Raw genomic sequence first — 137,500 nt, 5'->3', positions numbered from 1 at the left:
CCGAGCAGCTTCGTTCTCTCTCTCTCTCTCTCTCTCTCTCTCTCTCTCTCTCTCTCTGTTCTCAAGTCTTTCAAGTGAAGACGTTCAGCACGGCGTGACGACCTCCTGACCTTTCAGACGGCCGACCTCTCTCCAGCGCTCTCTTTCTGTGACTTCCACTCCTGCGGGACTAACCTTGTTAAATAAAGCTTGATCCAGAATAACTCCGCCCTGCCTGTCTGCTCTGCTCCGCTGAAAATCCTTCATCAAACACAGAGGAGAGAGCAGATCAATATCAAACCACCAACACCGACCTGTGAGTGTGTGTGTGTGTGTGTGTGCGTTATCGTTTGAGTGATAACACTGATGACAGCTCTTTGTCAGCTAAACAAAGCTCAGTCAAGGCTATTTAACACTCATTCATTCCAGACATTTTTTTGTCGTCATTCACGTCTGTATGTTTACAGGCTTTCTGGGTTTAATTGTATATAAAGTGTGTATTTGTACAGCATGTAATACGGGTTTCAACTTCATTAGTCAAGTCAAATATTCAAACTATTATTATCGGTGCTGTGTGGTTGATGACTCATCAGATTAACAGTAGCTAAGGTGTGAAGAATCAAAGCTTTTTTAGGGGCTGATCACACCATCACGATGGTAGATATCCTACATCGTGACTTTGGGTAAATGTTGTAACGTTTTTGTCTACCGGCGGCTCCCGAAGACCTCTGTGCACCGCGGGCCGGTCTCAATTCGGCTTTTCGGCGCAAAAGCTACGAAAAAATAATTTATCGTAAAATTCGTAGATATCCCACGAAATTATTTTGTATGTTATCTACGTAATCATGAACGACGAAGCTTAAAGACCCAAAAGCCCAAAGAAGGCAGGAGGAAGGGGAGGGGTCCAACAGCTGTTCCATCCCCGTGTGAGACGATGTCCACGCTGATGTTTTTATCACGTAACTTTCGTACGTCAGTAGCGGCTATTTTAACCCAAACGAGAATTCCAAGTAGTTTCGTTGCCTAAAACAAACTGAGTTTCCTGTGAAAACAGAAGTTTATTCTGACAAGACTGTGTGCGTGCAACAACCGGAAAGTGACACGTGTTGCTAAATTTCGTAGAAAACTAAACGAAAAATTAGGAGTAACTTTTCATAAGAAATTATACAAACTTCCCCGACACAACACCAACGGTACGACTGTAACATCCGAAACACACGATTCCCTCTCTGTGGTTTCTGTGACGTGAGAAATTCTGTCAAAATACAAATATTTAGAATCACAAAAAAACACAAAACTACGTCACTCCACACCACTTACTCTCACTCTTTACAGTTTTGTTTCTACAGTCCGACACTTTATTATTATTATTATTGAGTAGCAGTAGTAGATATTTTATGAGTAGAAAAGTCTAAAGTTGATGTGTTTAATATCTTTGGTTTATTGTACAGAAGTTCAGGTTTATTAGCGTATAAAATACAGATTGATGCCGTCCTATTAAAACTGCGTTTGAGATTATACGAACTAAAGTAATTTATTATCCGTTGTTCATACATTATTCATAAGAACGGAGAGAGCAAGACGAGCACTCGTAAAACAACGAAATGAAAGCCTCAATCCAAAATGTGAAAAAAAATTATAAAATGTTTATTACAAAACACAATAAAACACAAGTGGAGCAGAATGTCCACTTGTGTTTCTGATGACGTTGTTTATCAGTGATGAAGTTGTCAGACATTTCATTGGTTGTTAGCATTGAAACCAATTGGAGTCAACAAACCTAAAGCCAGAAACAAGTGAAGGACATGACGTGAAGTAGTCTCACTCAGACCAGATGGATCCTTCAGGTCCAGATGTTTTCTCCGCAGAAAACATCTGTCGACTGTCCAGATCCAGATGCTCCACCGGGTTCGGATCTTTCACCAGCGTCAACATTTTTCGACCTGGGTTGTGATATTTTCCTCCTGCTCGTCACGTTCACCAAAGGTTTAGAAGACGTTTGACCCAAATCCAGACGGTCTGAGAAAGGTCAGGTTGCGTCTCCTCCGGTATCGATTGGACCCGAGATGTTTCTAAAAGGTCGGCTCATGGTGGTGTCAACTCTAGAAGTATGCGTTATAAAGAAAAAGGCCAAAAATCGTATGATGTTTCTTCCTCTTTGTTACTGACAAATCGGCTGTTTGTGTCGTACTCAAGTGTCTGTTGTTGTTCGTCCATTATGAGGTTCCTCGTGATTTGACTCGCAGCCGGTCGGAGCTTTTGTTACGACGTGTTTCAGAGTTTCCCACCGAATCAAAGTAAGTAAAGACATCCGGGCATCGATGGACGGAACGATCGACATACATACATGTAGTTATTTTAAGTCCATGATGTTTTTCATAAACCTTTTAATTGATTATAAAGAAGTGCACGTGAAATTGTAGATTGTACATTGTATATCAGGCTGACAAAAGTAGAATATGACCAGACTCAAAGTCTTCACGCGTGATGAATTAAAGACACGAAAATGAGAAAACTCGTCCACGAATACTAAATGTCTAGAGCTTTTATTGTGAAAGGTAAGGAATGAAGTACATCTGGTTCTGCGCTGCTTGAGCTCTTTGTCGAGGGTGAAAGGAGAAATAAAGTTAGCCGTCTGTTGTTTGAATAAATATTGGTGCAACCCGACATGTTCTGCACAACGGGATTGGTTGATGTACATAATAAACAGTTCTGGTTCTGATATCAATAGATTGCATTTAGTGACTATATCTCTCTTAGTGCCGTGAGATCGTGTCGTTCCACCACATCTGACTTTCTTCAACAATGTTAAGATGTTCTGTCCAGTTTTAGGTGTTTTAAACTCGGTCAGAATGTCCCACGAGTCGGACTAACCCGCCCAGATAGAGATGCTTCACCCACAGCGCAGTTTATTTCAGGTCCAGTTGTTCTAGCAGCGTCCCCCGTCTCATTGGGATGTTTTTACTGGAGTCTGACCAGAGACAACTACTAATGCTGGCAGAGAATCTCACTTCATTATCTCAGGAGCTGAGAGGGCTGGCGTCAAACCAAGACAACAAATAAAAACGGATGTATGAGCTCAGCTGCTGGCTAATTTATGGCCATTTTTTTCCCAGAGTTCCTCTGCTATGTTTGTTAATTAACAGTTAATGTTTCAGTGCAGCAGACAAAATATAATTACTTACTAATTGTTCCCAAAAATGGACAAACACAAAGGACGGAGAGAAACATTCTGATGGAGGAAAAAAAAAAGTGAGGAAGAGAAACAGCAAAGAAGGAAAGAGAAGTGCTCCACTGGCCTCGTCCTTCTATCTTTCCATTGATTCTTTTGTCCAAAAGCCCGATATTATTCATCGCCATGGAGCTGGACACACCCCTCATTTATGGGATGTTCCACTCCAAATGGACCCAGCAGCATCTCAACGCCAGGATGTGTGTGTGTGTTAGAGTGTGTGTGTGTTGGAGTTTTTAGCTGTGGTGGATGAGTAAATTAAGAGTGTGTGTGTGTGTGTGTGTGTGTGTGTGTGTGTGTGTGTGTCCTCAGGCAGTAGACCAGCTCGCTCTCATCCTCACTTCCTAATGAGATTTAATGCTGAGCTGACACACACACACACACACACACACACACACACACACACACACACACACACACACACTCGGTTCATCCACCACAATCTTAATAATAACTTCCTGCATTTATCCCAGTTGCACTTTTCCCGTCTGACTCTCACTCTGCTGCTACTGATGACGTTATTCTGTCGTTTCAGAATAAAACCGACCAATAGAACCAGGCTGCATCGTCAAATACATGTCAAGGGAACGTATATTTCCTCCTGGATTACATTTGTTTCTGTAACACGAATACATTTGATTCAAGTTTGTGTGAAGCTGCGTAGGGACGAGGTCGGGGTGGACGGATTGGTTAAATGTGGGACTTTCACTCTGGAGACCAGTGTTTGTGTCTGTCTGACCAGAAGTAACTTATTTTGACCCAAAACATGATCTAATACTAAACACAGCAAAGTAGTTTTGTTGCCGAAACCTAATTGAGAATGCAGTCTCGAAAGGGAAAAAGAGCGACCGTCATTAAAACGCTCTGACATTGATGTCAGAGCGTTTTTAGAAATGTGGAACGTACTTTTGTTTTAGAAGTCGAGATTCAACGTATTTGTGGTTTGCAGAAATGCCAACATTTTATTCTTCCGACTGGTTTAGAACTGTCTTTTACCAAAATATCTTGTAAACTTGTATTGATTGTCATTAATAATTAAAGTAATATTTGCGTTGTGAAAGTGCTCCTGATGAAACCAACAGAGAACAAACACAGGCTGATGTGCCAATTCATCGCACGCAAAACAAAATAGGATTTTTTCCGTGTTCATGAAGTCGAAAAGTTTGCGATGACATCGTCCCTCAAACAGAAAAAATGATTCACTCCAGCAGGAAAGAGAGAAACAAAGAAACAGATGTACAGTAAGAGAGAGAGAGAGAGAGAGAGAGAGAGAGAGAGAGAGAGAGAGAGACAGATTGGCAACGAAAAACAGAGTTTGACAGCTGAGCTTCAGGGATCTACCCCGAGGAACTGAGTCAGCCAAACACACACACACACACACACACAGGAAAGACGGATGAACACACACTCAGAGAGTCTCGTATCACCACAGGAGGTTGACAAAAATCCGTCATGACACAACCATTGACTCAAAACGTGCTTTGAAGCAGAACCATGTTGTCTGCACACACACACACACACACACACTGAAAAAGAGTGCTGACGGTTCTGAGTTCTTCTCTTCTGCTGTCACAAGTTTATCTCCACAAGAACTTCAGAGAGAGAGAGAGAGAGAGAGAGAAAGGACACGGCAGCAGGAGGTATGTAGAGGAACAGAGGGAGAGAAGAATTGATGGAATAAAAGAGGAAGAAGAAGAGAAACATCAGATTATTGTTTTCCAGCACATCAGCGTCCTGCAGCAGCCTCACATGCACTGGAATGTAACTAAGTACATTTACTTGAGAGCTGTACTTAAGTACAAATTCAAGGTACTTGCACTTTACTTCATGTGTTCTACTTCTCCTCCACTACAGCTTTTAGATGTTGTACTTTTTAACTCTACGACATCTCAGAGTAAATATTGCACACTTCTGGATACTTCTTCCACCCTTGTCTCCTAAATTGACTTTAATTGTTTTTTTGATTTTGAAACACAAATGGTGTTTGTAATATTATTACGTTTCTATTATTTGAATATACATATTTATATACAGAGTTATTTAATTACAACTAAGACACCATTGTGAGGATTCTGGAGATACAAACCAGCAAGATGTGCTATTAATAATTATTAATTGAATCTCCTTCTCAGCGAGAAACAGATGCTCGGCTCTGTGACTCAACTGTAACGCTGCATGAGAGGCGTGAAACTTCCAGGCACTCTGAGTCGTGGATGTAACAAAAAGCCTTTAATATTTAAAGGCCCACTCCCACACATCTCATGTAGGTGTCGGGATGAAGCACTCAGGACTGTGAGCGCTCTTATTTTTTTGTCCAGTGGCCCTTGACTCCACAGAGCACCTTCCAGTAATTGATTCTGACTTTTCACATTATTTCATGTTCCCGTGTTCATGTTCACAGTATTTTAAGTGCTCGCTGACCTGCTGAGAGACAGAAGACCTGATAGAAGATGAACATGTAGCTCTGATCACACTCCTTGTAAGAGAGGAATGCATTCATAGACCAGGATGAATACACCTATTGTGAGTGACTGAAGTCATTAAAAGATCCAAATACTATCTGTATAAAGCTAAGATGGTGATGGCTAAAAACTATAATGACCACAGACAAAAACAAAGATGGCAACTGCCAAAGAAAAAGATACATAGCGACAAAAAAAACAGATGGCGACCGCCAAAAAAACAAGATAAATTGACAACCGAAAACGATGATGGCTACGGACAAAAACCAAGATGGCGATGTCCAAAAACAGAGATGGCCATAGACAAGACCAAGATTCCAACGGACTAAAACTAAGATGGTTGGTCCAAAAACCGAGGTGGCCACGGGCAAAAACCAAGATGACAAGAGACAAAAACCAAGACCGCGAAGGATAAAAACTAAGATGTCAACGGACAAAAAACCTTGATGGCCACGCCAAAAAAACAATATGGCCATGGACAAAAACCAAGAAGAAAACCAATCCACGATGGTGAAAGCCCAAAACCAAGATGGGGACCGACCAAAAACTAAGATGGTGGCAACGAAAAACCACAAAAGCCGAACTCAAGGCTTCAAAACTGTAGTCCACAAACCAACGGGGGACTTCATGGTGACTGCGTACACTTCTATTATTCAGATCAGACTTCAAGGAAGTTGTTTTTTTCCCTCTTGTTGTTTTTTTTGCATGTCTGCAGCAGTTTTTAGCTGTTTTGCAGAAACAGCTCTGTGCATCTGAGGTCACGACCACAGCTGTCACACTGCGGAGAGAAGCAATGTGTGTGTGTGTGTGTGTGTGTGTGTGTGTGTGTGTGTGTGTGTGTGTGTGTGTGTGTGTGCCAGATAAGAAAAAGAAAGTGAGTTTGAGGTCATACAGGTCATGCAAAATATAAACTCCATTTACAGCGCTGTTATACTGTCACAGAAAATACACTCAGTAAACCCATGCATGCACACACACGCACGCACGCACACACACACACACGCACACACACCTTTTAGCCGCCGCTGTAAAGACCAGATATTGGGGCTGACAGCTTAAAAAGGTTTCAGTTTCGGCCGCAATACAAGACTAAGTTACACCTTCAGAAATCCACTGGAGCGCAAACACATTGTCTCACACACACGGTCGTGTTTCCATCACTTAGAGAACCTCTATTTCCTGGAGACTAACCATAAGCGCTACTTGTTTAGTACAAACCTTACCTCAATGTAATGATTTATGTTATGGGGTTGTGTCCCCAAAAGGATGGCGAGTCCCCACAATGTGACTGTGTAAACAGATTTATGTCCCCACAACATCAGTGATGCACACACACACACACACACACACAGGATTACGGTCTCAGCAGTGTGGCAGCTGCGGTCAACTCTCTGAGCGGTTTCACAAAAATAAAGAAACTGCGTCGACGGCACAAAAACGGACACACAAAAATGTACTTTTCCGCCTCAAAGCTGGCAGAAGTGTTCAGATCCTTTGAGTCGTTTAAAGAGAAGAGAAGTCTTACGGAGAACAAGAGTCGCCCGGACTCAAGGTGGATTTAGATGTTGTTGCTGGAGCCATGACAGTGATGCTCCTCACGGCCCCTTAATGTGGAGTCACAGCTGGAAACACTAATGGTACCCAGCACCTAGGTCATGGTTTGAATGTTCTCTAAGCGTAGGGGGTTCAGACATGGTTATACTATGAGACAACACAGACAGACTGACTGATGTACATTTAGAGCCACACAGCTAGCATGGCTAAAAGAAAGTGCTTCTTTTTACTTTTATTGCTAATCTTTTTTGCACATGTGTTTGTATTACTTCTTATACACATAATACTTATTCCTCTATTGCTCATATACGTTTATATTCTTACTCTGTTGTTTGTTCTTATTATTCTTTGGGGATTAATAAAGTTAAATCTTATCTTAAGTCCGATATTTCACTCAGGAGTTGGTGGAGACCAAAACCGGAGCTAAAGTGAATATAAGACGTTTATCAGGTGGAAACAAACTGAATGTAGAAGTAAGCAGCTGTTTGCTAAGATGTTGGCCGTGGAAGTAGTTCACGCGCTGATGGCTGATCAGTGATGACTGATCAGTAAATTGGATTGTTGAGTGTTTTCAATCATTTGTATCGGAGAGGAGAACTACCAGAGGGTGTGTTTGTCTAGAGTAACTAGCTGAACAACCAGCTCGTTCACCGATTGTGATCGATGGCGAGAACAAGTCAAGGAGAGCTTCAGATTATGGAAAGATTTACATTTTGTGGTGAGCTGTTCCTTTAAAGATACTCAGCTAACAATCAGCAATCAGGTTTCCAGAGAGGAACACTTCCTGTGTAGAGAACAACTCACAATACAGAGGAAACATCTCTGTTGATAAATATAACCAGAAGTCTGTCGTGAAATATTAAAGCCGCTCTGATTCCTGTTCCTGTTCCTGTAATCCTGCAGTGGTCTTTGTTGTCGGCGTACAGCAGGAGGTGTGTTTTCATCCACTGAGATGCAGATTCTCTGAGTTCCTCCAAATAAAACTCTGCTTATCGGAGTCTTTTACTAGAACCTGCAGCAATAAATAACAAGTCACTTTATTTCAGCCCTGATTGTTAACCTGCCTTTTTATTGCACCAATTGGGGAACAACAGAACAACACAAGTGGAAAAACTTTAAATATTCAACGACATGCACCCACACAGACACACAACATTTGAATTACTACATTCTCTGTAGTGATTCTGTGTCTCTTTAGGGTCATCTTGCATCTCTTTGGGGTGATTTTTAGCCTGTTCGTGGTAGATTTGTGTGTCTTCGAGGTCTTTTGCATCTCTGTGTTCATTTTGTGGTGGTTTTGTGTGTCTTTTTGTTGATGTTTTGCATCTCTATGTCGTTGTATTGCGTCTCTTCGTGGTCATTGTGTTTGTTTTTGTGGTCGATTTGTGACTTTAAAGCTATTTTGCAACTCTTTGTGGATGTTTTTCATCTCTTTGGGCTCATTTTGTGTCCCATTATGGTCGTTTTACGTGTCTTAGAGGTCCTTTGTATCTCTTTTTGCTCATTTTGTGTCTTTAATAATCCAGTAATGCGTCCATACAGAGCACTGCAGCAATTTATTTCAACTATATGAAAGAGAAACACACGTTTTTACATTCGACATTTAGCAGCTGTCATATTTATTCAGCAAACCGCCATCTGATCTGATTGTCTCCACCGTCTGTCTCCATTTAAGAGTTTATTGCGATGACTTCACAACTAATATTTTATTGAGTTTATCATTTAATCATCTAATTATAGGCAAAGTATCCGCTATTTATTTCTACATTGCAGCACGTATAGGAGCTGGATAGAGAATTGCTGACTACTTGCACACACACCCTGTATTTCATATGATTACTGCTATGACATAATTCATTTTCATCTTTTTTATTAATTACTGTATTTCTGTAGCAATTGACGGATCAGAAAAACAGATTGAGTACTTATTGAAATGATTAAATAAAGCTGCAGGGACGCGTTGATTGTAACGTGTTTCACACCTTTAGAGAACGCTTTTCTCCCGTCTGTCTGTGAAATAATTGGTTTTTAACGGATTGAAAGCTGTGCTCACAGTCGCCTCTATAAACGAGTTATTAGCTCAGAATCCACACACACACACTCACCCACTCATGCACACTCACACACAGCTGGTGGATGTGATGAATAATTGATGTAATTTGAATGTTGTGGGCTGAACATAGTTAAATGTAAGAACGGCCTGCAGGGGAATCACAGCCAAACATTCCCCGTCTGTCTGTCGGAGTCTCACTCACAAAACAAACTCAATATTATTCGATGGACTATTAAACTCAACAGACGAGAACGTGCACGACCCAAACAACGCTTAACCAAATGACACATTAACGTGCAATATTCAATAAGAGAAAATGACACACAAAATATTTTCTCTGATATTTAATAAAAGATAAAGTGTAAAATATATACTCTGTCTTCTGCAGAAATACTCTTCTTTAGATCTTTTACTGAGAGCTACTACAAGGTCCTTTGATTTTAAAGTGGTAGTGTCTCTGAGCACCAGACTCTTTAGAACCTCTCATTCTACTGCAGCAGGTCTGACAGTCTGCCCTCTCAGTCCTGGTCCTGGTTCTCCCGTGCCTCCCCTCCCTCCAGCGGGTCCAGCAGTACGTCCTGGTCTCCAGCAGCGTGGTGTCCAGACCCCTCGGCTCATGTGGGACAGGTTTAGTGTTCCCAGAATCTAAACCAAGGTTCCTGCTCTCTCCACCTGGAACGAGCTTCCTGAGCCTGAAATCAGGACTTTAAACGTTATTGTTAACTGGATTACCAATTAACTAAATACACAACTTCATCTGTAACTACTTATTTGCTTCTTTGTTTGTTGTTGTTGCTTTTTAAAAACTTGAATTCTTTACATTTTTAACTACTTATCTGTTAGTTTTCATTGTCTTTTAAATGCAACTTTAGCTTGAAGTCTTTGATACATTGTTTTCCCTGTAAAGCATTTTGAATTATGTTTAAATAGCGCTTTAAAAATAACATTTAATTGCCTTAAAACCGTGTTTGAGACATTTCCATACACTCAGAGTTGTTTTTGTAAAATCATGAATTCTAAACTCACTTTCATCAAAATAATTTAAAATAAAGTCACACAACTCTTCTCCAGTACAACATGTTTTATTCATGTAAGATAAGATGTGAATAAAACCTTTATTGATCCCCGGCAGGGAAACATGGTTGTTGCAGCAGCACAAGCAGAGAAGTAAGAACGGAGAAAGAAAACAGAAATAAACCCAAATAAGAGGAAGACAAACATAACGAAGTATTTCACAATCTGAACCTAACGAAGCTGTTTGTTGTAAAGACGGAAGTTTATTTTGACTTTTTTCATTGAACAACAGAAATTGACTCGTGTTGCAGGACTATCGTAGGAAAACACACGAAAAGTAACTTTCTGGAGGATACTTTGCAGAAATAAAACAAATCTAAACAAAATAGCACAATACTGAAAACATTTGCACACGGAGGTGAAGTGGTTTGAGATCAGCGTCTTGAGCGTCCATCTTGAGAATATGTTGCAGGTAATTCCGTGAGTTCCAGTCCAGCAGACGCTACATGAGGGCTGAATGTCCGATGAGGGATCGATGGATGAAGACGTACTTTTACTACGAATCAAAGGGAAGCTGGATCTGTTTCTGGTTTTTGATGAGTCTGGTGATGAGATTTTTAATATGATGTTTAAATTTGAATGATTGATCAATCCAATTCCCTCTATGACTCTCTGACGAGTGCTATCATTCAGGTGTGGACCGCTGAGATCAGATTACTGGAGCGTCAGGTTTGTCGGTGTGGAAGCTGGATCTGTTTCTCACCGACTCTCTTCTTCTTCTTCTTCTTCTTCTTCTGTATTTATTGATAATCCTGCAGCCCTGCAGTCAGTCCTCCTGTGAGGACAGATTCGTCCAAGGTTGTCTGCATACAGTAGAACAGACGTTTTATTGTTCTGTCGCCCGCAGAGAGCCGGAGTGATGCAGACGACTGCATAAATGATGAATCAGGTGGAGTTCGGAGGGCATCCGCTCCGGGCACACCGCCAGAAGACTTCTGCTCATTTATTATCAAATTAATTATTTTTTTAGGCCTCTGAAGTGAGAATAATTAGCCTTGGACTTATTGTTTAATGATGGTGTGGAGAGTTTTTATGCTACCTGCTGTTTGATTTAATAAGATTTCCTTTAAGGGAAAACTCTCGGAATTCTGCCATTTAGGACAAAACAACAAAGAACCAGAAGAAAAGAAAACGACATAAACAACGACGTAGAGAACAGACGACTGAGGGGGAATAAATAAATCAATAACTACAGAAATAAAAGCATTGAGACAGTCTTTCTTTTGTGGTTCTTCATATAACTTAAGGAGAGTGGTGGAAAGTACTTAAGTACATTTTTATACTTTAGTTTAGTATTTCCATTTTTTTTATGCTACTTTGTACTTCTTCTCCACTTCTTTTATCTGACAGCTTTAGTTCAAGTCAAAGTCCACGTTATCGTCCACTCTGTCGTATGTAAAAGACATATAGAGGATCAGAAGTATTAAAACAAAGCAACAAATATATATTAGATAAAAAATCATAGGACAGAAACCAAATATAATAAATAGAAAATACTGGGATAAAAACCAAATATAATAAATAGAAAATACTGGGATAAAAACCAAATATAATAAATAAAGAATACTAAGATAAAAAACTAATATAATAAATAAAAAAAACTAAGATAAAAACCAAATATAATAAATAGAAAATACTAAAATAAAAAACAAATATAATAAATAGAAAATACTGGGATAGAAACCAAATATAATAAATAAAAAATACTAAAATAAAAAACAAATATAATAAATAGAAAATACTGGGATAAAAAACAAATATAATAAATAAAGAATACTAAGATGAAAACCAAATATAATAAATAGAAAATACTGGGATAAGAACCGTATATAATACATAAAAAATACTGGGATAGAAACCAAATATAATAAATATAGAACAAATAGAGAAGAAAAAGACGTGCAGGTAATGTTCCACCCACAGGACGAGTAAAGAGCAGAAGTTATCGTGTCGTGTTCTGGTACTGAGCGTAGGCGTGAACACGTTTGAATAAAGACATTTCTCTCGGCTGGAGCTGCGTGGGAAGAGAAAGTTACAGCGAAGACTTCTGGGAGGCAGAAGAGGCCTGAAGTATGAAGCTGCTACAGTCTGCTGGAGAACGTTGGAGTCTCCTCTTCTGCCAGACAGCAGGAAGAAGGAAGCGAGACGTGGACGTACGGGGTCCTGGACCTCCTGGTGTTGACTTTATCTACTTAGGTAAATTAAACTAAGTGAGATTTTACAGAATTTGGATCTAAAACGTAGCTGTCGAGGTATACGTGGGCGACCGTGGCTCGCTGGCTTAAGAGGGTTGTCTGGTAACCGCAGGGTCAACGGTTCGATCCTCGACTGGGACGTGTCACGTGTTGTAGTGACACTGAACCCCCGGCTCCCTGGGCGCCTGTCATTGGCAGACCACTGCTCCCTATATACAGGGGTCAGATTTCGTGTATTTATATGTATATGACATATGTCTTTGTCTCTTTCTGCTTTGACAGTTTTCACAGCCGGCGTCTTTTATTTCAGCATTTATTTTCGTCTAACCGCTTTTCCTTTAGCTGCACTTTCCTTTGTACGTTTTCCCTTCGTCGACATAAGAGAAGTCGAGTTTTCTCAGGATTAGTGTAGAAGCATTTCTATATCAGACGTAGAGATGAACGTTTCCTGTTATTTGTTTCATTCTCTCAAACAGATATCAGTAATCAACACGTCAAAACACAAAGTGTGACGGATGAACAACTCTGAGCCGCCGCATGCGACGGTTCCACCGATGTGTTCAGATCATCACCACATCAAACACACAGCGAGACGGATAAACAGAGAGAACCTGCAGAGAGAAGGAATAAAACAAACACGCGTCACCAAACGGCTCATGAACGATAAGTCAATGAAACTTTTTGTTTGTTTGGCATTTGACGCAATTTGTAATTTGTAGATATCCCACAAAATAACTTCCTATGTGATCCCCCCCCCCCCCCCCCCCCCCCCCCCCCCAACAAAAACCCAGGAGACGCTGTTTGTTCAACATTCATTTATTCATCACAGCGTTTCAGTAACAACACCTCCGGAGTTATTTTGAGCCAAATCTATTCCTAAACATAATAAAGTAGTTTTGTTGCCTAAACATTGTTTCCTGTGAAGATAGAAGTTTATTTTGAAAGCGTCAACAAGTGAGAAGTTGGAGTGAGAACATCAGGAAACAACGTTTCTCCATGTTTACAAGAGTCATAATCTCCGTAGACAACGGGAATATATTTAGGTATCAGAAGCGTTGCTGTATGTTTGTAGTCTGAGTAGTATTTTACTGCAGGCTTTGGTTTCGTAGTTATTTCAACCCAAACGACCATCTTTTCCTAAACCTAACTAAGTGGTTTTGTTGCTTTAACCTCAAGAAGTTTATTTTGAAAAGACAGTTTGCGCGTAACGAGCTGAAATTGACACGTGCTGCTGGCTTTTGTAGGAAAACACAAAAAAATGAGCAGTGACTTTTTGAAGAATATCATACGAACCATTGTCTAAAGATACGTTGAATTGTGTTGCATTGTTTGCCCTTTACTTAGTTTAAGGACCTATTTTAAGCTCAACCGTGACGCTTTTCATGAACCTGGCTCAATGGTTTTGTTTGCCTGAATCTTTATGGTAAAGATGTGGCGTTAAATGAAATGCTAAAAGCTTAAATGTGTTATCGTGACACGGGGAATGTCTTTAAAACGTTGGTGCTGTTTATTCGCCTCCCGCGAGACCCGGTTTCTCCAGAAACACACGACCTATATGTCTCCTCTTCGTGCATTCATGCACATACGAGAGTGTGTCGGTGTGTGTTTGATGGTGTTTCTGCCTGTTGCATCACTCCTCCGCCACAGGAAGGTCTGACGGACACTTTGAACCCATGAAAGGACCCGTCTGTCTGTCTGTCTGTCTGTCAGTCATCGGTTCAGGGTTCTCATATCCTCGCAGCAGCAACCTCAATATTGTCTTGTCTGACACTCGTCATTTCCAACCGTGACCCTTCCTCTCTGAGGACACTGACCTGTCAAACAAGAATGAGCACATCCCCAACACGCTGCAGCAGAATGTGAGGTTCAAACCCCTCCTGTAGGAATCGTTTTTCTTTGCCGCAGTTACACAGACACCTGCTTTGCAAGTTCAAAGAAGCGTTTCACTCACCGCCGAGAAGAAACAAGACAGGACACACGAGGAATCCTAACCTCCGAAGAGCTGAGAGAAGCTGCACAGACCTGCCTCTAAAATAAGAGGACGAGTCACACTCTGTAAATTGGAAGTAAAAAATAAGGTTAAATTTAAAGCGAGGAGTTATTAGCGTGCTTGTTGTTTATCCAAAGTTCTTGTACAGTCTGATCTTTCACATTTCACTGCTGTTGTTGCCGTCTTGTCGCTGGGTTTTTTGATTCGTCGCTGTTATTTTGGTGCTTTCTGTGTTAGTTTTGTGAGGAAAACAAAGAACCAGAGTGAGAAAGCGACTCACCTCCCGCTGGAGCGTCACATCAGTGAAGCTGCTGGAGATCAGCGGGGAGCCTCCAGTGCGACGGCGCTCAATCCCCTGGTTTCTAGTACTTCCTGCCTCTGTCCTCCACATTACATCTGATTACAGCATGGGTTCAAGAGCAACAGGAGCAGTGGAGCTCGGTTCATGACAGGTGGATTGCTGGCAGGTTGCACTTCAGCTCCCGGATTGCTGTCATAACCTCAGTGTTTCCTCTCAGTGAGCTTTCGTTCAGAAATAAAGAGATTTAATAATGTTACAGAGGAACAACAGCACTTCCATGCAAGACTTCATCAAAGACGTGTTGACGTCTGCACTAAATTGAATGGCAAACCATAGAAAAACCAACCATAGACTGTCAATGAGAAGTGGACGTAGTCGTCGTCGTGATGTCAAACATTGGTTTGTGGAGGGACGTTTTGAAGCCTCGAGTTCAGCGTTTCGGCCGTCGCCATCTTGGATTTTTTGTAACCACTGAACGAAAATGACCATATATGGACGGTGGAGGAGTGATGCCGTGGCAGCCCCGCCCTAAAGCATCCCCTGCTTTATGGTCTGTTTGACTCTAAATGGACCATAATGTACTAAATGAACATCATGCTGTATTGATGAAGACTTGAAACTAGAGATTGAGACCATAAACTCATGTTTACAATGTTTACTGAGGTAATAAATCAAGAGAGAAGTAGAGTCATTTTCTCATAGACTTCTATACAACCAGAGGAGTCGCCCCCTGGTGGACACTAGAGAGAATGCAGCTTTAGGACACTTCAGCCACCTGGATGTGAGGGAACATTTCAAGTTGTTCTTTGGAGACACAATAGAAATAGAGAACACTTCTACTGCACTCAATCACAGCTGGAAGTGAAATCTGCCAGAAAGCAGGAAATAACCTCCACAGTCTCCGCCATCTTTAAACTTAGTTATCAGGGATGGAAAGAAGCTTTAACTCACCTTTGAATTGTGTTTCAAGTTTTACAGAGTGATTCCTCCGCAGAGATTTAAAGAAACCAGAAGCTGTCACTTTAGAAAAGTAAACAAAGAAACTCTCTGACTTCGTTTGAGCAGCTTAAAGTGCCCCAAATTTCCTCCCAGGTCTTGAAAGCAATAAAGGAGAGCCGGCCGGAAATTTGAAGGGATTTGTTGGGTTGTTGTCGGCAACAACAACAAACGTTATTGTGTGTGTGTGTGTGTGTGTGTGTGTGTGTGTGTGTGTGTGTGTGTGCGTGTGTCTTTAAGATTTCATATTCATGTTGTAGAAATTTACATGACAGAACGTTGGAGAACAGAAAGAGAATGAGGGAGTCTGCGTGTCTCAACAGAGCAGAACTGACACCAATCTGTCAGACATCCCACACACTCACACACACACACACAGTAATGAACATAAAATGAAGACGAAGAGGAGGAAAAGAACAAAGAGGAGGAAGACGAGTCTGTCATTCAGATGACAAATTCTGTGTTTTTCAGCCTGTGATTTTACTGCAATACTTCCTCCCCTCCCTCTGTCCTCCTCTCTCTCCCCCTCCCTCCCTCTCTCTCCCTCTCAATTTGCTTCATTGACATGAGTGTAACAAAGACAATGATGCCAAAGCATCAAGTAAACTATTCAGAGATTATCAAGAAAAAGGTGCAATTCATTTAGTATTAGTGTGTGTTTGTGAATCTGTTCCCTCTTTCTCTATTCAGTGCTCATGGCTTCAGGGTTCTCTCTCCCTCCCTCCTGCCCCCCCCCTCTCTCTCTCCTTCTATCCGTCTCTCACTTAATGCCAGAGTTAATAGTTTGGTCGTAGTTAAGTTTAGTATTTCACATCATTCATTCGTTACGCCCCCCGGTGTGGCTGTAAGGATGGTGATATTTGGTCGGTTCTGAGAAGTGAAGCCGATGCTTCGTGCGGGCTTACTGTGGTTGACAGGTCGACCTCTTACATTTTGTGGGATGGGAGGTGGATCGGTCCAACAAACAGGACTTTCAACCCTGAGACCTACGATATCCAAAAGTATTGTTGTTGTTGTTGTTTTTCCTAAACTTAACTAACGTTTTGTAATGTAAAGTTATTCCTAGCTGGACGATAAAAACGTACAATCCGTGTCTTTATACACGAAACCAAAGACGTTTATTATTTACAAATTCTTTTTTTATGGCCGTTATTGCAGAATATTCTGATTTATGGAGCGATACAAAGACAAATCCAAACTTCCCTCTTTAAAAACCCTTTCAACCTGGCTTTATTTATTTATAAGGTAATGCCTCGTAGGCATATTGACACATTTTAATTAATGTAATCAACTGGGGAAGTTTCATTTGGATTAAATAGGAAAACAATTCATCCTAGCAGCGAGGTGGGAAGGATTAAAAAAAACAAGCTCCCTCGATGGACTTTAACTTTAAATAATTGATCATTTGTGAAAATGTTTAATCCTAATAGTTAAGAGGAATTCTCCTCACTGATTAATAGCATTAAACTTCCTGCATCAGCACGATTAACGTATGGTGTGATAATGAGGTGAAGCCTCTCATGTAACTCAGCCCTACATGCAGTTCAACCAGATCAACCCGTCCTGACACGGGTGAACCGTCCCATCATGCAACATGTAAAGGTCACACTCATCGATCCATTTGCAGTCAGTCACACGGATCGATGGACACACAGCACAGTCACATCGCTGCGACATGAACACACATTAAACCGTGTGTTTAAAACAACCTCGTGGTGATTCATGCGTCTTATTTTCAGTCGGTGATTCATCTGTCGCCGCCATCGATGAAACATTCATCTCAGCTGTCGCTTTTAATTTGGAGGTAATTCAAACAAACCCGTCAAGAGGTATGTTTAAACGTGCCACATTAACGGGTTGAATTCACACATTCGCACAATTAAAGATGCAAACTGCGACCTGAATGTATCATCAGGAGAGAGACAGAGGGGAGGGACATAACAGTAACAAAGCCTGATGTATCTTCTTCCTCTGTGCCATTGAGCTCCATTGTCGTCCAAAAAACAATTAAAAACACATCAGTGAGAAGTTTGTTTGAGCAGTTGTGAACACAGTAATTGTACTCTAGTGCTGAGTTCACGCATAATATTTTAATGTCAGAAATCCCCCGTATAGAAGTGGCAGCTCTCGAAACGAAAGAGACAATTTGTTGACAGTGAAACCGAACCAGAATAAATAGAAAACTTACCAAAAGTATCAATCTCTGTCTGATTTGGACTCATAAAACGGACTATAAAGCGTCCTTAATGTATCACTTCAGCCACGATAGCAGCAAAAAAAACTCTTTTTATGCTACAATTGTATTAAAATGTATTGTAATGTGTCTTTCTTTGCTGAGGATTGATTAAACGACTTGTTAGTGATAGAAGACAGAGCTCTTTAGTCTGTTGTCCAGTTATTTCTCCATGGATGTAGTTTACCTTTATCACTGTGGTGTTTGGCTTGGAAACAGTATTTTAAGCGTCGCTGCCAGAAACATTTATTTAATTTTTTCCGTGCAGTTGTCGTCACCTTTAAATTCAATACAGAAGTTAAAAAGAAACCATTCATTAAATGTAAAGGAGATTAGGCGAGCAACTGAGACCCAGGTGCCGACTAGTCCCCTCCTCCCTCCTCCCTGCTCAGCTCCACCCGGCTCCCGGTGCCCTGAAGGCGGCAGCAGAAGGACAAACCAAATGCTCCATCTGAGCCCGGAGCAGCCGGGGGGCACTTCGTTTACGCTACAGAGCCTCCCTGTTTAACCCAGCACAACAACCCTGCAGCACACACACGCACACAGCGGTTTACATATGCTTGTGAGGACTCTGCATTGACATCCAATTATGTTTTTAAAGAAACACATAAAAAGCCGATGATTTGTGTCAGTTTGAAATCCGTTAGACCTGTTTTGGTCTTGGAGTGACTTTCTTTGCCACGTTGTCTTAAATCAAACCTTTTTCCTACAGAATGATGTTCCCATACAACTAAACTGGATTCTCAATGACGATTTGAGGGAAAAGTATTCCCTCCTAGATTACACTCACAGTTTTAAACACATGATTAACGTTGGGAATTGAAACAAAGCAACAAAAAGAACATCACAAAACTACTTGATTAGGTTTAGTAAACTACGGTTTGGCTTAGAATAACTACGTTTGTTACATAATCTAAGTTACTGACGTAATTAAAATGAGTCACCTTATACCTTTGGTTTAACACGGGACACTAACCGTAGTCTTCTGGTTCTAAGTCCTGTGTTAGTTTGACCCATCCATCAGTATCACATTATGCCTCCCTAGAGCCAGTCTCTATATCCACAAGATGCATTCAAACTTTCCACCTGTCTCAGCCATGTTCCTTCCCATCACCCACCTGCTCACCTCTTCCCTCAATAGCCCTGAAGTATAAAACCAGCCCATGTCCACTCATTTTAAACCAGATTCCAAGCCTAAATTCCTGAATCCTGTATTGTCTCGACCTGGACTCATCCCTGAACCCTCATCTATAGCTGGCTGCCTGCCAGAACGTCTCCCTGTCTCGTTCCTGCTACCCCGTGGACTCATTACTGCTTCTGTTTAGACTTGACAGTGAGCTCACGTATACCTTCAATAAATCCCTGAACTGTTCCTGGCTGCTCAATTTGTCTGCATTTCAGCCCAATTCCCTGTCGCCTCAGACTCGTTTCTGTAAACAAGTCATAAGATGACTCATATGGAGTTTGTTTTACTTTAGTGTGGTAAAAGTACACTCAAGCATGAAATCATGAAGAAACCAATCACGTTTAGCTGTTGTTGTTCGTAAAGGTTATTGGTTCGTCCACACAGTCAATATAAAACAACCTCTTGTGACTGAATATTAATTATGTTTCAACACCAACAGAAATGTTTCTGTTGCACCAAATATCAAAAAAGTTGTCAAGAATTGAAAAACGATACACACATCTCTCAATGTGCATTTCGACTAAACTGTATTTCTGAACTGGAATGTGCTCACTGCTGCCCCCTGTGGACAATGGTGGCTCAACACCTACTGCACCATTGCACCGTAAACAACAGTCAAAAAATAATGATTATTAATGATGTGATGGACCACCAGTGAATACATGTGGGTTGAATTTCAGAGCTTTAAAGTATTTAAGCGTGTTTATAAGTGTGTCCATATTAACTCTGCCTCGTTTCCCCAAACTGAACAACAAAACAGCCGTGAAAAAGTAATTAAAAGGAGCTGAAGGAGCTTGGTGCTCCGAGACAAATGCCTGTCTGAGGAAGAAAAAACACTCTTCATCACTGTCAGGAGAGGAGGAGGAAATCAGGGAGTAATACTGCTTCTATCACTGCAGGATGGAGGAGAGGAAAAGGTACAGGAGGTGAAAAGGGAAAGTTTATTTTTTAAGAAGAAAGTGAAGCAAGGATTAAACGGAGGGGAGGAGGTTTTATTACAGTGTAACGACGAGGAGATGGAGGAGAAATACAAGTGTTATCACTGCAGAGGGAGGATTAGGAGAAAGATGGGGGGAATAACAGGTTTTTATCACATGGAGAAGTGGATGCGAAGTAAAGAGGAGAGAAAGTGAAAGAAAAGGAGGAAAAAAAGGAGGAAGAGGAGGGGAATGAGAGGAAGATGAAGGAAGAGGAGATATAAAATGAGAAGTAGGGTGAGAAAACACAGGAGATGGATGTAAAAGAAAGAGGAAAAGAAGAAGAGCATACTGCTATAGAAATAAAATAGGAGGTTGAAGAGGAGGAAGAAGAGGAAAACAAATAAAGTCAGAGAAAGAGGAGGAGGAGGAGGAGCGGCAAGAATTTAAAGTAGGAAGGAAGAGAAGAAAATGGACACCAGAGAAGAAGAAAGAGACAGCAGAAGAAGATGAGAAGGACGAAGAAGAGGAGAAAAAGGAGGAATGACTTTGCCACCTCAGCAGATGAATCTCTCTCACTCTCAGCATGTGATCGATCACCCGATCAATCGTCGCGATCGGAGCTCTGGACAGCACCGAGCTTGCTCATTGGCTAGCTGTCCCGAGCTGCCGGCCGGTTGACCTCATTGGTCGGCCGATTGATCGGCTCTATCGGAAGCCTGCCTGTCGATCAGCTGGCGGCCCGATCAGAGATTGATCAATGGACACGAGGCAGAAACACAGGTTTCAGGTTACTGACCAGAGATCAGTTAATTTACAGCTAACATGTTCTAGTAGAGTAGATTAATGACTGAACTAAAATAGATGAAAGCTACAGCATGATGGTGAATAAAGTGAAGGATTTAGGAGCTGCAGCTAGTCTCCTAAAGGGGCGGGGCAATGGTGGAAACCACATGACACAGAAACAGGAAACTGAATCTCAGTGGGCTGTCTAGTCTCTGAACTGTCTCTACTGTATCATGTCAGTGATTGATCTGGTTCTTCTACTTCAAATGAGGCTGGTCTCAGCTAGCGTTTCTAGCTATACCTACGAAAAATAAGGAATTCATAGATATCTCACAAAATCAATTTGTATGTTATTTGACATAATCAAAGAAAACCAATCTCTCACCCAGCAGACCGCTGTTAGTTCCCCATGAGAAACGAGAAGTCAACGGTTATTTATTCGTCACGTAACTTGCGTACTTCAGTAACGGTAATTTCACGATCTTTTCCTGAACCTAACTAAGTATTTCACCATCTTTTCAAAACCTAACCAAGTTGTTTCCTGTGCAGACGGAGGTTTATTTTGAAAAGACTGTATGCATGTTGACATACGTTTGGTGGAAAACGCACAAAAAAAGTAACTTCTCATAAGATATCATACAAACCCTTTTTATGAGGATACGTTGTAGCAAGTTCATGTATCAAATGTACTTCAGAGTTGCTTCATGTCAACAGGAGTGTTTCAGTTCTTGTGCGATCTTGTTGTTTCTGCTGCACAGTTTATCTTGTTTGTTTGTCTTGTCCGTCTTGTTTTCTCGTAATTGTGTGTATTGTATCTGAATGTAAAGTGTGTGTGTGTGCGTGTGTGTGGCGTGTGCAAAATGTGTGTGAGAGCACCTTATCAACAGCTCATGAATAATTGAGATCCGTTTAGAACCCTTATCACTGTCTATGGCAACCAGCCCCATGGGCCAGATACATGCAAACACACAAACATGCACACACACACACATTAACACACCAGGCCTCACAACTGTGTGTGTGTGTTTGTTGTCGTCGTACTGATCTCCCAGTGGCCTCTGTTCGCCCTCATTCCAAGCTGGACATAATGTTGGACTCATGTTTTATTCATGTTTTCTAACTCTTTTGCAAGCATGTGTGTGTGTGTGTGTGTGTTAGCCTGCTGCTGTGTCAATGAGGGTTAGATGCGGGGTGATGTTTCATGTTCTGAACGCTTACCAGACACCTGAGATCAGGACAACCTGCAGCTTCCTGCACCAGAGGAGCAGCACCCAGCAGATAAAGATGTGAAGTTCAGATGCAACATTTAACTCAGGCCGGATGCAATGATTGAATAATGTTGGGATATAAAGACAATGTCAGCTAATACAAGTACAATATAGTGCAGTGAAAAGTATAATAATTCCCTCTGAAATGTAGAGGAGTAGAAGTATAAAGTAGCATGAAAAGTACCTAAAAATTGCACTTGCGTAAATGTACTTCCACCAGCAGAGCAATAAGTATTTAGACGAATGGCTGCATGGATCTGATGTTACCAGTCAGCCCTGCAGCTGATGAAAGAGCCAGTGATGGATAAGCATGAATTGATCATCAACTGGTGCATCTTCACATATCTGTATTCCTTCCTGTCAGCTGCTGATGTGTACGAGCCTTAATGTTCTAAAACTGTCTTCTTTTTTAATTCAGCTATCACTTCCTGTCATCACACACACTCTGCCTTCATGCTGTCCTTCTGTTTCCTCTTTAATTCCGTCATTCGATCCGTCTCTGACTCTTTGCTGAGCTCAGCAGCAAGCAGCACACTCACTCAGCCTGTTACAGTCACTTAGGAGGACATTGACTTGCATTACCTGGACACTTTAACGGAACAATATCACGAAATGCACCACTGTCTCGATGTGGATCGTCTTTTTTGACTAACTCTCATGGCCTTTCAGGTCCTGCCACTCAGACCATGCAATCAACTCACCTGGTCTTCCAGGCTCATCTCACCTGCAACCAACTAGCCAACAGTGAGTAAAGCTGGAGTAGAGATGCATGTCCAGAAGAACAGAAGGAGAAACACACCTACTTTTAAACATCATGAAGGACTTGGATATCAACAGTCTTAGCCCTCAAACAGCCGTTAAAAGAACATCTTACACATCGCCTTCTACTGGCACCTATGGGTAATACTCTCCTCCAATCATGAGTACGCATTCGCACCATACTCTGCTGTGGTGGCCTCAGTTATGAAGATGTAGGTGGACTGCAGCCACTAGTCAGTCAGGATCACTTAGTTAGATGCATTCATTGGTCTCCACCAACTGTACCCACACAGTCCAGTAGAAGACAGAGCCTGTACGAGTTAGAACGAAGGTTACAATATTGTAGCCCTAGTTCAATAAGCACAAGTGAGCCCTCTACTATAGGATAGTTTGGCGGCTGGCTGTGCTGCTTTATATAGGGTTCGCACGCACTCCGATAGGCACGTCCTGATTGGCCGGCTATGTTTATGTAAATGTTCAGTGAGCAAATGCGTGCTCGAGAAAGGAGATCTTACCCATTGAGTCCAGTAGAGGGCTCTGTCTGTACTCATAGAACAAGGGTTCCAATATCGTAACCTCTACTGTCGTTTCAGTTCCTGCCCTTTGTGTTTCCTTGCTTCCTTGATTGTCCACATCTGCCCTCAATTACTCTCCTGCCACTGATTTTATTTATCTGCACACCCCTTAAATATCCTCCCTGGTTTTCCCTTTTCTTCTGCCAGACTGTCTTTGTTCATCCCCGCGGGTTCATCGCTTTTCCCGGAGTCCCACTGTTTGCTCCGTCTCCTTGGTTTATGGATCACGGCCTTCTCTTTGCCTGGTATTTTTTGCTGTTTGGACTGATTGCCTTTCAATGACCGCCAGTAAAGACCTCGTTTTGTTAGAATGTGTGTCCCTACTCTGTTTCTCTACTGAGTCTCTGTTCCTACCAGTATTGCTAGATCTTTCAATAATGTCCTCACTATGAAGGGCTAAAGCTGCTTCCCACAAAGATAAAGGTACAAGAAGACACACACACACACACAGAGTGTATTATTAATAACAGTTGCAGTCACGTAGTTTTATAACTCCTCTTAAAAGAGATTTACTGAGGCAGGGAGAGAATTAGAGGTATGATAACAGAGTTATCTCTTTTATTTCTCTTTCCTCAAGCGTGTGTGTGTGTCTGTGTGTGTAGGAAATACAGATAAATCAGTCATGTTCATTCAGCAACGTTTGTCAAATTGGAGCTCCTTAACTGGTGCATAAAAACGATAAACTCAATTAAGAGATGAAGTAAAAACAGAGAAGAAGACAAAACAAACATGAGAGCAGTAATATGAATAATAAAGGGAAGAAGAAAGGATGATAATAAGGCATTAATAAAGAAAGCAGCAGATCCTGGCGGGAAGTTAAAGTTAAACAGAAGTGTTGAGCTTGCATTAATATTTTTTCCTGGTTTCAGCAGATCTGCAGAGAGAATCCTGACAGCAGCCTCTTCCTCACGATCTGTTCAGAGTCAAACAAAACTCTTCTCTCATACTAACGTCCTGCTAGTGCCCTTCACAGTCTGCAGTCATGAATACTACTCAAAATACAAACATGTTTCATCACTGAAATTAAAATGATGTAGTTTACCTTGAGGGAATGTGTAAAAATCTAAAGGGTTCATCCTCTGGGGAAAAGGAGATGTTGCCATATTTTTCTCTGGACCAAAGCGTTGGATGGAAAAACAGAGAAACAAACATCACTATCGTTATATTAAGTCTGCAATCATGCTAGCGGCTCTGTGAGGCTGTATAAAGGCACAGTGGTGCTTAGAGCTAAATTAGACTGTACGGAGTACTGAGACAACAGAATGCAGTTTAGTATCAAACTCATGACCAGTTAAGTGCAGAGTAATGTACAAAAGAAAATATGGAATAAGTATGGAATAAACAGCTGGTGTGATTTGATGGGTATGGTATACGCAATAGGTCCAATAAATGCTAACAATCACACTCGTGGTTAACATTGTAACTTGTGGTTAGCGTTACATGTGTTTAACGTTGTAACACGTGGTTCAAGTTGTAACACGTGGTTCACGTTGTAACTCGTGGTTAACGTTGTAACTTGTGGTTATCGTTACACGTGGTTCACGTTGTAACTCGTGGTTAACGTTGTAACTCGTGGTTATCGTTACACGTGGTTCACGTTGTAACTCGTGGTTAACGTAACAAGTGGTTCACGTTGTAACTCGTGGTTAACGTAACACGTGGTTCACGTTGTAACTCGTGGTTAACGTAACACGTGGTTCACGTTGTAACTCGTGGTTAACGTAACACGTGGTTCACGTTGTAACTCGTGGTTAACGTAACAAGTGGTTGACGTTGTAACGTGGTTAACATTGTAACTCGCGGTGAACATTTAACTCGTGGTTAACATTTAACTCGTGGTTAACATTTAACACGTGGCTAACGTAACTCGCATAACAAGAGGACAACCAAAGACGGATTCATTCTCTGGGGAACATGAATTTCCAGACTATTTATTGGAATAATTAATAGATAACCATCAGTGGCAGCTCTGTCATTAATGTGTACTGCTGTCTGCAGCCTCGCTCAGTTTCAGCTGATTTAAACACACAGAAATACTGACAGGTGTGTGTATGTGCTCGTAAATTTACAATCTTAGACTGACTTTCAATATCGGCAACGTAAAACACACACATACACACATACACATACACGTGAGCTTGACCCCGTTTGGTCAAATTAAAGTCATAAATTGTGTTTCCATTAACGTCCTATTGACTGGATTTAGTTTATTTCAGCAGAGGGGAGGTTCAATCCTTCAGCTGCTGTTTAAAGACTCTCCAACTGTTTGACGACGGGGGATGGAGAGGAAGAGGAAGAGAGAACAAAAGACAAAGGAGAAGGAAAGAGATAGAGAATGAATGAATATTCATCCGTCTATGTAATGACGATAAACTTCTCCTCCATAAATCACTTCAGTCTAATTTAGAGAGTGTTATCGGAGCAGCAGACGAGCTGTTGATCCGCCGACCTTTGGCAACGAGAAAAAACTGTCTCACCCTCTCTAAGTTTGTCTGTCTGTCGCTCTCTCACACACACACACACACACACACACACACACACACACACACACACACACACTAACTTCCTGTCTCTCCTGAGTAAAAACACTTTGCTGAGTCGTGATAATGACGCTGTCTCACTCTTTTAACATCCTCGGCTCTGTTCCATTTCCATTAAAGTGCTTCTTCTCCTCTTCGTTATCGTTATCTGTCTTCTTTCTTTATGTACCTCGTTCTTTCCTTTCTTACTGCCCTTTTACCTTTTTATACCACCTCCTTTCTTTTTCTACTTACTTTAAGCAACGTATCCTCATACAACATATGTAAAAATATAGACTATGAAAGCCCGCAACAAGTGTCCGTTCCCGCTAGTTACATGGAAACAGTATTTTCTAATTAAACTAGGTTAAACTAGATTTAAACTAGGTTAGGTTTAGGCGACAAAACTATTTATTTAGGGTTAGGAAAAGATGGTGAAATACTTAATTAGGATGAAAAGATCGTGGTTTGGGTTAAAATAACGCTGTTTGTTGAACCGATTCACCTCCCCTTCCTCTGTGTAGTTTTTTGCCATCTTTATACTTCCTCGTTCATGATTACACAGCTAATATTTAAAAGGATTTTGTGGGATATCTATAAATTACGGCGTATCATTTTTCATAGGCATATCTACAAATGCTGCATGTTTGTGATGTTTTAGAAGTGTGGTTGTATGAAGTACTCCATAGTCAGTGTATTCCTACAGCAGATGTACTGCTGTGGACGTATTTTAGACACCTAAAAGATGAATATCAGTTTAAATTTACGCTATATTTAGAATATTTTCACTGCTTTACTTTGCTGTCAGACACTTTGTTCTTGTTTTATTCCATTTGTGCATTTACAAACATGGTGGGGGAAAGAAGCAAAGCAAAAACACAAATTCAAACAGCATTGTGTCGTTGTTATTTTGTGTCTGTATTTCCAGTTGAGCAATAATGGTCTTTTTTGGGGGAAATGGTTGTCAAGGTGATAAGTATGGCGTTGTGTTTTTTTTGTTTTGTCTTTAACGTGACCGATGGGTGTAATTTCTCCCGAGAGGCAGAGCGAAGAGGAAAGTGGAATTCAGTAACCGGGGATTTGTGAGATGATAGTGATTATGTTGTTGCAGAATTTTAGGGTTGGGCGTGAGAAGCCATGCTGAGCGAGAGTAGCTGTCTGAAGAGTGAGGAGTGCACCGGGGGCTTGCGAAGATGTCGGCAAAACCCCATTAAGTGCACTCTGTGTTGAGCTGTGTGTGTTTTGTGTGAGCTTGTATTGAACTGGCTGTAATCTGGGGCTGCTGGTCATCGAGAAGGTGTTATTGCAAACCTCTTTCCAGAGGGTTGCGTCATGATTTATTTAAAAATATATCTGTGGTTGGGACGGTCTAACAGGCCTTACGGAGCTGCTATCAATGCTCTCTTCAAAGCCATATATATATATATATATATATATTTCAAAATAAGAGATTTGTCTGGCTAGCTTGGAAATTGCATACTTCAGTAACGGCAGTTCAGTAGTTATTTTAACCGAAACGTTGATCTTTTCCGAAAAACCAAGTATTTTTGTTGCCGAAACTTAACTACGTTTTTTTCCTGTGAACACTGAAGTTTATTTTGAAAAGACTGTATTCAAATAACAAGCGGAAGTTGACACTTGTTGCTGGACGTTTGTAGGAAAACGCACGACAAATTTGTAATTTTTTGTAGGATATTATACAAACTTGTGTATGAGGATACATTGAATAAAGTCCTATTAATATTTAATATCATTATCTATTTCTTAATTGTGTTTTGTATTTTTATTCTGAATCCGCAAAAACATTATCAAATGAATGTAGTGCAGTAAAAAGTGTAATATTTGCCTCTGATGTGTAGTATTTATTTATTTATTGTAGAATCTCTCTTATTTATTCTTATCATATAATATTTTTAAGTGATGAGAGAACCAGAGCAGATGCATTTTTATTGCATTTGAATGTACAACTGTGCTTTTCAATGTATATGACAATAAACTTGGACGTAAAAATTGTACAGTATTTGTACTAAATGTACTTTCTACTATTTTTTTTGGAAACATCGGATGCCTCAACTTCACTTCAGTCGTTTCTCCGGCTGAAAGTTTGGATGAAAACTAGAAGAATGAGTGACTGTTGGAAATATTTTCTCCAAACTTAAAAATGAGCAGCATTAAGCACTAATCCTCACCTCCTCCTCCCATCTCTCCATCTTTCTCTCTCCTTCATCTTATCGACACCGTTTCTTTTCCTGAACGCTGACAGGAAACTGACTGATCCTGAGTTCAGAAGGCCGAACCGAAGACAAATGGAAAAGTTATTTGAAGTAAGATAAATGCGATATTATCACCTTTGCGATACGTAATGAGCGATGTAGTTTTAATGAACCAGCTCGCGCCTGGTTCCCCCTGTTTTTCTAATGATCCGCCTCCCTATAGATCCTGAACCAACAGCCAGGAGCCTCATTGATCACGCAGCTACGAGCCGGCAGCCCGCCGAATAAGCATATTCATTTCAGCTGGCATTTACCGCAGAGAGACAGATGGAGGGAGGGAGGACGAACACGAGGGAAAAGTGATGGAGCAAGCAGAGGCGGAGGACAGAGAGGGAGAGCGTGAAGAGGAACAAGATGAGATAGTTTAATATCTCGGTGAAATTTCATTTAATGCGGTGGAAGAATTACATTTAAAGAGGAGCAACACATTCAAACATTTCCATCTGTCTCTTTCTGTGCGGCTACAAGTGTAATACTGTTAATATTGCTCTGCTAGCAGCAGCACACACTGAGAGCGACTGCTGTACTGTATCTACAGTATTCAATTAAGACTTGGGCCCTCCCAAAAACCCTCAAAACCAGGTAGGTATTAAGGGATACAGATATATCAATAAATGGGCTCATTATTCTCGCACATGTTACATTATTACAGTCAGACTTGTGACAGTTTTGTGCAAAATTCTTTCATAACACCTTTATAAAAAGCATCTTGAACATATTTAAGAAAGTTAATTTTGTGTTGATTCTGTGGACGAAAGCACAAACAATGTTTTCTAACATTTAAAATGCAATAATGTATAAATAACTATCATATATATATGATGTAAATGACATCAAAACAACAAAAATATGTTGTGGTCCCCTGGGGTCATGTCACTGGTGTTACAGTCTAACAACAATCTCTTATTTTGAAATTAAGACTCAGACTGATGTCATCTCTTAGTTTTGAAAAGTGAAGTCAAAGCTTCATGTGTTAAAGCTGCATTCTCTCTAGTGTCCACCAGGGGGCGACTCCTCTGGTTGTATAGAAGTCTATGAGAAAATGACTCTACTTCTCTCTTGATTCATTACCTCAGTAAACATTGTAAACATGAGTTTATGGTCTCAATCTCTAGTTTCAAGTCTTCTTCAATACAGCATGATGTTCATTTAGTACATTATGGTCCATTTAGAGTCAAACAGACCAGTATATCTTAATGTGAATACTTTTGTACTTCCGTACTTCTTCCACCACTGCTGCTACCGTACTGCTACTACTACTAGTAGAAATACTAGAGTCCGACTTATACTAGATTTTTGGAGTCAATGTCAGCATTTTAGAGTTAAAATGTTTATTTTTTTAATGTAAACAATATTTTTTTGAAAATGATTCAACATCGTCTGTTTCTGCCAATTACAGACCCAAAAGTATATTTTAGTTTTAATCCATCCATTACAGCCTGAAGCAACAGGAGGCATTATATACACACTTATATATATTTGCATATATGATATGCAAAAGTGTTTAATTTCTGAGTGTTAATGAAAAACAACTGAATCCTGCAGAAGTGAGAGAAAGAGCAGCAGCAGGATTTCACAGCTCTGAACAGAGAACAGATGGAAGCTTTAAATAACCCGCCGAGGGTTCGGTTAAGGAGACACTGTTAATGGATCAGCGTCGATACGATCTGATGAGCTCCTGATTGGATGAATGTTATCCCGGCGATCAATGACAGATTTAGCTCAGTCTCCAACAATAATCAATGTTTTTCTCTTTTTAAGGAGGCTTTGACAAAAGTGCTCCGACTTTCAACCAAGGACCAATTAATAACATCTGATGACTTTAGTTCTACCGTAAAAGACCCTGAAGACCTTTTTCCTCGAGTACTTTATTACTAATGTGTGACCTTCACTCCAGTGACTCGTATTTGAGTTATATATATTTTTAAGAAGTATTCGGGCTTCAAATTCACTCAAACTGGGCTTCCTGGATTTTATTTCACGTCTCATCGGCGGTACGTAAAGTTTTGGAGACGAGCAATTCTGCTTTTCTGTTATTTCTTTTTTTTGGGCTTTTCATTTTCAATTTCCTTGTTGCATGGCAACAAATGTGTCACTGTGACTTTTTATGGTGAAATTGGGCATTTTTTCATGTAAATGAGCCCAGTTATGCAAGAGCGTGTGGGATCTATCATTGCTGATGGCTCACGGTGTGATAAGTAACACGATTCTTGATTTATTCATTTAGTACTGGAATTAAGTACAAATCTGAGGTACTTGTAATTTACTTGAGTATTTCTCTTTTCTGCTACATTCTACTGTTACTGTACTACATCTCAGAGGTACATATTGTACTGTACTACATCTCAGAGGTACATATTGTACTGTACTACATCTCAGAGGTACATATTGTACTGTACTACATCTCAGAGGTACATATTGTACTGTACTACATCTCAGAGGTACATATTGTACTTGTTACTGTACTACATCTCAGAGGTACATATTGTACTCTTTACTGTACTACATCTCAGAGGTACATATTGTACTTGTTACTGTACTACATCTCAGAGGTACATATTGTACTCTTTACTGTACTACATCTCAGAGGTACATATTGTACTCTTTACTGTACTACATCTCAGAGGTACATATTGTACTTCACTACATTTGTCTGACAGCTTTAGTGTCTTCTAGATGACAGGTTCTCATCTCCTTCCTGTTCAGGTAAAACCTCGTATCTCCAGATGTGTTGATGTTGAATGTTTGTGATGAACTGAAGAATGAAGTGTTTCCTCCTTCTGCAGCTAAATAAACTCTTTAAAAAGCCTCTTGGATCAGCTGTAGAGAGCATTGTCACACAAACGGAGCTGTATTAGTACTTCCACCAGAGTAAAGGCTCTGAGTACGTCCTCCACCACTCAGACACTCAGAGGAACGACGCTCTGCTGAGACACTGGACTGAAGCCACTTTCACGATCACATTATTTTGGTTAAAAGCGTCTCTGGATAATAGCAGCTCTCCACCCACCTGCAGCCGTTTGTCTCACACCGGCTGCTTCCTGCTGGTAGACGCCGTGTTGTGTGTTTTTCACCGTTTCATTTAGTTTCTCAAATGAAAAAGAAAAGACGGAGACTCGGTCATACCTGACCTTTTTGTCTCCGAGGGTTGCCACGGTAACATGGCATGAAAATTGCGGGCTAAACATAGACAACTAGCACACACACACACACACTCATCTCCCACTCATGTGGACAAAAGCTCAGAGTGAAGCAGCGGAGATGAAGCTTTCATGATTCCTGCGGGGGGAGGGGAATGCTAGCCTTTTAGATATAGATACTAGAATAACACACACACATATCTTAACATATGTGTGTGTGTGTGTGTGTGTGTGTGTTCACCTCATCTGATCAGATCTCCTTCAGTCTGATGTTGTTCTCATTTGTCCGGATCCTTTTTCTTTAAAGCCACATCAACACTCGGTATGATTCTAGTTCACTGGTCGTATTTTGTTGAGCTCTGGAAACACATTGTCCTCGGTCGGTGCTTCGAGCGATGTAAGTATCAATACTGCGTTTATTTAGGCTGAGATATTCTTTACGACACATTCAAGTTTCAGTAAGACAAAATAAATCAATATATGTTTATCTGATATTATTTGTTTACGAGTACGGCTTTAGGCGAGAGAGATGTAATTCTTCCTTCTCCTATCTTGTCCTATGGAGTGATGAAGTTCATTTTTATTTGTTTTTTTATGTATATCCTCTTCTGTTTACTTTTAATTGAATTCATTAATTGGTTCGGAGGCAAACAAAGTCTCTGTGGGGCTTTGAGTTTGGTGTCTGCTCTAATGGAAACACAATGAAGCGTGTTAGAAAACATCCTGGTGTCAACTCTGGGTTGTCATGTTTTTGGTATTTCTACACTGTAGTAGTGCTACTTCTATCTGAGTAAAAATACCCCAGTACTTCTTCCACCACTGATAGTGTTACATCAGAAGTATTTAGATTCTATACTTAAGTAAAAGTATTAATACCACACTGTGAAAGTACTCCAAGTATAAGTCCTGCATTCAAAACCTCTCTTAAAGCTACCACAAGGAACTTTCATGTTGTATTGGTTTTGTCGCCCCTTGTGGACTAAAGTGGTAGTGTCTCTGAGCACCAGAGTCTCTTTAGAAAACCTCTCATTCTACTGCAGCAGGTCTGACAGTCTGCTCCTCTCAGTCCTGGTTCTGGTTCTCCCGTGCCTCCCTTCCCTCCAGCGGGTCCAGCAATACGTCCTGGGTCTCCAGCAGCGTGGTGTCGTGTCGGTGTTGGCTCCCAGAGAGGAGAAGCTCTGCTCCTGGAGGAGGAGGCGGATCCTCAAATTTGTACTCGAGTGAAAGCCTTTAGTTACATTCCACCACGGATTATTGAGTTCTAGCTCTTCATTGGTTCAGAGAAGTGTCGTTGTTGTTGTGAAGAACCATAAAAGTTTAACAGCTTTCTGTCTTCATCAATCCAAGAATTCACAAATACATTATTCCAACCAGACGGTAGGAGAGGAAATATTGTGAGAAAAGTGATGGAACATCTGCAGCAACCATTTTAAAGTTACCTGATACCACAGCCTGAAGCATGAGTGTTGCTCTACAATCACAGAAACAGCTGTTTATAAAACCGAACAAAAGTCTAAATTTGTTATTTTCGTGTCACAAAAAAAACCTGAGGTATTATTACGTTCCTCAGACTGTAAAGCAAGCGGTTGATTCATCGCTGTGATTTTATTTCACCACTGCTGTTTAAAAGAATCATTGTGTGTGTGTGTGTGTGTGTGTGTGTGTGTGTGTGTGTGTGTTGGCATCAGAAAGCAAACCTCGCCTTGACGTATTAACCAAGTCAGGCCTCATTACACACACACACACACACACCTTTCCTCCCACTCTTCTTTCTTTCACAATTTTCATTTCTCCGTCCTCTCAACCGTAAAATCCATTCAATCTTTTGTCAGTCAGTAGATGTTTCAGGACGTACAGTGAAAGTGAACTCACTCACTCAGAATACAGTTCATTCATATGGAGAACACGTCGCATACGGAATCCTGAGAACCACAAATTAAATTTACATATCATATGTATCTGTAATTTACATATAATATGTAAATGTGGGGATCAAAAACAACCTAAAGGCTGAGGACTGAGGACGAACGGTGTTTGTACGACGTTAAACGATTTGTTTCACACAGAAGAATTAAACACAACTACAAAACAAAGTAATTCTGAACACAAAAGGTTGATGAGGTGGAAATGTTAATGTACATGTAAATGTTAATGTTAATCTGTGTAAATGTTAATGACTGTCCAACTAAGACAAAAGTCAGGTGACATTATAAAGCGCAGGCCACAAACATATAAAATACACATTTGTCCATTCAAACTGAAGTAATACTATCCATCTATCCATCCATCTTCCTGGTGAGTCCTGGTGGTAACCGGCTCTACAAACTCCCAGATGTCGTCTTCTCTCTTCCTGCTTCCCCAAAGCTCCTCCTGGGGGATCCCGACACTCTCCCAGACCAGACTACGATATTCAGTCCCAAAGGAGTGCTCTGGTCTCCCCTCAGCTGCCTGTAATACCTCCACAGGGAGACTGCTGGAGGGAATCCTAATCACAAGCCCAGACCACATCAAAAGTTTTCCTTTGGTGCGACGAAACAGCTTCATGTCAGATTCATGTTGTTATATAAATCTACCCATCTTGGCCTGAGGAGACACAACTGCTGGATGTCTTTAAAATGTTTATGAATTAGTCATTTCCTTCTGTATGTTACCTCAACAACAAGAGTATTATTATTCATGAAGTGTGCATTTATTTGTATAAAGTGTGTATCTTTCCAACGGCCTTCTTTGCCTTTTTTTCCTGTAATGCTTAATCTTAAACACACATTAGGATTATTTTGTACAAAGAATAAATAAGATATTCCTTCCTTATTGTGAGCCCAGACACCCAGTAAGGAAATGTTGCTAATGCCTGCAGGTAAGAGGTGGAATGTAGATCAACTCGTAAATCAAGAGGTTCCTCACCAGAGTCCTGTACAACCCTCAATTCATCGATTTATCTAGTCTGGCCTGGTTCCACAACAATTAGCTCAGTTATTCCGCTGTGTGTGTTGTGCTTCTTTTTGGCAGCCTCTCTAGTTGAAGAAACAATCGGCCAATTAAAGCTTTTGTTGGCGGGATCAGAAGCAAACGACCCAGTTTCATCTCAGAACTAGAATTACCACCTCTCTGTTGTGTTTGCCTCCGCCAACCAGTCGTGTTTCAGTTGTCATCTATGTCTGTCCAAAATGTCAACACTGCGTTATTGTATCCGTTTGTATTACATTTGTGTAAAATTGTCATAATTAGCATATGAACTCTTGAATTTATGGCCCAATACGTGTCTTGTGAGGCCAGTTTGACCACCAAATCTGTTGAACCTTCCTTCGTTAGTCGACGTTTGAGGCAAAGTTGAAGACATTTGCTCAAGAAATTCCAGATTTATCGTGTTCATGAGAATGGGAAGAAGGTGAGGCTACATAATGTGATCTTGACCTTTGAACTCCATATTCAAATCAGTTCTTCCTTGAGCGCGGTGGAATGTTTGTGCTAAATTTGAAGAAATTTCCTCAAGGCGTTCCTGAGATATTGCGTTCACGAGAATGAACTTGTAAAGTTAGAATCTATGGCTCCGACCACGACTCTCAAATGTCAGTCGGCCATATTATTGGGTTAATGTTTGTGGTTTGAACGTGACCTAGACTAGCAATAAAGCACATTCTTGGTCCCGCTCCAGACACACCTAACCAACGAATGGAGTGAACATTTTTACTTTTAAGTGATGCATTTTGGTTCGCTTGAATCTTTTTCTGTGCAAAAATAAACCAAACCAACGGGGAAAATGCAACAAGTTTACCAACTTGTTCAATGATTTCAACATTTTGACTTGTTATAGCAGGCGAAAGCACATGTGGGACTAGTAACATCAATGATGCCTTCGGCACAATGGCAGTGCTCAGAAACTGGTGATTTTATAGGAACAGTCAGGTTTTTCTGGTATTTGTTAAATTTAATATGACGAAGGTCGTCATTGCAAATAGGCCAATTTTTTCGCAGAAGACATTTGCACTACTTGTCACAGTAGGAAATGTCACTAATGACAATATAGCAATGACTCTCATCTATTCAAATGTCCCCCTAAGCCATAACATGACCAAAAAACTGACATAGCTAGATGGAATTCAGCCATCCATAATTAGATATTTTACACCTGTGCTTTTCCTACTGTGACGGGTCAAATTGTCCTCTGTGATGAAGGCTTGGTAGTCTTAGTTGTACATAAAAATGTTTTGTCCTCGTGTAACATAAAGGGACTACAACTTGCATCTAGTTGTGCAACCCTTTGCAATATATGAACATTAATGGAGTGAGTTTGTTCAGGGTGACTTTCTCTGTTGTCATACGTATCCATAGAAACAAGAGAAGACAAGTCAGCTCAATCTGTCAATCAATCGCTTGCTCTTTTGTTCTAAGCTGGAACTGCTACATTGCTCGCTGCCTCATCACCGCTGCTTGTAAACTTCATTCACAGTAAACTAACACACCTGCAAGTCTGCCGATGATCCTATGAAGGAATTTGCAGCACGCATTCAGCACACTTTTGAACTCCACTGTTTGGCTGTTGTCAAATGTCTTATGAGGTCATTGCTGCTGCAGTTTGGATCAGTTTTAGCAACAATACAGAAATCAGTTTTAAGCTGGAATAACCTTAATTGCAGTTGTCCAAACAGGATGAGATAAAAGCATGGCTAACTTCAGGTCAACAGAGGATAAACATATTTTTTAGAATGTTTTAAAAAGAAGAAATCAGGACAAGGGGCTTAATATGAGCATCACAGCAGAGGTCAGAGTTGTGCCAAATGAATTAACCTCAGACTCTCTCGTTTCTCTGCTGAAAATAATTCAACGAGATACCGTGTAGCTGGAAGAGGCAGTTCAGCTTGTGAGAATCATATACACTCTGCTAAAATCTTGACTCGTTGTAAGACCTCCGAACCATCCGTGCGGAAAGAGCTCTGATCATTCAGCTGTATTATTCTAAGTGCCTTTTCAATGAAATACTTAAAAGACATTAGAGTAAACTCCAACTTATATTAAGAATATTTTTCATGACTTTACCTTCAGTCAGCCTTTTACACCAGACTTCATTGACAAAAACATTAATTTTACCTCTCAGAACACAGGAGTTGCTGGTCTACCGCTGCCTTCATCAGTAAGTCTGTTTGTGTGACTTTGGTGAATCTGAACTAACCATCAAAGTCCCACAATAACTAAAACAAAACGATGAGCCACCCGTGTTCTGAGAGGTAAAATGACTGTTTTTGTAAACGGAGTCTGGTCAATTTGAACAGAGAATAGATAACGGCGTCAGTTCCCCGTCAGAAAGGTCTGTCTGACAGCAAGGTAAAGAGGTGAAAATATTCTAAATATAGCGTACACTTAAACTAATATAGATTGTTTTAGGTGTTTAAAATATGTCCACATCTTGTCTGTTTCTCCAAACTCCATCTAATGTAGTAAAACACTGACTGTGGAGAAGAACCTCATTCAACCTCACTTCGTAACATCACAGCTATCACTTTAAGCCGGATGAAGGTGTTAAAAATCTTCAGTCAAATTGTGGAAAGAGGAGGACTCTCTACAGGAATCATACGATACGACTGGACCAGTCGCACGAGAGATTGGTGGATGCAGCAACATTTCAGACAGAGAATCACTCGTATACGCTAACGAGTTTGTTCATTCAAGGAAGCAAATTGAAAAGCAGTAAACAACCCTAAACTGATCCTTTGGCACACCACGAGTTCGGATTCATAATTTTCAGCAGAAGACACTGTATAGTCTTCCACATTGTGTTTAATGGTAATAAATTAAGGATGATAAACCAACTGGGCATTAATTGGTCCTTTCCTAAACCATTAACAGCAGAGTAATGTTTCTCTCTGTGAGTGTTTTTAGCTGCGTACTTTCTGGACAGTCATCTCTGGCAAAAGGCCCGTAAGTGAAACTGCTCATGTATGCACATGTAGCCTCCAGGAGAAAACACAACTTAAAGCAACAAACAGGCGGCCATGAGTGTTGTTCCCTCTGGTTTAATTAGACACGAAAATAAATTCCCATAAGCATGAGGATGAAACCTAGATGCTGAGCAACTTCATGAAAGAACCGTTTCACTGGTGATCTTGGCACAACTATTAATGACCTTCCTATACAACTAAAGTGCAATCTCGATTACGTTTCAAGGTAAACGTATTTCTCCCAGATTGTCGTTTTTTTTAAACAGTGGTAAACACTTGCATCTTCTATAGTAGGCCTGTAATACTCCAATAATATTCCAACTGAAACATTATTGGGTTAATAAGGTAATGTGTTTGTATATTCACCCATAGTGTTAATACTTAAAGTGCTTTCCTGTGCAATTTGTTGCCAATAGTATTGCTATATAATATATTATAGGACGCCTACAGGCATGAATCAACACCAGCTTGGCAGACAGGCTGCGAGCTAATTATTCGTAATTATTATGCAGCAGGATAAAGAAACACATTCTTCATTTCTACAGTGAATAAAAGCTTTGGTGAGATGTTGCGTTTGAGGGTCCTCCCCCAAGAAAATGTGAAGGTTTTTGACTTAAAACTCAACATCATTCTGGACTGCTCTATAGATAACGCCCGAAATGCTAAAAGACAAAACTTGCTATAGTTAAATTATTATTTTATTATTTACACATATCACAGCCCTCGTCTTTGTCTTAATTCCCCTGGATATGTTTCTCCTATTAAATCGTTCATTATAAGCATAACTTACAGCTCCCTCGTTCTTTTGTTTACCCTTCCACCACCAAAGGGGACAAAATACGTTTCCCTTAAAATTCACTAAGCAGTTTTGTTGTATGGGAACCTAATTTTTAGGGGACAGAGCTGCACGACATGACACCACTTCACTGTAGAGCTGCATTTTAAAAAGATGCTTTTAACTCCTACGAAAATATTCAAGATAGAGAAGGAGGTGACTTGTGTTTGGAAAATGGGGAAGCTATAAAATACTCGAGCACGAACTCATCTGTCAGAGAAAAAGGTCAGAGAATTTAACGTCGTCACCTGCGCAGCTTTGTGCTCTCCCTCTCAGCTTTTAAAACGAGCAGATTCTCAGTAAGTGAAACCATATCTCACTGCTTCGGTTGTGTTTGATTAACATGCGTGTTGACACAGCGGTGGGACCGAGAGGAGATAAGAAACGTGAATCCTGTGCTGCTGCCTCCACATCCTCCCTCAACATCAACAAAACACTGACTTTAACCAATAGTCCTTTACTGGTTCATCTTCTTCCCCAGTTCATTCACACCAGTGTGATCTGTGGAGACGAACGTCTGTGTGCCTGCATCATAAAGATAAACTGTTCCTCTGCACATGTGAGTCACGCTGCCTGTTCTCTGGTGTGCACTGCCATCTAAAGGCTGCTGGTTTACTCTGTGAGGAGGCTATGTTGCCAAAACTATCCGGACACATGAGCACTACACTTATATGTGATGGGGGAGTTACTTATTTTAAAACCATGGGCATGAATCTGATTTACGGAAGCTGACCTGTGGTAACAACTGGGTGTTCTCAGGAAATGTGTCTCCGCCCGCTCAGCTCGGCAGCTTCTTGACGGGTGCGGAACTAGTGCCGCTCGCCTGCCACAGTTGTGGCACCTGACTGACGCTTGCCGCTGAAGTGCCACTGACTAGTCACTGAGGTGCCACAGTCCTGACACCTGCCACAGACTAGCCACTGAGGTGCCAGTGCCACAAGAAGGATCTCGCTGTCTCTCGACGGAGGCGCGAGGGACGGCTCAGCGAGAACCACAGACTGGCAGTGTGACGGCAAGCACGGCAGACCTCACACGGCGTGTGCTCGGAGGCAAGGCAGGGATCCCAGGCACAGGAGCCATGTCACCTTATTTTGTTTTGTCTTGGCAAGCTGGTGGTTTGGCAAGTTGAAGCTTATCAAACCTAAATAACCTTCAAGCGAGTCCGCATAACACTTGTGTGGTGGCTGGGCGTGGTTGGGCGCAGCTGCAGAGGGGACAGAGTGGTTCAAGGAACGGTGCCAGTAAGAGGCTTAATTAGCCTCACCTGTAGTCAATTGTGGTGTGTGTCTCTCTGCTATTAAAACACAAACAGTGACAGAAGGCGAGAGAGCTGCAGGACTAGGAGAGCCCGAGACACAGGCTGGGAGAGCTGCTGCCAAGACGACAGACAAACCACAGAGCAGTCGGAGGCACTGCAGGAGAAAGTCTGAACTGTGGTGAATAAAGATATTAAGAAACTGTATCTGAGTGTGCTGGAGTCATTGTGCTCACGAACCCCATGGTAGTAACCCGAAGCGTGTTACAACTCGATGAACACCAGCCACTGTGGACACCAGTCACAATGACATGATCAAAGAGGGTGAAACTTCTGCTCTCTGTACCACCGAGCTGTTTTAACCGTTAAACTTCCTAGGTCACGTGCTTCTCATCATATCGGTTTTGAATCATAACGTTAAATGAGACCACGTCAAGACAACGCTGTCAATAATAGCTAGCCTATGTCACTTTGTTGACTTTTTTAGCAAAGTGAAAATGGAGAATAACGTGATGGAAGAGGTAAAGACGAGAGTCCGTCGTGGCTGGGATTGCTTTAAGAAGAATAAAGAACTGAATAAAGTAGTTGCCTAACGTTACTTCAGTTGGAAAAAGATGTACCGTTAGACAGTAACGGTCGACCTAGCTTATTTAGCGGACAGTTAACCTAATTTAACATGAGTTCGGAGAGTTTTATTTCGTTTTATTTCGTTAACGTTAAATGTAGTGTCAGAAATGAGTTTTATAGTCAGAATTGTGACATAATGAATCAAAATTAGGAAATGTACTAATACAGGATTGTGATGGCTTCTGTCTTAAAATCCATTAAGCCATTTGAGTTGCTATATCTAATATTTAGACTTACTATCTTCTAAAATTAAATATTACAAAGAGAAATCCACTTTTTTGAGTTAGTTGATCAAAGTCACTTTATTACATTGTTTATTGTTCCTGCTGCCATTATATATTCATAATTGTAACAAGAGGTTATTATTAATAATCTGTGAAAAACCTTTTAACCACTATAGATAGTGTGATGTCATGAGAGGGAGTGTCATCAATGGGAGATACATCCCCTCCCAGTGGTTGCAGCAGAGACTACATACAACCCATCATGGCATCTGGGTAACTGACTACAATTCCCATAGTCAGCAGGGCAGCCGGGGCCAAGGCTGCCCTTGCTGAAGGCCCAGCTGAAGGAGAGCTGGCTGATTACCCTGGAGAGGTTGGTGTGGGGACAAAGGATAAAATGTTTGGAAAGAGGAGGAGGACAGGAGCAGACGAAAAGAGAAAGAGTTTTAATTTACGTTAAAGAAAATGAACCAGAAGTAAACTGAAGATACTTATACAAAATGTGGGTGCAAGACTGAATGTCGTGGAAGATGCAAATGCTATCGCTTTGGTCCTCAAGTGCACACAGCTGTGTGCCTGCAAATGCAATGAGAACAATTCGTAATCCTGACATTCAGCTGTACATCCGCTTCCACACATTGATTTTATTTGGATTTCTATATGGATCAATCCTAGCGCCAAGCACTGATTGAGTTGAGGCCGCCATCATTTGTGTTTAGTGTTTCTTATCATTTGTGTGACATCACCATTGTAGTATACATTCCCAAGACCATGTATCTATCATATATATCTCAGTCAAGTATTATGAAATGATTTAGCATTTATTTTTATGGTTTTATGGCACAATCAGATATCGGGTCAAATTCAGCACCAATCAACACTATTTTTGTAATTAATTGGCTTATACCTCAACAATTCTTGACAATTTGGACTTTCTAAGTGCAGAATTTGATTTCTCGTACTCAAAAACCCATATTTTGGATTATCCAATCACAATCTAGGTCAAAAATTGCACATTATGGCTTTTTTCCCCATCGTGGATACCGGGCTTTTTCGAAGATATAGGTCTTGAAGATAATTTGTGCCAAATTTGATGCTTGTATCACCAAGAGAAAGATTGTTTCACTAATCTGCAGTACTATTAACGTAAAGCTCTCTTTCTTCTTGAACTCACGGTGACGGCGGAGAAAAATCGGTGTCAGGAATATACTATTTCAGAAGGTAAGAACAAATATATTTACTTAACCAGGCTGTTTATCTTCATATGAAATGATATGTTAACGTCAAGTGTGGTATGACGTGATTTATATGTCGTTGTGGCTGGTGGCTAACTAGCTAATACAAATTTAGGTAGCTAGCTAGCAAGCAGTTAACTTAGTCAATGAAGGGGCATTTTCTCTGGTAGAACGTCAAATGTATTGCTTTGCTAAGTGTGTTTTAATGTTATTCAGATGCCCAAAGTTAAATGGTTTTGCTATACGGAAGTGAATTATCCTCCCTCTTCCCTTTCAACCTCTCCATTGGCCTCCGTGAGCCTGTTATGTTATGGGGCAAATAAGCCAAAGGGGAGGAAGTACTGATCACATTAGATCACAGTGGTTTATGTTCACAGTCTCTTAAATTTATTCTGAAATGATATGAATACAGATTTCACAATAAAACAGATCCTGTCAGTCTTATTTTGGCCTCTACATGAACAATTATAATGACACAGATGCATTTTCTACTAAGCGTATGCTCTAATTTTGGTTTTCAGTGCTGCAAGTGTTGCTGGGATTTCCATCTCCCCAATGTTACCCGCTCTCTTCTGGGATTATGAAAATGTCAGAATTTGCCATTTAGCCGTGTGGAAACAGGTCTTCACTTCATGGCAGAGGCTCAGTGGAGTGTTTCCCTTTTACATGACTGAAGCGCTTTACATAGATATACACATATGCATGAAAAAATACAATTCATTGTACTTTTTTTTTACAATAACTACAGCTGACAGTTTAAGTGTACTTCTGAACTGATCTTTTTAACCAGAGGTTTGTTGGTGACTATTCTTTGGAAATCCCTTCAGAAATAAAACATTCTTGTGAGTGCAGATTCTGGTTGGATTTAAGGAATAGTAACACTGGCGATTTCTGCAACAAGAGTTTTAAAACTAGGCTAGCAGTTCCCCCCCAACTCTGAGTCTTTGTGCTAAACTAGGCTAAACAAAGGCTGAACTAATCTCTGGACAACAAAAATCTGATATAATCAATTTAGGATTAACTCTAACTAGAGATCTGGCAACACCAAGCTTTAAACCATCAAAATCAATGAAGTTGATGGCTTAAGATGGAGAACAAGAGGACTTTTCAAACTATAATACTGTTGCTTTTTAAAGTCTGTTACATAAGACTAGTATAATACTGCAAACCATGAATAACACAAAAGAGATACAAAAAAATAAATGTTTGCTATTTAAGCAATATTCTCTACTATAGAAAGCTGGAAGTAAAGAAAACTTCTCAAATGTAATCTTCCTGCAGAATGCCCCGTGGTCTCTCCGTCTCACACGTATCCTGCCACTCTGAGAGAAATGACATTTAAAGAAGTAAAGAAGAAGAGGTCGTGTATTAACCACTGAGTCCTCCTGTTTCAGTGCAGAGGTTAAAGGGTTTCTTTTAGTAGGCCTTCATGGGCATGGACGCTCCTCCGCCGCTGTCGTAACGTTTGACCTGATGGATCATCATAATGGAGACCAGCAGACCCAGCAGCTGTAAAGACGGGTACTCAGTTAGAAAGACAGACAGGTGACCAGTGCAGGTAATTCAGAAGTAAGAGACTTTACGCAAGCAATCCGTCCAATCCACGGCGTACAACAACTGTTAAGAATTTAAATTCTGACTGGAGGCCAACAGCTATTATACAGATCTTTTTTATATTTTTTGTTTGGTTTATTGTCAGCATATTGTTGGTTTAATAGCTCAGTCTAATAGTCTTCAAACTAAAATACAAATTCAAAATGGGAGCTGGTTATAGAAGTGTTTTTTCCTACTTTAAATTAAGATTTGAATGTTTTTACTGAATGTTTCTTACAATAAGTTTCCTCAGTATTAGCTCACCAAGCTAACATGAAGCATTGGCTGCACAAGAAACATTTCTTATTTAATTACTTTTGAAAGTAACCAAACCCAAAACCCAACCTGAGGCCAAAGCTTTGCACAAGATAACAAAATCGATCCAAAAGCTGAACTCAACCCTTTTGAGGTTAGCAATTAAGTTGTATGGGCAGCTGTGGCTAACACTAACATTAACTAAAAAGTATTAAGTACTCCGCAAACATGAAATCAAGAAGCCTTGGGCACAGTCAGCAAAGTAATGTAAACTTGGTATCCTAGATCTGACAGCGGTTTTGTTATCTCTTAAAATCAATAAACGATCTGCATCGTACAACGTTGGCTCTTTTGTCCTTTAGGGTGGTAACGAATAAAGGTAAAGACCTCAAAATGCAAAGTTTAGAACTTGCACTTGACTTGAGACTTTCTTTTACGCGATTCCTTGACCTAATCCATAGCTTTGTCCCACCAATGAGACGCGCTGAAGCAAATGTTGAAAAAAGTTAAGGACAAAACACTGAACCACGGTTTCTGGATCCTTCAAAGACTGATGCAGTCACAGAACTTGATAAAACTCAAAGGAGCTTACAGCTGTGACCGCCAATCCAAAGAAGAAGCCCATCATGACCTGGAAGGCGAGGTTGACCAACCCAAAGACTGCTTCACTGCACGACTGCAACAGAAGAGATTGAGAAAGGTTATTATGTGGAAACATCGCTGACTGGTGAATTGGATGGTGCCTTGATTGGTTGGTTGAGTGATTGAATACCTGTTTAAAGATTTTGTCTGGGCCGCTGGATCCCTGAAAGAAAACAATAGCAAGATATGATCATAGCAATAAAAAAAGACAAAAGTATAAATACTTTTACACTTGAATGGACAACAGACTAGTTTGTTTGAAGCTGACTGACCCCTTAGTTCTTCCAGTATTTCCTGTAACTTCTAAACATTTATCATCTTTCAAATACTGTTCATATTCTATTAAGAAAGTAACCACAGGGTTTTAAGGGAATTTAGGGTAGAGTATCGTCTGAGTACACAAGGTCCTCAACTATAATTTACTTTTGCACATGAACTCAAGCTTTCTCATGAGATGAGGCTCACTGAATACCTATATTTATAAACCCGATCTTCCAGTTTAATTTTACAAAACCAACCTTAGGTCTGGATATACATTCATATCCTGATGCTCCAGATTGATTAAATCCACCTCCATGTGCAGCGTAGCAATCACAGCTGTCAGAGATGTTCTTATTCCAGTCCTCAGAGCTCACCACTCCACAGCAATGAAGCTGCAATCACGTGAGACAGTGAGTGTCAACAAGCGGAAATGGTCTTCAACGGGAAAAGGAAGTTTAGAGTGAAGATAATTGAAGAAAAAATAACACCAAATCACAAATCAAAACCTTATAGATAATGTCGACTGTAAATCATTCGTCCTCAAAGAGCCGTAGTTAGACTACACTCGTAAGGTTTTAATAATTAAACAGACAACATTACAGTTTTCTGTAGTTTCTCAAGTATCCCTCTTGATTTGTCGTCTTCTATGTAGGTCTTTGCCATCTCAGCAGAGGCGTTGTCATACAGTTCTTTGACCTACAAGAACAGAAGGAACAAGATTAGCATCAGGACACAGAGAGAACTAAGCATCATGGTAGACAGACACAACACAATATGTTAGCATTGAAATACTTAAGAGTAAAGAAGAACTAGCATCTAGATACGGAGAACATTGGCATCAAGATAGACAGAATGTAAGCATCAAGGTAGATAAAGAGAACATTAACATCAAGTTAGATAGAAAGAACATTAGCATTAAGAAAGATAGAAAGAAAAAGAGAATGTTAACATCAGGGTAGATAAAGAGAACGTTAGAGCAATATAAGCACCAAGATAGACAGCGAAAGCGCGGACATCAAAGCATAGATGGAGAGAATGTTAGCAACAAGGTATAAGTAATGACAATGTAAGCATCAAAAGAGAACATTAGCATCAAGGTATATGTAGACATAATGTTAGCATCACAGTTATGTTAGCATCAAGGTAGAGAGAGAACGTTAGAGAGAACATTAGCCAAAGATAGATAGAGAAAGCATTAACGTCAAGGTATTAATAGAGAATTTTAGCATAAAGGTAGATATAGAGAACATTATATCATAGAGAGAACATTATATCATCAATGTAGATAGAGAGAACATATCATCAACGTAGATAAAGAGAACATTATATCATCAACGTAGATAGAGAGAACATTATATCATCAACGTAGATAGGGAGAACATTATATCATCAACGTAGATAGAGAGAACATTATATCAACGTAGATAGAGAGAACATTATATCATCAACGTAGATAGAGAGAACATTATATCATCAACGTAGATAGAGAGAACATTATATCATCAACGTAGATAGCGAGAACATTATATCATCAACGTAGATAGAGAGAACATTATATCATCAACGTAGATAGAGAGAACATTATATCATCAACGTAGATAGAGCGAACATTATATCATCAACGTAGATAGAGCGAACATATCGTCAACGTAGATAGAGAGAACATTATATCATCAACGTAGATAGAACATTATATCATCAACGTAGATAGAGCGAACATATCGTCAATGTAGATAGAGAGAACATTATATCATCAACGTAGATAGAGAGAACATTATATCATCAACGTAGATAGAGAGAACATTATATCATCAACGTAGATAGAGCGAACATTATATCATCAACGTAGATAGAGCGAACATATCGTCAACGTAGATAGAGAGAACATTATATCATCAACGTAGATAGAACATTATATCATCAACGTAGATAGAGCGAACATATCGTCAATGTAGATAGAGAGAACATTATATCATCAACGTAGATAGAGCGAACATATCATCAATGTAGATAGAGAGAACATTATATCATCAACGTAGATAGAGCGAACATATCATCAATGTAGATAGAGAGAACATTATATCATCAACGTAGATAGAACATATCATCAACGTAGATAGAGCGAACATATCGTCAATGTAGATAGAGAGAACATTATATCATCAACGTAGATAGAACATTATATCATCAACGTAGATAGAGAGAACATTATATCATCAACGTAGATAGAAAGAACATTATATCATCAACGTAGATAGAGCGAACATATCGTCAACGTAGATAGAGAGAACATTATATCATCAACGTAGATAGAACATTATATCATCAACGTAGATAGAGCGAACATATCGTCAATGTAGATAGAGAGAACATTATATCATCAACGTAGATAGAGCGAACATATCATCAATGTAGATAGAGAGAACATTATATCATCAACGTAGATAGAGAGAACATTATATCATCAACGTAGATAGGGAGAACATTATATCATCAACGTAGATAGAGAGAACATATCGTCAATGTAGATAGAGAGAACATTATATCATCAACGTAGATAGAGCGAACATATCATCAATGTAGATAGAGAGAACATTATATCATCAACGTAGATAGGGAGAACATTAGCATCAAGGTAGATAAAGAGAACATTATATCATCAACGTAGATAGAGAGAACATTATATCATCAATATAGATAGAGAGAACATTATATCATCAACGTAGATAGGGAGAACATTAGCATCAAGGTAGATAAAGAGAACATTATATCATCAACGTAGATAGAGAGAACATTATATCATCAACGTAGATAGGGAGAACATTATATCATCAACGTAGATAGAGAGAACATTATATCATCAACGTAGATAGAGAGAACATTATATCATCAACGTAGATAGAGAGAACATTATATCATCAACGTAGATAGAGAGAACATTATATCATCAACGTAGATAGAGAGAACATTATATCATCAACGTAGATAGAGAGAACATTATATCATCAACGTAGATAGAGAGAACATTATATCATCAACGTAGATAGAGAGAACATTATATCATCAACGTAGATAGAAAGAACATTATATCATCAACGTAGATAGAGCGAACATATCATCAATGTAGATAGAGAGAACATTATATCATCAACGTAGATAGAGCGAACATATCAATGTAGATAGAGAGAACATTATATCATCAACGTAGATAGAGAGAACATTATATCATCAACGTAGATAGGGAGAACATTAGCATCAAGGTAGATGGAGCAGACTTCAGCATCAAGGTAGAGAGTGAGCATCATGAAAGGTAGACAGAATGTTAACATCGAAGAAGATAGAGAAAACATTAGCCTCAAGGTAAATAAAGAACTTTAGCATACTAAAACAGAGAAGATAAATAGATGACCTTGTTTTTGAAGACAACCACAACAATGCCACAGATCAGCATGAAGATCAATCCAATCCCCATGAAGGCTGCAAACTGTAAATGAAACAACATTCAAAGATATATCTTCCTTTGCTGATTGTGGCTTGATAATCTTGAAATTATCTATAAAAAAAAATTTTTATGAGTTCGGCATCTTGTACATACTATTCTGAGGGCGATTAGGTTCTCGGAGCATGCTGCAAAGATTCCCAAGCAGGAGATGCCGAAGACGCCGATGGCAAACACCCAACCCCAAGCCATGCTCGGGCCCCCAACCTCGGACAGCTGCTCCGCCATGACAGGACAATGAAACAACACAAACACTGGATTAATCCAAAAATTTCATCTAACAGTGGATTTCATAATAAGGCTGGCATTATTCTACATTTTACTTATGGTCAACAATAACAAAAAACAGTGTCTTTCAAATCTGTAAATTCTCCAATCACGATGTAACAAAATGCCAACAATAAACATTGTTTCTATAGCAAAATTCAACCATACATGCAAAACAAAGTGCTTTACATAATAGTGAATTATAGCAAAGACGGTAATGCACACATTATTTTCACTAATTTTGTAAAAACACAAACTTTTAACAATTACGTTTAGCTAGTTTCATCCATTACTTTAGGCAGCACATTGAGCCTCATTGAAGTAAATACATCTTCCAGCACTTATTGGTCAACTGAAAGAAATGACAAGTATTGTTATTCTATTCTAAGTGAAGTGAGATGAAGTTTGTCGCCTATAAAACAGTGTTTGGGTGTTTTTGATCTAATGATTCAAAGTTTCCTTGATTTATAATCTTAAACTAGTAAATAATGCTGGAGGTTTATATTGAGAGTGGAAAGTCTTCTCCAGGCCACATCTGCTTTGCATTAAGAAAATAAATGTAAGTCTCCACTACGTCTTGGCAGCTGCCCGTGTCCTTATATACACTCTGAGTCCTTCACCTCCATTTGGTTCAAACATTTCTAAACAGGCGCTTTGTATTTTCAGATACAGGATGTGATGTCCTGTGTAACAAAATCAGTCTTTATTTTCACAAACCATCTGCTTTTGTTATAATCCAAAAACCTTACGTTCATAGTATTTATGCTGTTTTACAAAGTTCTCAGAACCCTGTTTTTATGTAATTTCTGGAAAGTAATCAACACAAACAAACCCTGTAACCCCCCCCCCCCTAAACTTGATTGTTAAAACTGTTGTTCACATCTGACTCTGATTTAGTTGTTTCACTCTGTGAGTCAAATTACAGTAAAATCTGCCGCTCATTCTGCCAAGAGACGTCCCGTAAGTAGTAAATGTTTGGCAGCAACCAGCTGTCCATAGATCCAACGGAGACGACGAACGAGGGGGAATTCAACGACCCTGCTTCTGGTTTAGCTTCAGTCATGTTTTAGTCTGACTTGTGTTTATGTTTTCCTTACAAGCGACAGAAGTGCGGTGTTGTTGTAGCCTTCCAAGAAAAAGTTGGTGCCAAGAAATAGTCGCGTTTAACCTCAGTACGAATTAAACAAATGAGATATGATATAAGTGTCGATCTGAGCTTTAGATGTGCTGGTATGCAGATATTGTTACCCTAGCTGTATGCCCCTGCTTCCTGTCTTTATGCTAAGCTAACTGGCTAAAACTGTGTGCAACAAGTCTGTCAGTCTGCAAACTGTGATGGATGTTTGTAACAGACAGTTTGGGTCATAATTTTACCAATTATCATAATATATTTGGCTCATCTTGGTGTTTAAAACGTGTGTGATCTGCTGTTTTTTTACTTTACGTTAGCGCATATGCTAACTATGATTTGGCCTGAATAACATCCCCGTAGTACACACTCTGAAAGATTACAAGTACTCTTTCACCACAGTGATAGTTGTATTTGATCCTTATTTCATTGAGATTGTGTTTATTCAATCAAATTGGAAATTGGATTCACTACTTGTGTTGTTGTTGTTTACCTGGCTGCTGTCGGGCTGGAACTTCACCACCAGGTAGATCAGCACACATCCGATGAGCTGAAGGCACATCACATTAGTTAGTTTGTGCTTTAACAAAATTACTTAAAGCCCAGAGTATGGAGGCTGAAGTTTGCCACCAAAATATTGATTCTTAAAAAAAGAAAAAATTAAATAGTGCATGAAATAGAAAGTTAACAATGTAGATGAAAAGTTAAAAAAAAAAAAAAAACTGTGAACATTTTTAAAACATTTAAGTTATTAATACAGTAACATATTAATTTAACACATGAATCACATTTAATTTGGGGAAAATTTGTATAAAGACTTTTAAAACATTTCCATTTGATGATTAAGAAACACATACTGGGTTTGACTATTTCACTCAGTGTAAACATTATTTAACTTCCAATAACAGCTGAAACAATCAAGCGGTTGAGAACCACTTTACAGGATATTTAAGGAGAAAATCAAGACTTTAAATTGTAAATTGTAATGCCCAGAGTTTAAGATGAGTCATAAAGAATATTGTTTACATTGTGTTTTTCATTTCACTGTCTTTAAAAGTTTTAAGAGGGTGGAAAATACTTTCAACTCTCAGAGGAGTTTAAAGTCTTAAAACCAATAATGTGTGTTTTCACAACTTCAGAAGTCTGTTTACTATCTCATCATAATTTATACATGCTGGTTGTTTTTTATTTCATATTTACTGCTGTGTCGTTCCTGCTTTGAGCCACTAGAGGGAGACGGATGCTCTAAAGACTGAACTCTTCCTCTGATCAACTCCAGGCTCCTGCAAACACTGTTAAACGTCTCAATCTGGACACGTATTTAACTTTAGGGACGAGTGTAAGCATCCATTGTTTTCCTATTTAACATTGTATTGTATGCAATATTGTCAAGTATCTAATTACAAAAATAATAATCTAATCTAATTTACCGGTATGTAATTTTGAAGGGCTCGAAAAAGGAAAAACACATTTTAAAGAAAGGGTTTTGGTCAAAAGGGTATGTTATTTATGCTGTTTTTGTATTTTGTCTCTAACATTCCTTCTCTCTCAGTTACTGGAAGTGACTCTTTACCGGTAAAGAGTCACTTCCAGTTTAGAAACTTTAACAATAAACCCCAAAAGTTGATTTTCTCTGGCAAATCTGTATCTCTGTTTTAACTTTCCACCCTATTGTTTGTTTAGTAAAAGCTGAAAATCAAAGAATTAACAAAACTTCACACGTTTTGTTTTCTAAAATTAACTCACATAAAAAGAAAAAAGGATTTAATTGATTCTGAAGCTTTTTAAATCAAACATCAACACAGAAATGATCATAAAAGTGTTTTACTTACTGCAGAAATCACATTGAAGAAGATAAAGAGGCATTTTAGGCATCCGTTAATTTTTGCCATCTTCAGTTCTTTGGGATTGTGTCTGATGAAGGTGAAGAGTGAAGATGTGTGCGTGGACTGTAACACAGTCGATGTGAAGACGTGCAGCAGTGTGACCTGAGATAAACTGCAGAGTGAATGAGGCTGAACACAGAGTTGCAACACACAGAACTGACCTGCAGCCAAAAAACGTTAACCAATTAACTTTCACACACACGAGTTAAAACAGGTTGTAAACTTAAAAAGCAGTCGGTGGAGTGACAGATTTAATTTTCTTTTTAATTTATATGTTGTTTGTTATTTTAGTACTTCAGGTTGTTTTGTGTGTTTATCATCTTTAAGAGTCTTTAAGACGTTTCACCTGCTAGAAACAGTTAAAAACATTGTGTGTTGTTGATATAAACTTATCTTGTGCTTTAGTGCACACTCATAATGTTAAGTTCAGAACAACCTGTGGAAGCGCTGAAGATGATCTGTGGAGGTGATGTTGTGTAACAGGGAGTTTAACGATGGCTTCAAAAGATAAGGCTGCTGATATCCTGTATTTTTATTTCTGCTAATAAATACCATGAAACGTCTTTACTCTGTCTTACTTTTGGTTCCAGGAATACACAAATATATAGTTTAATATTATTAAAAAAGTTATTTCCTAGAACTTAGTTTTGATGAAACCAACAGGAAACCAACAGAAAATAGTGCATTTATTTTAAAAACAATACAGAAAGAAGAAGAGGTTTGTCCTCTCTCACTGCTCTAGATCTATGAAGTGCTTACTACAGGTCTGATGGAGGAGACCATACCCACTTCGTGTGTGTGTGTGTGAGTGATAATGGCTTCATCCTTCCCGCTGACCTCTCCAAGAGGAAAACATGTTTGGGTTAAAGACAAAAGAGGGAAAAGAGAAACAGGACCTCCACGACGGCTCTCAGGGGGATGAAATAGGTGGAATAGGTGCATCCAGTGCTGCACATATAAAGTGCTGTTGAGTGTTTAGGAAGGCTCTCAAAATAACAGACTTTCAAAAATAAAAGGAGGGAAAGAAGAGAGGAGTCGTCTCGCCCACGTACTCTGGAGGTGTAACTGAACAAACACAAAGGTTGATGAGAGAAAAACCTCAGAGCTGCACAAAAAACAAAAGTGAGAGACAAGTGGTGTCACGTATGAGGTGGCAGTAATTATTGGATCTGGGGATTGCAGATCAAACGAGGTGAAGACATGAAGGTTAAGTCGGGCTAAATCCTGTTGAAAATGTGATTCAGAAACAAAAGAAGTAGAATTTAACTAGTTTTGGTGCCAAACAGGAAGTGAAACAATAACCGTTTGAAGCTGTTTGGTTGTATTTGAATGAAGTAGATGTGAGTTGATTTTGTATATTTTGAATAATGTAGACTGACGGAAACGTGACATCCGAACATAACGTTTGGTTAAAACCACTTCAATCAATTATTAATCATTAGTATTTATGTGAAACTGATCTTATAAACACACAAGATTGAAACTTAAAAACACAAATACGTATCGACATTTCTTTTATAACGTTAGATCATCAAACTCTGCAGATGATCCTGAAGTTTTGGGGCGATTGGCACGACGGTCTCTGATGAGTTAAAGAAATAATAATAATTAGAATATTTGGAGAGAAATAGCAAAATTTGACATTTCTAGAGCAGAAGACCATTAAAGCAAAAATGCAGCTGGTTTAAAGGATTTAAACGATTAAAGAATTTTGACTTGAAGCCAAAAAGTAATCAGGATTTATGCAAAAACCTGATTGTTATAACGCCACCTTGAGGTCAAAGAGTGTCATTTTATGGCCTGAAAGTGGGTGTAATTTACAACCCACCTGCCGATTTTTGGGGACTTTTGTTTTTTACGGATTTGGCTGCAACTTTTATTGGCAAAAAATAAATAAGAAAGAATAAGAATAACAAGAACAAATACAAACGGGGCTCCAGCAGCTAACAATGTACAATAAAAATATGAAAATGAAAGAGCGGTACAGTTTCTGTGCAGAATATTGAGCAGGTAATGTGCAAAAGTTGTCCGTATGAGCTATAAAGAGTGTGTGCAATGTTCAGAGATGATGTGCGTTAGACACTTACTTAAAAGGTTTCAGCAACAACTTGAGGCTGTTTTCTCGCTTTTCACTTCTTTTTACCGGTGAGTTATTACTGACATGAAAAGAACATAATATTGTATCCTTGAGTCATTTTCATTCTAAATTTGTGTTGGAATAAAAACCTCTTTCAGTGTTTTTATATCAAAAACTGTCTCTTTCCTCTTCCTGTAATACATAAAGATGTATTTGATGACTCATCTTGGGGACAGTTACATAAATATAAATATCAAATCAAATGTGATTTGAGAAGATTGTCCGTCATATAAAACAACACTTCCTCAGGCTTCAGTCAAAGAGGGGACACGTTGGAATACATGTTTTAGGACAATTCATATGAATATTAGTTTTTTATGCCTGCATGTCAATACATTTTTAGCACAGAGGACAGAGGGAGGAGGACCGAGGACAAGAGGACCGAAGGAGGAGGACAGACGGAGAAGAACAGGAGGACAAGAGGACAGAGGACAGGACAGGAGGAATGACTGAGGGGTATTTAGTTGCAATCTGTCCCAATTCACATGAGAACTTAAATAGAAAGTCCTCGAGTCAAACTTATCCACAGTTTTGCTATTTCAGATAAAACCTTATTTATCGAGAGAGAAATTGCAGTTGAAGTACAAAGAAGGAAAAAGTTAAATTACAAAGAGTGCAACTTAAAACAAAATCTAAACAATGAATATTATCAATAAAAAATAAATATACACAATGCCAGAAATCATCCAAGAAATAAACAGAACAAAAGATTTTGTGAACCAAATAAGGTCAAAATTTCCACTTGGACAGAATAAAACATTCTTCCATTCTGTGTTGAGACATTTAAATCACTGTTTCTCTTTGTGGATGAAAAACAAATCGAGCCAATCACAGAAATGGGGACTTGGGGAAAAATGTAATAAATAAAGGATCTTCTAGTTGAAGGACATTCGTTTTTTCAACAGTCGTCCAGGAAACTTCTTGGAAATTAGACAAAAAAGATGTGAGATTTACTGGCTAGTTTACACTTATAGTGTAACTACTGTATGCACATCACAGCTGCTGGATCTTGAAACCACACCATGTTGAACAAAGTGAAAATGCAAAGTTGTGGTTGGACTTCCTGTGAGCTGAGGATCCTGAGAAGAGGTCGTGATGGTTAGGTTGTTGCATCTGCAAACATACATGCAGGACTAGATGCCAACACGGTTCTTCTGACTTGTATCTGAAGACCAGCTTCTGAGTTGACATCGATCAGGTTGTGAGTCCAACTTGTCGAGAGTCACGTAGGCTTTTATGACAGACTTGTTACTTGTGTTGTGACTGTGACTTGTCTGTCATGCAGGTTATTGTTTCAGTTTTGTTTTAATGTAACTTTGAGTTCATCACTAGCTGATGAATAAATGATCAGAAACATTTTCAGCTCACTTCATGTGTTTGGGGAATGAAGCCGTCTGACCTGTTACACCTGTGGGAAAAATAAACTATGATTCAGAGAGTTGTGCAAGAAAAACAAATTAAAAAAACACGTCTTCACTCCACAACCGCAGCTCTGCAGGTCAGAACACCACGACGTCTGCAGCCATCGAAGATGTTCCTCCTCACACGAGTTAGGTTTCTGTTCCAGTTTTTAACTTTCACTTTACTCAAAATGAAAACGACAGCTGTTTTGAAAACAAGGTGTTTGTGGTAAACAAGGAAGCCACAAAATAACGGTTTGGTCACTGAGCCTTCACACACACACACATGGTGTGTGACAAGTATCAGAGGGGAATCTTTAAACTTCATTAACCCTGAATTTATATGTTATTTCAGGCTTCCCTTGTGAGATTTACTATGTTTTAAAAGAGCTGAAACAACACGTCACTTTGTGATTATTTACTCAATTAAAAGTACCAATAAAACAATGAAAATAATTCTGACAAATAAAAGTCCTGCTTGAGTAAAAGTACACCATCATCAGCTAAAAAAGTGCTGGTTGTGCAGTAAAATGTCTCCTACAACTGATATATTATTATTATTATTTTTATATTATAAGTTCTGAAATGATGTTTTTTAATATTTGCTCTTTTGTGAAATGTTGGAACACTTCACCTCTTTGAAGCCTCAAACATTCATAAAAATAAAACTACTAAAAACATTTTTTGATTAAACGCTGATTTAATCTTTAACGATGTGTTGTTGCATTTTCTTGATTCAATTGTCTTCATCTGTAAAGTCACTAGTTGTTATAGTTGGAGAAGTAGATAAATGGAGTAAAAAAGAGAACAATTTGGAAATACTCAAGTACAAGTACATGAAAACTGTACTACCAATATGTTAGTTATGAGCAACACTACTACGATCAAACAGTGACATCATGCAGGTTTCAATACCTCAACTTTATGTATCGTAAAAGACAAGCCAAGACGTATCTGGAATTATAATTATAACCATGTTGTTTTTGTTTGCTTAAAATGGGTCAAATATAAAAAACGGTCAGAAATACCGTAACTTTAACATAACTTTCTTAACTGTGTTCAAGGTGTTATTCATATGAAAGTATTTTGCATTTGGATGACTGTTTTCCTTCCAGAGAACAGATTATTTTTTTACGTGGGTTGGTGCCCGAGGTTGCACAATTCAAAAAGGCGTGAGCAAAAGCAACAGGCTGAAACAGGATGTTGGCATTCGCACGACACCCACAGCAAGAAATTCCTCCGAAATATGTTCCAAAAATCACGTCCCAATCCTGGAAGTTACAGCCATCTGATGATGATGTGAAGTGTATGAATGACTGCATTATCTGTGTATCTGTGTGTGTGTGTGTGCGTGCGTGCGTGCGTGCGTGTGTGTGTGTGGGGACAACTGAATAAAGATTCATTCAAAGTATTTCTCCTCGCTGTAAATTCTCATTTTAAGGTTTTTCTTTTCAATGTTCATCAACAGATCGAAGTCACCTGGAACACTTCACACCACCACAGGCTTTTTAAATCTTTATTTATGAGAAGGCGTGTTTTTCATGGAACGGGGAACGGCTCCAAATACTACAATACCCATGAGCCTTTGCCAGCGTTGCTGGAGCTGAAGAATAAGCCAGTGATCAGATTTGAAACTTCTGAATGTTTATTTCTGCAAAGATGAATCCTTTAGCTTTACCATGAGGGAAGTTTGGAACAGAATTTGCAGCTCTGCGATTGGTTGTTCCGTTCTGAAATGCATCATGGGAGTCGTAGTTCTCCCCTTCAGTTTTCAGGCTTGTGGAAAGTAACTAAATATATTTACTCAAGAGATGCAGGTCTTCTGAGAAGCACTTCCTGCTTCTTCTATTCTTATTTTTACTGCTCTAAAGTAATCTGACAGCTTTAGTTACTTCATGATTTAATTTAGGAGTTTGATGAGTTAACCAGTTTCCTGTTTATTCAATATAAAAGCAATGCTTACACGATGAATCCGTCTATCTACCAAACAGAATTCAAAGACGTGTTTTCTGTGCACATATTTCAGTCGTCGCTCCGGCCTCCAGAGGAAATCCTGTGTGTAAAAGAGCTGAGTGTGTCAGAAACACAACATATATAAATATAAACCTCAATGAAAATATAAACAGGTTGATTACGATCATTTGAAGGACTAAAGGCGCTAAAGGTGGATCTACAGGTGACTCCGATGGACTGGTTCTACTGGGACCAGAGAACTCAGTGGACTGGTTCTACTGGGACCAGAGAGCTCAGAGGACTGGTTCTACTGGGACCAGAGAACTCAGTGGACTGGTTCTACTGGGACCAGAGAACTCAGTGGACTGGTTCTACTGGGACCAGAGAACTCAGAGGACTGGTTCTACTGGGACCAGAGAGCTCAGAGGACTGGTTCTACTGGGACCAGAGAACTCAGTGGACTGGTTCTACTGGGACCAGAGAGCTCAGAGGACTGGTTCTACTGGGACCAGAGAACTCAGTGGACTGGTTCTACTGGGACCAGAGAGCTCAGAGGACTGGTTCTACTGAGACCAGAGAGCTTTTAATACTTAAAAATGCATGTTGCAGATAATACTTTTACTTTTAATGGAGTATATACTGTATATATATATATATATATATATATGCATACAAAAAAATGTAGAGGAGTAAAAGGTACAGTATTTACTCGGAGGAGAAGTAGAAATAAATACTAAATGAAATCACCTCGTGTGACACAAACACAGACCTGCTGCAGGGTGAGCGTTGATTACATCATCAGCACCATCTTGTGGACGCTGAAGGAAACTACAGACCACACAAACACCGCTGATAAAATAAACTTTATTTATAACGCAGAGCCGAACGTTCAGTCACAAGCAGCTGCCGCTCCTTCTTTATTTAGATTCATAAACGTCATGACAAATAGTTCCATCTCTTCTTAACACTGGTGTTCGGTCAAATATAAATATGCTCCTCAGAGATTTATTGATGCTTCTGATCACCAGCAGTTTGAATGATCTTTAGGTTTTGGGTGAGGGGGGTCAGAGGTCAGGTGAGGGAGGGCTTGGGTTGGTATTTCACTCTGTTGAAGTCGTCCACCGTGGTTTCTACCGGAGGCGTCTTCCAGTATTCCTCCAGACCCAACGTCAGACACAGAGCGATGGCCGCCATCTGCAGCACACGTCGTTAAGTTTAGTCACAACTCAGGCTCAGAAATACTTCATCTGTTGGGCTTTTATATTCATGATGTCATCAACAGATACACACGAGTTAAAGAAACTGGAAAGAGTGAATGAGCAACAACCCGTCTATCCTACAGATCTTAAAGTTAAAGAGTTTCTCAGTTTACTGTCACAGAAACTTATGAAGTCAAAACTGCAAAATCGTGTAAATTGTAATTTTACCAGAAACACGTAAACTTATCCAGAAACTAATAAACTTTTTCATACTTTTTAAAACTCCGGTAAAAACCAGGAACATAAACTAGAATATTTTAAATAAGTCCATAAATTTATGACACTTCTGTAAAATCAAACTCTTGAAAATTGTAACTCTAGAAACTCATCTAGACTTTCAGAGCTTCCTCTGAACTCATGAACACTTGTAGAAAGTCTTAATCTGCCCGGAAACAACACAAATGTATAAGATGATCAAGAATATTGTAAACTTTTCCATAAACTGAAACCGTATAACAGACGTGTTTGCTTCCATAAACGCATGAATATAATATAGAAACTCTGGTACTAAGTATGAACTATGCAGAATAATTCAAAGACTTCTATGAACTTAGATTTTGATGCATCGGTCGTGGCCGGTAGCTTTGTGTTCTCGGGTTGTCCGTCCGTTTGTTTACGTTACCTTCGTCCACGATCGTGAGTTTTAAAGTAACGACATAAAGTCCAGAGATTAATACATGAAACACTTTATGATGCTCTACCGTGATGGTGGCGAAGGCTGAAATGATTCCTATCCTGAGCTTGATGGGGAAGCTCAGGTAGCTCTTCAGGATGGGACCACAGGGCTGCAGGTCAAAGGTCAATATTAGAAAAAACATGTTCTTAATCTGAAGTAAGTAATATAAATAATAATATTAATGTGATGGTAGTAGAGAGGAAGCATGAGGAAATACAGGAAAGGAAATAAAAAGACAAAACAAAAAGGGAAGATGGACGAGAGGAACGTTAACAGAAAGAAGAAGACAGAAACAAAGAAGTAGAAGAAGAAGAAGAAGGAGGAGGACAGTGATGAGACCCTGTGGTTGGCTACCTCGGAGTGAACCCACAGTTTATCTGAGACCTGTGAGGTCGGAGGCTCACGGCCCACCATCACACAGAGCTCCTCTGAGCTGACGTTACCGGACGGAGGACTGAGAGACAAACAGAAGAAGAAGAATTAATATTAATATTATTATTATTATTATTACTGAACACAATCGAGACCAAAGACACAAACGCAGAATGAATTAGTCCGTCTTTCCTCAAATGATGTCATTGTTTGTCCAAAACTTCTAAAAGAAAATTCTCAGTTCACGTCATGTTCAGAAATTCTTCCAGAGTCGACGAGCTCAACGCTCTCCTTTACACTCAGAACATGTTGAACTCCTGGAAATCTGGAAATCATTTTTTGAAATTCAAAAAGATCTAATCTCAAAGACTCGGATTAATCGGAGGATTGTCCCAGAAATCCAGAAAGTCTTCTTTCGTTAGCGCCACTCCTGGGGCACGCTCACGTGCACGCTCACGTGCACTAAAAGGTACGCAGACTTACACAAAGAGCGGAGAAGCTCTCTATAATCTCTATAATCTCTATAATCTCTATAATCTCTATAATCTAAAGCGACAGTGTTATCTTCAGGATCGTCTTCTCTCTCGTCCCTACAAGTAGTTTGTAAATGTCTACAAACTCATCTAGAAGCTCAGAAGCTCTTTGGGTCTGTCTTGTTTTTCTGTCTCACCTGGGCAGCAGGGCGGAGGCGGGACGTGTGCAGAAACAGGTGACAGGAAGTTGATTTTCCCAATCCTCAAAACTCCTCAAACCACAGCACGAGTCCTGAGGAACAGACGTGAACAGATGAACTTCATGTCAAATTAAATGAAAACAAAGATATGTAGCGATCTGAAACTGGATGACGACTCGTCAAAACTAAATCCTGAAAGCTTTTATTTCTTTAGCAGTGAATAATCCACAGATAAACTGTGATAATCGTGATGCAACGGATGTATTTTGGGCAATTTTCCTAATTCTTTGATATATTTAGTTCTTTGCTGGTAGTTTGTGTGAGAGAGAGATGGAGGATGGATGAAGAGCATTTCGTTTGTTTTTTAGGAGTTGATCAGTGAGTAAAATAGTGAAAACATTTCTATACATATTTAACAGAGCTAACAGGCTAGGCTAACAGCACCAGGAGGAACTGAAACCATGTTTTACCGCTCAGGACAAACATTCCTGTTTCTCTACGTCGTGATCTCTGCTCTGATTCATTCTATTGTTTCAATCCTTCGTGTCTCTTACGGAGGCCTGGAGCTTGTTGAGTTCATTCTGGATGTAAAGCTCTGCTCTGTGGAGCGGAGTGACGTTCAGGAACACCTCGTCCACCGCACCGCTCATCTGCAGAACACAGAGCAACACAACAGTAAAGACAGATTTAGTCTTTAACAAACCAGCCTCTAATCTGCTTTCAACATCCGTGTAAATAGAACATCTGTAATTAAGTTTGTTTGCTTATGGTTGCTTACTCATATGTAAAATGTAGATGATACCCAAATGAACATGAATACTCTCTAATAGCTGGGATCATAATGATTTTGGAAGCTAAAAATACGGTCACAGGCAAAGACAAGTTGACAAAATGTGCTCTGAAGAAGAAGTGTGATGCTTAAATGTTCCTCTAGGGGGCGGCAGTGGCTTCAAAGAATGGATTGCAGAGTAATAAGTGGGACACAGACTCAGGTAGACGTACCTGAGCTTGAACCTGAACCAGCGGAGAGGCAACAACCATCACAGCCACAAACTCCACGAATATCAGCGCAGAGAACTGGAGGAGATAACGGCAGGTTAGCTCCGCCCCTGTGTGTGTGTGTGTGTGTGTGTCTGTGTGTGTGTTTCTCACCAGCATCAGCAGAGGTTTGAGGTCCAAAGACGCAGCACAGATACCCAGAACAGACAGAACCACAGTGATGGGCCCGAACACCTGCAGGACCAGTAAGCCATCGCTGCTGGACAACTGCTCAAACAGCTGGGAGGGAGAGGGAGACTAAATGAATCTCAGCTAACATGCAGATCTTATTTTTTACTCAAAAGCACTTAGGAACAATAGGAAAATAATTCAAAGCTCTGTAATTGGATGCTTTATACTGAAATGCACCCTGGGAGTCGTAGTTGCGTTCTCCCTGTCAGATTTTATGTCCAAAAGCTTTAACTTTTTAGTTTAAATTATTATTATTGTTATTATTTGACAATACATTCTTAAATGTGCTATTTAAGTTTCATGGATTTATGATGGACAGTTTCAAAAAAGGACAAAAAGCATCAAAATCGAACCCTCCGGTTCTTTAAAGTGAAGTCAAAGCTTCATGTCTTAAAGCTGCATTCTCTCTAGTGTCCACCAGGGGGCGACTCCTCTGGTTGTATAGAAGTCTATGAGAAAATGACTCTACTTCTCTCTTGATTTATTACCTCAGTAAACATTGTAAACATGAGTTTATGGTCTCAATCTCTAGTTTCAAGTCTTCTTCAATACAGCATGATGTTCATTTAGTACATTATGGTCCATTTAGAGTCACACAGACCATAAAGCAGGGGATGCTTTAGGGCGGGGCTACACTGTGATTGACAGGTCACTCCTCTGCGTTCCAAATATCAAAACATCAGTCCACAAACCACTGAGTGACGTCGCTATGACTGCGTCCACTTCTTATATGCTGTCTATGAGCAGAACCAGAGATTTCTTCATTCCGCACTTTGTTCAACTCTGTCAAAACCTGAGGCCTACATTACCCACAATGCAACTGCTGACAGTTCAGTCACAGATTCAGGTGTTATATATTTAAAATCATATCTTTATAATTTCAATTATATCTCGAATGTTTCCGATTATATATTATTATTATTATTATATATAAGATCAAATATATATTTATTTACATCATTTATTACCGCCATGTTTTAATGACATTGTAATGGACACATGTTGATCTATTTCTTTTCTATTTTAGTCATTTCATTGTCAGATTTTCCTCCTAGTTTAATTTAAGAAAGACATTAAAATGCTAGTTTTATATGTTATTATTTATGAAGTGTATCACCTAATTGCTTAATCCCTTCTCCAGTAAGGTAATTATGTTGCATCTGGTTTTTGGAAGGAAAAGGTTGCTCAAACAACAGACCAACAGGCGGCACACTGCAGTAAAACTTTAATGGTTTTTGGGGTGAAACACACACACACACACACACACACACACACACACAGTTACCTCAGCAACCGGTGTGTTGCCGTCGATGGAGGAAAATCCGACACCAATCATCACCACACCAGACACCTGCAGAGACGTAATGGAGTCGGATTAAACTGCTGTAGCTGAGTGTTTGTTGGGAGGAGGAAGTCTTTAACAGCAGCAACATTCCTGTGAAACTGTTGTGTTTCCCCCGAGAGACGCTCATCAGCCGTCCGTCTCACAGTCAACAGAAGAAACATCAGAATGTTCCTCACTTTAACGTTTCCAGACTCCAGCAGCAGCTTTCCTAAATATTCTCACTGAATCATTTTCTTGCAACAAGACCTCATCTGAACTGAATGTGTTTTTGCAGCTACTGTACTTTAGTTTCAAGTTATTTGTCGTCATAGCACAACAATTTCAGAGATAAATAGAATAATATAAATTAATTATATATATATATATATATATATATATATATATATATATATATATATATAACAAACTATAGCATTTAACACAAACAAGCTGTTTTTCAAACCTTTTTCCCAGAGAAGGAGTTCATATTTAGATACTAATCTAATCAACAACACAGGAGTCAAAACAGGAAGCAGAAAAACAGCCACACCACAATAGAATACTTTAAGTATTTCTGTGTTACTAAGATGAAACATATTAGAAGTTTTTAATAATATTTCATTTTGAATATTTTATTATTATTGTGAAAAGAAATGACTGCAATTGTAGGTGCTTTACAGGGGAAATATAATATAGAAATGATACAAGAGAAATATTGAAAACGATGAAACATCTTAAATAAAGTAATTACCACAAAACATTTTATTTACAAGCAAAGATAAAGAGCTAGGTTTGAAGATTGCATAACTTTCTGCACAAATATTTAAAAAAGCATCTAAAAACATTCTCAGTCAGTCAGTGTGAGTTATCAGACACAGTCACATAAAGCGGTGCATCATCAGTGTAGCATCATCACAGTCACATAAAGCGGTGCATCATCAGTGTAGCATCATCACATCATCTAACGGGGCCCTGAACCCGATCCTTGAGGAGCCCCAAAAGTTATTTTAGAGCGTTTAAAGAAACTATTTAGACAATAAAGTCCAGAAACATGAAAGAAAACCCAGTTTAAGAAACAGCTTCAGAGAAAGAAAAATAAAATCATATTATTGGATTTAGACAATCAACACGTGAAGATTTCACTTAAAAATGGACGATTAGAGACTGTATTTGATACATCTGATAAACCGAGCAGCTCAGTTGAATGCTGTTACATACAAATACTATTAATACTATGAATCCATGGCAATAGAAAGTTAAATAATTAACATGTAAAGTAAATATAAAATTTTTTTTTAAGAACTAAATTTATTTTCCTTTTCCGATCAAACTCCAAACCACTCGTCATCATCACACGTCATCGTTCATAACCAAACACTAACATGCAGTTAGCGGTTAGCGGTTAGCTTACCAGAAGCAGCACAGTGACACAGATGGCGAGTCCTCGTAAGTAACTCCTCCAGCGAGCCATGACTGTCGTCTGAGAGAGTCGAGCTAAAATAGAAACGGAGTAGAGACCAGAGCAGACTGTGTGTGTGTGTGTGTGAGAGAGAGAGAGAGAGAGATTGATGTTGTTTAAAGCTCAGGAGTGTTTTGCTGCAGAACGAAGAACATGACCAAGTTTGGAAGATCAGCTGGAGGGAAGACGAGAGAGAGGAGAGGGGAGAAAAGGAGAGGAGAAGAGAGGAAACAGGAGAGGAAATGAGGGTGAAGGAGGAAACAAGAAAGGAAAAGAAATGAGAGAGGAGAGGAGGAAAGGAGAGGGGAAATGAGGAGAGGAGAGGTTACTCCAGGTTACAGTTATATCTAATTAGGAAAGGAAGGAGGAAAGATTGGACGTGAGAAAAGAGAGACAAGAAAGTGAAAGTATGATGAAGATGAAAGAAGGAATAAGTGCAGCTGAGGAGTGAAGAAGAAGAACGTCTTTAATATAATAGTTTATGAAAGTTATGTATAAATAAACAGAATGCTTTACGGAACAGAAACAAGTTGAAGTCCGACGTCCATTTTTCATTCGGCAGCAGACTCAACAAAGACGCCTCCTCATGAACTGCTCACTCCAGCTTCTACTGGTCTCCCTGTTATGCTTAGACAACGTCTGATCAGGCCGTATAGAAGTCTATGAGAAGATGACTCTACTTCTCTCTTGATTTATTACCTCAGTAAACATTGTAAACATGAGTTTATGGTCTCAATCTCTAGTTTCAAGTCTTCTTCAATACAGCATGATGTTCATTTAGTACATTATGGTCCATTTAGAGTCAAACAGACCATAAAGCAGGGGATGCTTTAGGGCGGGGCTACACGGTGATTGACAGGTCTCTACCAGAGACGTATACGGCGTCTCTACGTCACTCCTCCTCAGTCCAGATATGGTCACTTCTGTTCATCAAAAAAGATGCAACAAAGCCCTGTTGCTTATGGAAAAACGACAATATATATTTAGGAATTTAGCGTCCCAAAAAAGGCCCAAAGATATAGATATCTACGGCCGTATTTGTTGGCTTTTAGCCTTTTAAAAACATTTTCACTGATAAAGACTGTTCACTCTCCCGTGTGAACCTTTTTTAATATAATGCAGTGAAGCATAAAGACAGCAAGAGAGAAGGACACTCGTGTCCAGTTGTAGAGTGCACCGCAGCGGATGAAATGCTAGATTGACATCATATATGTCATATTGTTATTCCATACATTTATATTTTATACATGTAAAAAGTCGTGCCAGTAGAGCCTGTTGAACAGATAAAATAAAATAGAACAGAAAGGAATTCAGTAGAGTCATTAAGCTCAGCGCTGTGTTGACTTAAGACTAAAAATAACTGAAAGGGACAGACGGACTCTGTGTGTGTGTGTGTCTGTGTGTGTGTGTGTGTGTGTGTGTGTGTCTGTGTGTGTGTGTGTCTGTGTGTGTGTGTGTGTGTGTGTGTGTGTCTGTGTGTGTGTGTGCGTGTGTTCCTGCTCTCAGCTGGTTTCTCAACAGACACTCGGTGTGTTTCCATAACGTATAAATATCCTTACATAGTGATAATGATGATAAACACTTCAGCTGCTCACCGCGGTCACGTGCGATGGAACATTTTCATCCATCACTCTCCATCGCACCCAGCGAGCTCATCCACTTTCTGCAGAACTTGTTCTATGAGAATGTTTTTCATCTACTGGTGTGTAGTTAACATTGCAGCCTCCAGAGGGTGCTATTAGGACTTTATACTGTGGTGTCATAAAAATAGCATAACAAATTACAGTATTGTATGCCATAAAATCATAGAAATTCATAGTATACGGCATAAATGTTTCATTCTGGAAAGTCTGTCAAGATGTATGTTTAAGTGTCTGCAGTGCAGTGAATTCCAAAGAAATTTCATTATATAGTATCTCGAAAAATGTCATGCTAGTGTCCAAAAAAGTAAATGTATGTGTACAAAAAAGTCAAAGACGTCATAGTATAGCATGTCGAAAAAAGTCGTAGTATAGCATGTCGAAAAAAGTCGTAGTATAGCATGTCGAAAAAAGTCGTAGTATTGCATGTCGGAAAAAGTCGTAGTATAGCATGTCGAAAAAAGTCGTAGTATAGCATGTCGAAAAAAGTCGTAGTATAGCATGTCGGAAAAAGTCGTAGTATAGCATGTCGAAAAAAGTCGTAGTATAGCATGTCGAAAAAAGTCGTAGTATAGCATGTCGGAAAAAGTCGTAGTATAGCATGTCTAAAAAAGTCGTAGTATAGCATGTCGAAAAAAGTCGTAGTATTGCATGTCGGAAAAAGTCGTAGTATAGCATGTCGAAAAAAGTTGTATAGCATGTCGAAAAAAGTCGTAGTATCGTATTTCAAAAAAGTCGTAGTATATGTCGTAAGATGTCATAACAGTATGTCTAAAATGTCTAAAAATTCATAGTATAGTGTGTCATAAAAAAGCTGGCACTCCTGTTGGTTTCTCCAAATTGGTCAAAAGTCGTATGTAGAAAAAACGTAATAAGTCATAGTATATGTTGAAAAAACCCTCTTGGTATAGCTTGTCAGTATGTCATAGTTTAGAATGTCGGAAGCATCTCTTTAACCACTTGAATCACTATCAATTATCTATTTTTTGTCCACAGCTGAAACTTCACCTGTAGTGTACATCTCACCTGACCTGTAGTGCACTCGACCTCTGACCTCGTCTCGTTACAGCGTGTGTGTGTGTGTGTGTGTGTGGGGGGGGGGGGGGGGGGGGGGGTAAACAGACAGCAGCAGGTTTCCAGAGGTATTACTGTTTTTATTTCAGAGTGTCTGAGAGAAAAGGCACTAAACCAAACCGGGAGAGTGACATTGACTTTGAATAAGAGAGAGAGAGAGAGAGAGAGCGAGAGAGAGAGAGAGAGAGAATCAGGTTTAAATTAACATATATATATAAAGTTTAGACAACACCAGGCATACAAACACACTCAACATCCCCACACAGCGAACTATCTACACATGTCCTGATTGATTAAATACAGCAGGCTGAAAAACACCAGGAGCCCCCCCCCCGCAAATATATTTAGTCAAAGTGTCTAAAAGATGTCGTGTTTAACAGCAGAAAATGTAAATGTAGTGTTTTTATTTTTGACTTTAAGTCTCCTTCATCAAAACCCCGACAACAACATAACTCTTAAAGGAATTATAAATACTGTTTTACTTCATACAGAGACAAACTTTACAATGTTGAAAATACATTTGTTTAAGCTCCGTTCAGACGGGACTGACTCCACAGAGGGAGGAGGGGAGACATCCACCGTGTGCTCGTTTGTAACTGAACTCAGGTTTGAGATATTTAGGATTTGGTCTATGACTGAGACGTTTGATGTTTGTAATTATAAAGTCATGACCCGCTAATGTTAACCCCCCCCCGCCTCCCTTGGAGACATGGATCCGGCCTGAACGGGGTTTTACAGTAACGTTTGTACTCGTGATCTGCTGATTATCTTTGCATCAAACTTCTTTACATTTCACACACTGCCTTCAACATAAATTAAATAAAAGCTTATACTTGGTTTCACCAGAAGTGATTGTTTGGTCATCATTTTATTGTAATATGTTTGAGATTCAGCTTCGAGTTTTAAAACTTGAATACAGATAATAACACATAAACGGAGCAGCCGTTCCACTGTTAGCAAACAATATTCAACTCGAACTAGTTCAGGTTGTTCAATTAGTGTTGTGGAAATAAAATTGTAATTTCCAGTGAATTTCAGAGAAAAAGTCTATTTGAAAATAAATTGATGATTTCAAGCGTCAGTATTTATCGAGGTAAAGTAGAAATTTCACAATAAAATAAAATCTTGAAAATAAAGTTTTAGTTCGAGAGATAGATCGTAGACGTACGAGTATAAAGTTGCAAATTAAATTAAATTTGTAATTATTAAAAAACAAAATTTGAGTCATTTATTTATTTAATCATTTATATTCTTATATTTATAATTGTAATAATACATTAATATTTAATCCTTCAAAAATCGACTTAACTCTTGAAATACATTTTCTTGTAAAATTACAACTTTATTCTCGATTTTTAATTTATTTCTCATCAGATTTTGACTCATACTTGTACATTTTGTGTATTTATGATTTTATGATCTTGCCACTACGACCTGTATTTATATTCTCCAATTCTCCATCTTGTGTCCAGAACTTGTCTTTATTTGTGATTGAGGAATCTGAACAACTTATTTTTGTCAAACTGTTAAACTCTGATTTAACGATTGAATGTTTTTGTATATTTATTTTCAGAGGGAAAGAAATTTTAAAAAAGCTGAAAGCTCCTCAGACGGGTTGAAATGCAGACATATTTAAACGTTTAACTCCTCTTTTCATGCCACTTGTCTTCATATATTGGAGTGTTACATGTACATAAAGTAAATATCATATTTTGGACAGAAACCCACCAAAGACAACAGACCACTGACGTCACAGTCTTTTATCGTGGTCGTTGAAAACAACCAAACGTCGGGAGGAGGGACCAGGGGGAGGGGGAGGGTGAGGGCGGGGCTTCCGGGGCGTGGTCTGCTGTGATTGGAGGGCGGGGCCGTCCGTCGGTCACAGCTGGTCTTTGTAGTAGCCGAGCTTGGCGAAGGACATTTCCCTGCGGAGCTGCATCACCTCCCAGAACATCTGCTCCGCTGCAAACACAGCAGAGAGCAACACCACCGGGTCACATGGTTTCTTCAGTTAACTAACCAAGTTCATTTACTGGAGTACTCCAGTATTTCCATTTTCTGCTACTCTGTTTCCTGTGTGTGTGTGTGTGTCTCACCATCCTGCTGTTTGACCAGCCCTTGGTAGATGTAGCGAATGTAGGTGAAGAAATTGCACACTGCTGTGATCTAAGAGAAAAGACAAAGAGACAGAAACACCGTCCCAACGTCTTTGAGTCGAACAGAACTGAGAACAAACTTCTGAAGATGTTCTTTTTTGTTATAGGAAACCCTGTTTGTGTTTGAGTCGGTACTCACTTTATATCGACAGTACGGAGACACGTAGTAATAGTTGGACGAGTCTCCAAACTTGATTCTGTGCTTACAGGTTTTGGTCTGACCGCTCAGCGCACATTTCCTATCAGAGAGAGACACAAAGAGACAAAGACACGGAGTTATTTGTGGGTTTTGATGTCAACGTGAGGAAGAACTGAACAAAAACTGGGACTCGGAGGAAGCAAGGAAAGGAAGTAAAGAGAGAGGGACGGCTGTTAAACTTCATTAAAGGTTTGTCTCATTGGGATCGCTGTGATAAACCCGAACAGAAGGATGTTTATGAGTCAGAAGGTGTTTGTTAGGAGGAGCAACTGAGGAGAGATTCAAAGGTGCTGATGAGAGAGAGAGAGTCAGACTCACGTGACGAGCTCGTCCTTTCGCCCACTAGAGGAGGAAATTGAGGGAAGATGGAGAGATGACGATGAAAGAGTGAGAGCTCGATGAAGAGGAGGAAGAGTTTTTACATTTATGTGTGTGTGTGTGTGTGCGCAGGCTCACTTTGGTCCTCCACACTCCACCGCCGAGGCTTTGACCACAGGCAGCGGCTGGAAGCCGACCGGCTCCACACTGAGCGTGTTCTGCTCCACGGCTTCCAAGATGGCCGATCCGAGCTGAGGGAAGGGAGAAGACGATGAAGGACGGCTTTAAAGGACAGGTTCACAACTTTTCTAGTTTGTCTAAAAACTATAGTCAGGTTGTTGTATTTATGTGTTCATTGATTTTAAAACGTCCTTTCCGACACTAGATCTTTGTCTCTGTGGTCGCGTACCTCACACTTGTTGAAGGTGAGGCAGGGGTAGATGTCCTCACGGTAAACTCTCTCCAGGAAGCAGCAGCCGCGGTCGAGCGTCGGCTCCTCCTTCCACGCCTTGAAGTCGCTGAACAGCTGACTGTCCACCTACACGTCCGACAACACAGGTTACCGTCACACAGTAACGCTTGAAATCGAGGCCACGGAGAGAACAACATGACAGCAGTTATTATGTGGTGCTACCTCCCGACACTCCCGTACGATGGGCTGCGTGGCCGACGGGTCGGGCTGCGTCCCCAGCATGGCGGAGGAGGTGCTCTTGTTCCTGCTGTGGCCCTTCCTGAAGGGGGTCTTCACGCCTCCTCCCGAAGAGGGGAGCTCGCCCAGCGGGGAGGTGGGGGAGGAGAGCACCAGCGTCTTCAGGGCCTGGACCTCCGCCTGGAGGACGTCGATCTGAAGCGCAGGAGGAAAAACTGTTTTTTTGCTACTTTACGACTCTTTGACTCAAATCCCGATCCCGTCGCCCTCTATTTAGTCCTATTTAACGTTAAACAGGAGCTCGGTCGACATGAACGTTTGTAGTGAGCGAGTGTTCCGTGTCGTCACCTTCCCCAGAGCTTCTTTCAGTTGTTTTTCAGCGTTCGCCTGTTTGACGTTTGCTTCTCTGACCATCTTGTGGGCCTCCTGTAAAAGAACACACACAAATGATTTGATATTTTTTCCATATTTTCATCACTGGCGATGTAAGTGTTGGGATTTACTTCATAGTGAAGCAGCATCTACACAAGATCGGTGACGTTTAAAGCAACAATTTACTAACATAAATATCAGAAAAACAAAGTAAATTAACTGTTTTGCTGCATAGATGTAAACAGGCTGCAGAAAACACACACACACACACACACACACACACACACACACACACACACACACACACACACAGATAAGAGTCCCAGCACCTTCTATGAGAAAAAGGCCAAAGAACGAGGAGGAGGAACGACAAGAAGAAAAGGAAAAAACATGTGAAGGCCAGCCGGCCAGCCGCAATATCTTAGAGCGCAAAGTAACGCCATCAAATTCTCCCATATACAGTTAGAACCTGGGTCAGAGCCCAAGATAGCAGCTAACGTGCTAACAGCTAACGTGCTAACAGCGTTTTGTGAAGTCTCATAAACGTCCTCACTTGAGTCGGTTGGTTCTGAAGACTACAAGTTTGCTACTAACGAGCTTAACACACCTGAATATCTCACTGGACTGGTGTGTGGTCACGTTGCATTGTGGGTAATGTAGGCTCCAGGAAAAAGAACGTGCGGAATAAGAAAAAGAAAATATCTCAACTGCATCGATTTTGATCCTTTTTAAACCTTTTAAACTCTTTCTAGTGATTCATTAACAAACGTACGGAGAGCTGAAACAAAGCTTTCTCTCTCGTAGTCGTTTCTATTTTAATCTCTTGATGGAGGATGAAGAAAAACAACCTGAGACGTCGTAAACCTCACAACACCTCCGTTTCACATCTCTGCTGCCGAAGAATACAGAGCAACCAATCCCATGAGAATCGTCTTCATATATTTAGTTTTTTTGTCCGGTTTCAGTCTGGCCGCTGCCTCAGGAAGGAAACAGGAAACGGGAAGCAGAGGAGACGGACAGACGGACGGAGGAGGAGGAGAGGGATGACCGACCTGGAAGAGACTGGCGGTGAGCTCCTCCAGCTCCTGTCCGAGCTGGTCTCTGACTTTAGACAACCTCTCACACTCCTCATCCTTCAACAGCAGCTCCTTCCACACACACACACACACACACACACACACACACACACACACACACACACACACACACACACACACACACACACACACACACACACACACACACACACACACACACACACACAAACAAACAGAAAACAACACAAAAAATACAACCGCCAAATGAAAACACATGAAGGTGAAATCATAGCATGGCAACAAACAAAGATGAAGAAAATTAAAATTTGTGAAATATGTTTGAGGACCCCTTTTTAAAACAAATATACAAAAACAAAATAAATGCATTTCAAAATTAAAAATATGAGAGTGTGGAGAGATGAAGTGAAGTCCTACACACACACGCTCGCACTTGATTTAGTGTGTGTGTGTGTGTGTGTGTGTGTGTCCTACCCTCTGGGCCTTGGCCAGCTCCTCCTTCAGCCTCTCGTTTCCTTTCTCTCGGACCTCCATCACCGACGGGCTGCGCAGCCGTGACAGGCTGTCGCTCAACGCGCTGCACTCCTCCCCTTCCTCTGCAGACAGGAAGCTGCCCTCGGCGGACTCCGCCTCCTGGCCGGGCACACTGGCAGGACAAGGGGACCATTACGAAGGCCTTCTTGACGTTTCATTTTTGGTTAATCACTTAACCACCACAGATCTGTTTGGGTGTTTTCTTTACCTTCCATTGTGGCTCTGCCGTGGCGTGGAGTAAACCGGCTGCGTGGGGAGCTGGTCGGCCCGCAGGGAGGTGGGACGGCCAGCGGGGGGCGCTCCCAGAGAGTGGGTGCGGTAGAGCGAGGTGGGCGGGGCGCTGTGACGGGCGGGGGTGCGTTGCTCCGCTTGGTTCTGCAGGAACGACGCAGAAGGGAAACAAATGTCGGATTAATCACCTTTATATGAATCTTAAGTGTGTGAGGCAGCTTCGAGTTCAGCCCAAAGACGGAGAACACGCTCGTCTCGCTTTGTGAAACAGGGTCCAGGTCCTGTCAATCAAGCCTGTTGACATCCCAAAATATGCTGTCTAGCTAAGTGGACCTACCTGAAGGTCCGGTGTGGTGGGTGAGGCCAAGTTCACCTCATGGAACCCCTCCAGATTTTCTGCTTTGCTCTGACCGCTGCTGCAGGCCATAGCAGCTGCTCTCAGACATCATACATTCTGCAGACACACACACACACGCACACACACACACACACACACACACACACACACACAGTTAGTGATGCTGTAAAGTGTTTATCTATTATTATTTAAATGGACCATAATGTACTAAATGAACATCATGCTGTATTGAAGAAGACTTGAAACTAGAGACTGAGACCATAAACTCATGTTTACAATGTTTACTGAGGTAATAAATCAAGAGAGAAGTAGAGTCATTTTCTCATAGACTTCTATACAACCAGAGGAGTCGCCCCCTGCTGGTCAGTTGAGAGAATGCGTGTAATCCATCAACACATACAGTGTATATTAGAAGCAGCATCAGCAGTCGGTGAAAGCTGAGATCAGTGATGATGTTAAGTGTGGAGGTGTGAGTTGTACCATAGTGATGCTGTGGAGGATCGATGGAGGCTCTCAGACAGACAGGAAGAACTGCAGGTGAACGAGTGACTCAGCAAACACACAGACAGGTAGAGACTGTCCTTAACCTGAGAGAGAGAGAGAGAGAGAGAGAGACTATTGTCATACCAGAGATCCTCCTTCATCTTCATCACGATGTTCTTGACATAATCTCTATGACACCTTGTTCCTGGTTGTCCTACCTTTTGTTTTTACCTTCGTCAGCACACCGGTCTCACCTGCTCAGCATGGTGTGTGTGTCTGTGTATTAAGTGTGTGTGTGTGTGTCCTCTCACTGGCCATCATCATGTGTAATACATCCTGGATGTGTGTGTGTGTGTGTATTAAGTGTGTGAAGCGTGTGTCTGTTTATATGTATTAAGTGTGTGCGTGTGTGTATTAAGTCTGTGTGTGTTAAGTAGGTGTGTCCCCCACTGAGCATATATATATATATATATATATATATATATATATATATATATATATATATATATATATATATATATATATATATATATATATATATATATATATATATATATATAAGACAAATAAAGTGTGTGAGTCACTGAGTGTATTTAAAGTCCAGCTGGAGAACATGTTTGTGTTGCTTGTTTAACATCAGTATCAGTATGTCACAGTCACACCTTCTTCTGTCATGAAAGAGTTTAATAAATATCTTCATAACCTGATGATGGTTTGAGATTAATTCCTCACAATTAACATTTAGTGGCATCATCGTTTCTCTGGTGCGTTCAAGGACAATCTGAGACTTTGTGAGTTGGCACAGCAGAACAGCAATGTCCAGGATGTGTTACACATGACGATGGACAGTGAGAGGACACACACACACACACACACACACACACACAGGTGAAACCCTAACCCGCCTCAAACCAACCAATCCCTCCTCTCGGCCCCTCTGCCCGGTAACCCGACCCGATGAGGGATTCTGGGTAATGATCCGGTTACTGTGGTAAAGGCTCAACCCGTAAGTTTAAAGGGTTAACAACGCAGTTATTATAGATAATAAATCATCAACTAGTAAAAAAAAAACACACACCAATAATCATGAAAGTATTTGTTTTTATTTATTATAAATATTATTTGTATTTATTATAAATGATTTTATATTGTTTATTTTGATTATTTTATACACTGCTGGGGGGTTTAATCTGTCATATTACATCATCATTTATCACTTAATGTATAATTTAAATATATCATAAAAACTGCAAACTTATCAAATAAATGTAGTTAAAGTAAAAAGTACAACAGTAGAGGAGTAGAAGTATAAAGTAGCATAAAATGGAAATACCCAAGTACAATTTTGAGGTACTTGTACTTTATTCGGTACTTTGGTAAATGTACTTTGGGGACTTTCCACTACTAGTCGCTTCCTTAATAAATACACATTTCTACTGTTGTATATGTTTACATGTTTACATCATCTGTAATGAGGATCAATGAATTTATTTGTTATTTATTTATTTTTCTTATATTTGAGCTGCATTGTTGATTTATTAAATTGCTTTTGGGGTCTCACGATGCAGTGATGGAGCAATGGAGAAAGATATAACTTGCATTTTTACAAATGCAGGTTATAAAAACACACTAAATGTGTATTTTGGCAAAACAGTGTGCAAAACGTGTGCAACAAACAGTATAACTGAGTTTAATGAGACACACAGCTTCTCTGTTCATTCACGTGGAGGAAGCCGGGTAATAATGTTATCAGCGTGCTAACGAGCTGAAGTTTAACCTCGAGTTGAATTGCTCATATGTATGGAAGCCCATTTATGCCAGCAATAAATAAATAAAAATCACCCAAAAAAAATAAAGAAATTAACATTACAAATATATATTTTTTATTTACAAAAATAATATAAATAATAATGTTTTTTTATTATTACTTTTTTTTACTTTTTTCCGACAGCAAAAAAAACAACTAATTATTTAAATTTGTTTTGCTGCCCGAAATGGGCTTCCATACATATGACTCAAAAGGCTGCGTCTTAAAGCACCTGTTTCAGGTCGCAGTGACGGCTAGCATTGGGCTAGCAGTGACGGCTAGCTAGCATGTATTATATGCTAGCAAGCGGGCTAAACATGCTACTTTAACACGGGGAGACGGCGGCAAAAATAAATAAAAAAGCTAACGTGTGTCATCGGAGACTGCACGCATGAAAGATGCATGAAACATCTTCACTGTGTGTGTGTGTGTGTGTGTGTGTGTGTGTGTGAGAGCGTCGGTTGCATTGCTATGTCGAGCTAACGAAGCATTAGCATCAGATTAGCTAATAATGTTATCAAAGCCCTCGCTTCCATTATCGGACAACGCTCAAACACTTGGCCACACGGCTAGCTAATTCCACTAATATGACTCGGGTGAAAAAAAGGCATGTATTGTAAATTAATCTGACTTTAATAACAGAAAATATGCTAAAGACGAGTGTGTGGTGGCTTGGTTGGGAGAAATAGTGCGACAGACGGCACTGTGTCCGATAATGGGCGCATTGAATTTACGCTAATGGTGCATTTGCATGTAGCTAAATTAAGCTAGCTTCAATGCGCCTATTATCGGACACAGAGCCGTCTAAGGACATTAGCAACACTAACACGTTATATTTAAACACGTCATAGGTGCGGACTCACCGGACGCCTGTGAGGTTACAGCAACCGGTCCGGTGTGGGTCTTGCTCCCCGGTAACGTGTAAGATGCAACCGGACAAACAAACGGGCGCACCGGAGCGGTTGTTGACGCAGACCGGAGCAGGTTACTCCAACGGACTGTGGTGCGTTTAGGGACGACTGGGAAACCAGAACATCGTCATCGGGTTATTTTTTATGCGTGGGATATAAAATAAATGTATCAAAACAAGTATTATAAATAAGGAATACTAATAAAACAGTAATAATAATAAAAATAATAATATAATACTATAATAGAGTCATAATAAAGCTAAATTTGTTTGTAATTTTCCATATAATTTCCTGAAAGGATAGCTGGATTATCTGTGTTTTATGGTCAGATATGAGCTCACCTCTCAAGATAACAGATTCCGTATCAATTGTTACTCATTAACAACTTAAACATGTCTTTCCACATAGTTCTCTTCAGGAGTGGTTATTGGTTCTGTGGAAATTGCGCTGGGATCAATATTAGTAAAACGACCAGAAAGAGACTCGACATGACCAGAAAGAGACTCAAAACGACCTTAAAAAGATCTCGTATCCATATGTTTTACTATAGAATTCACCACAACCTGAACTCAGTGTGAAGGAGTGAGCGGCCAGGCTGCAGCCAGCAGGGGGCGCTCCAAACAAACAAATCACGAGAGTGAAGTCACCTCAGTCACAATGAGTTTTTAATTCATTATCAGGTAATTAAGTACATTCTTTGTACTCTACATATATGTATTATATTTATTGTACGTGTGCTTTATCTCAAGATAACTTGTCTTTGTTATCAGATTTTCTTTTCTTTATTAAACTGAAGATGTTATTTTGCTGATTAAACAATTTTCTTGTGACTTAATCGTTGCTGGAAGAAGTATTCAGATCCTGTAATAAAATAGCAATACCTAAATGTAAAAATACTTACCTATAACTATTTTACTACAGAAGTATTTTCAGCAAAATATACTCAAAGTATCAAAAGTAAAAGTACTTGTATGCAACAGAATGACAACCAGTGTTGTGGAAAGAAAAAAAAAATCTCCTCGATTCCAATAAAAAGAGCAAAACATGGTGACGCTTTAATGTCCCACTGCTCCTGAACACATCCTAGTGAAACTCTGAGGTGGATGTGTGAGATAACTTTCCACTGTGTCACTGCAGTCAACTCCCAACACTTGTTCACACACCTGAATGAAAACACACACACACGCACACACACACTCACACACACCCTCCTGACGGCAGTGGGTGGAGTTTCCTGGAGGTTTTAAAGCGCTGCGTAATGTGCCGACGTGGTGTCATTACGCACGCGGAGCTCACCGAGCGCACAACGCATTTGGACTTTTCAAGATTAAAGTCTTCTTCTACGAAGTGTTCGGAGATACACGTCGATGCTGACTCTCTGAAGAACCCGGTTATTGGTTTATGATGACAGATCTGTGCAGTGGTTCGGTAAGTCATTATGAATTTATATTTTTGTTTCCATTATGGATAATTCATTTCAACTAACAGAAGGTATTGTACTTCTAATAATAATAATGATTGTATATAGATAGATAGATATAATGTAATATAGTCAAATTACAGCTAAATATGTGGATGGCCTGTTTGTTTTCTTTGCCAATATGAGCTTTATTATTGCAGATTCATTTGTTCCAAAGTGCACAGCTAATATACCACATTCACATCATTTTGTGCAGCTAAAAAATAAATATTTAATAAACACTGGGTTAAAATAAAAAGCTCTGGTGCTGCTAGCTTTTAGTTTGATGACCCAATAGAGAAATAACAATACAAATATACAAATGTTTATACTATTATAGGTCAAAATAATATTAATATCGGGTTAGAAAATCCAAACGTAACACAAACTTGGTTACAGTTACTTCCGACCTCAACAAGGAGCTCTTTCTTTGTTATTTCTTCTTCTGAGGTTTTTATCAGAGCAGCATCAAAGAGGAATGTGTTGTCTAAACAAAGACTGGTTTCGGCTTCAGGAGCCTGTTTTGCATCTTCCTGTTCCAGGTTAACTGGTCCATCGGGTGTGTCTCTCTGCTGGGATGCTGAGTGGTACTGCAATGATTTCTACTGGAGTATTTCCAGTATTATTCTGATATAATAAATAGTATAGTTGGAGTTTCTTGTCACAAAGTTTCAAAGTTATCAGATCCACCAAAGAGACCTTTCCCCTCATTTAAAATCATTTAAAGTGAATATAAACTTGTGCATAAGAACTTAGTTTTTTCTTACGTTAATCACCTCACGACCCCTCCGATTTATCTGGTGACCCTTTGGAGGGGCCCGACCCCTACGTTGAGAACCCCCGGACTAAACCGTAAACAAAGTAGTTAAAACTAACTCATCCTCGAGCTGCTACAGGGGAAAATAATGAGTACTTTTACTTTGGTACAGATTTTTAATGCAGGGCTTCTGCTTGTAATAGAGTATTTTTACAGTTTTATATACTTTTACTTAAATAAACGATCTGAATACTTCTTCTTTTGGTCATTATAAGTAAACAGCTCCCTATATTATGCTCTGACGTTGATTGACCTCACCGTGATCTCTCTGTGTCTCCAGACTCGTTGAAAAGAAGATTAGATGATTCTTCAGAGCGAGACTAGATGTGATTCTGGTTTTGTCCTCGTGCCGTCCAGGGAACACCGGACCCTCTGTGAGATGTCCTGATGACCTCTGACCCTCGCACCATGGACGCCCGTCTGCAAGGAAACCCTCAGCTCCACCACAGGGTCAACGGAGGAGGTGGTCGAAGCTCCAGGCCAGGCGTAAGTATCTGAAAACCACTGAAGTTAGAAGTTAATCAACACTTTACTAGACGTTTGTCTCATTTTAGAGGGTAAAACATCTTCCATATACGTAGATTATTGCACTTTTACATCCTTTGAGCTCTGGAACAAATGCCTGCAGGTGGATTTTGTTACTTTTGGATAGAGCCAGGATCGCTGCCTGTTTCCCTGTTTCCAGTCTTTATGCTAAGCTAACCAGCTGCTGGCTGCAGCTCCATACTCGTACAGACATGAAAGTGGTGTCAAGAAAGAAAATAAGAGTAGCTACTTTCCAAAATGTTGAAGTATTCCTTCAACTAAATAACATGAACAACCTCACCCTGCTTGCAGTTGTTATGCTAAGCTAACCAGCTGCAGGCTTTCTACTGAGCGTATAGACATGAGAGTGGTATCATTTTAACTTATGTTACTTTCAGAAAGAAAGCGAAAAAGAAGCTACTTCCAAAATGTAGAGTATTCCTTTTACAAAATAATTAGCTAATAAGTGGAAAGAATAACCTCATTTTTTATGCTAAGCTAAGCTAAGCTAATCAGCCTACTTAAAGCACAGAAATGAGAGCGGTGTCAAATTTCGTATCCAACTCTCAGAGAGAAAGTGCATAAGAGTACTTCATAAAATACTGAAGTATTCCTTCAACTAAATATTTTATTAATAAGCAGAAAGAACAACCTGACCCTGTTTTAATTTATGCTAAGCTAAGCTAACTGGCTGCTGGCTGTTCGAGAGTGATATTAAGCAATATTTTCATCTAAGCAAATGAGTGTATTTCCCAAAACATCAAACTATTATAAGTTTGTTTTCGATAATTGCCAACTAGAATAAATACAGCTGATTTATTTGTCATCACTGGGGACACAGGTGTGTATAATTACACCCTCGTGCTCTGTTTACTGGAGCATAGAGTAGTCTTGTCCTATTGTCAGTAAACACACATTCAGCGTATCAGGTGAACAGCTGATTATTCAAACTGTACTTCGCGCTGACTGAGGCCCTGTGTCGTTTTAACACAATGCACAGGGTCATCACAGACGCTGAGAAATAACACCTGCTTAACAACTTAATCCCTTCGCATGCCTTCGGGGGATGACATTCATTATCAACACAACAAGAACCGGTTGAGCTGCAGTTTTTATAGGTTCCCGAGCTTCTTCGCGACAATATACCGGCTGAAACCAGCAGATCGGTGTGTTTATCTCTTATTGGTTTCAGTTGGGTGTTGCTGCAGGTGTGTGTGTGTGTGTGTGTGTGTGTGTGTGTACGTGCAAAGCAAAAGCATGGCCTCGTAATGTCAGCAACAAACCCTGTTTGCCGTGTCGAGGTCATCCCCTTGAAATAGCTGAAAATAAGCAGCTTCCTTCGGTCTGGTGGCTGTGTAATTACAGTAAAACATTTTGTCGTCAAACTCTCTGTTGCTCATTTGTCACTCGACTAGTACTAGTACTAGTACTAGTACTAAGTGCTGAATGTTTGGTTCAGTTTTGGGAAGTACTCTTAGTCTCTTTCTCTCTGAGAGTTCAGATTAGAAGAGGATTGAAACCTCTTTCATCTATTTGCAGTAAATATGAAGCTACAGAAAGCTAGATAGCTTAGCTTAGCATAAAGCCTAAAGGTCACCAATAAGACACGTTTGTTAAATACCTACAAAAATGTAAGTGTAAAACTTCTCACTGTTTTTAATCAGTGAATGGCGTTATAGGCGGTAAAAAGCTCCAGAAAAAAGGCTATAAAGTGGAGCTTGAGTTGAGATTATTTAGTTTAACTGCTGTTGGGAACATTAGATTTATACAAAACAATAAGTATTTGAAAAGATTTGTCTGCAAATACTTGCTCTCGTAAGTTTTAAATGTAATATAATACTTTTCTTTGTGGCTCAGTCCTTCCACCTCTACTTAGTTTGACATTGTTACAGGGGATTATTCCCCACGGCCATGTGGTTTGGTTTAAATATGTGGACTCGATCTTTATCAGGACTGAAAAACAGACCTCAAAGGGAAGCAGCAAAATCAATAGTCACTGCGTGTTGTTACGTGGATATCCCTTTGAGTTATTCTTTGGTTTCAAACCTGTGCTGAGCTGGACAGGTTACAGTGGAGGTGAAGCAGAGATGGCGAGAGGCGAGAAGAGAGGGGCGTTTGAGCTAAAGTCAGGGTCGGAAAGTAGTTTGGAGGGTTGGGATGCAGGAACAAACAGACCTGTGTTCAGTCTGTACACATGACTACTGTATGAGAGCGGATGGTTTAGCAACATGGGGTTCAATATTTTCTTTTCTTCAGCACAAAAAATTACAGAACAAATATAATCCAGTGGAAAAAAGTCTCGTTCCTTATTTTTAACCTTTTCAAACAACTGCCCAGTTTAGAAAACCCAGAATAACTTCATCCAAAGAAGCAACTTTATTAAATCTTGCCCTCTAAATATTATTTTGTCAATAACAATTCTAAAAAGAAGTTGTTTTGATTTCTTGGTATCTATGGGGATTCATAAAGAGCTTGAAATAACCTCAGACAATCACAACATGTCAACTAATTTCCTTCTTCCTATTTGGCCTCGACAGGAAGATGATGCTCTGCAGTACCTGAGCCGGGAGGAGCAAGAGTGCCTCAAGTTCTTCGAGAAGACCATCGACTCGTTGGACGAGAGCCTGGAGCCAGTCGACGGAGCCCCAACCTCGAATCCCACCGTGTCCTCCCTCTTGGCCAGACATCCCGGTCCTAAAGACCAGGATATTATATACCTGGTCCGCCCAGAACCGGAACTGGTGCAGACCAAAGAGCGAATATTCAATCCCAGCAATCCAGGTAGCGTGCAGCAGTTTGTTCTTGTAGCCAGGAATACAATTATAGTGTATTGTGTTTAGTCATTGGTTTGGTTGTAGTCTTTCTCAGATTTTCACTTTGCAATTTGTTCCTCCTAGATTTTCAGAGTATGATGCAGAACCCTGAAAGCCACTTCGAGATGAAGCCAAGGCAAAATGCGATGGACAGCTTGCCTTCAGAGTACAACCCTCCACTACCAAGCGGCAGCTATGGGTCAACAGACAACCACTCCTCCTACCATCCTCCAGGCTGCATCCCCACCCCGGTCCTGATTGCCCAGCAGATAGCAGATAACCGGGGAGGTGGAACTAACTTGCATTCCTCCTCATTCCGCCGTAGTCACAACCAGGAGTCCGACAAGCCACAGAGCCCAGTCGGTGATCTTCATCTTAAACATGGACCTCCTAAGCCGTCCCGCTTCCCTGCTAACATCAGCGTGACCCACAGCAACAAGGAGCACCAGAACCAGTCGCCGGGTAATGTGAACATCTACAACAGACGGGCGCAGATGCTGGCAAACCTATCGGGAACGTCAAACCCTCTGGTGCAAGAGGATCCTCAGCCGGCCGTGGAGCCGACGGCACGAAATATTCCCACTCGCAGCATTTCCTTCAAGGACCCCTCACCAGACAAATCCAGGATGGAGGCCCTGTCTAAGCTGCGCCTGAACAGGAACCGAGCCATGTCCGAGGAAATGTCGCTCCTCGCCGCCCCTAGCAGCACTTTTCCGAATCCTCAGACACATGCAGAAACCAGCGGCAAACCAATGGAGGCCAGTGCTCCCCCAACAACAGACACCACCATGAAATTGCCAGAAGCCAATGTTACGACGCCGCGTCCGAGTCAGAGTCCTGTTGACAGAAAACCAGAGATTCTGCGGTCAGATTCTCTCAAGAGGTTTGACGATAGAAACCACCAACTGAGCAGCTGCTATCCATCACCTCCTTTGGATAACATCTCGTCTTTCCCCCCTCCGCCTGAAGTCACCTCGCTGGAATTTAACAGCTACGGGGGGAAATCCATCAATGTGAACCCTTCTGTCTCAACCAGGAGCGAATCTACAACTCCATCTAGCCATGAACCCAAAGTCCTGCCAACTGCGCTGGCTAACCCCAGCGAGTTCAACCCCTATGGAGGAAAGACCAAAGTCATGACCCCTGCTCCTGTAGCCATGACCAGGAACGACCTTCCCGACATCCTCAGCGCCCATATCAACAAGGGTCAAACCTTGCCCGCCAAATCAGAGCCGCTGCCCATCGAGCTTAACAGTTATGGAGGAAAGAGCCGAACCTTCAACCCCACCACCGGGTTGAATCGCCCTTCAGACACCCCGGCAAGGAGTTTCAAAGCTCCAGTACCGGCCCCAAGACCTCCTCGGCACTCCTACCACGGCGACGTTACCCCCCAGAAACCAGCGCCGCGAGCCTTTTCTCCTGAACGCCGGCGGAGATCCACCTCCATGTTTCGTCCCCAAGGCATCACCGTGCAGTTTTCCGGACGGGGGGCGATGGACGAACCGCGCAGGGAGGCGTTGAGGAAACTGGGACTGCTTAAAGAGTCTTGATGAACTCTCTGGGGAATCGAGTCTCCAATCCCGTCGAGCCTGAATCTCTGGTGTGTTGGTGGAGGTTGGAATGCTAGAAGGTTGGAATGCTAGAAGTTTCCCCATGTATCTCTGAGTGTGAGGTGTGGTTGGAGAGAAACCTACTCTTACAAAGGAATGGAGACAGATCCAACGATAGACCTGCACAGCCAGTTCTCACTTCCGACAAACCATTGTGACACGGTGCAGCTGTTGCTGTTTCAATGACTATAGTTTGGACAGATAAACTGCTTTATGTTGCCTCCGATCCAAGACATTATTATACCTCGACAGAAGACATTTTGGGAGCAAACCGATGTAAAGAGAAGCATCATCTTCCTGCAGGAATCCCCGTTGTTTGACACAAGGCTGATTGTGAATAGCCACATTCTTTTTAAAACTGGGTCCCATTTCCTAAAAACTTCTTCAAGAAAAAGGACTGGAAACATTTTATATTTTGTTACTGTAAGACCCAAACTCCTAATTCCTATAAAAGATGTAAAAATTTTTAAAACACAAATTTATGTTTTTAGCTGCAAGAAGATACTTATAGCTGCAACTTAAACCGCAGCTAATTATGGACAAGAGTAATTAGATCAACAAAAAAAGAAAGCAATAAATTGTTAAATTATAGAGTATTTTAGCTGCAAATTTGATTTTAAATCCTTTAAAAAACCCAAATCGTTTGAAAATACTCTGAAAAGAGCTCCCGATGTTTGTTTCTGGATCCAGTTTAAGTTATATTATTTGTTTTACGGTGTCACTTTCCTTCCAGAAGCTAACAGCAGAGTGAAATTAATGTTTGTGAAGTTACTCTGGAGCCTTATTTTTAAAATTATTTCTATGTTTTATTTACCGACTTTTGGGCATTTTAGTCAGCGGTGAGTTTGTGTGTGCGAGTTGTTTTTTCTGTCAGCACTTTGGGGAAAGAACAAAGTTGAAGGCACTTTTCTTGGGTGCAATTTTATTACTTCTGAAAACGACTAAAACTATGTAGTAAAGAGCAGAAAGGTTGTTATCTTACTATGGAATCGAATATTAACAAGAAAATCACACAAAGTGTTCTGGAAGCTGATTCCTCCATTGACGTCCTGGGATAACAATGCTGCAGGAGTCACGCTGCAAAGAGCTTTCTAGCTGTAAAGCTGGACGATATTGTTACTCAAACCTCCCACACCAAACCACAGACTGTGGATTGGCTTTGTGGGCAGGACTTCTACTTTTTTTTTTTTTTTTTTTACTACGCAGAGGGAATACTTTGAAAGTGCTCTTTAGGGATGGGCGAGCACATGGCATTGTACAAAAACACAAGCACTAAAAACCACAGAGTCTAGAAATACATCCTGGATTACTTATGTGTTTTTATTCCTGTTGAGCTGTTGTTGAATACTTTGGGACATTTTGCAAAGTGTGTTATTTAACTGTTGTACCAGTGTGTGTGTGTGTGTGTGTTTACTGACTCCGGCCTCTGTAGTTCACCTACAGCAACTTTTGAAGTATATTTTGTTCCCACGAAGAAGTATCGAGGTACTTTTCCTGTGTGAATATTTTTTTTTTCGTTTCGAGACTCCGGTTCTCTGTAGTTCAGCTACAGTCATTTTGAAGTATCTAATGGTGCATACATAGAGTATACAGAAACGTACTTTATTAGGAAATGTTTTGTGCAAAGTGTACAAATGTGCACATAACAGGGATTTAAAAAGTGTGTGCGTATGTGGTGAATGGGAAGATCATGTGAGCGTTGCTGCTACGGTACAACACCCTGGTATACTGTCTGACTTATATGTCCATATTATAAACTGTATATACTCTGCTTTATATATATCATGTTGAAATTGTTGTCATCAATCATTAAACAGAATAATAGTGACTTCTTTTCTAATGTTGTTTTTTAATTAACTCTGGAATGTAAAAGCTGGTGCTGTTCAATGATTGGCCACATCTGTGGAATATTTCACCTGAGTGGAAATTTACAGGATGTTTTAAAGGTGATGAGGAGGCGTTTTGGGCGACTTTCTTAAAGGGGCACGACACTGATTTTACACATAAAGATCCGTTTACTTTTGGCAAGTAAATGTAAACAGTTCCTAAAATGTGTTCCTTCTCTTTGAAAGGAAAAAGGTCGACATTTTGAGAAATATGCTTGATCGCTTTCTAGCAGATCTCGGTTAGCTTAGCTTAGCATAAAGGCTGGAAACGGGGGGAAACTGCTAGCATGGCTGAGACCAAATGTAACAAAATCGACCTTCCAGCACCTCTAAAGCTCGCTACTATTTCTCTGTTTTACAAATGTTTATGTGCCGGATTATTTTTTGGCGCAGACCAGTAACTTCCTGGTTGCCTGGCAGGAAATACTCCAGCGATGTTGTAAAAACCAAGAAAAGATCGTAAAATACTTAGTTAAATTTGGTAAAAGATCGTCTTTTGGGTTAAAATAACTACTGAATTGCCGTTACGTGATAAATAAACATTGACTTCTCGTTTCACACAAGGAACAAACAAAAGGTCTCCTGGCTGTTTCTTGGACACAGCCGCCATGTGTAGGTCTTTCTACTTCCTCGTTCATGATTACGCTGATGACATAGATAGCGACCTAACAGACCTTTATCTAAATGAAAATCCTCGAGGTTGTTACTAAAACGCTTAAATTAAAGCTTCAACACTCTCTCTCTCTGCAGGGAAATTACTGGTCTTGGCCAAGAAATAGTAGCTTCATATTTAATAAAACAAACCTGAGAGCAGTGTCAATATTCTCCTCCAACTCTCCGCCAGAGAGAGAACATATTTACATAAAATGTCTGCTTTAACAGAAAGCCTGTGTTACAAACATTCAGCAGGCTGCTGGGAGCGTCTAATGCTGCAAACATGCAAATAACTTGAAGCGTTGACACAAAGATGGTTTCGACTTGTAGCCACACCAAAAAAACCAGCATAAATTTACTTTTTTTAACACTTTATGTAATCAAAACAGAAAACAAGGTTTGGATTTCTCCTGTTTTCATCGTGTAACGAGGTTTTATAAAGTTTCGTTTTTCTGACTTTCTCCATATTCTCCTCATTGGACTTGTTGCGCGTTGAACTCCAGCAGCACAGAAGCAAAGTGTGTGGACTGCAGACGGTTACATAAGACTTGAACACGGAGGCCTTCTCTCCTGCAGAGTGCTGCTGTGTGTTTGAGGAAAGATGACTGACGTTCAGCTTCACCATTGTCTTCATCCTAATGGAGCGTGAATGTCTTTCAGCGAGTTTTAACACAGTCTCTACTTTAGTTTATCTTGTGTTAGTTAAATTAAATCACCACAAAACAGAGGATCCATTTTACAGCTGATGTCATCAACATGTGATCTGCAGAAGTTATCTGGGTAATTACATCTGAGTCACGGGTCGGATTTTAATATGCAAATTAGTGCAAAGGACCAGGAAGCAGCGGCGTAAGATGATCTTTTAACTTCCTGTATTGATTGTTTGTTTTAATCAGAAATGTGGTCACACTGTACAGACTGCATTCACACCTGGTGTAAACGTAATGTAACGAACACAAAGTTAAAAGTATAACTTAGAGCTGAAACTCAATGAATCCAGTAGTTGTTTAGTTCCATCTATTTAAAGGGACAGTTGGGATGTTGTGTACTGTGGTTGTATGAAGTACTTCTACATATTCAGTGTACTACTACTGCTGTGGATGTATTTTAGGCACCTAAAAGAATCAATATCAGTTTAAGTTTATGCTATATTTAGAATATTTTCACTTCTTTACCGTGATGACGGGGGAACTGAAGCCAGACTTTATTCACAAAAACAGTGAATCTACCTGTCAGGACACAGGAGTTGCTGGTCTATCGCTGCCTCCATCCGTTAGTTAGTTTTGTTATTGTGTGACTTTGGTGTTTTAAAGGGTTACTTCGGATTCACCAAAGTCTGACTAACTTCCATTTCCTGGCAGGTAAAATTGTCTTTTTTGTCAATGGAGTCCGGTGGCTTTGAAGAGAGCATAAACGGAAAATAAAATCGAAATGTTTCGGGCGTAATACGCTTGAGTTGGTTCATTTATTCGTCTATATGGGTATAAAACTGTGTTTTTAAAGTATCAGAGCAGTTCAATCATACACTTCTAACACAGATGAACAGGTTGCATTCTGGGAAAATCTTAGAAAGAACTGCATTGTGTCGGCGTCACTTCAAGGAAAGATTCACTTTTTTTTGTTCTAAAAACACAAACGTCGGGTGATACTCACCTGGTTCGTCTGCTGGAGCTTCATATTTACTTTAAATACTTTGAACGGGAATGATTACAGCAAGAAAAACCTGTTTCAATGTCTATATTTGTACCTTTAAAAGGTATTTGGGTACAGGCGTGTCGTGTCCAGCATTAATTCAGCAGCGCTGTACATACGCAGTGTTTAGAGGAGCAGAAAATGAGGACACATTTATGTTTGCTCGCCTCTTAATTAAGACCTCGAACAAACAAGGCGCACCCTCTCAAAACACGCGAATAACACGACCTCATCCACAGACCTGGGTACACAGCGGTGATCTTCATACGTTTATTGAGATAGTTCTGTCATGAGCTCAGACACAGAGCCACAGGAAGCTTCTTCTTTTATCTCTGCAGGAATCTAGACACAGATTGAACTAAACCGGAGCCGCCGCTGGACGCTTTTCACTACAAATGACATAAAGAGCCATGCAGCAGAGTATATTTATCCATCTATCAGATCAAATGAATCTATGATGATATCGTCAGCCACACGGTTATCCACTAAAGAAAAGAGCTTCTTTTACCACGTTACACTTCACAAATCAAAGCAAGCTGAATATTGTCAAATCTAACTCTTTAGATGCTCCTAAATCTGAGAAGAGAACAAAAATAAAACATCTAGAAGGATAGAAGTGTCCGATGGTTTGAGATGCTGTCGCTGTTGTTTTTCTTTGAGTTCAAGCTAGGCTAACTGTTCCCCCCTGTTTACAGTCTTTGTGCTAAGCTACGCTAACCAGCTGAAGCTTCACATATTCACAGTACAGGACATGAGCTCCTCCGGTTTGTAGCATGTTTCCCGAACCACCGCACTGGATGGTAGGCCGCTGTATCTGACAATTAACTGCAGGTATATGTCAAAATTACTTCTTTAAGCCTTTATCAGAAGAAATAGTCGGTAACTCTTTATTTTACGGGTTTCATCATTTCCCATAATTTTGAGTAAATGTCTATTTAAAGGCAAGATCCTGGAAACAATTATTTGATTTAGTGATAAATATAAATAAAAATGTTTTCTACTCAGGCGGTAACTAATGATCGTTTTTAATTTTTGAATTAATCTGCCGATTATTTTCTCAATTAATTATTTGGTTTATAAACTATAAAAAAACAAAAAAACAGTTACAACTGCCCGAAAACTCCAAAATATGAAACGTATAATAATATAAACAGCATTAATCACCTGGAGAAACTACAGAAGTTTGGAATGTTTCTTTAGAAATAATGATTTAAAGAGACAGTTCACCTTTTCAGAAATCATGTTCTTTCATGTTGGGACTATTTTCTCTCTACCGAACTACATCCACCAACCGGGTCACTGAGCTTCCTTCTGCCCGGTGATATACGGTCGGTGAATGTAGTTCCGTAGAAAGAAAAAAAGTTCCTGTGGTTTTGATTTTAGGGTGTACTGTCCCTTTAAGAAATGATTAATCAATCATCAAAGTAGTCCCGGGAGTATTTTTGACTAATGGCTCAAACAGCTGCCTCAGAACATCGTCTATTGGCGCCAAACGATGTCGTTCTGTCAAGAAATGTACCGACCTGAAACACAAAGTGTAACCAAATTATAACGATATAATTAATATTTTCATTATAACCAGAAAACGACACTCTGAATCGACACTAGAGTCTCGCACCATCGGCCACATTTCAAACACATACTTTGTGTACTAACACGTGACCGGTGTTAAAACCTCACTGCCCTCCGTCTCCGTCGACAGTGTTCCCACGTTTTCGCTTTAAAAGTTGCAAAACAACAGAAAAAGAAAACGTCCCTCTCTAGTCTCGTGTAAACTTTCTATCCACTCGCAGGTTTTTTAAACTCCTAAATATGAGTCACTTTTTGTTGTTTTTTCCACCTGGCGGCGGGAGGCGACTCCGTTTTCCGACTTTCTGTCCCGCCCATCGCCGTCCATCCCGCTCACGTGTTCAGTCATCTTTGTAGTTCTGATCCAGACAGTTGTTGTAGTTTTTTTTGTCATCTCAGGCAACAGACAAAAAAATAAAAGAGAGCCATCTGTCTTGACCTCCAACATCACCCCCCACGGGACTTCTGACCCTTTTGGTTTAGTCTCTCCTCGTCGGGTAAGAAGTGTGTGATCCGGTTCAGGGTTTTGGTCTGTCCCGGGTTCAGGGGGAAGGAAAGGAGTAGGGGGGGGGGGGGGGGGGGGGGCCTCTGGAGGACTCGTTCCCTGTTTAGACCGGCTTCCCCTCCGATATTTCTTTCTCTCTCTCTCTCTCTCTTTCTTGCTTGTTCATTCGCTCTCTTGCTCGCTCGATCAGCCCGGACCCAGACTCCAATCAGCGTCTCCTGGAGGACAGAGCAGACATTTACTGTAGACGTGATGAGCAACAGGGGGACAGTCTGTCTGTCCAACAACTTCCTGAAGGGACGAAGAAGTCCCGCCCCTTCCTGTGGACCACCATGGGACTTTATCTCGTGACAGTAAGAGACAACTCATTTCACATGATGATGTTTGTCAATTTAAAATATCTTTTTTTCACGTCAAGTATGAGGCTGTAAACATACGTAGTTAAAAAGACAACACACGTGACGTTTCATACCAGGACGTACTCACAACAACAACAACAACAACAACAACAACAACAACGGGTTAATCTCTTTGTTTCAGTGAGTTTATACTGAGCATCGGGAAAAGTACGGAAGCCCTGAGACGCTGATATAAATTATTTTCTCTTCTGTGTTTTCACAGCCTCTTGTGGCCGAATTGAGTATTACAACAACAAACACTTGGAAAAAAATCATTCCGTCAGAAAAAACTAAAACTAAAAATTTTAAAAATAGAATTATTTTTTTTCTATAAACACGGGAGAGGACGGGTCTCGCTCGTACTTTCTCTTCCCGGCTAAAAAAAAGAGTCGCTGGATAAAACACATCGGGTGACATAACATTACATAGCTAAGTTAGCTAAGTTAGCTAGGTTAGCTAGATAGCTAGCGAGGTAACGTAGGTTGTACGAGACGAGAGGTTGTAGTTCATTGAGATGTAGTTTCACACACAACTAAACAACAGTACGACAAAAAGCAACTTTCCTGACTTGCAAATTTATCTTTTAAATTGACAAACATCATATGTGTAATTTAGGGCACAATTAAAACGGAATAAACTAATTTATTTGTCTCTCGCCGTACATATTTTTCCCGAAATAAGGTCCCATGGGGGACACAGGAAGGGGCGGGACTTCGCCTCTCTTTGGGTGCGTTTGTCTACATGAGAGCAATGTTAGTTAAATAAACAGAGCGTTCTATTTCTGTATGAAATAAGGAAACGGGTACTTAGTTCAAATGGCTGAAAGAAAAACACACTTTTCCTAGTTATAATGCAAATTAGCGGCGCTTGTGCAAGAGCTCGTCGCCATTGATGAGAAATGATTATGAGACACGAGGCTGAAACAATATAACTATGACAACAAGTTAGAACACATACGTACACCCAGTAAATAATCCAGTGAATTAAAAACCTGACAAATCCCTTTTCCTTCTGTTCACCTTTATTATTGACGTTACATTGACACAAAGTATTTTGTGTTTTCTTTTTGTGTATTTGTATCTGTACATTGTCACTTGTAATGTTTACGTTTTTGTTACCTGCCTCTGGACTACAGGCATAAATACCACTGACATGTTTACATTTTGTATTTTTATACGGATGTTCATTAACATACTAACAAAATATCAATTACAAAATGTGTCGAAAAATATGAATTAACTTATACAACCACAATATCAAACAATGAGGACAATGACAAAACAAAAAGATCCAGATTTTGTGCCAATAAATGGACTTGACTCTACTTAAATCAGACAAAACAAATCCAATATTGCCCTAAAAATTGATCTGCAGCATTACCTAAAATGATCTAATACATGCTGAGGAATTAAAGAGACGGTGCTTTCTTTTTAAAAACAGATGCATTACACATATTTGTAGTATTTCAGTATTTTTGTGTGTTCTATATTCATGTTTCTTGACATTTGAAGTACTTGCTTTTAGTTTCTTTTACTGTGTTTTTGATAAATGTGTGAAAACATACATACATGATCTATATTGTAATGTATAATATACACAGTATATAATGTGTCTCAGCTGCAAACACGCGTTTGGTGTTTACAATGAGTATCATGTAAGTACGGAAGCCCTGAGAGGTCAAATGAGAAAAAAAATCTATTTTCTGAGTGTGATATAAGTTTTATCTCCCGTGTTTATGACTTAAGAACAGGTGAGAAAACTATTTGGGTCACGAGAATTGTTTTTCTTATGTCCCTCTCTGGGCTTCCGTAGCTATTGTTTTGGTTTTCATACCAAAGTGCTTTTAGCAGAAGTCTGCAGCAGCAGATGAAGCTGATGATGAAACATGCTGCTGTAGCGATGAAGTTTAAAGAAAAGACCAAAACAAACACGTGAATCTTAAAAACACAAACATGTAGTTCATTTAGTGGCATTTCTTGCTGCCGACTGTAGTTTTTAATGGACTATTTTCAGAGGCGGATGAAGACTAACTGGGGTGCGGTGATGGTGATGAAGGAACAACAGTGTCTCTCATTGATGTGTTTTTAATGGAGCTCTGTGGCTCAGAGGAAGAAGAGATATCAGGCTTTGTTACACACAATACTTGTTATAAACGTTTTATTACTGTTACTGAAGCCAAATCACACATTTCACCCTCCGCTCCACCTGTAAACACCTTTTCCTGTCTCTGTCCTCCCTTTTATTATCTTCAAATATCTAAAAAAAAAATTAAAAAACTTCCTCACCAAAATAAAAGCACCTCGGTACGTAAACATCATATCCCTCGAGAGAAAACAAAACGTTCATGCTGTGTCGTCGTTCCACTTTACAGAAGCAAGAAAGACACACAAGGTGCTGTTTGATGTTAAAGTATAAACTTCAAGTAATCTTTATTTTCCAAATATATCCAGAGCTTTAAAAAACAAACAAAAAAGAAAAGAAAACTGAAAATCAGAATCAGTTAAAAGTGCAAATATAAACAGGAAGTCCTCAACAATAATCCTTTCTCTGTTTGTTTGTTTTCTATTAACTTGGGGCTGAAGCCGTGACGCGTCTGTCTCCTGCTCGTCTGTCCTGTCTCGCCTCTCCTGCCTGTCTCACTTCGCTCCGTTCAAAGAGTCACAACAAACCTGAGATAACGAGCAGCTACTCCTCACATCGCCATCCGACACATTCTGCGCTTTGTTTGTTTGGGGATGGTGGTTGTTTTTTTGTTTGTTTGTTTGTTTGTTTTTTTTGAGCGCCGGGCCGGCCGCTTCAGTGAACGCGTCTCACCTTCCTCCGGTCTTGAAGATGAGGTCGGCGTTGGGAGCACCTTTCGGGTGCTGGTAGCGAGGCCGGCGCTCCCGGTTGGTGTTGGCCGGAGCCGGACGCTGAGCGAGGGACTGCATCATCTCTGCAACACACAGAGGAGATTTATTAATAATCATATGTCACTTTTCTGCTTTTAAATATCTGAAAACAACAAAACCTATGTTTTGTATGCAAATGAGCTGCTGTGAACTAACATTATCCCAAATGTTTCCAACTATCTTCAAACCTGAGAAGTCTGTAATTTTGAAACCCTGAGCTCGTACCCTGGTAGTCCTCCTGCTCCTGCCTCTCGTTGATGTCCAGAGTGAGCTTCTTCATCTTCATGCGCTCCTCTTGCTCGGCCTGCTGCTGGTTGAAGTGGTTCGCCGCCAGGTGGGACGACAGCGGCACGTTCAGGATCTTATACTGTCGGTCAGAAGCACACACACACTGGTATGAGATACACAAGATCTGGAACTAGACTGCTAGTTTTTGGGGTTTAGCTGATTTTCTTTGAAAGCTGACGTGAGCTGAGAGTTAAAGGTACAGTCCCTGGTTTTGTTTCACTGCCCAAAATCCCCAAACGTCCTTCCGACCGCCAGTTAGCTTTGGCCAGAGCCAGGCTAGCTATTTCCCTCCGTTTCCAGTCTTTATGCTAAGCTAAGCTAACAGGCTGCAGCTTCGTATTCACCGCACAGACATGAGAGTGGTTTCAATCCTCTCATCTAAATCTCTGCCACACACGCACGCACGCACGCACGCACGCACGCACGCACGCACGCACGCACGCACGCACGCACGCACGCACGCACGCACGCACGCACGCACGCACGCACGCACGCACGCACGCACGCACGCACGCACGCACGCACGCACGCACGCACGCACGCACGCACGCACGCACGCACGCACGCACGCACGCACGCACGCACGCACGCACGCACGCACGCACGCACGCACGCACGCACGCACGCACGCACGCACGCACGCACGCACGCACGCACGCACGCACGCACGCACGCACGCACGCACGCACGCACGCACGCACGCACGCACGCACACACACACACACACACACACACACACACACACACACACACACACACACACACACACACACACACACACACACACACACACACACACACACACACACACACTAACCTGGTGTTTGTTTACAGAGAGAGAAGTCATTTCCTCGTCCACACGTCCTACAAAGATGTTCTGTGTTCGCTCCAAACGTTCCCATGAAATGTGATTTTATCTTTATTTTATTTGCGTGTGTGTTTCTGGCCGCTGTCCTTTAAAACAGAGAGTGAAGCGGACCGAACGCTTTATTAAACCCTTCGAGCCGGACACACCCTGCTGCAGTACAAGAACCAGTCTCTGCCCTCAAACCACACATTCCACCACTGCAGCGTGACTAAACACACACACACACATATATATATATACATATATATACAGCTACAAGTCCAGAGTCAATATTATTCCTAGACTGTGTGTGTGAGAAGTTTCTGTAGGAGGCGGTGAACGTGTATCACTGTCATTTATAAACTGTAGTACAGCTCCTGATCCTTTGACTACAGATAAAGAAAGAAGGACTCTGGTAGAGACCTGTCAATCACCGTGTAGCCCCGCCCCTAAAGCATCCCCTGCTTTATGGTCTGTTTGACTCTAAATGGACCATAATGTACTAAATGAACATCATGCTGTATTGAAGAAGACTTGAAACTAGAGATTGAGACCATAAACTCATGTTTACAATGTTTACTGAGGTAATAAATCAAGAGAGAAGTAGAGTCATTTTCTCATAGACTTCTATACAACCAGAGGAGTCGCCCCCTGGTGGACACTAGAGAGAATGCAGCTTTAACACATGAAGCTTTGGATTCACTAGGTTGCCGCCTGGTTGTGATCCAACAACAGCTACGACATGATCAACATTAAAGTGATACACAATTGTTTGTTTTACTTAAGTAAAACACCTGAATACTTCCTCCGACATTGATTATTTTTGGGCAGTGATGTCACCTTTAATCGATCCATAAACAGGCTACACTGTGCTGCCTCGGTGTATATTATTATATACTGCATGTGTTAATACAGCCGTGCACGCTACCTGCTGCTTGTTGCCTTTGCGCGTCAGCATGACGAACTGCATGGTGTCGGAGATGTCGGCGGCGTCGTCCTCTCCGATGCACGGCTCTCTGGAGCCGCCCTTCTTCAGCTGACTCTTCAGCTGCAGAGGAATGGCCACGTCCAGCTGGTGCACCTTCACCGTCTCGCCGCTGCGCTGCTGCAAAACACACAAGTTGTACCTTTTCAGAGATGTTTAGATCAAAGCGTAATGTTTCACTCTGGGGATAAATCCTCTCTTCATGGAGGTTGTTGTGTTATTTAGCCGACGCTCGTTGATATAAATGACGGAGACGTAATATTAGAAACACCCGTCAGTGTAGCGTTAGACCATTCAACAGCACCACCAACTATACAGACATATTTAAACATAATAGCTTCACAAATAACGATATTCAGGCGTCCATATATGCATTTAAAACAGGTTTTTCTTGCCATTATCGTTCCTCGTGTTCAACTGGACGTCAAAACGTCGCCTCTTGTTTTTTTATGTAAGTGATGAAAGACAAAATCCAAAGTCCTTGTTTTGTGCAAAGATGTACTGAAAAGTTCATCTTCTAGAAGCTAATATGGGTTTCAGACCAATCAATGGATGTATTTAGTAATGAATTCCTTATTTTTGAAACTAGCCTTCAAATGCTTAACAGGGAAACACAAAGGCTCAAGGTTTATCTTTACGGTCATTATAAAATAAATAAAACAATACAATAGAACTAAGTATATAAGAGTAGCACTAAAGAAAGAAAGAAAGAAAAGGTAAAACTGATTCATATTTACAAGGAAGATACAACAAAAGAGGGAGAATTTATCTGTTTAAAGCTACTATGGGGAGCTTTCGTTTAGTGTATTCTGGCGGCCCCTGTGGACCAAAGTGGTATTGTTTTTAGGAAACTTTCCCCCTCGCGTTCACGTGTCAGCTGAAGTTTCCAGGACGTCCTACCTGCAGGTTCTCCAGCATCATCTTATCCAGAGCCTGAATGAAGTCCTCGTCCTCAGCGCACGCCACGTGCTTCAGTCCACCTCCGCGGATGGTAACCTCCTAAACACACAAGGCAGACGTTAAACAATCTTCATACCTGAGGCGCTGATCGTCTCTCATCTACAGCTGTTCGTGCGGTCGATCTTACGTTGTTCTCCTCATCGGTCTCGTTTTCTTTATTGGAGTCGGTCAGGTAGTCGGTGTTCTCTTCTTCCTCTTCCTCCCGCTCCCCCTCTTCGTTCTCCGACCCTTCCTGTGGAAAAACAAAACGTACAACATCACGATGGAGACGTTTCATTCCAGATTCAATTCAGTCAGATCCGTCGTCACGTCATCGCATTCATGATTACAGTTTCGGAAACGAGGCGAGCGGACAGGGTGAAGTTTTGAAGAGTTAGATCATCATCATCATCATCATCGTCATAACAAACTCACATCCTCTTCCTGTTCGTTCGTTTCACTCTCGTTGCCCGACTGCTCCTCGGTCTCGGCGCCGCCCTCTTCGTCGTCGTCGGCGTCGTCGTCTTCCTCGCTCATGGCGCTGGAGCGGCCGTCCCTCCCCATGGCCAGACCTTCATGAACAGGAAACGCTTTAGGAGAATCTTTTTAAAAAACGCTAAAAACACAGAATATTCTGCATTAAAAGTCAGGCTGTCATGACGGATTACATCGTGAATACCTCCGGCTTCAGCTATAAATAGAAGGAACGCTTATTGTGTCATTAGTGTGTTGTTCTTCTGCGCTCGTTAAAGAGTCTAATGGTTTTCATTGTGACAACAGAAACCAAACAGAAGAATGAAGTCAGACAGGAGCCGAAGATCAGGTCTCAGGAATGCCTGATCCTGGTTTAGAGTATGAAACGTCAAACAATGGCTCCACTGTTTGGGGGGGGGGCCTCATCAATCACTCTCTCTGCTACACACACACACAGAGAAACAGACAGACACACACACACAGACAGACTGCAACACCAGTGGGGGGGAAGTAACATTTAGGGACATTTTTGCCCTTAAGAGGCTGAATGTCTGTGTTTTGGCGACATAGTTTATTAAAGACTTTTCATAGGAGGTTTAAAATGTTCAGAAATGACCGAGTGAGGCACAAGTGTTCAGTGCATTTTCCTACTGAACCCCTTTGAATGCAGGACTTTAACTTGTAATGGGGTATTGTTACACTGTCCAGTACTTTGCCTCCACACAGTCTCTCTAAAGGGAGGAGCTGGTGTTTACATTCTTCTCTGAACATTCACAGTCGACATCTTGAAACTCAGGTTTGGGCTGAAACCAGCAAAGAACAGTGATCCTCAATGAGTGAGGACGTTTCCTGTTTCCTGTTTCCTGTTTCCTTCTTCCTTCTCTCTCTCTCTCTCTCTCTCTCTCTCTCATTAATATTGAGACTGATCTGACACCATAGTTTGTCATCTTTGCGTATGAAATAACTTATGAGAAGAATTGATTAATCGACACGCGGTACTATTTGTTTGGAGCGAGCCACTTAAACTAAACTCTCTGCGCAGACAGAACTCTGCGTTGGACGTCAGACTATATAATCGTTGTCCTTTCCCAGTGAGCGCATGTGTTCGGAATGCGTGTTTCCATGAACTAAAACAATAAAAATAAATAAAACCTGTCTGACAGACAGAGCGGAGCGAGGAGTGATGCAGCATCGTCCTCCTACACAGAGAGGAATGCTGCTCGGCCGGGACGACCGGCTGCATCCGTCACCCTGCATGCGGTGATAATTAAACGCCGGATATAAACGTCAACCACCTACAGACGTGCTCCTACCTAGTTTGACCAGCACCTCCCTCTCCAGGTCGGTGACCTGCTTGGTGGCCTCCTCCAGGGAGCAGCTCAGCCTCATCTTGGGCCTGAGCAGCTCCAAGGTGTCGGTGATCATGTAGTCGATGTCGATGGGGAACGGGTGGTCCTTGGTCCAAACGTCGGTGCTCTTTTTCCACCAGATGTACCGCTGCAGACACACGCAGGACATCGTTGTTATTCTCTATTATTTAGATGTCTCTTGCGAGACAATGTTAGATTAGTCACGTATATGCACAACGTACCTGAGAGGCATAAAGGAAAGTGACACGCGTCGTAACGACGGCAGATTAAGACCATTGTAGGTAAAGAAATAAATAAAAATAGTGATAATGGACACTGATAATCCACCACTAAACACAGCGACCGGAGGTGCTCTTGGGAGCAGACGTACCTGGAAGTAGATGAGGAAACAGTCCAGCTTCCTCTTGCTGGAGCCGCGGTCGAAGTACTGGCCGCAGGTGTCGAGCAGCGTGCAGACCAGGCGGATGCGGAACAGGTGCTCCGGAGGGTCCAGGGCGCTGGGGCTGCCGTCCTGGTTGATCCCGAAGGAGATGAAGGAGAAGAGGGTGCGGAAGATGACGGCGGACTCCACCATGCGGTAGTTGTAGAGCTCGCCCAGGAACTTGGCGCTGCTGATCCGCCGCTGGTTGAACTTGGGCTGGTTGACCTGAGAATGAACGGAGGAATGATGATGATGATGTAAAAGGAGAAATACAACACTGTGAAAATACTCAGGTAAAGTCCTGCATTAAAGAAATGTATTAACAGCTAAATGTAGTTAAAAGTAAAAGTACTCTTTATGCAGCAGAAGCAGTGCAGAAACAAACAGAAATATACATATATATGTATATAAGTATCACTACGTCTCCTCCTTACCTCCATGCCCAGCCGGATGTCCTCCAGGACTCCGTCCACCACGTGGATGCCCACGTCCTCCTGGTAGGCCACCAGGCCGGCCAGCAGGTTGGCCACGCAGTGGATGCTGTTGTACTTGACGTTCCAGATGTTGACCATGCAGCAGATCAGGTAGCTCTTGATCTCGGGGTCCTGCCACGGCAGCTTGCGCATCTGCCTCAGCACCTTCTCCGTGGTGACTTTGGACAGGTCCTTGTAGAGCAGCTTGCGGATGTACTCCTGCAGCGGCGGCCTCTTCTTCCTCACCGTCTTCTCCATGGGCGGCGGGTTGCAGTAGTAGTAGGCGTTCTCCACCATCGTCACGTAGCGGGCGTCCAGATGCTGCGCCTGCTTTTTACGCATCATTTGCTCCTGAAAACACGCAGGAAATAGGAAAAAAATCAGCCGTTTATGCACACAAAAGCATCTTAAATCAGTTCTTTCAGTGTCACTATCAACCCGTTCACTAACCAGCAGGACGCTGGTACGCAGGTGAGAGTCGGGGGATCTGAAGAGGAAGCGTCCGGAGGTCTCCAGCAGCGTGCAGGCCATCTCTATGTGGTGATGGGTGAAGTCAGACAGCAGCATCTGTTGGGACACACACACACACACACACATTTTATATTATTATTGTTTCATTCGCATTGATCAGCTCAGAGATTTAAAAGAAAGCCTCCGATCTCACCTTGAGACAATGAAGCGTGTCGGTTTTTGAGAACATCTTGAACTTGGTCAGTTCCCCGATGAACCGGACGGTTTTATTCTTCGTCTCGATGTTGATCTGGTCCTTCTTCCGAATCTACAGCACAAAACAAAATAGTTTTGTGGTGGTTTGTTTAATTCAGAGCCGTCTATTGAGTCCCAATAAAACTAAAAAAAGTAAATTATTCAACAGCAGTCGGAGGACCTACGTGGAACCTGAAGTCCCCCTTCAGCATGGAGCAGAGGTCCTCAGCCACGTCCGACATGCACGGATGAAGAGTTGCCACCAGGCGAGAGTAGAAGGGCAGAAGATCCAACCTGCAACAGTAGAACGAGTCTTCAGACTATAAACTATGATGACGGCGCCCCCTGGTGGAGGTACAGTACAAGGCTGGAAGTATAACGTAGCTGAAACTAATGTGTTAATGAGCCTTTAAAAAGAAGCTGCATTCATGGATTGTTTTCTCCACTTAAAGGCAGCAGAACAAGCTGTAAACATAACATGCACATAATCAAAATATGAAGTTGTTTTGCCAACAGGTGGTGTACAGTGCAGCGCCACATGATCTGTTATTAATATAAAAACATCTATTAGTGCAGCTTTAAGAGTGACTGCAGCTATTTCAAACTATATAAACACCAACGTTATCTCCATCCTGAGGGTGATGAAATGATTAGTCTGCAGCTTCACCTCTGCCTGGGGACAGTGAAGAGAGCTCGGACGAGCTTCCTGCGGTTGGATTTGGTGTTCATGTTCATGCAGAAGTCCATGGCAGCCTGCAGGAGTCAATTCAAAGATACGAGATCGTCAACCTGTCATGTAAGTATTTGTAATACACAAGAGCTAGTCATCTAGCAGAGGAAACATGTCTAAAATACTGCCAGAATATCATTTTGTCTAAATATGAAACCATCTCTATTTTGTCGAGCAGACAATATGGACGCTGCATTCTTGTTTGTTTCTCCTCACCTTGTCGATGAGATCTCTGTTCACACAGTTGGGGAGCTGCTGGATGAAGGCGTCCACGATCAGCTTCAAGTGGGACCCAGTGTTGGCCTCTTCATCCTCTTGTTCTACAAAAATAAAGGTTTATAAAAAAACAACACCGAACATTTAAAGAGCGGCGGTGCTTTTTGTGAAAGAGGATGGTGTTCACCTTGCTCGTCCAGCAGCTTCTTGGCCAGCTCTTCGTTCTCGGCCTCGTCTGGTCCCTCCAATTCGAGAGGTTCATCTGCGATGTCCAGAGCCTCCAGCTCCAGCTCCAGCTCCTCGGTGGTGGTGCTGGCCGCGTCCTTCACCTCTTTGCCATCTGAACCAGACGGCAACACGGTCAGAACAACAACAAAAAAACAACCTCTGTGCGAATGTCTTTCGTGATCTATCAAACGCACCTTTGGCGTCGTCCTTGTCTTTGGCCTGGCCGCTCTTCTCGTTGTCCTTGAAGAGGATGGCGGGGACGAAGGCCTTCAGGTCCACCAGGTTCTCGTAGAAGTTACGGGCGTCTTCGTCTTCCCAGATCCCCCCCTCTAGGTCGTACTCTCCGGGCTTACCGGGGGTGAAGATGTCGATGCCGGGGCCGTGCTCTGAGAGAGCAGAGAGGACACGACATTACACGTAGAGTTAAAAACAAATATGTCACATCCTTAAAGGACATCTTTTGATTTAACCAGGACACACACCCTCCTGCACGGTCTTGTCCTGAGGAAGCTCGGGCATGTTTTCATCCAGCAGGTCAGCCAGAGACTGAGTGTTGGCCAGCAGCTTCTGGTAGGAAGTGGCAAACTCTTCATACTGCTTGTGTCTGTCCTCACTCAGCTCCCCTTTGGAGTGTAGGATCCGCCTGAAGAGGAAGAGAAAGAGTGACCAGGGAGCACTAAAGCTTAGTTTACGGTCGACGTGGTGAAGCTGGCGAGCGTGCCAGAAAAAGACGTAATCATGGCCGGCGCGTGGGTCATGCAAATCTGAATTTTTGTAACTTGCCGCACGCGATCACATGACTGTTACAAATAGTTCACTGATAAAAACACTGTTTACATGTCTGAAGATTATATAAAGAAGGCCAATTCACTTTTAACGTGAAAGACAGAAAAATCTTCATTTCAGTAAATATTTTGCAGCCAAATCAAATAGTTTACAGGATATTCAACCTTTGTTTCTTTATAATACATTTAATACTTGACTTGTTTCTTTTCAGTGTTTGTATGAAGGTAATAAAGTAGTTTATGAATATGAGATATGAGTTCACAGATAAATACAATCCCTCCTTGTCATAGTGGAGGTTGGTTTCTGGCTTTTAGCCGGTTCCACCGACAGTCTATCAGTGTATCTATGAGGTATAATCGTTGTCTTTTTGATTCTTCACAGTTCTTCCTCTGCCGTATTGGAGAATAATGCAACAACAGCGCATTGAGTATGAAAGCTTCCGTGCCATCTGTGTATAGTGAGTATGAACAAAGCTTAACCTTCGGGTCGGACACTCACCTGTTCTGCCTCTCGGTGTTCTGCAGCTCGCGGTGGTCCTTCTTCAGGTGCTTGGTGAGCGAGGTGAAGTACTCCCTGAGGAGGTTCTGGAAGGGCTGCTGCTTCTCGATGGTGATTATCTCGCTCGGAGGGAAGCCCAGTCCGAACTTCTCCGCGGCCAGCTTGACCTTGCGGGGCAACAGGCCGGCGATGTCGTCCCCGCAGTGCTTACAGAAGCTGATCACCACCGACACGTGGGTGTGCGTCTCCCGGTCCGTCCCGATGATGCTCTTCAGCTGCTCGTAAATCAGAGAAAGCCCCTCCTTGTCGGTGAAGAGGCCGACAATGGTGAGCTCGGCGATGAAGCGCAGGTCGGTGCGCAGCTTGCTCACGTTGGGCGACTTGTCCTCCTTCCTGGCTTCGAAGTGCTTCTTCCACGCCTGCAACAGCAACGGGGCGAACTCGGTGTACCGCTGGTGGAAGAGGGAGCACAGGTGGACGGCGCAGCTGACGTCGGAGATCTTCAGCTTGGCCTCCACGACGGAGCTCACGGCCTCGCCGATGTACTTGCTGAGGTTCAGCGAGCCGAAGTCGTTGGAGAGCGAGTCTCGCTGCTGCTCGGTGAGCGTGCGCAGCTTCTTGACGAAGGCCGTGTTCTTTTTAAGGCTGGAGTCCAGGCGGCTGAAGAAGGCCTCTTCGGGCCGACCCTCTTGGGCGTTCTGGTTCTTGCTGCGGAGTTCCTTCCTGCACTGATTGCGCTCCCAGGCCTCCTGGTGCAGCTGATGTCCCTCCTCCTTTTCCCTGCAGAGGAGAGGTTAAATGGAACGTTTTTATGAAAATGAAAGACAGCAAAGATCTGAAGTTATAAGGGAGGTCAATGTTCTATGATTTCTACGCATATTTATGGCTGTTTATCAACACATATTGATCATGATGAAACTGTTTATCATGCCTGAGTTCTGACTCTGAGGAGAAACGGTGATTTTTGGTGCAAATGATCTGTTGTTGCGGGTTAATCGGCAGTAAAATGAGGCTTTACAACAACAAAGTTCTCCAGACTTACTTCAGGAGAGCTGCCTCCTCCTCACGTTGTCTTTTGGCCTCTTCCTCTTGAAGCTTCCTCTCCTCCTCCTCCTGCTGTCTCTTCTCCTCTTCCTCTTTCTTCTTCTGCTCCTCCTCCGCTTTCAGTTTTTCCTCCTCTTTCTTTCTCCGCTCCTTTTCCTCCCTTTTCTTCTTCTCCTCCTCCAGGCGCTTCCTCTTCTCTTCCTTGCCGCCGTCTTTCTTGCCGCTCATCTTGGCCTCGTCTTTGGCTTTGTCTCGGGCGGACGCTGGTCTTCTCTCACCATCTCTGTCCTTCTCCTTCTCCTTGCTGCTGGAGGTGCAAACGTCTTTCTCATCCATGTTTACTGAGCGCTTGCGTTCAGCAGGCATACTGAGGAAAGACTACAAAAACAGGTTGTTATGAAGGATCTCCTTCATGCTTTAACGCTCTTCCAACCATCTGCATTGATAAATATGCTGTGATCTATATCTATATCTATATAGATATAGATATATATATAGACAATTCATATATATAAATAGTGTATGTATACGTCTAGCACTACCAGCTAATTGGACAGAAGTGGAATAATAATATTACGGAAAAAATCTCCAAAAAATCTCCAACCGCCAACATCTGACACGTACAGCATCTTATTTGCAGACACCGTTAGCCACCTAGCTTAGCTGCACAGCTTTGGTTAGGAAGATAACATTAACTCTCTTTAATGTTCATGATTTGGCTGAATAATCTGTTTCATGTTAGCCTTGAAGAAAACAATCCGTTTCATGGCCTTGTTAAGATGATATAACGTTTTAAATGTGAACACAAATGAATAACAACAACAGAGTTAGCGCTAGCATATAGCTAACGCCGTTAGCCACTTGAATGCACGATGTAAACAAACGTTTTGACCGCGTTAAACTGGCAGCTAGTGTGTGTTTAGTCATCATGGTGTAAACTTTCAATAATATACATCATAAATAGATGTGTAGCTGTTGTTTTGAGCGTGTAAATATCATTATAACATGAAAAGGTTTACCTGCTAATTGTAGCATAACAAACATCGGTCATTAACGTCGGTTTCTGTGTGAACCGCAGAAGGACCCCTGGTGTTGGCTCTACAAATTATGCCTTACTGAAAATATCTAAATTAAATCAATCAAAGTTATATTTTGGCAAGATTTACACGTTTTCGTCCTGAATTTCTATATCATTGCAATATTCTTTAACCCATCAATATTGTTTATATTTTAGTAACTTTAAAATCAGATTAGAAGTTTGTCACATCGTCAGGCAATGCTTAGGGCAGCTATTCATGTAACGGTGGTCTGCAAAGAAGACGTTTCTATTTATTTGTTATTTGGCCGCTTGAGGGCAACAAGTTCTAAACAAAAGAATGTTACTCACAAACAATTTAATTGTTTTGTAAAACATAAATGCATTATGGAGTAGAGGTGCCACCTGGTTTGGATGCTTTTAAAAATGAAAAGTATATAAATCTCAGTGTGTTTTATTACGTTTTACAATACCGCAATATAACATAAAAGTAAAAGTTTAAGAATTATCAGGTAAATGTACTTAAAGTGTTAAAAATAAAAGTACTTAATGCAGAAATTATGCAATTTTTTATGACAATTTTTGTCCTTATTTTTGCTACTTTTTTTTAATATAAGACACTATGTGAATACTTCCTCCATCACTGAGTCTGTGTACCAGCCGTAGTAGAGGTACAAAAGGTATTTACATTTGGGTTTTTAAAACTAAATTTGGGGAACGTACCTTCAACTGAACAACTTCCTGCTCCAGTGATCTAATTTATTTAAGTGGTGAATCAAAACAAACCTGAAATGTAGTGTTACATGTGTAACTGTTAAGTGTTAGTGTAATGAATTTAAAAGGGTTTAAACTGAACTGGACCTTCAGAGGAACCAGAACCGAGTCTCTGTGAGCTGGTTTTACAGAAGCTCTCCAAAGTATTTTTAAACACACAATCTTTCCTCTCATTCGTTCATCTGAATGTTCCTCTCTGCACACACAAACTGTGTGTGTGTGTGTGTGTGTCAATAAAGCTACAACAGCCACCCTTGTTCACACACTCACACACACACACACACACGGAGCGTTGTAGCTCAGCGTGGAGCAGCAGAAAAGTGAGACAGAAGAGCCGTTCACAGGAATACTTCCTTATAGGTGTGGTTAAAATAAATGAAACCAAGTTTACATTCTGAATCACCACAGAACGAGTACCTGACTCAATACTGTTAGAGCTCAACTCAAGATTATACTGAAGTACTTTGAGTATTTCCTCTGCTACTTTATACTCCACAACATCTCAGAGGGAAATATTACTCCAGCATATTGTTACCAATTATTTACATGAAAAGATACGAATAAAAAATACAATGCATTGTATTTAGATTTAAAAAGTTGTCCCTAAAATTAGAGAAAAGATTAAAAATAATGACTATACATGTGTGTATTCTTCTCTCACGACCCCTCAGATTTAACTGGTGACCCTTCGGAGGGGTCCGACTCCTTATGTTTGAAACCACTGGACAAAACTGTATATAAAGTCGTTAAAAACTGGCTCCACCTCTGAGGTTCTGAGGCATTACTTTGAGTTATTAAACTGATAATTCTTCTTCTTCTACTTGCAGCGGACTATCTTAAAATACACAGTCCTGGTTGAGATATGAATTGTATTAAAGTAAAAACAATGGACTTGTTTTAGAAAGATAGAAAGATGAACATTACATGTATGATGAAGATAAACTGTAATAAAGCACCCAGTTTGTAAAACTGCAAATACTGATGGCCAAAGGCTTCATCGTGGAAACTGTCTCCAGCCTGTCAATCAGCAGAGAAACAAGCAGCTGTAAAGTCTTTACATCAGTTTTTATTCAGCACACGGAGAACGTTCATCACAGTGAAGTGAAAAGACAATCGTAAAAGCTTCGCTCTCAAGTAGAAATCAGTAAATCTCACCAACAATCATCAAAAATGTAACACTTCCTGTCAACAAATGCTACAAAATAAAAGACGAATAAAGAAAAGCTTAAATTAAAGAAACACTGAATGAAACTAAGAGCAAAAACAAACTATAAACTGAAATACTGTTGATCTTAAACACTCAATTTAAATCTAAAAAAAACCCATTTAATCAGTGAAAAGATTGTGAAGCAACGTTGCTGTTTGATTGATCAGGATAATGTTTAAACGTTCACCAACATTTAAATCATCCGTCCATTCAACGCAAAACCTTCGTAAAAATCATGCAAACTTTGTCTTTGGTGAACGACGACGAGACAATCTGTGCTGACAGCGAACCGTAACGGAGGAAGCTCTGGTAGTTTATTAGCATAGTTATTTATATATATATATATATATATATATATATATATATATATATATATATATATATATATATATATATATATATATATATATATATATATATATATATATATATGCTTTTTAATGCACTCCGACTTCTTATTTACATTAAAAGTACCAAAATAAATTCCCATTGTTAATCCATTTATTTTCATTAACACTTAAGAGACAGAAGTCGATGTTTTTTAATTAAACTCTGTGAAATCAACAATCTTTGTGGCTCGTGGGGCTTTTATTTGTGTCTTCAATAACTCTTAATCGAATGAAAAACAATGAACAAAACAAAAACAAGCAGCGCTGCTACAGACACACTCATCACGTCACCTTTAAGTCGTTAGCTTTTGATTGGAAGTGCGATTTGTACTTCGGCTCAAAAAGTGTGTATTAAAACACTTAAACACTGTTTGATTGGTTTTAGTGTTTAAACTCACAGATTCAGACACAACTCCTGTCTTTCCATTCTGCACGCGGCCATCGAGGAACACAGTGTGTCCATAATGCTCAGACAGATACACTTTAGTGGGTCTGAGTGTGAGATGATGAAACATTTTGTTTTGTGTGGAGCTGCCACTCTTTTCTACTGGACTAAAATAACTATTTCACTAATTATTATATTGTTTTCAGCGCCTGCTTCCAGCAGCAGATGAAGGTTTGGTGCATTAATGGAGTCTGTGCTTTAACTTAACGATGACATAAACCTGTCGCCTCCTTTGGATTGGACACCGAATGTCTCCACGGTCAGTCGACCCGTCAACAGCTCGCCACAGACAGAAAATTAAGCTGAATTTGAGCTCCTGCATCCCAAAGAAGTTGTGTGTTCTTTCATCTGCTTCAGTGTTGTTGAGCAAAGAACCGCAGGACGAGCAGAAGATGTGTTGAAATGTCGGGAGGCCGAGATGATCCTTAAAAAAATACTCCTAATAAGATAGAAAATACATATAAAGTTGTCTCTGCAGCCGGCGGCCAATGACAGGAGTCTGTGCAGTCGCTTGACAGGTGAGTCAAGACTATGGCCTTTGAGCCAGGCGGCTCTTCCCCTCCTCCTGTTCGGCCAGCTTGAAGTGCGTGTACGACAGGATACCGGCCAGAGTGCAGAGGATCCCCAGTGCCTGAGAGTGAGACGGGAGGACAGACAGACGGGTAACGGTGTTGTTGGAGCCAGAAGGTTGTCGGTTTGGAATCCTCAGAGCAGCACAGGAAGAGACTCACCTGGTTGAGGGACAGCGGGTCGTGGAAGAGCAGGTATCCTCCAATCAGAGTGATGCAGAATTTGAAATGACCAAACATGTTGTAGCTGCAAAGTGGAGTCAGGAGAACGACAACGCGTATGAAACCCCTCCAGAGTCATTCAGGAAACCCTCAACTCTCTACAAGAAGACCAAAGACCGACTCAAGAAGTTCAGCGACACCTTCAGGAGGATTAGAAATATCCTGACAAAGCACCCCAGGACCTACCCAAGAAGACCAGATTCTCTCAAGACCTTCTGAAACTCTTTCAACAGGACTAAGATGCTCTTCACAAAGACGTCAATACTCCCCAAGAAACCATCAAACCTCTTAAAATCCCCCAGAAAGTTCTGAAACCCCTTCAAAGAGACTAGAAACGCCCTCAAGAAACCTTCCAACCTTTTAAACCCCCCAGAAAGAAAACCAAAGATCCCCTCAAGAACACCAGAAGTCTTCTCCAGAAGTTCAGAAACCATTTTAAAGAAACCAGAAAGATCTTCACAAACTCCTCAAACCTTATAGACAAAACCAAAGATCCCCTCAAGACGACCAGAAGACCTCTTTAAGAAACCCTCGAAGACCTTAAATCTCCCAGAAAGAAAACCAAAGACCCACTAAAGAACACCAGCAGTCTTCTCCACAAGTTCTGAAACCCTTTTAAAGAAACCAGAAAGATATCCTCAAGAAAAAGAAAGACCCCCTAAACACAAAAGCCATCAAGTCCCCCAAGAAACCCTTAAACCCCTCAAATCCGCCAGAAAGAACACCAAATAGGTTCTGAAATCCATTTAAAAAGATACAAAGTTCCTTAAAATGCCCTAAAACCTTCCCAAGAATCCCTGAAACCCCTTAAATCCCCCCAAACCTCTTCTAGAAGGTCTCACACCTGCCCAGAAGGACCTGGAGCCTCATCACCCTTCAGACCCCCTAAAGGTCTCTTTGGACTTCCATAAATTTGAGGATACGTGACAGCCGAGGTGTTTCCAATGATCCAGTAGATGGACAGGTTGACCAGGAACGCCACCACACCCGAGAACAGCACCGTCACCTAGGCAAGAAGAGGAGAAGGCTGTTACCACAGCAGACAATGTAAAAAAATCACCAGGACCTTCACAATAAAAGCATGGAGCCTATAGCATGGTGTATGTGTGTGTGTGTCATGTTGAGTCCAGAGACCAGAGCAGGAAGAGACCAGGGTCCAAATATTCCTTTGTCTCCAGTCAGCGGCTCAAACAGAGGAACAACGCAGAGCAGGAAGCCCGACGACAGAGGAGCCTGAGAGGATACATTACCGTCGTTACATCACATTATGTATTAATACAAACATACTATCACACTCACAGTATTAATATAAACATACTATTACAGTTAGACATCAAGTATCAAGTCAAATCCCAGGTCGAAAATTAACAAGTCTCAGGTCAAGTCCCAAATAAAGCTCAGCAAGTCCCAAGACAAGGCCAACAAGTCCCAAAAGAAGGGGGACAAGTCACAAATAAAGACCAACAAGTCCCAAAAGAATGGGGACAAGTCACAAATAAAGACCAACAAGTCCCACATGAAGTCCTAGGACAACAAGTCTCAAGTCAAGTCCCAAATAAAGCCCAGCAAGTCCCAAGAAAAGGCCAACAAGTCCCAAGTGACGGGGAACAAGTCCCACATGAAGTCCCAGGACAAGTCTCAAGTCAAGTCCCAAATAAAGCCCAGCAAGTCCCAAGACAGGGCCAACAAGTCCCAAGTGACAGGGAACAAGTCCCACATGAAGTCCCAGGACAACAACAAGTCTCAAGTCAAGTCCCAAATAAAGACCAACAAGTCCCAACTAAAAGTCCAAGTGAAAAGGAACAAGTCGCAAATCAACTCCAAGGTAAAAACCAAGACGTCACAAATCAAGTCCCAAGTAAAGACCAACCAGTCTCCAGTCAAGTCCAGGCCAACAAGTAAAAAAAGTCAAAAGCCAACATGTTCCAACTCAAGTCCCAAGTCAAGGCCAAAGGGTCCCAAGCATAGTTCTAAAGGAAGGGGAACAAGTCCCAAATCAACTTCTAAAAAAGACCAGTTTGAGCAGAAAGCCAGCGTCAGCATGACTAATGCAAACGACGGTGTGAAAAAACCAAACTGATCAGACTCTCTATCAGATAAGAGTACTCAGTGACCCTTGTACTGTTACAGTATCCATACTATTTGCAGTAGTATCACTTCATAAGTCATACCTGATAGTACAGAAGCTGCATAGAGTTCACCTGGAGCTCATGTTGTTTAGCTCCCACCCACTGAGAGACAGACAGACAGAGAGACAGACAGGGAGATTGTTATTTTCACGGAAACAACTTTGTATTTTTGTGTGTTTTGTGTGTATATGCACTCACCACTTGGTAAAGCGACGTCACCAGAACACCCAGCGACGCAAACACCGTCCCCAGCAGGTTGAACCTCACGTCGAAGTACGAGTTCAGTATCACCCCTAACGTGATGGGCACCTGGAGACACACAGACAGGTAGAGTTAAACAAGAACTTTTTATTTTACAAGCCCAACGCTTCATGCAACCACCTGGACCCAAAACAAAACACATTGTCTGGACCCGACAAGTTTTAAGTTGGGGAGAAGGAGGTTCCTCACCAGTGTGAGCTTAATCTTGGTGGAGAAGGTCTTCTTGTAGTAGGTGGTCTGGATGAGGATGATGACGGGCGTGGTCATGGATTTAGCCAGCTGGTACGTCCCGATGGAGTTGTTCTGCAGCGAGAGGTTGGTGAAGGCCACGAACCCACAGAAGCTCAGCGCCAGCCACGCGATCCGGCGAAGCTGGAGGCTTTTGGGAGAGAAGATGTCAAATTTCTGGCAGATGTAGAGGCCCAGCCAGGTGACCACGAAGTGAACGAGGGTCAGCGTCATGTTGGGGAAGCCGTAGCGGACGTAGATCCACTTGTTGATGAAGACGATGCAGATGGAGGACAGCAGGTTGACCAGCAGGCCGACGGCGAGGCGCCGGTTGGCTGATAAGTTCAGCAGCGACATGGCTCACGACCCAAAGACGAGTTTAACTGAGAGAAGATGTTCACGCTGCGAAAACAGAGAAACTAATGTTACTCTAAGGTGCACTGGTCTCCGTATTATTCTTTTACACTTAACAATTGTTGTTCTATTGTTCATATACGTTTACATTTGTATTCTATTGTTCTTCTTGTGTTGTAATCTTTAATGAAACTCTGGCACAAGAACTTTCTTCAGGATTAATAAAGTTTTATCTCATCAGAATACATCTTTTTTACTTTAATGCAAAATACTTTTGTTTGGTAAAAGTCCTGCCTTCATAAGTACATAAGTATTGTCAAATAAATGCAGTAAAAAGTACTCATTGTGCAGCAGAACTGCCTCATTACTTTATGACATTATTCTAATAATATTTATGATGCATGTTTATGTCATAGCTGCTAACTACTTTATATAAAGTGTGGCAGTGGTGGAAAGTACCTACATGTACTCAGGTTTGAGGTATTTATACTCCTACTACATTTCAGAGTGAGTGTTGTGCTATAGCTCCACAAGTACCTCAAATGTATACTTACATACAATACTTGAGTTAATAATAATAATAATATAATCCTTTATTAGTCATGATTACAGCAGCATAGTGGAGTATATATATATATATATAAAAACTCACTAAAATATTATATATATATACACACAGAATAATTGTAGTATTGCAATATTATATATACAGACAGAATAGTTGTAGTATTGCAAAGTGTATTTATATTGCACAGTTAAATACTGTGTGTTGCTGTCAGTTAATGCAGCATATTTAGTTAGAGGTAGTTAGACATAACATACATTTGTCTCTCTGCCTGTCTGTCTGTCTGTCTGTCTGCCTGTCTGTCTCTCTGTCTGTCTGTCTCTCTGTCTGTCTGTCTGTCTGTCTGTCTCTCATTCTGCCACGCAATAAGAAAAGTTTACCTGGGGTCTCCATCTGTCTTCTTCTTCTTCTACCCGTCACGCTCCGGACCCCGTGAGTTTAACGTCTCTCTCCGGCAGTCGGAGCACCAAACCTCCGGACTCCAAAGCGACGAAACACGTTAGTGTCCTGGATGATTTTCGGTCCCTCTGCTCTTCTCCTTGCGGGAATACAGCCGTGATTTCTGGGTTACAAGCCGCCACCCGTGTGTTCCTGTTTCCTCTGTGCCGTTGAACATTTGCGCGTGTTGAGCAACAGCGGCCCCTAGTGGACTGGAGGGTGAAGCACAGCCGAGATCATCTATAACAGGGGTCCTCAACTGTCGGACCCAGACGCAATTCCATCCGGACCCAGGACCTAACACCGATAGATAATTCTGAATTATTCATATCAGACACTGAGTTTATACTTTAACCGGCGCAGTTTATTCAGCCGTTACGGCACTTGTTCAGCGGTGCAGGAAACACACCGACCAATGCGTTGTGAATCACATCACGTGATGCAGCTCAGCCAATCAAATATGGGTATTCTGACAAGTTTCCTGACTCTAGTGAGATGTAGGCCCAATCCCAATGTCCCCCCTTAGGGACTCACGGACTTTGAGGCGCGCTCCCGCGAAGTCCGTGAGGGTTTAGGGCTGTCCCACTACAGTCAAATCATCGAGTGTTTGAGGGCTCTCTAGCAGACATTTTGAGCCCTTTATTAACCCTTTCCGTAAGTCAGCATGGTATGCTGATTTAGCCTAAGGGAATTACCCACAAATCATTGCAATGTGACGTTAAACACGGGGTAACCAGTGGACGCATGGAAACGTTAAAAAAAAGGTAAACAAAGAGGATGGCTCAGGTGTGTTCAGCCTGTCTTATTAAATTTACTCAGAAACATTAAGGGTTAAAGATGGAACAAAAAATAAACATGACATCAGAAGATATTTATTTATTTATTCATCAAATATTTGATTTTGTCATTGAAGCTGTTTTGACAAAACGAGTAAATAGATTATATGAATAATCTCTCATCGTGTGAGGAAAGAGCCTGGAAGACTTTCAAATCAGGGAGTAGAAAATATAAAATAAATACCCACAATTATACATCATATTTCTTGTCGTTTTCATGGTAACGTGATATGTTGCAGCAAAGTGCCGTCCCATTCCTATTTACACCATCTCAAGCCCTCACAGTCTCTCACACTCACCCACTCACCAGGTGACGTCAGTAAGTCCCTGAGGGTTCAGGGTTTGAGGGTTTAGGGGGGACATTGGGATTTGGCCCCACACACACCGTGACACACGGTGGAGAGAAGTGGAAATAGAAAGAAGAGCAGGATCATTGTACTAATTAGAGATGTTATCTCACATGACGTTCTCCTAAAAGAGAAACGTGTTTAGAGAGAATATAATTTGTAAGCATGAATGAACAGACTCTTCTATGTTAATTCTTACAACAGGCAGTTAAAACCAGCATGTCTCATATGTTCAGAAAACGTAACTATTGATAAAAGCGGCTAATGAAGCGCACTACGAGACAAAGCACAACTCTTTAGAACAAACGTACCCACTCACATCTGAAATGAAGACACAGAAAATAAACCTAAGAGCCCAAAATGATCAGACTCCTAACACATGAATTCACTGTCCAATGATGTAAACAGAGAGAATAGAGCTGAAACAAGTATTAATTACCACAGATAAAGTCCATGCTCACTGATTTATCTTTTGAGATGAAATATAATATAAAATAATATAAAATATAATATTGTGGCTTTTTGATTGACATCACTTCACACCTGAATGAACTTTACTATTTACTATTACTTTATTTTAAGATGCACATTTTTCAAAAGCTTTCTGTTATGTCAGTTATTCTTTATTCCAGCCCTTATTGTACTTGAAATGAGAAGACAATTTATTTATGTATTTCTATGTATTATTTATAATCCATCCAGTTAAATTTGAAAAGTGAGAATAATAATTGTTAAAATATAATTGATGTGTACTTTCTATATTTGATTTGACAGTTGTTGACTACACAGAGGCGTTCTTACTACTACTAGGCTTCTTGAATATATATATATATATATATATATATATATATATATATATATATATGGCACTAAATAGCGCGAGTTCGATATTATTGTAATGTTTCGGACCTTTGCCTGAGGAGATTTTCTCAATCTGGACCTTTTGTAATTTCAGTTGAATACCCCTGATCTATAACAACCACACGTGATGCTACGTCTGTTGTTTGCGTACAAAACGTGTAAAAAAAAAAACCAAAACGTTTAAATTAAAACGTGTAATTTTCCTGATTATGCTTACATACTTTTACTGAACTTTTGTTTTTCATTTTTACAACATTTCTACATGTTTACATCAGTGGGAATGCAGTATATCAACACTGAACTATAGGGGGCAGCATAGTGTCTCACGGCATCCAATCTACCGAGAAATCAAAAGAAGAAGACGAAGAAGAAACAATTATCACGAAGAAGAATCCTGTCAAGCCTCGTGAAGCGGGAATTTGTAGCCCACTATCATGGACTGGTAAATTACATTTCACTAGATTTTAAATATGAATCATCTTATACACATGTTGTTATATTTTGAATTATTCACGTCGAACCGTTAGCTTGTTATTTAGCCTGCTATTGCGGCTACTTTACTGTGTTAGCTGGTGGCTAACGAAACCGTTCATAATCAATGCTGATGCTAATCAGGCTAAATGCTGATTTGTGTACTATTGACATGTTTTAACCAGCGCTAAACACGTGGTTCTCGGTCAGTTATTGGGGATAATATATATATGTATGATATGTTATTGATTACACAAAGTTGAAATTATCACCGCTGAATAAACTAATAACAAACAGCTGTTTCTTGTCGTTAGTACAGTTGGTATTACTGTCTCTATCAGTGAGTACTTTCAGCTGTTAATGAATAGTTAGTTAACTAGTTAGTTACGTTATGTATTAGTACTTAAGTGCATTTACTATTGTACAATACAATTTGAGGTACTTGTACTTCCATTTTCTGCTACTGTATACTTCTAACGTTACTCCACTACTCTTCAGAGGGAAATATCGTAGTTTCTTTTACAGATTATTCATTCAAAAATACAAATTAACAAATACATTATGATGTATTATTATAGTTTAAGATACTGAGCAGTATTCTTTAAAAGTAGCTCCACGTTTAGTGATGAACACATTATTGCATTAATATTTCAAATCTATCAAGATATTGTTTATGATTTAGAAATGAGCCTTTCTGCATAATGACTACTTTAGGTATTCTTTGATGTTTATACTTTTTACTTAAGTAGAATTGACTTGTAACGGAGTTACTCTACTACTTCTACTAAAGTACTTCTTCCAGCTGGTCGAAACACATACAAGACGGCTAGAAACGTACAAAAATACCATTTCAGTGGTGAAACACATCAACAGAACTTCTTACGTTTCATTACAAGCAAAGAACTTCTTCTTCTGCTTCAAGCTCAATACGTAAACGCTGCCACAATAAAGGTTCCTTTTACTAAAACACTCGAGTCCTTTACGGTCTTCCATCGAGAAGAAACTCTCAGAAATTAAGTTTATTTTACGATAACGTTTCATCATATAATGAACATTAAAATATGAAATATAGACGCCAACAGAAAGGATTTGATTCAAGTTTTTGTGCTGCAATGAAAGGTATTGAATAAAACGAAGACTGTACATGATACTTTCAGTGGTAAGAAGTACTATGTGTTGCGTGTGTATTTACGTACTCGTCTTTCCTTCCAGGGGTCAGGGTGAGCTGCTGTCTCCGGTGGTTCGAGATGACGAGGTGACGATCGCTGCACGAAGGAGGAGGAAGAAGGTGGCTTGTATCCTTCAGCTGGGAGAGAATGTGTGTGTTTAGCTTCAGGTTAAATATCTTCAACTGGATTCAGACCATTGGTAGGATGTAAAAAGTTATGAATGCTCAAATACAACAAGTGTTTCTGTGAAGTGGAGACCTGTTAGCCTGTTAGCATTCATTAATGACGTCAGCGCTGCCAGTGTTGTTGTTTTCCTGACTGTTGGTCTCAGTCCCGTCGCCCGGCAGCCCCGTCCTGTCCACCGTAACACCAGCACGCTCCCTGCTGAGGAACACTCCAGCTTCACTGTTCAGACAGGCTGGTACAAGACACACACACACACACACACAGCTGATTATTGTTTATCTTCTAACCTCAAACATCTCCACATTTTACTAACTCCCCTCTCTCGCCTCATGTCTTTTTTTCTCTCAGTAACTCCCAGAGTTCCAGATGTTTCCTCCATTTTGGCTCCGGGAGGCCGAACTCCTCGATACACACACACACCCAGAAACGCCCTCAGCAGTATGGTGAGACACACACACACACACACACACACACACACACACACACGGTCATTGGACATCATGCTAGAACATTTACAGTTTTCTTATCTAGCTGTGTACAAACTTTCTGGACAAACATGTCGAAAATTGCTCATTTCATTTTGCAATCTGTTCACGAGGACGTTTGCATTAATGGGATTTGATCGTTTGTATAACTGACACTCGTACATCGCTATATAACTGCCACGAGTCGTTCTTGAGAGAGTCAAACTCTTACAGAGCAACAAATCTCTCAGTCGTGTGATAAAACCTCCAGGATTTGCTCTAAAACGCCGTCTCTGTGTCTAGAATTTGGATGACAGTGACTGGACCAACAGCATGTACATCTCCCCCGTTTCGGGGATGGAGAACACCAGCTTCTTCACAGACGACATCACCAACCTTAGCTCCGCCCTGCTGAAGGAGGATGACCCCGGCGAGGCCGGTGAGTGAAATGAACGCTCCCCAAATCCCGCTCTGCAAGTTTACAAGCACTCCTGTTAATATATATTTATCTTTTTCAGCGGCTGCCAGTCTTTTCCCAGAATTCCTCGGGTCCTTCCTGAAAAACTCTTCCACTGCGGTGTTTGAGCTGCTTGAGGATTACCAGCTGCTCTTACAGGACAAGGTAAGCTGTGTGTGTCTGTGTTAACTTTGCACAGGTTAGCTGTTTCCCTCCGTTTCCAGTCTTTGTGCTAAGCTACGCTAACCGGCCGCTGGCTGTAGCTTCATATTTAGCACACATACACATGAGAATGCTATCAATGTTCTGATCAGACTCTCTCAGTAAGAAAGCAAATTAGTATATTCTCCAAAATGTCGAACCATTCCTTTAAGACGTGGTTAGCTTAGCTTAGCATAAAGACTGAAAGTAGAGGGAAACAGCTAGCCCTGGCTCTCTCCAAGTGTCCTAAATGAACCTCCTAAAGCTCATAGATTCTGATGAAATGCTCGCTTCGATCACTCACCTGCAGGTGGACGTGCTGCAGTCCGTGGTCCTCAGAGCGGGACGGGACAGTAAGACAGCAGGAGTCCGCTGGCTGCTGCAGCAGGAGAACTGCTCCTGGAGACTCATCACCTCGCTGTACAGGTACACACCTCATCGTACCTGCACCTGTCTGTCTGTCCGTCTGTCCTCTTTACCTCTGATTGATCACCTGTCTGTCTCTGCAGGGACCGGGTCCAGTTGGCGCTGGAAGAAGACATCATGACAGACATGGTGGTGAGTGACACAGAGACACACACACACACACACACTTTGAAAGCTGCAAAAACAGATTATTTTTTGGACACACACACACACACACACACACACACACACACACTAACCAGCTTTCAGCCCTTCTCCTGAATAAACGAGTCAGAAGCATGAATCGGACGCTGTGAAGGTGAAGTTGTGTTTGTGTGTGAAGGTTCCCAGTGAGAGTGAGAAGGTCGTGGTGGAGCAGCTCTTTCAGCGGGATGCCGTCATACGTCAGAGTCAGGTAACACACACACACACACACACACACTTGTAAACATCAGATTAAATGAACACAGGCCTTCTGGATCTGCTGATTAAATGTTTGTCTTGTCCTGCAGCTGGTCGTTGATTGGCTGGAGAGCATCGCTAAGGATCAGATTGGAGATTTCTCTGATAATATAGAATACTACGCCAAAAACGTCTGCTGGTGAGTTTTTAAATATCTCGTCTACAGTCGTGTGTTTTAAGATCGTTAGCTAAAGTAAAGTGTGTGTGTGTGTGTGTGTGTGTGTTTCAGGGAGAACACCCTTCATGCTCTGAAGCTGAGGAGGAAGAGCGGCGCTGCCTTCACCATCCCTCTGGTCACTGAGCTGGTGAGGCCTGTTAACATGACGACACCAACACATCCTCGTCCCTAGTGTGTCTGAATTCACAGAGTGTGTGTGTGTGTGTGTGTGTGTGTGTGTGTGTGTGTGTGTGTGTGTGTGTGTGTGTGTGTGTGTGTGTGTGTGTGTGTGTGTGTGTGTGTGTGTGTGTGTGTGTGTGTGTGTGTGTGTGTGTGTGTGTGTTCAGGACCCAGACGCTCCTCTCCGGCAGCAGCGTCCTCTGGCAGACCTGGACAGAGAGGACGACGCCCGACTGCTGAAGAACCTGTTCACCCTGATCAGAGCCGGGATGACCGAAGAGGTAGAGACACAGAGAGACAGACTGGGAGGTGGGGAGACAGACTGGGAGGTGGGGAGACAAACAGTAATAAAGGAGTGTATGTTGAAGTTCAGAAGGATTTATGGTTTTGTTTTTGAGAATCTAAATATCTTATGTTCTAGCTGGGACACATTGATTCATACTGTATTTAAAGAGACATGTTTGTGTGTGTGCGTGTAGGCTCAGAGGCTGTGTAAGCGCTGTGGTCAGGCCTGGAGAGCAGCAACTCTGGAAGGCTGGAAACTCTACCACGACCCCAACAGGACCTCAGGTAATCTCCAAACCCTGATACCACCTGTGTGATAAACAGAGATACACACTCACACACACGTTATGATGTTGCTCACAAACCCGTGACCGACACAGAGTCTCGTCTCTCTGCAGCGAGTGCAGAGCTGCAGGCGGTGGAAGGAAACCCTCAGAGAGGAATCTGGAAGGCCTGCTGCTGGAGGATGGCTGAGGAGGTACAACACACAACTAATAGACCTTGTTGGTCTTGTTGGTAGACTTGTTCATAATGCTGACGTATGAACATAAAACAATAGAATGAAACATTAACTTTCTGTGTGTTTGTCTGTTTTTAGGAGCAGTTAAACAGATACGAGAGAGCCATCTACGCCGCTCTCAGTGGAAACCTCAAACCGGTAACGTTATGAGTTTGTGTGTTTGTTAATATAAATATATATTAATATGTTATGAACCCCAAGCAGTGGCCTCTATTGAAGAGCTCAGTATTTAATGTTCCTATATTTGACTTTAATAGCTCCTGGCAGTGTGTGAGTCATGGGAGGACTGTGTGTGGGCTCACTTCAGAGTGATGGTGGACTCGCTGGTTGAAAAGGATCTGATGTCGTCGGGTATGGCCCACCAGGAAGTGGAGACCCTGCCGCGGGAATACCTGGAGGCCAAGTACGACACACACAGACACACACACACGTAAACACAGTAGCAGTAGTGAGGATGAAAACATTTCTCTCTCTCTCTTCAGTTGGACGATGGAAAAGGTGTTTGAGGAACTTCAAGCCTCGGAGTTGAAGGTAAAACTCACACAAACTGAATGTGATTGTTGAGTCACATGACTGAACACACACACATTAAACCTGTGTGTGTGTGTGTGTGTGTGTGTGTGTGTGTGTGTTTAGAGGGTGTTGGAGGAGACTAGCGAGCATTACCACGTCATCCAGAAGTTTGTGATCCTCGGAGACCTGGACGGTAAGACACCTCTGACCTCTGAAGAGGAATTCAATTTGTGACAAACAAGAAGGAAAAGAATATTATTATTATTATTCAGAATCAACTTCCCAGTAAGACTTCTTCTATCCCTAAACCTCTCTCTGTCTCTCTCTCAGGTCTGTTGGAGGAGTTTTCTGATTGGCTCACAGCCTCTAAGCCCCTCCCCTCCCACCTGCTGCGTTTCATGACTCACCTGCTGCTGTTTTACCGCTCTCTGGGTTTGGCCCTGAAGGTAAAAATAAACAAATGAGTTTTATTTAGATTTTATTTAGCTTCAGGAACAGTTCAGACTGACCTGTTTGTCTCTCTGTAAGGAGGAGGTGTGTGTGGATGTCCTGAAGGCGTACGTCTCCCTTCTGATCCGTGATCGACAGACCGATCTGGTGGCGAGCTACGTGAGCCAGCTGCCCGCCGAGCTCGCCAGCGTCCAGTACGCCGCTTTCCTGGAGACGGTCAGCCAGCCAGAGATGCGTCCCCGCTGCCTGCAGCTCGCCACCGACGCCGGTGAGACGCGGAAAACAACCCAGAAACACAACTGACGGCGGTTTGATGAGTGAATACTAAACCTGCTGTCCGTGTAGGTCTGGATGTTGCTGCGATAACCAAGCTGGTGGTGGAGACTGTGAGAGAGACAAATGAAACTGAGTTTACACACCACAACCAGACGCTGGAGATGGGAACCACAAAGGTACAGACTGATAACCAAACTATAGTGTTCCTACCTTTCACAATAAAAGCCCTAGACATATGCAAATTATTTTCAGAGGAGTATTTTGAAAAACAGCCTTTATGAGACTTTTACAAATGCATGATTGAGACAAGATTTAACTGATAAAAAACTCTTAAATGTACATAGTTTGTTGCAAATGTGGAAGTGGAAGGAGTTACTGTGATGCTGTGCTCTGATAGGAGGACCTAAGAAATATCGATGTCATCGATTGGCTGCTGTTTGACCCCGCCCATCGAGCCGAGTCCCTGAAACAGTCCAATGCCATCATGAGGAAGTTTCTGGGTAATTCTTTGTTATTCATTTATTCATCTCGACTGCCTCAGCTTCATGTCCGAGGACCACGATGCATCGCTTCATGTCCGAGGACCACGATGCATCACTTCATGTCCGAGGACCGCGGTGCATCGCTTCGTGTCCGAGGACCACGATGCATCACTTCATGTCCGAGGACCGCGGTGCATCGCTTCGTGTCCGAGGACCACGATGCATCGCCTCGTGTCCGAGGACCGCGGTGCATCGCTTCGTGTCCGAGGACCGCGGTGCATCGCTTAGTGTCCGAGGACCGCGGTGCATCGCTTCGTGTCCGAGGACCGCGGTGCATCGCTTCGTGTCCGAAGACCACGATGCATTGCTTCTATCTGACCGTCTCTCTCTCAGCCCTGCAGAAACACGACGCAGCCAAGGCGGTCTTCTCTAAAGTTCCGGAGGATTCTATGAGGGAGATTTACTGCCAGTGGTCGGGGGTCGGTCAGACCACGTCTCTACCTGCTGAGGACGAGAACGCCATCAGAGAACACCTGTGTATCAGAGCCTACCTGGTCTGTCACCTGCCTCTCATCAATGAGGATCAATAAGGTTTATTCATCTGGATGTGTCTTTATTTTTATTTTGTAATTTTTTTACAGGAAGCCCACGAGGCGTTCACTGACTGGTTCAGCCACAGCAGCTCGGCCCCCCAGAAGCCAGCGCCGGCCTCCGAGGCCAAATTCACCGAGAGAGTAGCCAATGAGATGAGAGAGAAGGAGTACCAGGTACACACACGCGCACACACACACACACACAGGTACACACGCACACACACACTGTAAAACTACTTCTTATGTGTGCGTTAGGCCGCTCTGTCTGCCTGGTCGTGCCGTCTGGACGTTTTAACTGAAGATGTGAAAGAAAGAATCTACAACGTGCTGCTGTTCGTAGACGGAGGCTGGATGATCGACAACAGACAGGTAAGTGTTTACGACGCCACACGTGAGAACCAAACGTTCTCTCTCAGGGAACCAGGAACTAAACCTGTGTTTCAACCGAAGGAACCAGGGACTGAATTTAGTTTCTGTGCGATAGCGGCAGCTGCTTAAAAAGGCCCTTTATGTTCCTGGTTTAGCTCCTCTGGTTCCACAGTTCCTGGGTCTAAAATTTAAAGGAATAGTTTGCCATTTTGGGAATATCGCTTGTTCCCTTTATGGCGGAGAGTTCTCTGTATCTATGCATTCAATATAAAGCTGCAGTCGCAAAAGGATGCACATATTATGCACTCTAGACGGGATTAAACTCAATTACCGGGGCAGGAAATGTTAAAATCACCTCTTAATAACATCTGAAATCATGGGGTTTATTTTGTCTAATTGACTTATAAGCGATAAGTTGATTGTTTGCATGTTTGTTTGGTTCGTAAATTGTTTGTTTTGTATTTTTCAGGACTCTGAGCCGGATTCCGAGCGCAGCCACCAGATGGCGGCGCTGCGCTCTCTCTGTCTCCCTCGCCTCAGCTTCCTGCTGCTCAGCGTTCTGCAGAACTCCTCCAGAGACCAGGAGGCGCTGCGCCTCGCTGACATCATCTCATCGGACCAGCACCGCCTCTACCAGGTAGCTGGAGAGATTTGATCGGCCCTGTACGTTGAGTTATGGGAACAGTGAGTTAATGTTTCTGCCCACAAATTCAGGTTTTCTCCAAAGAGGAGCTGAGGAGGTTTCTACAGAAGTTGAGGGAGTCGTCGCTCTCTCTTCTGGACCGAGGACTCGACCCGCTGGGCTACGAGTTACAGCCATAAACACACACACACACACACACACACACACACACACACACACACACACTGAGCAGTGTTTGAATCACTGTTGTTTTTTGTTAATCTTTTTTGCTAAATAAAAGCCTGTGTTTTCCTGTAATGGTTTTGTGTAAATTTAATTTGAAGGTCTTAATAATTCTGGTGTTATAGAGCTGTGAATGATCTAAACGCCAGAGCAAACAGTTCAATGTTGTTAGTGTTTGTGGCTTCCATCTAATTAAATTGTAAAGACTACAGAGTTGTTTACGGAAGATAAAGGGATATGGGTTCATTATAAGAGCACAGAGAGCCTTTAATGTAATGCCACGGTATTCGGGCTACTAAAAAATGACGAGAGTTAAGTCATAAATATTACAGTAAAAAGTTAGATTTTAAGAGTATATTTGTCAAGGAAAAAAGGTCATATTTTGTGAATAAAGTCAGAATTTTTAGGGGGAAAACCGTCACAATATTTCAAGAACAAATTACATATTTTGAGTCTTAACATTTAGGCTTTTCAGAGCAGGAAAAGCATTGTTGATAACTTTTTAAATCCCTGTTTTCAAATTAGCTGAGTTACATGCTGGCTTCTGCTATGACAATACATTAAAAGAGCAATTACAGTACCTCAAATTAATGCAATATACACAACATAATAAGGGAATGTATATCATGTATGTGTAATTGTAATAGGCACACACTACATGAAGTATATATATTAAACATGGACGAGTATCTTATGATATGGCGTGTAATAAATAAAAACATAATGGCAATATTACTATTACTAACTTCTGCCTCACCATCGAAAACTCCACTCTGTCTCCCCCCCCACACATCCGCAACCTCGGAGTCATGTTCGACAGCAACCTCTCCTTTGAACACCACGTCAAACAAATCACCAGAACTGCCTTTTTCCACTTAAAAAACATCGCCCGTCTCCGCCCATCACTCTCCTCATCTGCTGCTGAAACTGATCCACGCCTTCATCACCTCCAGAATCGACTACTGCAACAGCATTCTTCACGGCACATCATCCAAAATCCTAAATAAACTCCAGTACATCCAGAACTCTGCTGGTCACCCACACCCGCTCCTGTGACCACATCACCCCTGTCCTCCAGAACCTCCACTGGCTCCCCATCCCACAACGGATCCAATACAAAATCCTTCTCCTCACTCATAAAGCCCTCCACAATCAGGCCCCCTCCTACCTCACCGACCTGCTTCACCACCACACTCCATCCCGTCGGCTCCGCTCCTCTGATGCCAACCTCCTGTCCCTTCCACTCAGGACCAAGCACCGGACATGGGGTGACAGAGCCTTCTCCATATCTGCCCCCTCCCTCTGGAACTCTCTCCCCAAACATATCCAAGACTGCACTGACCTCTCCATATTCAAATCCCAAATCAAAACCCACCTGTTCAAAACTGCTTTTAATGTGTGACCGATATTGTGTATTTTATGCTTTTAGTGTATTGCTTTTATATATGATGATTTTAATGTAAAGTGTCTGAGTATTATAAAAAGCGCTATATAAATAAAATGTATTATTATTATTATTATTATTACTGCAAATGTATTCATATTAAGGCATAATTATTAAATTAAGTGTTCCACCATGTAAAAAATGCAGACGAATGGGATTACATTAAAAAATGTAATTATATAAATTATTACATTTTTACTATGTATTTTTCCACTAAAAGTTATCTTAATTAGAGAAGGAGAATAAAAGAAAAAGGGTTAATTATTGTGAATATAATTAGCCCGCGAGCTCTGGATGCAGTGTCAGTGTCCGGCCACTATGAGCGCCCAACGAACAAGTGTCCGAAGGAACAACTGAACAGTAAACAGTTCCGACTATTAGAAGATCAACTGACGGATAAACGCCGTTGAAGGATATTTAACTAAGAGTAACGGTCAAGGTAGGTTTTATATATATGTATATGTTTATGATATTATTTTAAGGCTAAATATAACTACGCCAGAGTAGTAGTACTGCAATAGCAGTAGCACAAGTTAGCAGGTGGTTAGCATCGTGCTAGCAGGCCGCGGAGCCTCGTGTTTTCTTGGTTGAGTAGAGCGGGACAGAGGAGCCTCGACGCGGCTTCGTTCTGGTAACAAACTCACGGTTAAACAAAAATAAATTTAAATTGTTATTAAGCTTGTGGAACTTAAATTAACAGCTTCTACACACAGCTTGTGTCTTTATGTTCACATAGAGCCTTTTTTATATTTGTTTTACACAAGGTAACGGTAGCTAATCTTAAATGTATTTAAATTAAATTAGCTAACGCTAAATAGCATATTTATTTAACTGCTCTGACACACAGTTGCATTTAATTTGGGGTGATTCTGAAATTGTTATTGTGAATGCTGCGATGTCCTAACATTAAGTTAGAAGTGAGTAACGTTACTGTGTTTTTAGCCTGAAAGCTAATATGCAAGAGTTTGCTTTTTCATGCACAGAAGCAGTGTTTTGCATGCGAACACGTGGCTGTTATATTGTTTTTATTAATAAGCGTTAAACACTAAAGCTGTAACATAAATAGTTCACTAAAATAAGAGAGATGCCACGTTGAATCAGCAGAAAAGCAGACTATTGAAAGCGAAACTTAGAAGTTTCACTTGTTTTTTTTTAAGTTTCTGCAGGTTAATCCTCCATTTATGTACATTCAATTGTACTCATTGTATCCTGAAATGGTGAAGGAGGCTAACTGTGACGTCTTCTTCATCAGTTCTGTTTAGTGAAGTCAGAGCTGCAGAGACAAGTCCGGGCATATTTCTCTCCTGCACGTGTTCGTGTCGTAATGTAAACTGCGAACAGCTGACTGACTCATGCGTGTTAGTCAGCTGTGAACCAGTCAGTGTTTCTGTACAGTCACTCAGACGGATGCCCAGACATATTCACCCGAAATGAGGGAAAGCATGAGGTTGAGTCTGGACATGTGTTGTTCTGAATATATATATATATATATATATATATATATATATATATATATATATATATATATATATATATTGACATTTTAGTGGAGTTTGAATGAGTTTTTACACTTATTATTTATTTATCTGAAGCATATGCAGAGATTTCACAGTGTGCTATGGTTTTGCTTGTAATTTGCTATCTAGTCAAATTATTAATAATACATCACACGGCCTTATTGAATATATATATATATATATATATATATATATTTTTTTTTTTCAATAAGGCAAATTAAAAGTCTTGAATTAATTTTTTATTAGCAGTGAAAAGAGACGAGTAGATTTATATATATATATATATATATATTTTTTTTTTAATATATATTTTATATGTATATATATATATTTGTGTATATATATTTATTTATCCATTTATATCTAATATATATTTATATGTTTTAGATTTATCTATATATTAGATATAAATAGATAAATCTACGCGTCTCTTTTCACTGCTAATAAAAAGTAATTTCAAGACTTTTATTGCTTGCGTTATATTATTTTTTTTAAACATCGGTCTCTCTCGGTGATGTCACCTCCAGGTCAGGATATTCTGCTCCGTCACTGAACTTGTCACTTGTTGTTAGGGCGGTTTTGATGCTCCCCACATTGATAATGAAGCCTCATAGTCGTGTCATTAGATGTTGAAATGTTATTTAGTAGAACACAGAAACTCAAAACGAATTTATTATCTGATTTATACGTTTCATAAATTTGATGTCCTCTGTCATATATTTTTTCTGTAAAGTTCTAAACATTTTCCCATATAACATAGATTATTTATATATATATATATTTTTTATTTTTTATTTTTTCTCCATTACTATTACTACCATCCACTGCTCTTGCAGACTTTCCAGTCAGTCTGCTGTTTTGAAATGTATTTAATAAATTAAAAACATATTTAAAATGTTTTTTGGGGTGGGACTAAATTTAATTAATTGGGGAAATGATGCCTTTATCATTGGACAGTCCTGTGGAAACATACTCAGATCAGGTCCTGGATCTAACCCTCTTTGGCCCTGGTTCACACTGGTTAGCCTGGTTATCTGATGGTTGACAGCGATGAGTCATCCTGGACTAGTACCGGCATGTCTACAGCTGTGTGATTAAATCAGCTACTACTGTCAATTCAAACATGCAGCTCCCTGCTGCTGACTCAGCACTGAGTGGCCCTGTTCGGCCCTGATAGGCCCTCAGCTCGGCCAGGCCGGTCGCTTGGGCTGTTCTAGTCCTGACATGTCTGAGCAGGTCTATAAGAGTCTGCTGCTCTGATCCACTCTGACTGCACTTTATCCCTTCTTCCTCTGCACAGGATGCACTGCTGATACTTCTACTCTGTATATACCGGTAAGACTTTTCATTTATATCTGATTTATATCCCAAACTGTGAAATGTGTCTGTCGAAAAATACAAAAACAACCCGTAGCAGTTATTTAATTAAATTTTTTATAAGCGTAACCATTTTTTCCTGCTTGTTGTTGGCGTCATTTTGGTTGTAAATCTAAAATAATTATAATTTTTCATCAGTTAATGAATCCATCCACTTTCTAGCGCATCCTTAGGTTCTATATTTCTAGTTTTCCATCGTACTGTGACGCTCACACAGATGTTAAATAGTATTCTATGAGGTTCCAACTACCGCTTTGTGTCTTTCTGAGCAGAAACAATCAGCGTCACAATGTCGGCTGATCAGGAGCTCAACACAGACGACGACGACGACAACAAACTGGTGAGAGAGACTAGTTAACTCACATCGTTACTGGTTAACTGGTTGTTTCAGGGTTTGAATGAACTTTAACCTGTGTGTGTGTTTAGGTGAGACCAAAGGTGGAGTTCCAGACTTTGCTGCGAGATGCAGGCGCCACGAAAGACGTTTTCACCATGAAGGAGGTAAAATAAAACTGCATTTATACAAATTTATACAGTGAGGAGCTGATGTTCTGCACAGTCGGGTGTTTTGCATGTCTCCCATGATGCATCTGTGATGGTCTGTCTCACAGGTGATGTTCTACCTCGGTCAGTACATCATCCAGAAGCAGCTGTATGACCAGAAGCAGCAGCACATCGTCCACTGCTCCCAGGATGCACTGGGGCGGGTGCTGGGAGTCGACAGCTTCTCTGTTAAAGAGCCACGGTGAGAAATAAACACACAGAGAACAGGAAGTAGATGATTAAACGGCTGTTTGGATTCATATAAATGTAATAAAAGTATAGTATAATACAAGTATGTACTTGGTGTGTTTGTGTTTTCAGAGCTCTGTTTGCTATGATCACTAAGAACCTGGTGGCCGTGAAGAACCAAGGTGGGACGGATTCTTTCTCTCTTCTTAGTTTCCTCTTTTTCCGTCTTTCAGACTAAACTAAACCAGATTTTCTCTCTTTCTCAGAGTCGCCACCGAGCTCGAGTGAACCTCACAGTGACACCCAGACAGACAGAGTGACGGAGGTAAGACTAATGATAATGTGATAATAATACAGCCGGGAGCTTTGGGTGTTTTAGGAGCGTGTCAGACATAATTGTGTTGGTTTGTTTTGAGCATATTAGACTTTTGGGTTCCCTTTCCTTAGAATAAAGTCTCTAATATATCAACATGCACGAAGTAATGCTTGAAAATCCAATTTTTTGTAAGTAACGAAAACTTAATGAAGAACTTTTCTGCTGAGTTTAGTAGAAGACAGCAACGCTTTAAGAACACGTAGCACAAAGTGTCCTACAGGTGTAAGATGGACGACGTTCACGGTTTCTTAAGGGAGTCTGGTTTGAGTTGTAAACAATATTTTTAACACTGAATGTGTTTTTGCTTTTAGGAGGCAGCTTCAGAAAGTCACTCTTCATCACCAGACAGAGGAAGAAGGAGGAGGAGGAGGAGCTGCAGGAGCAGTGACCCAGGTGAGTTTCTCCTCCCGCCTCCTCATTATCGCTCATGAACACAGAACCTGTGATGTTAAACTCCACTTCATCTCCTCAGGGCCCTCGGACAGGTTAGAGGGCGACAAAGACGAAGAAGAGGAGGAGAAGGAGAAGGAGGAGGAGGAAGAGTCGGGGGAGGAAGAGGGAGGGGAAGGAAGGAAGAGGAGGCGGTCCGACAGCTACTCCCTGACCTTTGACGACAGCCTGTCGTGGTGTGTGATTGGAGGACTGGCGAGTGTTCGGGACAGACACAGCAGCCAATCGTCAGACTCGCACAGCACAGTGAGTATTACACACACACACACACACACACTTTTATTTAGCTGATGTTGTATTTGGTTATAACACTGTGTGTGTGTGTGTGTGTGTTTTAGTCCGGGAGGTCGGAGGTCACAGTTGCAGCCTCGGACTCAGACAGCGACAACTTCAGCGTAGAGTTTGAGGTGGAGTCCGTGGACTCTGACGACTACAATGAAGACGACGCCTCTCTGTCTGCAGACGACCAGGTAAACACCCCGAACCTCTGAAGTACATCTGCTGGTCTTTGCTAATATTCATTGTTTTCTATCCAAACAGTTTGAAATAAAAGCATCTCTCTGGTGAATCTGTTCCAGGTGTACGAGGTCACCATATTTGAGGCGGAGGACAACGACTCCTTCGATGAAGACACGGAGATCACTGAAGCTGTGAGTCTACGCACAAACACACACAATACAACACACGCGTGTTACACACTGTGGGTCTAACTGTGTGTGTGTGTGTGTGTGTGTGTGTGTGTTGTCTCTCTCTCAGGACTACTGGCGCTGTGCCAAGTGTGACGAGTTGAACCCACCTCTCCCCAGAAACTGTCTCCGCTGTTGGACACTTCGCCAGGATTGGCTGTCCGAGGTGTCCGATATCACAAAGCCCGCCTCCTCCAGCCCTAAAGCCCTGCCCCCGAAGCCAACCGACCAATCGGCAGCCAAAGAAACTCCAGGTGAGGGGGGGGAGACTGTACACCGAGTGAGGGAGACAAAATAATATTTAAAATATATTTTTTAATGAATTGACTTATTGATGAGTGATGGGTGTGTCTCCTGAAGGTTCTGATGTCGAGGAGAACGAAGGAGTCGACGTCCCGGATGGAAAAAGAGCCAAAACTCCTCTCTCGTCTCAGTGCCACTCAGACTCCTCCCTCTCTGCTCCGGACTCCTCCCAGGACCTCCTCTCCTCCTCCCAGCCTTCCTCCTCCTCCTCCTCACAGCAGAAGCTCTGGACTCCCGACTCCCAGCCCTCCTCCTCCTCCATGGACTCCCAGGAGCTTCTCCCGTCCTCCCCCCCCACTCCTCACCCCGTAATCCCCGATCTGGACCGCAGCGTGTCGGCGGAGTGGCGGCTGCCGGACTCGTGTCTGGACCCCTGTCTCATCTGTCAGTCCCGGCCGAAGAACGGCTGCATCGTCCACGGCCGGACGGGACACCTGATGTCCTGCTACGTCTGCGCCCGCAAGCTGAAGAAGAGGAACAAGCTGTGTCCTGTCTGCAGGCTGCCCATCCAGTCGGTCATCCTCACCTACCTCAGCTGAGACCCCCGGTCTGTCCTCAGCTGAGACCCCCAGTCTGTCCTCACCTCCCTCAGCTGAGACCCCCGGTCTGTCCTCACCCCCCTACACGTCCCACTGACCCAGAATTACATTGAATATTTACTAAATTAAGAAAAGAGTTTAGTTTCTGTCCTCAGGCACATGTTTGCACTTTCTGTCTCTCTGAGTCTCTCTTTCTAAAAGCCGGTCCGGCTTCTTTAGTTTTATTTTTTGTCAAAAAAAAACCAAAACCAACTATTTTATTTAATCTCACGATTCAGTCTTATTATCTTTAAATGCCCAGTATATGAGAGCCTCAGACGATGTATTAAAATAGTGAGTTTGGTCTGAACATCAGTCCAAATCTTAAATATATTCAATTTATAGAGAAATAAAACATATTTCATATATTAACTATTCAGCATTTAAGCTTCAAAAGTAATGAAAGCGATGGGACTATTTTCAGCGGCGGATTAATTCACAGTGTGCGTGTTGGTTTTGGTCTTTTTAATGAGACATAATGACGACTTATTTTAAACCCAAAGTCAGACGATCACTAACGGCTTCATCTTTGTGTCATCCGGACTGTTCCTTTAAGTCGTGTCTTAACATCCGGTAATGCTGTTTTTAAGGTAACGTTTGATTTTATGGGTCTATAATTATATATATTAACATTTCCTGGAAAGAATATTCTAATTAGATTTATAGGGAAAATAGAATTTCCTGTGTTTAAACCCAAATAAAATCTACAAGCTCACTAATTAAACACTGAAGTCTATTTTCCCCATAATGACGCATTTCTTTCCAGGAGACTTTTTGTAAAATATTCTAAATTATTCAGAAATGGACACATGAAATAAAGCGTTACCTTTTAATTTTACAGGTCTGTAATTTTCTAATAATTTTATTGACAGTTTCCTGGAAAGATGAATGTGATTATTGTAAAACAAATAGGAAATACCTTGAAAATTAACATAAAACAATTTAAATAGTCATTAAGTTATTAGAAACTTTATTTGCCATATATTTTGTTTGTGTGCTTGCATTGACTAAAATATCCTCCAGGTTAAACGTTAACATTATAAATACATATATAATATAAATGCACATTCTTTACAGGAAACCAGGAAATGATTCATAAATTACAGCCCATAATCTGAAGCGTTGCCTCATCCTCTGTTATTTATGACATGTTTATTTAAGACGCTCATGTATATTTAAGCAGAGACTTTTCTAGGACCTCTTTAAATAATAAGATGAATATATGAGATCTGTAATATTGTTATAGATTTGCTGTGAAGGAAATAAACTTTAACATCTGTTAACAATTTATGATCGCTACACGCTGTGAAGTGTTAAGTTCATTTATAAAGCATTGTTCCTACTTTAACACTCATTAGTATGCTATTCACAACAGTGATCAATGTTTTATTCTAACCCCATTAGTATTATATCGAGCTATAAGTTCTGATTCACACATTTGGTTACATTTTTCATACTTTTGTCAAATTGATTTTTTGTGTGAAATATTTGAAACGTTGACCTCTTTTGGCCTCAAAAGATGATTCAAATTAAAAACCACGTGAGAGGTTTAGAGAGGTGTGTTTGGTGGAACATCAGTAACTTCAGCTGTCGCATCATCTCAGTGCAGTAAAAACTACAACATCGCCTCTGATGTGTAGTGGACTACAAGTACACAGTGGTATAGTATGACAATACTCACGTGCACACTTGTTCCTATATCAGTTTAAGTGTAGTAGTAGTTAGTGTTTAAAAAGTACACATGAATACACAGACACTGGACTACTGGTTAAACTACAAGAACTCACTTCCGGTGTTTTTAGGAGCGCCTGTTCCTTTGACATGAACACCATGTTGTTCATTTGATCAGCTGAGCTCACTGTTGTGTTGAATCTGCTGCTGTTAAAGGCGCACTTCTTCATTCTAAACACAGAGTGGCAGTGTTGTCATGTTATCGATGCATTCATGTTATTGTTCGTATTAAACTGGCTGCTAATCAGAAATAGCAGATTTAAGGATTTACTGGAGTAAAAACTAAAGATTAAATACATTTATTTGTAGCTCACATCCTTTCTCTAATATGTAATAATTTTAATAAAAATAAAAACATTAATAAATGTAATACTTACCAAACTGCACAGGGAGGTATTGGTGAAATATATTTACATATTTGTGTACGTCAGGAGGAAGTTCTGCAGAAAAAAGTGTTAATGTGTTTTATTAGTTAAAATAATTCCCATAAAAATCAGATTTTAGACTCTTTTCCTCATAAATTAACTCAACAAAGCTCTTAGTGGTGCAAAGGAAAGATAGTTGTGATTCAAAACAAACAAATATTCATTAACACACAGCAGCAAAATGACCAGCCGTGAATCTGAATGTTTAGCAGGAGTGGAACGTGTGAGCAGATCAAACAGCGTCTTCTGCTGTGAAACATCCAAACACACACTTTCTTCTGGGGCACGAACAACACAATCTAAAATCCGATGAATCTACTGGAGCTTCTTTCTTTTGTCTCTCGGTGTCACCGAGCATCAAAACAACCGTCACGTTGGTTCTTAAAACTTTTACGTTCAAAATGGTGGCAGTTGTGATTTCCCCACAGATTTTAAATTCATCTTCTTACCATATAAACTACAAAATAACTGACAGTATTTTGTATTATATGAATGAAGGTCTGGAGGTTTTACAGGATCACATAATGAACATTTGCTAAAATATAAACACATTTTGGAGCTAAAATATTCCACATTGAGACAGAAGAAGAAAATTGAAAGACGCCAAACAATAGAAGAAGACTTTGCATTTGTATAAACATCTTTTATTGGATATTTGGACTTCCTAGATCTGGATTTATTTTTTTGCCCACTTCTCTACTTCCTCAGAAGAGTCACCGATTTGGGCTCCAGACCAGTAAAGACCAGTAGGTCACTGGTAGTGCTGTTTCTGTCTGTTTCAAGTAGTCCACAGTTGGTCCAGTCCATCCAAAAAACAAACAAACAAACATGTGTTTCCTACAATGATGTAAGAAGAATGAACAGTGGGGAGGTTGTATTTGATGTACAAACTGTTACAAACACATTGAACCCTTGTGATGTTGGTAAAAACATCCGTACCAGTCGGCCGATTTTCTGTTTTACTTTGTGCCTCTAAAACAATATTTTTCAAATACGCCTTTTATTTTTTTCAAACACACAGATCCTCAAATAGCGGACGAATAAACGTACTTGCAGTGAAGGTTCAGTTCCCTGTGCTGATCCCTCATCCAGTCATTACACATCTGTACCTCTCTGCCTCGCCATGAGTCACAATCCAGTAAATGCTCAATGGTCTGTGAAATTAAATCCTCCACAATGTTGACAGATTCCCCCCCAAAAAAGATGATCAGACGAGAGTTGTAAAATGTCTCGCCAAAAGGGAAAAGCATCGGATTATATTTTATTTTGCAGCTATTTTCTTTATTAATGTTTTAAAATGTTATTTAAAGGTGCAGTGTGTAAAATTTGGCGGCATCTAGTGGCGAGGTGTCAGATTGCAACCAACTGAAACTTGAAAATGCAAGACACAATGTTTGTCATTTTCAGGCGACTTTACACTAAAGAAAACATTGTTATTGATATTATATTCAATTTCTGTCAATAGATCCCCACCGTAATGCTACACACTGTTCCTTTGAGAGTTTAATTGTAGGCTATTTAATTGTACATCTGCATGAAATGACATGGCAACATGAATTACTGCAAAGCAAGGCAGAAATAATCCGCCATTCGGGGTTTTATGTACCGCAATTTAATAACTAAAGTCTTGCTAGCTAGCCTCTGATCCACTAGCATCTGTAACTCAAATACTTCACGGTTGATAATAGCGATATGTTTAAATTGTATAAGCTTTAAAAACGTGACCGTACCAACTTTACCTTCTCTAAAAAATGTTCTAACAGCCCCGTTTTCTGTTGTGATCGTCCAGTTAACCACAAACATCCGGTTGTACATCCCTTCTATAAACGTACATGTGCCTATAGACACTTTTTATTTTCAGGATTTTACTTCCAAATTACTTTCAGTTCTACTCTTTAAGGCACTCGCTGGTGGCAAAAAGAAGGCAGGAAGAAGCTAGCGTTGGTGGAGACATTTTTTAAAGATAGATTTTGAATCAGATGTTTCATATTTAACAATAAACTAATATGTAGAGTGAGCTCTTATGTTAGAATAATTAAAGATCTAAACATCGAAAGCAAATTTGAAACGCTGGTGACATTCAGCGAAGTTTCACATTTCAACTTTTTATTTGTTTGTAGAAAAGTGCCACCATATCATCTAATGCACAATTGTTTGTCCCCCATATTTCTGGCTACACTCGTCAAACATACAACTCAAATGACAAATGGAAACTACGCACACTTCAACAACACAGTTCTTGAAGTTATTTGGCACCAAAGTGGCTTTCAGAAACTAATTTCTAGGAGAGAAATGCCCCGAAGAAAGCTAGAGAAATGTGTTTATTTCAGCCTTTGTATCTGGAAGTCATGTGGCGCCAAACGCTGGTCAGCTCGCAGAGCAGATGAGACGTGAATACAAAAATTCAGCACCAGACTTAAGGTCGTATTGCTTCAGAATTTAAAGATGTAGTTTGTAAATAACCATCAATTTCACTGAAACAAACAAACAAAAAGACAAAGTAAAAGTCCTTTTCTCCCAGAAGGCCGTGGGGTTCATCATCCAACTTACAAACTGCATGTTTAATCTTTGATTTGAACACAAGCACTACATAAAGCACGTCGTCTGGGCTCAGAAGGCAAAGAATAATGCAGATATACGATGATTAATGTGGAGCAAAAGGAAAAGAAAAATGACTTAATTTATACTTTCACGACTTAATCTGCACTTAAACCCAAAGATTGTAGCAGAGCTGCTGATAATTCGGTCCACAATTATACGATTATATGGTTACATCTTCTCCCATATGTCAGTTGACAGAAAGCATATTGTTCCTCACTCTGCTTTGGATATTTAAAGAAGAATTCTAAAATAATATTGACTCGTTTTACGACACTGATGCATGTTTCTGATTAAACAAAGCCTCAATATGAACATTATGAAACATTTAATGTGCAGAACAAAAGAGGAGGCAATCATCAGGAGGCACATGAGTCTTTGCAGGTGCTGCGTCACGTCCACGTAGAATGAAACCTGGAAACGAGACAGCAGTGTGTGTTTTGGTATTTAACTCCAACAAAAAATGTAATTAAATACAATAATCATATTAATATGCATTTCCTTTTTATGTATAAGAAAGAGGCATGATCAGAGGAAAAGTATTTGTTTTTGCATTTAAAAACTGAATTGTTTTTCATTGACACTAAACATAACAATAAAACAAACATCTAACATTAAAGTTAAATCTCAACACAAAAAATGCGACATTAGTGAATTGTCATTAGTCTTTGTGAATTGATTTTAATGTGGCAAAGAAAAACAATTCAGTTAATAAAGGCAAAAAGCTGTTCAGTTTTTAATTGAATTATTTCTAAATAAATGCATATATTATATAGCGATGCATGTATATTTCACTTTATCTCTTTGTTTGATTTATTTTATGCATTTTTAACCTTCCACAGAACAACATGAAGGACACTTCATCGCTTGTGACCGCGTGTTTTAAATGTTCGTACCTTAGAATAGCAGCGAAGCAGCACCGACTCTGGTGAAATCAAGTAAACTGAAGTCAAACTGTTTTTAGTGATCTTGCAGCTCTAAGAACACTGGCAATGCATGATAGAGGAAGAAGACTTATAATAACTGGAATTAATACAGTTTAACACGTTACCACCTTCACTTTAGATTTATTTAAAGCCTTTTTGAAGGACCTAAGGATGCCCTGTCTTTAGAAGACACTCAAGTCAGTTCCTCTTATGTGTGCAGAAAAGAAATGCAGCATTATATATGAAGAGTATTGCAAAAGAAGTGAAATCATACAGATTATAAAAACAAATCACACTGAACAATACAAGTGTTTGGCTGTTTAGACCACATGATTAGGCAGTCAGGATTTTTCACAAAGTAAAAACAAGCCGGTCCTCAGCAATAAAGTGTCAACACACATTTACGCACAAGATATGAGACTAAGGACCACCCTGATTAACACTTTACAAAAGAGAAGCAATAAGTGGCATCGTATGTCCATTAAAAAGATAATGTTCATGTTGTATATGGAAATGCAAAGCCTCTGCTTAAAGGGATATTTGGGTGTTTTGAAGTGGGGTTGTATGAGTTATCCATAGTCGTGACTTTGGTGAATCTGAACAAACACTTTCGAACCCCAAAGTCGTACAACAACACAAACAAACTAACTGAGCAAGGCAGCGGTAGACCAGCAACCTCTGTGTTCTACGAGCTAAAATCACCGTTGTTTTCAGTGGAGTCCGGTGGTTTTGAAGAGAGCGTAGATAACGTCTTCAGTTCCCAGCTGGACAGGAAAGCATCGTAAATATAGCGCAAAACTAGATTTTCTTGGTGGCTTAAAATACATTTTGCTGCTGTAAACTACCGATTGCCATCTACTGTCGATAATACGCTAACTATGGAAAAGTACCTCACACTACCCCATTCCAAAGAACCCGAACCATCCCTTTGAAGATTGCATACAAAAAATAATACTAAACAAACTTAACAGAATGAAATTATTCTGCTGGGATTTGAGTCACCAGCACAGTGTCATCAGCATAGAAACACATCATCGGATATGAAAAAACTACTTTTGGCCGTGATGTAAGAAAAGTTAAAACGCTGTGGTTTGATTTTTGGACATCGTACCCTGAATTCACTCTCAACTGGGCCACGAAGACAACCCAAGACCCCCGATTGGCCAGTAGTGTGTACCGTAGTTGGTTTTCATTGGTTGATTATTTTTTATTTGAGCTCGCTTGAAGGTGACAGAAAGTTCATCCAAGCGTTTTCACGCTTTAGGGATGAAAACTGTTCTCTGTTGCTGACAAGAGATCAGATTCTCCTGTTGGCCGTTTAAAGTATCGCCTCACATCCACAGTTCAGAGGCTTTGCTGTAACACGTTAAGTGAAAAGTGGTCACAAACCGTCCGGGAGCAGCTTTACTTCCAATCCTAACTTCCAAAAAGGGCTGAGTAGCAAAAAGAAAACAATATTTGATAATGTCTCATTACTTCACTTACATTCTTCAATTATCCAAAAATCTTCTTTCCTTGTGTGGCACTTTTTTCTTCTTTAGGTAAAATTAAAATTAGTGGCGTAGAGAAACCAATCACAGAGACATTGAGGTCCGAGGATCACGCATATCGAACGCCTCAGTTACCATTAAAAAAATAACCCTTCCATTTCACAAAGCTCCCATCTGCATCCACGTTACGGTCGCCATTTTGCATCCCTCCTTGGTATTTGTTTTGGGATGCCAAGTGGACATACGCCATACAACTGTAGCAGATATCAGTGCGTCTGTTTCCACCACTCTGGCCATATTTTAACACTTCATTTGTCCAAAATCACCATTCCTCAGCCCTCCCGGAGTCCCATAACTCCTCCCTCCTTCAGTCCTTATATGGTCAACAGCTTCCTGTAGCGCCACTAGCCCCTCCCACTTCAGTCCTTACATGGTCAAACATTTGGTAGAGTCTGCAAGCTCGTCTTCCTATTGAGTCCTTAAATGGAAAACCACATTCTGTGTTTTAGTAGCCGCTAGCTCCTCCCCCTGACCCCTCCGTGAGGTCAGAGGTCAGAGGTCGGTGACCTTGTTCTCCAGGGCGGCGGCGATCTGTTGGAGGCGGAGGGTGAGCTGTTTATTCTGGGCTGCTGGGTCCTCGTCCAGCGACTGGATGATCTGCACAACGTGATGACAACATTTGAAATAAAAATTGTTTTGGACGGATTTTTCAACTTCAAAATTAAAACAAAATCAGACCGAAGCAACCGACATTCTATTTCATCATTTAGTCATTTAGTGTCACTGAAACAGAGACTTTTAAGATTTAGCAAAACGCTGTTTACAGTTTATAAATGTGACCGTGTGAAACGGAGCATTTGGGAAACGCTGTCTCTCTCTCTCTCTCTGTCTCTCTTTGTCTCTCTCTCACTCTGTGTCTCTCTCTCTCTCTCTGTCTGTTTCTCTCTCTCTCGCTCTCTCATCACATTGGAGGTTGAACTTTATTATGTATGTAAACTCAGATATCAGCCCGATGTAACAGCGAAAATAATACAATTACATTTGCATAACTTGGTAAAAGATAACCGTCTATGAATCTGGCATTTCTGTTTTTCTTGTATCTCATGAATTCATCACCAGAAACAGAAGTAGAAGTTAAACTGTACACGATAACGTGTTGAGGTTTCTCACCACATCGTAGTACTTGCTGGCGTACTGGTACAGCTGATGTAAGGCCAGCTGGGTGTTCAGCTTGTCTGTGTGTTGCTGCGAAGTGGAAACAAAGGCTTCAGATTAAAGCAGTTCAAAACCATCTGAAGCGTCCGACAAATAAAAGTAATGAAACGTATACGAGAGTCAGCTTATGTTCCTCTGGTAGTGGAGAGGACAGATGTCATAAAGAGTAACTTCTGGTTATATTGGGCTAGTTATTGTTGGTTAGAATCAGAAAACATGAACTAGTAATAAATAAAATAATCAATAAGATGTAAAAG

At 40.8% G+C, this 137,500-nt stretch overlaps 8 protein-coding genes across 13 annotated transcripts in view; 3 read left to right on the top strand and 5 right to left on the bottom strand.

The window, feature by feature from the left end:
• Positions 1-41,968: 41,968 nt before the first annotated feature.
• Positions 41,969-51,242, bottom strand: LOC142971053 (tetraspanin-15-like). Its single transcript, XM_076111649.1, has 9 exons — positions 51,083-51,242; positions 49,744-49,800; positions 47,951-48,070; positions 47,765-47,839; positions 44,956-45,051; positions 44,613-44,747; positions 44,225-44,257; positions 44,045-44,128; positions 41,969-43,113 (listed from the first exon to the last, which is right to left on the bottom strand). Exons 1-9 carry the CDS (start codon positions 51,140-51,142, stop codon positions 43,021-43,023), a joined length of 753 nt encoding a protein of 250 aa, XP_075967764.1. The 5' UTR covers positions 51,143-51,242; the 3' UTR covers positions 41,969-43,020.
• A 15,150-nt stretch (positions 51,243-66,392) lies between these two features.
• rab3ip (RAB3A interacting protein (rabin3)) lies at positions 66,393-75,513 on the bottom strand. Of its 3 annotated transcripts, XM_076111533.1 has the most exons (14): positions 75,359-75,513; positions 72,686-72,792; positions 72,185-72,301; positions 71,825-71,991; positions 71,557-71,728; positions 71,080-71,175; positions 70,004-70,081; positions 69,641-69,850; positions 69,416-69,544; positions 69,145-69,257; positions 69,007-69,030; positions 68,629-68,728; positions 68,430-68,499; positions 66,393-68,295 (listed from the first exon to the last, which is right to left on the bottom strand). In XM_076111533.1, the coding sequence occupies exons 3-14, from the start codon at positions 72,272-72,274 to the stop codon at positions 68,213-68,215; spliced, it is 1,332 nt and encodes a 443-aa protein (XP_075967648.1). In that variant the 5' UTR covers positions 72,275-72,301; positions 72,686-72,792; positions 75,359-75,513; the 3' UTR covers positions 66,393-68,212. The 3 variants fall into 3 exon arrangements, with proteins under 3 accessions (XP_075967648.1, XP_075967649.1, XP_075967650.1); XM_076111534.1 differs by lacking the exon at positions 69,007-69,030; XM_076111535.1 differs by lacking the exon at positions 71,080-71,175.
• A 2,467-nt stretch (positions 75,514-77,980) lies between these two features.
• On the top strand, positions 77,981-84,448 carry proser2 (proline and serine rich 2). Its single transcript, XM_076111311.1, has 3 exons — positions 77,981-78,168; positions 80,745-80,988; positions 81,105-84,448. The coding sequence occupies exons 1-3, from the start codon at positions 78,070-78,072 to the stop codon at positions 82,568-82,570; spliced, it is 1,809 nt and encodes a 602-aa protein (XP_075967426.1). The 5' UTR covers positions 77,981-78,069; the 3' UTR covers positions 82,571-84,448.
• Positions 84,449-87,118: 2,670 nt separating this feature from the next.
• Positions 87,119-103,319, bottom strand: upf2 (UPF2 regulator of nonsense mediated mRNA decay). Of its 2 annotated transcripts, none has more exons than XM_076111331.1 (21): positions 103,249-103,319; positions 102,228-102,607; positions 101,186-101,965; positions 100,384-100,544; positions 100,096-100,287; positions 99,861-100,013; positions 99,674-99,777; positions 99,395-99,480; positions 98,913-99,021; positions 98,687-98,800; positions 98,473-98,589; positions 97,984-98,373; positions 97,499-97,774; positions 97,072-97,255; positions 95,720-95,856; positions 95,433-95,537; positions 95,246-95,344; positions 94,289-94,465; positions 92,451-92,592; positions 92,149-92,269; positions 87,119-89,154 (listed from the first exon to the last, which is right to left on the bottom strand). In XM_076111331.1, the coding sequence occupies exons 2-21, from the start codon at positions 102,593-102,595 to the stop codon at positions 89,145-89,147; spliced, it is 3,825 nt and encodes a 1,274-aa protein (XP_075967446.1). In that variant the 5' UTR covers positions 102,596-102,607; positions 103,249-103,319; the 3' UTR covers positions 87,119-89,144. The 2 variants fall into 2 exon arrangements, with proteins under 2 accessions (XP_075967446.1, XP_075967448.1); XM_076111333.1 differs by having other exon boundaries at positions 87,119-89,151.
• A 2,414-nt stretch (positions 103,320-105,733) lies between these two features.
• slc35e3 (solute carrier family 35 member E3) lies at positions 105,734-124,017 on the bottom strand. The gene is made up of 19 exons (XM_076111369.1): positions 119,463-124,017; positions 118,870-119,194; positions 118,768-118,800; positions 118,514-118,571; positions 118,150-118,239; positions 117,666-117,797; positions 116,504-117,364; positions 116,143-116,366; positions 115,043-115,651; positions 114,789-114,948; positions 114,558-114,667; positions 110,789-111,143; positions 109,451-109,891; positions 109,199-109,309; positions 109,043-109,102; positions 108,006-108,104; positions 107,795-107,877; positions 106,812-106,896; positions 105,734-106,711 (listed from the first exon to the last, which is right to left on the bottom strand). The coding sequence occupies exons 13-19, from the start codon at positions 109,844-109,846 to the stop codon at positions 106,610-106,612; spliced, it is 936 nt and encodes a 311-aa protein (XP_075967484.1). The 5' UTR covers positions 109,847-109,891; positions 110,789-111,143; positions 114,558-114,667; positions 114,789-114,948; positions 115,043-115,651; positions 116,143-116,366; positions 116,504-117,364; positions 117,666-117,797; positions 118,150-118,239; positions 118,514-118,571; positions 118,768-118,800; positions 118,870-119,194; positions 119,463-124,017; the 3' UTR covers positions 105,734-106,609.
• nup107 (nucleoporin 107) lies at positions 113,242-121,470 on the top strand. Of its 2 annotated transcripts, XM_076111365.1 has the most exons (27): positions 113,242-113,332; positions 114,574-114,656; positions 114,862-114,951; positions 115,065-115,159; positions 115,484-115,619; positions 115,699-115,802; positions 116,149-116,264; positions 116,348-116,396; positions 116,587-116,658; positions 116,756-116,844; positions 116,935-117,010; positions 117,210-117,323; positions 117,522-117,612; positions 117,726-117,805; positions 117,926-117,985; positions 118,105-118,250; positions 118,330-118,378; positions 118,484-118,553; positions 118,691-118,806; positions 118,889-119,078; positions 119,156-119,262; positions 119,484-119,586; positions 119,962-120,122; positions 120,210-120,335; positions 120,417-120,530; positions 121,000-121,167; positions 121,245-121,470. In XM_076111365.1, the coding sequence occupies exons 1-27, from the start codon at positions 113,325-113,327 to the stop codon at positions 121,350-121,352; spliced, it is 2,721 nt and encodes a 906-aa protein (XP_075967480.1). In that variant the 5' UTR covers positions 113,242-113,324; the 3' UTR covers positions 121,353-121,470. The 2 variants fall into 2 exon arrangements, with proteins under 2 accessions (XP_075967480.1, XP_075967479.1); XM_076111364.1 differs by lacking the exon at positions 113,242-113,332 and having other exon boundaries at positions 114,518-114,656.
• Positions 123,129-130,157, top strand: mdm2 (MDM2 proto-oncogene). Of its 2 annotated transcripts, XM_076111368.1 has the most exons (14): positions 123,129-123,278; positions 125,657-125,691; positions 126,006-126,073; positions 126,160-126,234; positions 126,345-126,478; positions 126,598-126,647; positions 126,732-126,790; positions 127,153-127,234; positions 127,314-127,537; positions 127,630-127,761; positions 127,870-127,941; positions 128,048-128,231; positions 128,338-128,839; positions 128,897-130,157. In XM_076111368.1, exons 3-13 carry the CDS (start codon positions 126,023-126,025, stop codon positions 128,817-128,819), a joined length of 1,545 nt encoding a protein of 514 aa, XP_075967483.1. In that variant the 5' UTR covers positions 123,129-123,278; positions 125,657-125,691; positions 126,006-126,022; the 3' UTR covers positions 128,820-128,839; positions 128,897-130,157. The 2 variants fall into 2 exon arrangements, with proteins under 2 accessions (XP_075967483.1, XP_075967482.1); XM_076111367.1 differs by having other exon boundaries at positions 128,338-130,157.
• A 6,284-nt stretch (positions 130,158-136,441) lies between these two features.
• plxnb2a.1 (plexin b2a, tandem duplicate 1) overlaps positions 136,442-137,500 on the bottom strand; it is a 33,408-nt gene continuing 32,349 nt past the window's right edge. Inside the window, exons 39-40 of the mRNA XM_076111630.1 lie at positions 137,199-137,273; positions 136,442-136,685 (exon numbers count right to left, since the gene is read on the bottom strand). Coding sequence (XP_075967745.1) covers positions 136,581-136,685; positions 137,199-137,273 — 180 coding nt within the window. The 3' untranslated portion in view covers positions 136,442-136,580. The remainder of the gene's footprint in view (positions 136,686-137,198; positions 137,274-137,500) is intronic.

This window comes from Anarhichas minor, unplaced genomic scaffold, assembly GCF_050575085.1.
Source record: "Anarhichas minor isolate MPS153535 unplaced genomic scaffold, ASM5057508v1 ptg000045l, whole genome shotgun sequence".
NCBI classification, from domain to species: domain Eukaryota; kingdom Metazoa; phylum Chordata; class Actinopteri; order Perciformes; family Anarhichadidae; genus Anarhichas; species Anarhichas minor.
This window is presented reverse-complemented; position numbering and strand designations above follow the sequence as displayed.

Coding starts and splice junctions, on each gene's coding strand:
- LOC142971053 (XM_076111649.1), bottom strand. CDS start 51,142: ATGGCAAAAATTAACGGATGCCTAAAATGCCTCTTTATCTTCTTCAAT. Junction 44,258..44,612: donor AATGTATATCCAGACCTAAG/GTTGGTTTTGTA, acceptor GTTTTCTTTCAG/GGATCCAGCGGCCCAGACAA. Junction 43,114..44,044: donor TTGGATTGGCGGTCACAGCT/GTAAGCTCCTTT, acceptor CCGTCTTTACAG/CTGCTGGGTCTGCTGGTCTC.
- rab3ip (XM_076111533.1), bottom strand. CDS start 72,274: ATGGCCTGCAGCAGCGGTCAGAGCAAAGCAGAAAATCTGGAGGGGTTC. Junction 69,258..69,415: donor TCACCTTCAACAAGTGTGAG/GTACGCGACCAC, acceptor CCCTTCCCTCAG/CTCGGATCGGCCATCTTGGA. Junction 68,296..68,429: donor GCTGGTCAAACAGCAGGATG/GTGAGACACACA, acceptor CTGTGTTTGCAG/CGGAGCAGATGTTCTGGGAG.
- proser2 (XM_076111311.1), top strand. CDS start 78,070: ATGACCTCTGACCCTCGCACCATGGACGCCCGTCTGCAAGGAAACCCT. Junction 78,169..80,744: donor GTCGAAGCTCCAGGCCAGGC/GTAAGTATCTGA, acceptor TGGCCTCGACAG/GAAGATGATGCTCTGCAGTA. Junction 80,989..81,104: donor ATTCAATCCCAGCAATCCAG/GTAGCGTGCAGC, acceptor TGTTCCTCCTAG/ATTTTCAGAGTATGATGCAG.
- upf2 (XM_076111331.1), bottom strand. CDS start 102,595: ATGCCTGCTGAACGCAAGCGCTCAGTAAACATGGATGAGAAAGACGTT. Junction 99,022..99,394: donor TTCACTGTCCCCAGGCAGAG/GTGAAGCTGCAG, acceptor CTACTGTTGCAG/GTTGGATCTTCTGCCCTTCT. Junction 97,775..97,983: donor ACATCCGGCTGGGCATGGAG/GTAAGGAGGAGA, acceptor GTTCATTCTCAG/GTCAACCAGCCCAAGTTCAA.
- slc35e3 (XM_076111369.1), bottom strand. CDS start 109,846: ATGTCGCTGCTGAACTTATCAGCCAACCGGCGCCTCGCCGTCGGCCTG. Junction 108,105..109,042: donor TGCAGCTTCTGTACTATCAG/GTATGACTTATG, acceptor GTATCCTCTCAG/GCTCCTCTGTCGTCGGGCTT. Junction 106,897..107,794: donor GGAAACACCTCGGCTGTCAC/GTATCCTCAAAT, acceptor TCCACTTTGCAG/CTACAACATGTTTGGTCATT.
- nup107 (XM_076111364.1), top strand. CDS start 114,533: ATGTGTTGCGTGTGTATTTACGTACTCGTCTTTCCTTCCAGGGGTCAG. Junction 114,952..115,064: donor TTCACTGTTCAGACAGGCTG/GTACAAGACACA, acceptor TTTTTCTCTCAG/TAACTCCCAGAGTTCCAGAT. Junction 118,379..118,483: donor TTCAAGCCTCGGAGTTGAAG/GTAAAACTCACA, acceptor GTGTGTGTTTAG/AGGGTGTTGGAGGAGACTAG.
- mdm2 (XM_076111368.1), top strand. CDS start 126,023: ATGTCGGCTGATCAGGAGCTCAACACAGACGACGACGACGACAACAAA. Junction 127,235..127,313: donor CTGCAGGAGCAGTGACCCAG/GTGAGTTTCTCC, acceptor TCATCTCCTCAG/GGCCCTCGGACAGGTTAGAG. Junction 128,232..128,337: donor GGCAGCCAAAGAAACTCCAG/GTGAGGGGGGGG, acceptor TGTCTCCTGAAG/GTTCTGATGTCGAGGAGAAC.